At 45.5% G+C, this 124,657-nt stretch overlaps 2 protein-coding genes across 8 annotated transcripts in view; both read left to right on the forward strand.

The window, feature by feature from the left end:
• LOC142572359 (calcitonin gene-related peptide type 1 receptor-like) overlaps nt 1-23,229 on the forward strand; it is a 357,475-nt gene extending 334,246 nt beyond the window's left edge. For 4 of the 5 annotated variants that reach the window (XM_075681422.1, XM_075681420.1, XM_075681424.1 and 1 more), the window contains 5 exons: nt 2,208-2,274; nt 9,600-9,685; nt 10,543-10,678; nt 14,638-14,679; nt 19,801-23,229. In XM_075681422.1, coding sequence (XP_075537537.1) covers nt 2,208-2,274; nt 9,600-9,685; nt 10,543-10,678; nt 14,638-14,679; nt 19,801-20,013 — 544 coding nt within the window. In that variant the 3' untranslated portion in view covers nt 20,014-23,229. Of the gene's footprint in view, nt 1-2,207; nt 2,275-9,599; nt 9,686-10,542; nt 10,679-14,637; nt 14,680-17,923; nt 18,139-19,800 lie in introns of all 5 variants that reach the window. The other variant, XR_012826054.1, reaches the window with a different exon arrangement.
• A 10,829-nt stretch (nt 23,230-34,058) lies between these two features.
• Nucleotides 34,059-110,510, forward strand: LOC142572360 (putative sodium-dependent excitatory amino acid transporter glt-6). 3 transcript variants are annotated; one of them, XM_075681427.1, is made up of 10 exons: nt 34,059-34,545; nt 83,068-83,338; nt 84,602-84,812; nt 90,477-90,519; nt 93,749-93,851; nt 94,840-94,966; nt 100,576-100,809; nt 101,640-101,834; nt 103,843-103,977; nt 107,596-110,510. In XM_075681427.1, exons 2-10 carry the CDS (start codon nt 83,077-83,079, stop codon nt 107,753-107,755), a joined length of 1,470 nt encoding a protein of 489 aa, XP_075537542.1. In that variant the 5' UTR covers nt 34,059-34,545; nt 83,068-83,076; the 3' UTR covers nt 107,756-110,510. The 3 variants fall into 3 exon arrangements, with proteins under 3 accessions (XP_075537542.1, XP_075537541.1, XP_075537540.1); XM_075681426.1 differs by lacking the exon at nt 34,059-34,545 and adding an exon at nt 51,753-52,242; XM_075681425.1 differs by lacking the exon at nt 34,059-34,545 and adding an exon at nt 64,979-65,315.
• The last annotated feature ends 14,147 nt before the right edge of the window (nt 110,511-124,657 follow it).

Raw genomic sequence — 124,657 nt, forward strand, 5'->3', positions numbered from 1 at the left:
ATCACCGCATCGACTGGCAGTGGGCCAGTGCCGTCAGCGCCTTCGCATAGGGAGGGGCAGTATGGGAACGCTGGCATGATGAGCGGCAGAGGAGCCAGGTGTGGTGGAGGACGACGACGAACGCGCGAGCAATGGCACGAGCTTTTGCTGATGATGATATTTTTTGCTCAAATTTAGTTGATGGGCACGAAAAATGCGCAGAACCCTAGCCATAAACAGCTTCGCTGTAATACGTTTTGCCTTCGTTGTCATGTACAAGAAATGCGAGGGTGTTTAGGCGTCTGTAATTGCGTAACCTTGGCAGTAGATTCGAGCTATTCTCCGAAGCGTTGTAAAAAGAAAGCAGAGAAGAGATAGACGTCAATGAAATACGCAATGGCAGTCCAAGTACGTGACGCGTCGGGCGCTCGTGATGCGCGTGTCAAGTTACCAACGGTGTCACAAGATCTAACTGAAAAAAATATAGGTTTTTACGTGCCAAAACCACTTTCTGATTATGAGGCACGCCGTAGTGGAGGACTCCGGAAATTTTGACCACCTGGGGTTCTTTAGCGTGCACCTAAATCTAAGTACACGGGTGTTTTCACATTTCGCCCCCCATCGAAATGCGGCAGCCCTGGCCGGGGTTTGATCCCGCGACCTCGTGCTCAGCAGCCCAACACCATAGCCACTGAGCAACCACGGCGGGTGAGATCTAACTGAATAAACGGTCATTGAGTCTCTTTCGCTGCATGATATCAGCACAGACATAGTAGCCCGGGCAGAGATGCGATGAAGGAATAGATTCGATTCCCAGTTACGTGTCGACGAATTAACCATGGTGCTTCATTTGTAACTATGTCGCTTTAGGTACTACGTTGTGCGCCCTTGCGCTACAGCTCGAGAAGGTGCTCTGGCAGTACGCTTACGTAGCCGTTAAAAAGGGAAAAAAAACGATTATGTACGTAATAGCATTGCCTGTTTCTTGAAATAGTACTTTCAGCCATTTGGACTGCCTGATACTAAATGTAGTAGCATTGTATAGGTCGGATTAAGCTATAATTATGTTTTCGTCTATTCTTATTACACTGTTTTTTACGAATGTCTAAAACAGTGTTTGTTTTACTCATGTTCGTGCCTACAGTACATAGTAATAATGCCCTTTCTTTATCGCTTCTCGATAACGACTTGGTAGCACAGAATGTAAAAGTGACAAAGAAACACGATAAGTCTTTCACCCAAGGATAACAGCACATTGATAATATAATGCAGTAATGTTATCACACTGTCGATGAATGTTCAGCGATTGCTGTAGTGGTGAACATGGTCAGTGCAGCCGGAACGGAATAGTTACGTTAACATAGAAAGCCCACACACACAGGTTGCACCCCGACGTTCTGTCAGAGACGTAATCAGATCGAACGACGCGTTGTACTTTACCCTGCATGGAGAAACGATCGTGGCATGCGGACGTACGTGTTTCGTGCCGCTATATATTGCGGAAGCTTAAAGGAACTCTAAAGAGGAACATATTTCTAACTTGATTTGCAAAGTGCGCACCGTTAATTAATACTAATAAAGCCACTATTACTGAGAGAGAAAGCTTCGTAAGCCTGAAAAACGCAGGAAAGAGGGACTGGGGGTGACGCCGCCTTGATCTTACTGCACTAACTAGCTGTGATGTCACAAACTATGACGACGTCTGCTCGGGTTTAGTTAACTTTCTGCCGTTAAAGATGGAACCACATTGTATTCTGAAAGATCCAGACATAAAACTCAGCAAGCTTAAACATTTACTGGTGAGCAACACTGACCCAAATTAAAAAAAAGAACTTTAATATTCACAACATCACACTGACATGCTGGTACCGCTCTCTCTGTACTAGATTAAAAGAATGAAAGCTTGTCCATAATTGGTTTTCCTTTAATAATGAATCAATTATCGCGAAATTAACGAAAATAAAGTTTTAAAGGCCAACCTTATCAGTTTAACTGACTGGTAGTCTTTCTCTTTGGTGTCTCCTTTAAGGCGATGTTTACGTTTGCATGATTTTGCGTCCTGGCATGTCTCTACACGCGGTGACTTCGCACTTTGTTTGGCGCTCAAGCGGCTCTCTTACCAACGTGCACCAGTGCTTCATATATAGTCTGCATGCGCACGAGAGGCCGATCGGTCGTTTTCGAAACCGCTCAAAGTTCACTTGACCAATACTGTTTTGTCAACGCAGTTGCTGGATGGATAACGTCGAAGGATACAACTGGATCACTCTGGCTCCAGGCCTCTTCTGCCTGTTTGTAAGTCTTGCCTTCCTGTCGATGCCTGTACGCTAAAAGATTCCAACTTTCACATTTTCAGCCCTAGTAGCGGACTGGATGAGTGGATTGAATATGGCTGGCGACACTTTTTTGCACGATGAATATACGTAGTTGTGTAGCGCTACTTCCATACTGTTACGTGGCACTATAGTGCCTCTCCGAAAGTATCAGTTTAATTGTGCCCTTGTTTCTTCAGCGCGCTTGTTTTGTCCAGCACTTTGAGGCCAAATCTATAGATCTCAAATCAGCGACAGCGCACTTGTTTCGTTTCGCAGCTAGAACGTTGAGATGCTTCCGAAAGGGGCGCCCGTGCTTGCATACGTGTATGTGACACTGCATGGACATTCGCAACAGGCCCATTCTACTCAGTCTTTTCCTGGTGGCAGCTAGCGCTTTGAGACGCTGTGGGACATATTGCGCTGCCTTTGGGATCGCCTCAGGCCATAATGAAATAGGTTCTAACGTTTATTCGGCGAAATAAAATCAACCAGTCATCTTGTAGTTGCCTTGCCGTTGGCGTCAGACACGCACATACAATTGCTCGCCTCATGCAAACATGTTGGTCCATCTGGTAACTCACTGCATAATCCCAAAGGCTGCTAGCTTTGCATAACATCGATTTTCACAGCTCCTGGGATCTGCGCAATTTCTTTATCCTAAGTCTTCGAGACACTGCGCTCAGTGTTTCGGCGTTTGCGCGGTCCAGCCTAGTCATTCGCGCGCCCCATCCAATGCAACGTGGCACCGCAGTACCTACTTCCACTAAATTTTAAATTAAGATGGCAACAAAATTCTGCACTCTTGAGATCCTGAAGTTTCATTTGAATAAGCTTGAGATGGCTTTGTAGAAGAAGCACGTCTTTCAGGCAGGCATCCCGCTCTCAGGTTCATGTTAAAGGGGCCCCGAATCACTTTATATTGAAGAGGATAAATGCATTTGAAGTTAAAATAGGCTATTTTAGAAATACTTTGCCACAAAAACTACGTCAATGCGTTCAGCAGAGGCGTAGTTATTGGCAATCAAACACGGCCTCCGCATTTCTTCAACTCCTTCACTGCCTTGTGCTGCGAAGGCTGCAGTGGAGCGGGGCGTGCGCACAATCTTCGGCCTTCTAAACGTCACCGCGGCGCGCAGTTGCAATTCGATTTTAGATGTTAACTTACCTCTACTTCGGATTTTCGCGCCTACGACGCGCCAAACGTAAGCCAAACGCGGTTGTCCTCGGCGAGCCTCAGTGCACTTAGCCAGCGGACTCATCGCGGCACCCCACGGCGGCCGCGGCATCTACGCTACCTAGCAGAGCGCAGCCGCATGCAACTGTAGTGGGTACGAGTATGGTGTAGTACGCGAAGCGTTGCAATGGCTTTCTGCACGACAGGGCTTGAGTGCGCGCTCGTATGCTACAGTCCGTCCTTGCTGCGTGGTGCGAAGACCAGCTTTGTCCTTCACCAGCCTGACTGACGGATAATGGCCACATTCGATTTGCGCATTTTTGAAGCGCTATCGATTAGTCTGTCAAGGCGTCTAAGCAGCAGCTGCCAGGAGTGAGCGCGGGCTGGTAAGCGCGCATGTGGTCTGACCTTAAGTTCCGCGTGGTTCCAAGCTGGTTGAGCGTTCAAAACTAGTCGATATTAGCGAGGCCCAGCAGCTACGACACCGATAAGTAGGCTGGCCAAGGTTCAATTCCTACGAGGGCGGCCGCAGCCAAGCGTGAACAGACGACAGATGGCTGCTTCCGGAAGTACGTAATTATTATTGAAATTCGAAAGCACGTTCTCGCTGGCTTCAGCCTGTTTATTTTACTTAGTCAGAGATTCGAGGACGCTTAAGCTTCGCCTTCAAGAGTGGAACGCGATAGCGTTCCCGTCGACCCGTCAAGGGCTGTAAGACAATGCGCTACGGCGCAGCGATCGCTTACGAGGTACCCCGCATCGGACTTTGCACCCACCAATCACGCGGTGAGCGCCGTGCAACGCAGCGTTCTGCGCGGTAACGAAACGTGCGCCTGAGCAAGCGGAACGAACCAAAGAACTCGGTGTCTCGGAGGGAGAAACGATCTACGCGAGCCAAACGTCGTGATCGGCACGGACTGCGGGGCCGCGACGCGCCATGAAGGCGGACGCGATCATGGGGCTGACGCCTCGATGGGATCGTCCTCTATCTCGCTTCGGAGCACCACGCAGACGCATGACTTCCCGCCAGCAGCACGGCACACCTCGCAGGGGACGCTTTCCCACCAGACCCACCAGACGCGCTACGGCGCAGCGATCACGTCAGAGGCGTCCCGCGTCGGACGTGATTCGCTGTGAGCGGAAAAAGAAGCCGCGTCGCCTAAACATGAGGGTTGGAGTGACGCACACTGGAAGTTGTAAGGGGAGAGAGCGAGAAAACGTATTAAACGCAAGGGTATTGGGGCATCCTCGCACTGGTCCCCGCACGGCCCCAATGCGCTCAAACGAGACGAAGGGGAAAAGCGGGCGAGTGGCGCGCCACTTCTGGGGGCAGCGCCGTACATTGCGAGGAGGGGGTCTTCTGTGTTTGCCGCAAGATAGCTCTGCGTGTGCGCCAAGCGCAGAACGAATGTAGTGGAAACGTACTTCGCTACTCGTTTAACTGCGACTTTTGTAATTTACATGCTCATAATTACCTATATACACCGCAGTATAACTTTCTACGGCACGTTTCTAAGGCAACACCGCATTCACTAGAGACGCTTTTGTCCCGCATGGCTGAGTGGTAACGTCTCCGTCTCACGCGACGGAGACCCTGGTTCGATTCCCAGCCAGCCCATCTTGCCAGTTGTTTTTATTTATGAATTGCCTTCCGGGATTTTTTATCTCACGGCCAACGCCACTGACAGTGGCATTTCTGCGACACGAGCTCCTTAACGCTGTCCCGTTAATAATGTGCACACTAACAATAAAAAGAATCGTACTGGTCCAAACACCCTTCTTGATTGACGTCAGCTATTGTCCTATAGAAGCCGCGTATGGGAATTCGCTTTATTACAAAATAAAGCGTCCAGAAGTGAATGAGAGGCATAGAGTTTCTCACTATAAGACCTAGAGGGTAATCTGGCGCCACCGTCTATGGGAGTTTCTTAAGGGGGCACCGTACCGTCATGGGAATGATGGTATATGTGTCTGCGAGGCTCGTGCTGGCTGGTGTTGTAAGAGGCTTCGTCTAAAACGTGGATATGGCTACGCAAATAACGCGTTCTCAAAGTAAAATCTTCATAAAAAGTTTCCATTCACGCATATTAAATCTTTACTCCCCCACGATGCATGACCAAGCGAAGAAAAGCAAGAACAGACGACCAAATGTTTCAAAGCGAGCGCGAACCTTGTCATCTGTCCTCCAACTTTAGCGGCCCGCTGATGCTTTTTACGTAACATGTAGTTGTACACACAATAACAAGTTCTCATAGTTAAACAAAACATGTTTTCGCGTAATAATGAAGCTAAAACAGCTTTTAACATGCTGTTTTAGTAGAAAATGAATCATTGTGACAGACGGAACGGCACTTGCCAAACGCGTCTTCAAGGTGTCCAGTCTCTACGAGAACGATGCCAATCCGAAGTCGCAATATACCGGCATTCCCATGCATACCACAGCGCAGCAGCGCCAGATTTCCCTCTAGCTAATGTAGTGAGAAACTCTATCTCTATGATGAGGAGTGTATATATATATATATATACTCCTGGAGAGTGTATATAGGCTTCAGGAGAGCGTTTGAGAGAAAGGTGACTTCGCGCTGCGCATGTAAGCTCCGCCCGCCGCGTAGGACAGTAAAGTTTGGCTGAGATGTTCACAGTAGCATATGCTATCCACGGAATATGATTTTTTTTCGCCAAGCCCGGGGGTCATGCAGGAGCCCTTTATGACTAGTGAGTCAGGGCGACATGATATTACTGGGTAGCTTTAAAATATATACACAAATATAAATATTTTCTTCCCTAGGTATCTCTGATATTGACAACTTCCTGGTCAGTCTTTGCGTGTGTGTGTGTTCTTTCACTCAACCATCTCCTAGGGAATAAATAAGCGTATTCTACTTTTGGTGATAAGCTATCGTTCGTCATTTATGAATCGTTATGCGCTTAAATGCACGCCATTTTAGGCTACGGCCATCGATGGCAGTGTGCACTGCAGTGAAGCCGCCAGTGTGACGCTAACTCTCGTGTAACCCAAACAGCGACATTTTTACCCATGAAGTGGCAAACGGGTTCATTTACTTTTCATGTTTCCAGCATAGCGTCTCCAGGTGCACGATAAGCGCCCAACGTGTTCGCGCATGGCCAAGGCTCACTGGTTTTATATGCATTGCGCATTAGATTGACGGCTGTACGGAGCGTCAGCAATGCGTCGTGTGAAGCAGACCAGTGAGTCCACCACGGAAATATGCCGCAAATACATTACCTATGGTTGTCGCTAGAGAGGCACAGGCACCAAAACGTAGCATTCTTTTTTTGTTTCCTCGAAGTAGTGTGTATTTCATTATTCACTGCGCGCCACAACCCCGAATTCCCGAGCGTGCGAAATGAAATCTTCATGGCCGTATCGCTTTTTTCAAAATTGCTAACCTTGTGCTACACACAGAAGCATGACATAACAGAAGCGGGCAGTTATGCTGGCAAACTTTGACAACTATTCGCGAACACGCACGCATCGTAGCTCACCAAACAATCAAGAAGACGCTCTTAGGTGCCTGCATTATTTACGACACATCAGCACCAAAGGCCTTGTGCCTTGCGAAAACAGGAGCTATTCGATAGTAAGAGTTTAAAATTAACATAAAAAGAAAAGTTCGACCTGTGCTTCGGAATTTCAAACGAGCTATGTCCACTTTTTTACCAACACCGTAACTAACACTCCACATGCCGGCGCTGGCTTGCGACGCAATACTGGGCGTTTGTCTCCACGACGCAGAGAAGTTATACTCTGTTTGCGAATCAGACAGTGCAGTTCGAGCTTCGCGTTGACTTCTCAGTCATCCTAGGCAAAACGAAAACAAAAATGAGAATATGACGTTCTTACGACAGCATTTCTCTACTATCTTCGGAGTTTTGTGCATGTAATAGACGCGAGAATGCGTTACTATACGCGACGCCAAAGCTAAATTATACAGGCGCAATGTCGTCGTTGCGCGAAATCGGGGGCAGCCTGCCTGCCTGCCTGCCCAGTGACAATGCGATGCCTCTTGGTTCTTGCCGGGTGTGGCGAGCACGTATGCGCAATATGTATTCCCCGACTGGAACACTCCGTCTGCGCGCGGGGTACGGTGCTATACCGGACATGTGGGCCGCAGTAAATTATAGCCGCGTGCCTATCCTGCACAAAAGTGAGCGCTCCTAGGGGCCTTCCTTTGTGTTCTTTCTTTGGGGGGGGGGGGGGGGTGTCTGCGGTGCAAGAGCCGACCGCATATTGAAGTGAACGCCAAGGTGCGGCGATACTGCCTTCTTCTGCTCTGTGAAAAAGAAAAAGAAAGAACTGACAGATCGCATACCACCGAGCTCACCGAGAGGAAGGCAAGGCGGTCAATAAATCTTTTGTTCTCAGAATAGCACCTCGCTGCTGTCGGCACACGCAGACCCGGGATCCCTTTTGTGTGCGGAAGTAATGCGTTCCTCGCTGGTTTGCACGGGCGACATTAAGTGTGGCTGAATTGCGGCAGCACAATATCACGGATCGCACTTTCGCTTCCAACTGACATGAAATGCTGACAAAGACTATGTTACGCGACATGCTGTTGCGACCTGTCGGCCAAGGAAAGATGTGGGCATTATGGTACGTGGGCTTTTACCAGTAGTTAAATTTTGATGCTTTTAATCCTGTATGCTGAACAGCTCCGCAGGGAGTACTGCAATGCCGACACTGCAAAGTTCCATATTGAGAGTTGCATAGCCCGCAGCAGAGTACGTCTTCCTGCATTCCACGATTTCCAGAAAACATAAGCGTGCGTGAACTGCAGCGTCATCACTACTCCGTCTTGTCGGTCTGGCATTGCGAGCCTCGGTTTTCATTCCCGCAAGAAAGAAGTCAGCAGCTTTGATAACATTTCTCGATAACATCTAGAAATTGCAAGCTAGCCGGTACACTGGAATTCCAAGTTCAATTATGGTTCACATTAGTCGCGAACTTTGGAACGTATTCAGATTGTGACTATGAGCCCGTACGGCAGCGTGCTATGGCCCCAGAACGTATGTTATGGGCCGCATGGCGCCCATACTGTGGAGCCCAAGTAATAGTTGCGGACTGTGCCCGGTGTTTCCCGGAGCTAAAGCTAACTTTGACAATAGAATGGTACACAGTTGACCAACGAGACCAACAGTATACTGTTCGAAGTCGTCGTGAGTTAACTTAGACGTTTTCGTGTTTGTTTGTTTGTTCTTGAAGTGTCATTAGTTAGCTATTAAGTACTATTAAAGTATAAAGCTATTAATATACCAAACTATACATATTCGTATTGGCGCATAATTCGCAGTAGAAAAGATGTAGAGTGTTGTTACGATCAGCCTGCAGAAGTTCCGACATACAAAATTCTCCCAGCGCGCCCCAGCTGCGGGTGTGGCGATCTAGAGGAGAAGCGACCTCCGAACTCTCCCAGCGCGCTGCTGCGACTCGCTTTGTAAGGACGACAGTGCTCCGCGCCAGCAGCCCATCGGCGCCGACATGTCTAGACGCGGTCGGCGGACCAAGTATTGTGAGTTGGTTCGCCGTCGCCGTCTCAGTTTGTTTGGAGCGGGGTAACTCCTGGAAGAAGATGTTTTCCGGTGCGGTCAGAAACAATAAACGAAGTTGTTTATTTGAGGTAATTTTTCCCGTGGTTATTTTTTCGGGGCTTTTATGAAAGATTGCCTTTGTTATGAAACGAATTACTTCACTGCACTCTTGCGCGGCGACGTCGTTGACAACAGTATACCGTTGGTTGCAGTCTCCTACGGTGCACCATTCTATTTCTTAAAGCTTTCTTCAAGTAAGATGAGACAGCCTGTCGAACATGGTCGGTGATGTAAAGGCTATGTGGTGACTATGTTATGGACTGTGTTACACACTATAGTACGAACCATGAAACTATGACACATATAGTTTGTGTTTCCACTTAATTAAGTAGCATTAACACTTTTTGTCTTCTCGCGTGATGGAAGAAATACATTCAGACAGCCTTCCCACCAGCATTGGTTGGCTGTCCTAACTACTTAAACTCTAATCCTTTAACACTCTCTCTTAAATGTTTGTCCAAGCAATAGCGCACACTTAGAGGTCCTTACTGTCGTGCCGTTTTTTTCCTTGATCTTTTCAGGCAAACTTCGTCTTTCTGTGCAACATCATCCGCGTCCTTGTCACCAAGCTTAGGAGCACTCACGCAAATGAGCCTAGCCAGTTTCGGTAAGCTAGTTGCAGATTTTTTTTTTATCTCAAAACAAATGATTCGTATATTCGTAGATCCGAAGGGATTAAAGTGTATGTCTTGAAATAAAGAAAGGTGGGCAAAAATAATTCATGAACTAGCAAACACGTACCCCGCGGAAACTTCTAAACAAATGTGTTCTGTAAGGCATGGATTATTCCGCTTTGACTTTGCTGACGGCTTTCATTGTGTATCCTGGAGAATATCCTTCCCTGCTTTGTAGCGAACGCTTCGTTCTTGTTTGATGAGGGCTTCCGGTTCTTAACTAGCAAATACAGCCCCCCCCCCCCCCCCCAACCCCCTTAGAGCGTGACATCTACAAACATGCCATATACCTATCATGCTTACAGTTAGGCGCTTATGTCTTTCTTTATGATTTTTTATTGGCAGAAATCACCAGTTCCGGACGCTAAGCGAGTGCTCAGGAAACACTTTCACTTATTTCTTTCTCAAAAAAACTCTCTGAGACGGGCTCGGCAATTCATTTACGAGGCTGCGGCTGCCACCTGTGTTCCAATCCTTCGTTTCTCCAAACGAATGTCCCCTTCATTGCAAAGTCACTGGGGTCGCCCAAATGAACCGACAGTCGTCTGTGCTACAACGTACGCATTTTATCCTATCACCTATGTTTCTAAATGCGCGTTGCCCACGATCACGTGCAATTTGTTTTGTTTTCACGTGCGCAGGCGTGCTTGTCACCTAGTACCATCGACTACCTCTCTTTCTCTGTCCTCCCCCTCCCCCCTCTACCTCCAATGTACCAATGTTTCTTTCTTTCTTTCGGTGCATTGGCTTAAGGTGTACGACTATGAAATGCTATTTTGTTAATCCCCAGGAAAGCCGTACGTGCTGTACTGGTGCTGTTCCCCTTATTCGGCATGCACTTTCTGATGACGGTATACCGGAGTCCAGCCAACTGTGGAGCCTGGGAGATCTATCAGTACATCAGCAAAGCATCCGACGGTTTGCAGGTATGCCACGTTCGCGTTTCAAATGCATGCAGGCTTTGTCACAATCGCGCTCAAATGCCGGGAGAAGTGCACGAACGCTTCCTATCACGCTCGAGTACGGTCGGGACAGCGGCTGCATTACTGATCCCAAATTTTTCTTATTGATGCGAAAATAAAAAAGGAAGTGTAGTCATTCTTTAATGGCGACTGCTACTCCTTTTCGCGTAGTTGTGACAAGGATATAAAAAAATATGTATTGTAAGATAAAAAATAACGTTCCGGTGGGCCAAAAATCCACAGCACACAATCTAATACGCAAACGAACATGCAGTGATAAAAGGCGAGGACAAGTTGCACCACGCTGAGTTCGTACACATACGCGTGTACATGGTCTCAAACACATATACGAGGCCACGATGTAGTCTGGGATGAGCAAGTGAAGAGATGAAGAAGAAACACTGATGAAATAATGCAAGCACAGGGAGAGATACGACCATCAAAATCGAACTTCAGCATAGAATAAGAAGAAATTAGGTTATGACACACATAATATACAAGCGCACAAAAATACCAATAATGAAAAGAACTTGCGGTTACATTGTTGTTACTGTTCAGTGCGGCGTCTGGCATTCTTTAAGGATGCATGTCTTCGAAGAAATGTTCGAGTGCGATATATGCTTTACGCTGTGTTGTTTTTGAGTGGCCAACGGCCCAGCCTTTTTGACGGTGAGAACGGTCCTGAAGATCTATATTGAGTGGGGTTCTTGTCCTAGTTGCCGCCTGTGGGTAGCGTGAAAGAGCCCATTGAAAGAAGTAAGTTTGTAAAATGCTGATTAGAAATTTTGAAGAGTTGCCGGCATGTTTCCATGCTGCGAATTACGGTGAAATATAGGTTCCCGCACTTCTGCAATAGTGAGGTGACTGGATCTAGCTTTCGGGACTCCTAGACGCGCTCGTAAACTCCGAGCATCTGTATTCGGTGAAGGGACGTTGCAGATACTTTGTGCAGTACAGGGGCGGAGTAAGCAATTATCTGGCGGAAAAGTGCTGAGTGAACGGGGAGCAGAGGTGTAGTTGTTCCACCCGGCTTGATGCCTGAGATTCTGCGGAAAACATTTACGATTCAATTTGTTTTGTCTTCAAGTGTGGTCCATCGAAGGTGGCGGTCTAATGCCACGCTGGGAAAACAATGTTTCCGCACCGACTGAATCCGATAACCACCTGTTGGAAGAACGAAATTTCTAACTTTATTTTTCTCGTTAGTGGCAGGACCGCCGATTTGGCGTAAGATGTATGCATGTCCCGTTCCTTCTAATAATCGCTTGCTGTGGCACTGAAGAGAAGTGGGCCTAATGCACTGCACTTCATTGCGTAACTCCTTTGTTTATAGCGTATGCATCACTTTTTCTGTCTTTTATGGGTATATATATATATATATATATATATATATATATATATATATGTATGTATATATATATATATATATATATATATATATATATATATTTCTGTCTGCTGGCCATCACACCGCCACTTTACAATCCTTTACGACGGAAGAGAGGCTGCTTTAATGCCCACTGTTTGCAACGTCACCACGATTAATTGCCTATTGCTTCGTAGTGTCACACACATGGTCACCGACACTGTGACACACACTACGTCACACACTGCCACCTACTTTATTTAAGGTCGCTGCGTGGGGGGAATGCCGGTGAAATGAGCATTCAGCTAGATGAACGTCGTGCGTCAAACTACAGGATCGTCTGCCTATTTATGGGTATTCTCCCTTAATGTGACTGCTACATAATGCCTAACGGGGAAAAAGATATCCCTCGTTGACTTATGCTTTTGCGCCTAACTTATAGCTCTTGCAAAATAAATAAAATGCGTTCCCGTACTAAAGCACGCAGCTGAGGAGGAAACTCATTGGATATAAGTTTGCAGTTCCGTTTGTATATGTGGCCGACACGGTGGAGAAACTTTCTTCTCCGCGTACTTGAACTTGCGAAATCCGTCTCACATGCACATTTCTGTTCCCCAACTTTCACCGAGAAAAGTCGGGAGACTCTATACCTGTCAGTATACGGATGACATGTCAAGGAACAGTCGAAGTGTGAGAGAATAATGGCGTGTCGTGAATCCTTGTGGTTCCAAGTGCGGTCCTGATCACCATATTGGCTAGCGCTTGCTCAATATGCACACAAAAAAGGCAGTGGCTGTATTTTACTCTCAAAGCATTACAAAGTCATATGAAACGCCGCAATGAACACCTCAGAAATAATGGTTTCTTTTTCTTGCGTTTTGGTATTCTTAATGGGCACCAGAATATCGGAACACGAGCGTTTTTGCATTCAGCCTCTACAGCAATACAGCCATCGAAGGCTAGAATCGAATTCCTGAGCTCGTTCTCGGCAGCTGAATGGCATAGCCACGGCAGGGCCACGCCGCGTAGTACGCATATTATTTAACGACTTCTCACGCCGAACCACTCTCTCCAATTACTCCCTAGCTCCATGCTTCCAGGGCGAAAACACTTCACAGTGTAAATGCTGGTCAAAGAAAACCGTTCCCCAAGGTCGGCTTACACTCCTGCAACACGTGAAGGCGATAGCCTGCAGCGCAGTTTGCGTCTCGCATCGTCGCGTTGCGGCTTTCGCAGTTCGGCTCGTTTTTCAACGTTTAGCTGCGGCTTCGCGCGCTCGTATAGCGGTGTCAGACCCGCGCCTAGGACGTGTCTTTTCGACTTCACGTTGCATCTCAAAGTGTAAATGATGGTCAAAGAAAACCGTTCCCCAAGGTCGGCTTACACTCCTGTAACACGTGAAGGTGATAGCCTGTAGTGCAGTTGGTGATGAGGCGTCTCGCGTCGTCGCGTTGCTTATTTCGCAGTGAGGCTCCTTCGGCTCGTTTTTCAACGCTTAGCTGCGGCTTCGTGCGCTCGTATAGCGGTGTCATACTCGCGCCAAAGACGTTTCGCTTCGACTTTACGTTGCATCCTCTCAGCAGCGGATCGAAACGTATGCTGTTGTGAGTGATTCCTATTTATGTATGCACAGTTTGCTTCACTTTTTTGAGCGCTTGTAGCCTCAGCCTTACGAGGGTATGAGCCATTGAGAAGGTCACGGGGTTCCTTTTTTTTACCATTTTACTAGACGCCAAGCTTCTGTACGGTGTATGCGGGATTCCTATGAATGTATGCACTGTATACGCTTCACTCTGCTGAGTGCTTGCAGCCTCTGCATTAGGAGAGGGATGAGCCATTGCATTCTTTGCTTGCTTAGGGGGGCATTGGCCACTGCTGATGATGATTGTTTTTGTAGCATTTGACCGGACGACGCTTTTATTTTATTTATCTATTTTTAAAACCACCGGGGGTATGAGCCCCACTTAAGGCTTTCCCCATAAAAATTAGGGTATAGAATAGGGCGTTCCAAAGCCCTTGTACTGTACCAGTCTTCGTTGAGCTTAGTCTTTCTGCTTGCTTTTCAAGCTCCTTGCGTTTGACAGTGATGTTCCGTCAAGGTGATTCTAAGTATAATTAGAGCTTTCAGTTCATGTTCATGCTTCGCACCGGCCATAAGTCGAATAACGTTGATGACGTAGGCTTCCGTGAACGGGATAGCCGAAGCTGTGGCCCGTTCGGATGGCTCAGTTCGCAGAGCCACACGCTCTAGACTTGCCTGGCGTAATTAGAAAAGTCGATGCTTTGTTGGCCTCGACTCCTTATAAGTATAACAACGTTCGCATTAATCGGTTATTAATAAAATATTACTTTTTTCTTCTAGGAACATTCATTACTTTGCGCAGACTACTTGTATTTCTTTCCATAATATATGGACTGGAGTCAACCACTTTGTAGGCTCGTTGATGCTCAGTGAATGTTCTTAAGGGGGGAGATGGTGCCTGCTCATTTGATTTCTTCGTGACGGAAAATGACGTCGAGATTTGCTGGTTTAACGCTGCTTTTCTTTTTCTTGCAGGGATTTTTCGTAGCTGTGATATTCTGCTATCTCAACGGAGAGGTAAGTAGTGCTACTACAGTCGAAGGAGATTATGTTATGGTGTTTTTGGAGATTGAAGGCAGGACAATTTGTTTTCGCGGGAGAAGATGGAATTGCTGGAATTGTGGTCAATATTGAAATTGTGAATAAGACAAGTATTCTGATAACGTAGAAAGATGGGCGAGTTGGAAAGGGTGCATAGTTTTTAATTCAGCGCGAAAACAACGGAAGACACCGAGTCATCCTGTGTCCTTCTAACTGGGTGTCTTTCGTTGTTTTCGCGCGGAATTAATAAGTACGCAAGACAAGTATTCATTACAGGCCTAAATATGTATATGTTTGGAAACATTAACAACAGCGGCAGAAATTTGGGCGTTCAACACAGTCACTGTTGCTGTTTATTTAAATTTATTAAATGTGAAATATCGCATTTGAGTAGGCCGTATGAACGACCCTGACTATCTGGGCATACTTTTCTAAAACAGAAATTTTTGTTTGCGCAAACCTAATAGGAACAGTTGTACGTCCTCTCACCAGGTCTGTCATTTGTTCGATTACTAGTGTATAGATATCGAGCAGAGAGCTAGCCGCACTTGAAAGCGACAAAGTCCCCAGACGAAGAATATCTGAATGCTGAAACACGTTGCTGGTAGAGACGGCAAAATAATAATTACTAACTTCGTTGTCGTTTTCGTTTCATTCGTCGTGTGGAGAAGAAAAGGCGGAGTACTTTGCACCCTAAATTGTTATTATTCATGAACTAGGTGCCCGCTCCCCTATCTCAATGTTTCGTCTAATTTACCGAGGACTGGCCTTTGGCAGGCGCTACTGGATAGTTAGATATTCTTAATTGAAAGATCTAGAAAATAGTTGAAACAGTAGCCCTTCGCCGTAACTTGAAGTTCCAACCTTGGCGCTGCGTGAAATGGCAGGCGAATTCAGAAGGAAAGATATGCGCATCAACAGCTCCTCTGCGCTTCGGAAGCGACAAATTCATCGAAAGTGAATTAGTGGTGGGAGTTAGAAAGTATGTGACGGGAATTTCGAAACCGGGTTACTTATGAAAATTACGTGCATTGGACGTGCTGTCACTCACGTTTTTTTTTTCTTCGCTGTCCCAAAGCACTTAGTTTAAACAGATGTGCATGCCGTTCTTTGTCATATTCCTTCTTTCACTTTGCAGTGGCTTGAGCTCTTATTCTGTAGACCGACTGTAGCATGCGTACCGCATTATTCTTTTTTTTTTGCACCTGCCTGTTTTATACGTCATCTTTTGTGTTGAGAATCAAAATTTATCTGAGGGGGCGTATTCTTGTATAGCAGCGCATTCCTTCATTTGCTTTAGGCCAGCCGATATCCTGCTTCGCGTCTACAACGCGGGACTTAAATCTCTTATAATTATGCGCTTCAAGGGGGAGCTTTAGTTAAGGGGGCTCCTATCTATATACATGGGGAAAGGATAAATCGCTCTTCTCGGGAACCAGCGCACCGCATTTGATGAGGTTTGTTGCACTTAAAATCAAAAGTTAAAATCTAGTGACCGTCTGATACGAATTTTTTATTTAGGTTGTCAATATATGTATAAAGATTGGCAAAAATTTCATATCTTTAGAAAATGAAACAATTAAGTTCGCCTCTGTAACTCAACAATCAAAAAACGATATCACAATTCTTTAAGTTGCACCAAATATTACAAATGAAGCGGACAAAACTAGTTTATTATACATGGCTCTCAGATAAGCCACTAATATGTGAGCACAATTTTTGCAAAAGCCTTGTAAACTATGTAAGAAATTTACGAAAAAAAATTGACATATCAAATTTATCCGCTTTGGAGGCTGTAACGTATGCAGTTTACAGACCTGCGATATCTGCTCGTGGTGCAAATCTACGGATTTGTAAACATCCTTCTTTTATTTTATTCAAACTTACTAGTTCTTTTTTTATTTTCTTTGAGGAATTCAGGCCCTAAATCGAAGTTCCGCTTCCAACGCTTACCAAACGTTAACTTTCTCTCTCAAAAGCAACAAATTTTATTATAATCGGCCCAGTTGTTATCTCAGAAAAACGTTTCTGCCTTTTACATGTATTTGAATAGGCGGCATCGGAGTTGGGCCCGAAGCTATAGCTTCCTTTTAATCTCGACATAAGTTATCGACTTCTACCAAAAAGCCATCCACAAGTTATCACCGCAGCCAAATATAACGCAAGCTGCAGCTGTAGCATCAGTCACGTGACCACCAACTTCCAACAGCGCCATTTCGTATACCGTTTTCAAGATACTCCTGAACGGGCCTGAATGAAAGTTCTACTCGGCGACTCTAAGACCAGTTCTATTTGACAGCACTTTCGCAATACGTTATATTGTTCGCTATCATTCACAATATGCCTAAAGAAGCACAGAAACGCCCATAGCGAATAGAGAATTAACCTTATAACGTGTCATATTGCTTATAAAGAGCTCAATTTTAACAAATGACCCGCCGTGGTTGCTTAGTGGCTTATGGAATAGTGGAATATGGTGTTGAGCTGCTAAGCACGAAGTCGCGGGATCGAGAATCCCGGCCACGGCGGCCGTATTTCGATGGGGGCGAAATGCGAAAACACCCGTGTACTTAGATTTAGGTGCACGTTAAAGAACCCCAGGTGGTCCAAGTTTCCGGAGTCCCGCATTACGGCGTGCTTCATAATTAGATCGTGCTTTAAATTTTGCACCTAAGAACCCATAATTTTTTTTAGCAGACGTCAATCTTATATTTTCTTTAGGGACAGGGGGTTACAATTGATTGGCTGTAGGTTCTCCGCACGCTTGTCAAAAAAGCTTTTTTTTTTCTACGCTCTCTAGAGACCCACAAATCACACAGTTTATCCATCACCTCGAAGTAACACGCGGCATTTGTGACACTGCCTAGCTAGCTCGACTTGCCACATTACTAGAAGTAGGAGAAATCTCTTGCGAATGCTGCAAGCGAAGCCACTGAAATGTCAAGCCGTTCTGCAAACATTCCACAGGCGGAAGCCTTTTTAAAGACACTATAGCGACGAACCGTCTGCCCACGTTCGTTCAGGCTTTCAACGGTTGTGTAAATCTTTTTAATCTACTCTTACTCGCTACATTTGGAGTGCCGGCGGTACTAACGAGGATGGTTAATGCGAAGCGCATTTCTGTCCCACATCGACTGAGTCACGTTTTGTGAAAGCGAGTAAAAAAGAGCGCATGACATTGCCGTGTCCTAACGCGCTGTTGCTGCCGTCCACCCGACAGATTCAGGGCCAAATCACGCGGTCCATCGAGCTCGTGAAATTGGAGTCTTCGCTGGCCAGGGCGAACGACCGGCGGCGTTCGACGCGCACCCAGGTCCTAGCTTGCTGAGTGGGGGGCCTCAGCATTGCTTGCCCTCCTCCGTCCCGTCGCCGACAGGACGTCGCTGCTGCCGGCTAAACGTGCACGGCGTTGTCCCTGTCTCTCGGCCGTGCCCCGTGAGTGAAATGCCGCTTACCTTTTTTTAGTCGGTGCTTGTCTGATCCCCCCCCCACCCCCTAAAACCCTAATTTCCGATCTTTTCCCTGCATCCGAGAAGCCCGAGCTTTTCTCAGTTTCTGGCACCTTGCTGCGTCCCCGGCTATGAAGGAATTAGGCCACGCCAGGACGCTGTCAGCGACGGGCCCCAGGTGTCTCTACGAGTGGCCCAGTTAGTGCCCATTTTCTGGGTGCCCTTTATCCCCACCTTAGATTTCAGTGAAAGTCTGGCGGACGTCGTGGGCAACGACGACCGTCAGAAATACGTGACATCCGACGTAGGCCAAAGGGTACTGCGAAACTGTGAGCCTGAATTAACGCAACAGTGGGTGGCGAACCGTCAACCTCTTGCCAGCGCTTCGACGAGAGAACGAAGACGAGTGGTCTCGTCGAAACGTTAGCACAGTGTAGAAGCCGCCTATTGGCCTTATTCTCTCTTAGCTCTTATGAGACACAAGACGAGGCATAAGGGATAACACCACGCGCCCAAGCTTTCACAGCGGGAAAAGCTTTTGCTATTCTTTCTCGCTTGTCTTTAGAAGTGGCCGTCTTGACTACAATGTGGTATTACAGTGGAACCGCAGATGCGTGTGCTCTCGGCAGTCTTGCGGGCGACAGTCAAAACGTGGAACAACCAAATTCTATTTAGCCTAGACTTACACTTTCTAATGTGGCTGCAGATTTCAACGTACGCGTAGAATTACATGCGATAAAATCTTAAAGCGTATATGAAAGAGCAAACATAGTGGTGACACTTGGGATCAACAGATGAAATTATTTATTCTTTTTTTTTGCGATCACTGTCTTCAAGGCCATTTTAGTCCGGTGTGTTTGTTTCATGTGTGAGGTGAGAGTTTAGTCACCATGCATTCACGTTGACACCAGATCCTAAAATGTGGTTAGGTGCGTTCTAGAAAGACCAGAGTATCAGACGAAGTCATGTATAGTTGTGCCCGAAATAATCACTTGATGTAACGGACTTGTCAAATCACTAGTGCCACAGTCATTGACATTTCCTTTTTTTTTTATCATCGAATAGGAACCAACATGCAGCAGGATTATGCATAGATTAGGTTTCAAGTCACGAGCACACTTTCCTGTAGACGCTCCTCACACCAGGTATCTTTCTCTTAATCATGGTCCAACAACGACATAGTTGTTTTGTTTTGTTTTTCGCCCTTTCTGCGTTGACTGAAACGAAATGGCGCTGTTGCCCGGTCGGTGTTCTAGTAGAAAGGCTTTGAATTTCTCTAACATGTCCCCCTATTTGAGTACATCGATGTTCTCACTCGGCTGCTTGCATGCTAAACAATACGTTTTCAAGACCTAAAGATGTTTTTGCAAATTCCCACGCACGATAATCATCGTCGTTTTCTTCTTTATACTCCAGACGCTGAGTCTTATTTCACTAGTTTCATATGTGTAACGTAATCTCCAGCGTCAACACGCACATTGCGTAATCCTTCCCTTCACGTTAAAGCAAACTTGGCCACTTGTGTATGACCAGTCAGCCTACATATGAGTCTCAAGTGTACTATAAGCACCCCAGATTTCACATATGCCAGATTTCTTGTGATGCCTGTACGCGATGCCCTCTTTTCTTTCGACTTCTTCCTGTACAGGTGCTGTACCTGTTGAGGCGCTCGTACGGTCGCTACCGGCTACAGCGGGGCTTCTCAAGCCGTAGGGGCAACAGCCTCGCCATGACCCGCATGTCCGTGTCCACGCATGTCACATCGCTAGGCGACTCGCTCAACCCCAACAACGGCTCTGTCAAGAAGTACTCCTGCGCACGCAACGGCGACACTGCACCCGAACAACAGCCCTTGAACTGAGCCGCCTTCTTTGACTGTCGAGCGCTGCAACCATACAAACTTTCCGGCAGGAGCCAAGTCGGCGCTCTGCTTTGTGCCATTGCCCCATCCCATACTGTTTAAGGAACACAGACATTGTCTTGCTGGTGGACGCCTCATCGGAGTGCAACGCCTTTTCTTCAAGGGGCTGTAGATTCTTTTTTTTTTTTTTGAGGGAGGGGGGGGTCGTTAACACGGCGTGTCAGCAGCGAAGCCACGTGGCACCGGGACGGAACATCGCCACTCATGATGGAGGATATGCTCATGCAAACGTCGCTGTGGCCCGTTATACTATGGAAAAGAACGGAACGCCGTCCCTTTATGGTGGTTGCGTGGTGGTGCTCCTTCATCTATGTGCTTATCATGGACGTCGAACGACGCCAAGGGCAACGTTGTCACTTTGTGCAGTGCGGCCGGGTTGCTTCAGACGTACGCTGATTTCTGACTGCTGACTGCTGACTGCCGTATGAGACAGAATGCAATTCTGTTTCCTAAGGCATCCATGTTGATGCAGACATGTGTGCCAAAGAGACTTGTTAGCTTCTTTCGGACACTTTTGTTTAATGTCCTGGTGATGAGGAGATTGTGGTTGTGCTGCCTGAATGAGGAACTCTGTACCCATGGCCTAAGCGGTGAATGTACTCAAATATTTCTTTTTATTACTGCAGACGGTGCTCGTTCAAAACAAGAAAGAAATGGCGCTAAACTGTTTCCGTCACAAATGTGTTCTCATGCGTCGAAACGTCAAACTTTTCCCCCTTCTTAGTGACGAACGGTCTCGAGTGCATGTGGAAAGTAAACGTGTCGCAGATGGGGAAAAATTCGTTCGAGCATTTAACGCTAAATTAACCGAATTATTACTCATCACTTTCTGATAATTAGTCGCTCAGCCAACGTTCAGCGTTAAAATGACGCAGCCGTTGCGCTGAAGACAACAATACTCGCAGAAAAACTCAGGACACAGAGCATACGGAACTCTGCCTAGAGATAACACTGTAAGTCTCTTCACCCTACATATAGCTGGCATAATGGCCACTGCTGAGAGGATCGAACTGACAAGAATGAACGATAATGATGGTGCACTCGATGCGGCGTTTTTGCCGCCTCGCAGTCGACGGATCTGTCTGTGTGCTGAGGGTATCATATCAACACACGTGACCGACACCTCTGCGTCGTGATCAGTCTGACGAAGTACGTGTTTGTGCGGCACATAAGGACAGTTTCAGAACGCACATATGGCTTTCTCACGTTTTATTCATGGTGTGTATAATATGACTATATCAGTAGTATTCAGAACGTCCCAGCAAACCTTTTGTCATCCGCCCTTCGCTCCTATGGAGTTCCACATACCAAAATACGTCCCTAGAATTGACCATCGTCCATATCTGTCCTTGTGAGTTTAGCGAATCCTAGCAGAACTTCTTGCGGGAAGAGTTGGTGCAGTTAAGTCATAGAACAAGGGCCAAAAATTAATTGGCCCGTAGACAGACGACGAACGAAACAAAAGAGACATACGAGGAAAGAGGGACGAACGATTCTCTTGCCTTTTATGCTTTTGTGACCGTTCTACGTGGGGTTAGAAACTATGACGAATGTGAAATCGATATTATGGTGGTTTCGGAGACAGAAGTAATAGATACATCGTTTATAAAGGTTTATGTTTCCGACATGCGAGTTTTCGTTGTTTTGTTAGGCATGTCACCTATTGCTGAGCTCCCATCATGCACTGAATCCTGTCAATGTAGTATAAGGAAAATATACCAGCTGTTTCTTTTTCTAGCCTAAATTGAATTTTAATTATTGTTTGTGGCAGATAACTGACTTCTATTCCTTGAACTGAATTGCTCGAAGCGGCGGACATTACATATTGAATAAAAGAAAATGCATTATTAACTTAATAATAAAATTGTAAGTTTTAATGAATTCCTATACGGCGCATATTTAAAGTTACGAATTGTAGCCGCTGAGTTTGCAGGCATGTCCATTTAGAACGAATTCTTAGGGTGACACCGGTTTCGAGATATTTATCGCCAAGCTTGCGGTAAAAAAGCGCAGTTTTTCAGCTTACTTATTTTTTTAACAAGACGCCATTTTATACATTGAAGGCAAAAGGTACCTGCAGCACCAATGTATTTAGTTGCACACGTTAGGTATGAATAATGAAAAGGTAAAACAGAGAAACGCCTACCAATAATGAGAAGATTTAAAAAAAGTCAGTATGAATATCTTGAAGCTCGTGTCCTCCTGACAATTCGTTCCAAGTGGATATGAATAGCGAACTCACCGCCCATAACGCGTAAAATAGAAAATGCGTCCTAAGCTAATTGCTTAAGAAGCTTCATTAGCGTGACTTCATTATTCAGTCAATAATATATCTCGGTTTCTTTTGCAAGTAACGTCCGCCTCTTAGAGTGACCCAGCTCAAGGACTGCGATTGTACTATCTGACACAGGCGATTTTTGTTTTTGTTTTTATTCTGAATTCTGCAAACGAAACATCCGGTATACGCTGACAGGTGAAAATGTATCTGATGTACTAGTTACGAAGAAAACAAACAATCACATAAATATTTATCCGTATCATGGGCTTAATAGCTATTACTTCACTCTTGTTGCAGCAGAGCGAGCACTTTTCGAGAGCTTGAAAGGTTTTGTTGATTTTGCCTAGTTTGCTGCTGCATTCCTTCTGACAGATCAGTGTTGTAAATATAAATTGTACATGGGATGGTCTGCTTACCTTTTTTCAACTTGGAGCCCTCTGAATCGTACAACAAGGGGCGTTATTCTAAAGGAGTATTTTACAAAAGCACTCGGGCCTAACTAAAACTCTGCTGAGTGCCTGTTCCTGTCATTTTATTTTCTTGCGCTTTCAGCAAATGTAAACGTTTTACACGTTGCTGATTGCTGTTGTGTGAGAATATATCAGCATAGGCAAGCGCCTCATGACTGTTTGTTCAATGGTCTTTGAAGATGTTGTTTCCTGTTCAATCACTGTCACGACGTAGTTGGTTGGTTGTAAATTGGCACGAAGAGAGAGCTGTTCCTCACCCCTGGTATTTCGCTCTACATTACGTACCATTCGCAGTGCGTCTTTCACTCAACTGTTCCCTTTCCCGCTCACGATATTTGTGAAAAACTTACAAGTTGGCATCCCAAGTTTTCCCTAGTGATGCCTATCTGTGTTCCTTATATATATATATATATATATATATATATATATATATATATATATATATATATATATATATATATATATAGCTTCCGACCGTGGTCCTGTCCGAGTCTCTTCTCGCATCTTAGTCGCTTAGTATAGTCGGTCCCACTGTCCTATCCCGTTACGTAAGCCGATTCCTGCGACACCATATTTAACGACGGCACCTGCAATACAAAACAATGTCTTCATCTCCACTATGCCAGGCACACCCCACGGTTAGCCTATAGCACTTGTCGGATGCTACGCTTTTTTTCCCATCTTAACTTTTTCCTGGATGTTCTTGAATGCGCGTATAATGGCACGATGTTAAGCACGACGCTGGTAGTGTAGAAAGGACAAGCTTTCCTTCTTTTTTCCCTTAATTATAAAGCATGTGCTATAAAAGAGCCCATGAATTACCCATTATGGACAGTGTAAAATTGTAAACATGTCAACTAAGTCCCACTGACAGGCATTTGCACTTGGTTTGTAATCTCATTTCCTCCTGGGAAGCCGTTCACTCTTCCCAGGCTTAGTATAGAAGCGTTATACGAAGCTTTCAAAGCTGCTGGCACGATCCTGTTGAGACGTGCTGTTTTAGATGGGCATCGATTTCTGCTGTCACGTGTTCTGCGGTGTTTGTATGAGTACACTGAGTACCTCGGGAGCGTTATGTTATCATTTACAAGCGCGAAAGATACGCATACTGCGGCTTATCTGTCAAACTTTAGCAAGGTAATGAAGCTACCTGTTTCTTGTTTAATGTGGTACGAGAAACTGTTCTGACACTCGTCGTCGGAGCGTTTCTTTATATTCTTTTTCTGTCTAATAGTAGCATTACAATAAAAGAGTGTAATTTTAACGTAATCCCGGCTCAGCTTTAGGCATCACTTTAACGCGTGAGCAGAGCTGGACGACACAAATATGGTTCAGTCAATGCATTCGGAAACTACACGGCATTAATGAAGAAACTCCACGGCATCAAAGCCAAACATGTTCATGTCCTGATGGTCCCGACGAATTACTGCGCTGTGATACTTATGAATAATTATGACCACCTTTCTCTCGAAGATAGTCGACAGACTAACTGAATGACGATACTCGGCGAATGTACTTTCTTCTAAGCGACTCCCCAATCAAGTTTTCTCTCTCTATCTCAGTTCTAGGATGCCCATTCGTAAGCGATGTACAGCACTATGGCTCAACCATTACAAGGTTTTATTCACTCGTAATTTCACTCCTAGTCGTTGTTGTGTTGCTATTCTCAACCTCAATAAAGTCTACATTGAAACAGCGTCACTATGGTCTCATTTTGTGCCGCTGCAAAAAAAGCTCAAGACGCGGTATTCCCCAACACCTTCGTTCTCTTGCTTACAATGGGAGGCAACTTGAGATTGAAAAAAGAAATCAATTAACTGACAGACTCAAAGGATGACTGCGTCGGTTTGTGTGCTGTTTGATTTGTGCTCTTTTATTTCAAGTGTACATTACCAGTGGCACGCCTTCGACTCACGAATGTGTTTTAACAACCGATAAGAAAGAAAAAAAGAAGCAAGTAGTCAGCGGGAACACATTCGAAGAGGAAGGTCAAGTGACAGCCACAAGCAGTCGTACAGTGCACTCATCCTTGAAAAGCACGACCTTTCTAGGACTTCGTCTTTTCTCATCTCTTTAGGATAGGATAGGAATAACTTTTTTTTTAAATGTCGTGACGCTGGCCAACCGTCGACCCTGGGTTATGCCCTACTCTCCACTACCCCAGTTCGGCCCGCTAATAGTGGGTCGTGAGGCTTGTCCTTTTTCAAGCTCACCCCGAGCCTGCTGGAAGGCCCACAGTTGAGTGTCCTTGTCCATAGACTGCACTGCACTTTGGAGTTCGGGCGGGTATGTCGTGGAGGTAGCTTCGGCCGCGAACCAGGCACAGTCCCACATGGTGTGCCATTGGTCCGCCGGAACCACTGCACAAACACCGCGCACACCTCTTGAATAGAGTTCTGGGTGAAGCGCGTGTAGTACTGCCGGGGCGAGGAGTGAACCGGGTCTGTATCTGCCTCAGGATGACGGCCTCGTCCCGACTCCTCTCCGAAGCGTACGGCTGAGACAACCGGGCACGACGGTTCTTCTTTGTTCGCCATTTCGGCATCCGTTTTTCCGGTTTCCAGTATAGCAAGTCACAAATAAAACTAAGGTGTCGCAGATACTATATCTACGGCGTCCTAACCTGTAACCCTTCGTGCGACAGTGACCTATGTCAGCGATGAGACGGCATAAATTAGTCGTGTTTTGTGACTCTATAGTAGCTCTTCACAAGTTCCGGCATACGAACAGAAGGTATCTTAATTAAGGAAAATGAACCGTTGTGTTTGGCAAAAATTACACGACATCCTCTTTAAGTGGCTTCCGGGTCATTGTTGCAACATCGGCAACGACTTCGCTGGTAACACGGCCCGGTCTGCCCACGAAGGCCCCCAGAGCCTTCCAATTCCTAGTAAATACTTCAGTGAGCTCTGCAATAAGCTCACTTGAATAATTCCCTTCAACGTCCTGGCACTAATACAGATATGATCTGCAAGTTCAGCACATTTGCAGTCCTGTATCCTGGTCCTCTCTCTCTCTCTCTCTTTGCGTGCGTGCGTGCGTGCGTACGATACGTGAACTTTGCGCGGGTCTCTTCGGCAACGGCAACTATTCCTTTCGCCATAAAGGTGTTCCGGTTATACTTACACAGGCGATGCTTGCAAGGTGCCGGAACGAAATGAACCTGACTGTATTGTACACGATATTGCGCCACTATTTCTTATCTTTAATAATGATTAACAATCTATGGGTCGCAGTGCCTTCCTTCAACGGGTCGGTCGGTAAGTTGGTGTGACATCACAAAATGCCGACAAGTATAAAAAGAGTTTGTCTCCAGGCGGAGTTACTTCGTTTCGTGACGGATCCTCCGTCGGTTGAATAATAAGCCTGAAATACTTATCAAAGAAGCCATCAGTGAATCATCCGTCACCAAACATTGTAATACGGCGTCAAACATTGTAAATATCATAGAGAGAGAAAGGTATGAGTCAAAGACAAGGAGGTTGATCGGAAGACCAGCATCCAGTCTGCTACTCATGGGAAGAGGAAAGGGAGAGAGAAATATTTAAAGAAAATTGCATAGAAACATTCGATGACTATTGTCAATGTACGTGATTAGTGCGAATGAAGTAACGAACGAATGAACGAACGTTATTCTTGCTGAATCCAACCACCGACCAACTACGAGAACGGGAGCAAGCCGTGCCAACAAAGCTATTCACTTTAACAGGAAGCTTTAGCTCGGGTGCTCCTATGTGAATATACGTAAAAGCAGAATTCGTTTTCCTCGGCAACCACTGCACCAAATTCGACGAGACGTATTGCATTTAAAACAATAACGTAAAATTCAGTGATTGCTCATTTCGTAATCTTGATTTACGTCGTCAATTTTTTATTAAAAATTGGCGAAAAGCGCTAATTTTAATAAAACAAAACTATCAAGTTTAAAACTCTGTAACTCAGCAATGTAAAATGGTATCGCAATTCTGTGGATTTCATATGATAGTACATCTAAAGCGGACAAAACTGGTATGTTACACGTGAATCTAAAGAAAAGATAGTAATATGGAAACACAACTTTTGCAGAACCCTTGTATAAAGCGTAACAAATTCACGTAAGATATATATTGACACACATAATTTGTCCGCTTTGAATGATCTAATAGATGCCGTTTACAGAAGCGCGATATGTGTTCTTGATGCATATTTATTAATTTGTAAACTTCGTACGTCTATTTTCTACGGACTTTCGTATCTCTGAAAATTATTTTAACGAAATTTAGGCCCTAAATTGAAATTCCGCTTCAACAACTACTAGAACTGAACTTTCTCCGTCAAATGCAACAAATTTCATTAAAATCAGTCCAGGGGCTATTTCAGCAAAGCGTTTTTCGCGTTTTACATGTATTTGAATAGGCCACGTCGGAGTTGGGCCCGAGCTAAAGCTCCCTCTTAAAAAGCATATGCACAGAGAGAGAGAGAGAGGAAAAGAAACATGCACGCGCACACATAGGAAAATTATGCGGAAGCCCTCGACGATATGATTGTCAATGTAAGCGAATAGAAGAAACGAACGAATGAGCAAACGTGTGCACGAACGAGGGAGAGAAAGAAACGGTGAAAGTTTTCCTTGCCGAATCTGACCATCGCCCACCGAGCAACCACGGGAGCGGGTGACAGAGCTAAAGAAATAAGTTATTCACTTGTAGTTAGAAGCAACTCGTCACCATCTGGTGCGAGGACTTCATAAACCCGTATTCCGAGATCATCCGCTCAGAAAGCGGCCGGCCGTCGACATGCGCCAGTTTTGTCGCGAGCGGCTGCGTCTGCGCGCTCCAGCGACGACAGTGACAGAGGACATGTTCTATGCTTTCCTTGCAGCCGCAGTAATCACAAGCAGCCCTGTCAGGCATTCCAATGCGGCAAACAAAAGTATATGTGAAAGATACACCAAGCCGGGAAGTCGGCAGAGAACAGCTGTCTCGGTTCGGAATAGTTCAGGTAGGATACGGAGTCAAATGCGTAATGAAGCGCTTATGTAAATGCTGTTATGGGAGGAATTGTTAGTTACAGTCGGTTGTCGTCAATACATCTCGTTCTGTGTTAAAAGCAAAAATAATAATGATGATGATGATGATGATGATGACGACGACGACATGTTGTTGCCCAAGGGCCTTGGCCAGAAAGGACCAAGAGTAAAACGGCTCGTAATTTTAAAGCGAAGCTTTATATAAATGGCTAGGTGAAACGAAAATGCTTCTGTCCGCGCCTGTGTACAGAAAACTATCATCATCAGCAATGGCTCAAAGCCGTCGTTTTTCTTTTCGTTTTTTTTTTCCAGTGAGTTGAGTGAGTTAGAACTTTATTTAGGTCATGAGGGGGAAATCAATCCGGCGGCTCCACCCAGGTCGGGGCCGGTAGACAGAGTCCTTCGGCGACGGCCCGGGCCCTCTGGACAGCCTTGAGCTGAGCGATGAGCTCTGTGCTTCTGAGCGCTGAGTCCCAGGAAGAATGGTCGGGAAAGTCCGTGCTCGCGTTGGCAGGGCACAGCCAGACAGAGCATGCGTTCGAAGTTGTTGTATTCGTGGCCGCAGTGTAGGCATTCAGTAGGAAGGTCAGGATTGATCCTGCTAGCTCGTTGGCGCCCCTCGGCGCAACCGCGCGAACGCGCCCGCGTCACTGCTCCCGCGTTCGTTGTCCTCGTCTTCTTCCACAGCTGGCACCGTTGCCGCTCATCATTCCGGCGTAGGATAGGATAGGGATAACTTTAATAAAGTGCCGGCAAACGACGATTTAACGAGTCGTGACGCTGGCCAAGCGTCGACCCGGGGTTATACTCTACTCTGCACTAGCCCCGTTGGGCCCGTTTGTAGTGGGTCACGAGGCTTGTGCTTTTCGAGCGCACCCCGGGCCTGCTGGACGGCCCATAGCTGTAAATTTCACTTCTGTCGTCGTGATGGGAAGGCCGCGTTTGCGGGGGTATGAGCCATTGCTTAAGGGGGTGTGAGCCATTCATTGTCTTACGTGACGGCCAGGAGGAGGACGAATAAACTTTATTTCTAAGCATGAGCTGACGGTGGAGTCGTCCCAGGTGGGCGGCGCTCTTATAGTCCAGGATGCCGTGGGCTGTTGAGCCGATAGCTTGACTCTACTCACCAGACAATGCTGGTCTTCAGGGCTCGGGCTTGTCAGCTGGGCTTCCCACTGCTCGACGGTTGGTCGGCTTATGTGCGGTAACGCTGCGCTATGTCCGCACTCTCATACCATGTGGTAGAAGGGTGCAGAGCAGAAGGCGCACTTGTAAGTGTAGCCCGCAGGATACATGGCGTGCAGCAGGGTGCCGTGTGGGAATGTGCCGGTCTGTAGTTTGCCGAAGATCACCGCCTCTTCTCCAGTCAGCTTGGGATGCGGGGATAGGTAGGTCCTCCTACCCAGTCTATAGTGGCTCAGGATGTCCCTGTATCTTTTCGGGACTCCATCGCGTAGGTCCACCGGGGCTCGCAAACCCGATGGGATAGCCCGGTGAATACGATCTCGGGCAGCGGCGTGACGGCCAGATTTAATTTTGAAGCGATTTAATTTTGAAGAATCACAAGTGTCAGTGGCGAGCGGATGCTGCTAACCACGCCGCCGAGCAAACTCGAGACATCGAACGCAAGCGACAACGGCGGACTGCGGGCATACTGTTATTGACGTCGTTCTCTCTGTCGCAGCCGAACGTGTGTCTAACCTCATTAAGAAACACAAAGACGTAATCAATAATTGACAAAGACTTCAATGAACCTTCAATGAAGTGATAAGCAGCGGGGCCGCACGTTGAGCTTCGCTGGTTAACAATCTGTACGGAGTGCTTGGGCGGTGATTTTTTCCTCTAGTTCATTTTTTCACTACTTTAGGGTTATGAGCCAATATTCATCAAGCTCCCTCATAGCTATGAAAGGTTGGAAAGCTGATGCAAGATTATAAAGCAGAATCATGTGACGATTTGTACCCATTTAACAACTAAAAATGTACCGTGCTTATTATTTTCTTTATTCGAATATTTATTTTTTTTTTCAGAAGACTTGGTGGAGTAATGATTAAATCCGGCCTGTTCACAGGGATTCCTCGACCTATTCCCACAACGAATTGCAATTGCCTAAATAAGTAAATAAATTAATTCACTTTTTAAAGCTAAAATATTAACTTTCGCAGAAATCGTGAAACTGCCATATTAAATTCGGCGAGCAATAAATTCGTCTCGGCCGAGCAGAATTCGCCAGGCTAGCATGTCTCAAAAGTCGTGGTAGATTTATCATTCTTTTTCTAAGCCTAATTTAACTTGAAAACTGCAGGTTGATATTTCTTTCTTTATTGTTCGTTCTTCTTTTTTTTTTGGTTCGCACCAAAAAGACACAGGATGTATATAAACATGCCTGTTCGCTCTTATGTTTGCGAAGACAGGCATTTAACTTTGCTTTTCTTTTTCTTCCTTTGCGCTTGTGCTTATCATTTGACACTGAGCGACATTGTTTTGTTTGTGGTTTATAACGGGGTATATATAGTCGAAGTACGGAGCAGGCCGAGCTTACATTACATATAACATAAGATAAACGTGGCAACCCTCGTCCAACTAAAGGGCTAAACTCGTGACACACATCTGAATAGCGCACGAGGTGGTACGTACTCCCCGTTGACAGCATATTTTTTATTTGTATTTCTACGAGTGTGTATGTGTCCAGTCTGGAAGCGAAAGCAGTCATATCCTGTTGATATATATATATATATATATATATATATATATATATATATATATATATATATATATATATATATATATATATATATATATATATATATATATATATATATAGGTAAGAGCAAGTGCTGATGATGATACTTTTTGGTTTTGTTAACGCGGAACACAAATGCACGGAAGCCTAGCCTTAACCAGCTTCGCAGTAAAAGCTCTGAGGAATATTTCCATTGGCTTTGCTCTTTGAGGGCTGACTTACAGAAGGAGCAGACAGAGGCTGACGGGAATTGTGAAAACAAAAATGTTGTGTTACCGTCAAAGTTGGGGGGAAAACGCGCTTCCATTGCATTTTTACGATTCATGTGACCGATTGAAATTGTATTTCATTCGTCATTTATTTAGCCTTTTGCTACGCGGTAAGGCGGCAAGAAAAAAATACTGCCTCTAGATATGGCAGTGCTTCTTTGCAGCTACCCACAAAGCATATCAGATCAAGTTATATACACAACAATGCAATGTGCAGCGATAATCACAACCACCAAGTCCCATCACGTGCGTTAAACAATGGAGCATATAAGCTAAACAATAGCGTTTAACATATCAAAATGCAACGTACGTAATGCCTCTATCGCGATAAGTACAAGCAAACAGATCACAATGAATATGCCCGAAGGCACTTATAAGCGACAGCAATAAATAACGCTTGCATAGCCTATGCCTCCGAGACTTCCCGGATTGAAAACCTACGGGTAGATGGCAGACTACCAGTTCATTCTCCCTAAACTGATGTATGGTATGGTATGAAGAACTTTATTGAGGTCCTGAGGGATCAGTCTGGGACTGATGCGGGCCGCTCCCACGTCGGTACAGAGAGGCCGAGCCCCTCTGCCATCACACGGGCCCTCTGGACAGCCCTGAGTTGGTCCGCTAGCACTTCACTGTGCAGCATTCGCTGCCACCACTGTTCACCTCGAGAACCATCACCGGCCAACGCCAAGCAGCGCCACAGCATGTGTTGTAAATCGAGCAAACCCCCACACTTACTACAATAGACTGAAACCCCGCAGTCCGGATTAATTTTATTCATGATGACCGGGTTAGGGTACGTCCGTGTCTGCAGAAGCCTTAATGTAACCGCCTGCGGCCTACTTAATTTAGGATGTGGCAACGGGAATGCCCTGCGCCCTAAGTAATAGTGCTTGGTGATTTCGTTGTAGGTTAACAGTTGGTCCCTGTACTCAGGAGCGGGAGATCCAGCCCCTTCAGGGAGTACACGGCACACTAATCCTCGTGCCTCCCTGTGCGCCACCTCGTTGAGGTTACGCGGGGCTCCCTCCACTGTCCCCATGTGCGCCGGGAACCAAGTAACGGTATGCGAAGTGATATCCCTACCCTGCAGCAGTCTGTTAGCCGGTTCCGCAACAAGTCCTCTCGAGAAGGCTGTAATCGCAGATCGCGAGTCGCTAAACACCAAAACTCGTCTAGAATCAAGTAGTGCTAGAGCAATAGCCACCTGTTCAGCAACCCCCGGGTCTTTGGTATAAATGGAAGCAGCATTTCTAACGCTCCCTTTGCCATCTACTACCACCACCGAATAAGCATTTTTACCATTAATCCATGCGGCGTCAACAAACGCAGACTCCTCCTCCTGATCCTTTGCCTCTCGCAACAAAGCCCTAGCTCTCGCGACCCGCCTCCCTACATTGTGCACGGGGTGCACATTCCGCGGAAATGGACGAACCATGATATTTGCCCTAAGGTTCACGTTCAACTCGTGTAGAGGCGCCCTATCGTGCGACACAGCCACCGATTCTTCAATTGACTGTAATATATACCTACCCGCTGGTGTACCTAGCAACCGCTCCCTCTGTGCGGTACGTTGAGCCTCAGCAATTTCATCTAAAGTATTATGCAAACCCAGTCGTAACAACATATCGTTTGACGTAGTCATAGGCAGACCAAGCGCAGCCTTGAAGGCTTTTCTGATTAATGCTTCCAATTTATTTTTCTCCCCCCTATTCCAATTTAGACCAGGATACTTTTTTTCTTTCCACGATTCTTTTCTTTTTTGGATTTGCTAAGATGGTTACATTTTTATGCCCTTCAAATTTACAAGTAAACTTGTTGTTTGTTGCTTAGTAACCGCAGTGTAGAAGAACGAGAAGGTAGGCAACATTCTTGCCGGTTATGCCAAGACACAATGGGGAAACTGAGGCCACCACTTCCGCCATGTAACGCACGCACCAACACACTTATAACGAATATAAGAAATATAATAAAAGAACGCGAACGTTCACTTGAAGAATACATATATATTTCTGCCATTGTCACAAGAGGACACTTCTTCAAGAGAATCTGTAAAATGTATTTGAATTTCGCCGAATGGATATTTCTTAATCTAAAGTAGCTGCAGAACATCAGTGGATGTCGTTATGGTCCTTACTAGCTAACAATGGTTAAAATTGGGGGGAAATGTGTACTATAAAGCGACAATGTCATCTGCGTGGTACATTAATATCACACGTGACCAATTATAAATGTGATTCGAGACAGCTATCGCACCAATAATCCGCATTGAATTCACTGCCTACGAAGAGGTTTGAAGCATAAATGCTAACTGCATCTTTATCTCCGTGAAAAACATTTGTGCGTGCGTGTGTTGAAGAGATGCAGCGATAGGGAAGCTTTTGCTTTTGAACATGTGAATCTCATTGACAAGCACTCCATCTTTCGCATATCAAGAGAATCTTTTCTTTTTCGGTAAGGAGTGCGTGAGTGAGTGAGTGAGTGAGTGAGTGAGTGAGTGAGTGAGTGAGTGAGTGAGTGAGTGAGTGAGTGAGTGAGTGAGTGAGTGAGTGAGTGAGTGAGTGAGTGAGTGAGTGAGTGAGTGAGTGAGAACGCCCACTCCTCGTTGCGGATGAAGGGCTATGAAGAGCAGGCAAACCACCTGTAGTTACAGTAAACTACAAACAGCCACCGCAAGAACCTACGCTGCATATATGTAAATTTTAGCTTCAGGTTAAATTTCACGACACGAGCATTGAGCGGTCATTTACAGCGTGTCATACGCAGCCACCACAGAAAAAATAAACAAAAAGGAAAGCGTGGCCCGCCGGCCACGCTTTGTACGAGCAGCTAGCTTTCACCATCCCCACCTCAGCATTTGGCATTTCTTGCTTTGCTGAGGAAAATTTATTTTGGCACTTGGCACAGCGTGCAGTCATCTTCTCTAGGCCTCCTTCTCTTTTTTCGCCGTCGTTGCAATCCGGATGTTAAGCGTTCGGGGCGTTTCCAACTGTTGCATTCGCGACCCTTACGGGCGCCTCTCACCTTCACCCGCGTCCCTTTCATAACAGCCTACGCTCTCTCCCTCTCTCATTCATAGCCTCCTCGCTCTCTCCTATCTCGCCCTCTCCCTTCCAAAACCTACGCGTTCCTTTCGACGCGCATGCCCACAGCACGCATGGCGCGATTCGTCTCCGCCAGTCCAACCGTATACGCTTCCCGCGATAGGCGACCTGCGCTTGGCAGTTCTCGCTACGCGACGCGACGCGGCGGCTGCAGCCCTGCGGCATTCTGAACCCCATCCCCGCCGCGCACCCTCCCTCCCGGTTCCCCGAGAACGAGCTGCTGCTATTCTGAGTCGTTCCTCCGCTCCCCCACCTCAACTTCCGAGTGGCGCCCGCTCCCTTCTGTTCTCTCGCTATTTTCTTCGCGGCCCTACGTCGTCGCCGCGCGGAGGGCGCCGGAGCTCCGACCAGTCGTTCAAGACCCTGCGCGCGCGTGCCTCGGTGCCAAGAAACGGAACGGCCGTGGTTGCCCCCCGCCGCCACCATTGCTCTTCGCCGTAGTAACCTTTGCCGCCGCCGGTGCCCCGTCCTCGACCCGTCGTCGCTGGGCGCCGACCTGCCGCCGCGAATGGAAAGCCGCGGCCTGGGACTCAGCTCGCGCCTCTTCAACCAGTTCATCCTGCTCAAACGTACCTCCTACGACCCCATCCTTCGGTTGAGGTAAAGTGGCACGCGCGCGCGTCTGCTGGCTCGAACCGCCGCGAAAGAAAAAAAAAAAAGAACGCTGCGCGCGCTTCCGCGAGTTTCGGGACGAGTGTTTACCGAGTGGAGAGTGTGTATTTCATTCTTTACCTCAAAACTTGGCACTGGACCGGTGGGAGGTGGGGAGGGCCAGCGAGGAGAGAGCTCGCCGAAACCTGGCTGAACGGGAAGTTCGAGTTTATTGCGGGTGTTGCGAGAGTTGATGAAACACACGTACCTCGTGAAAGGGTTTAAAAGTTAAGGCGATAAAATAAACGTAATGCGGTTACTCCCGCGAATCCAAAAGAAAGAGGGACCAACGTCAGTTTACGTTAAGCAAATGCCGGAAGCAGAGACACCACAGTGAGTTCAACTTCGTTAAAGATTCGCTATTGTTATCCGTACAACGAAAGAACTCAACTTAAGCGCGACGTATTACTTGGTCATTTACTCTGCGGACGCGATGTAAACGCTTGAAGTCATCGTAGCGGTTTTGATTATACTTGTTATAGTACAATTTTCGTATTAGTTTCCTGTTATAGAGAACGTCAGTTGAATTTTATTTCCTCTAACGTACCGCTTTGTGCTGATTTCGATTATGCAATTGTGGCAATTTCATATTGAAGGGCCTAACTAGGATAGTGTTATCGTGCACCAATACCATGGCTTGCAAGGTACCCTGGGAGGTTAGAACAAAACTCGAGGAAGCAAGTAATACCGTGTATAAGTAAAGGCATGAAAATTGGGGAATTGAAGCAAACGTAGCCGCATTTTTTGAGCAAATGAATGAATGAATAGAACCTTTATTTCTAGGAAAGGGACTGCTCTCGCCCGCTGTTGGGGATTTAAGTGGAAAAGGGTCTGAGTTAGGGGATTATTGGGTGCAGTGCATCTCCATTTCAGTTCTTCGGTCGCGCTCGCATGGGACCGTGGACATCGCCCACATCACTCGATACAGGCAGCTTTGACTGCACCGTATGTCGCGATGGCGTTCCGTGCTTCAGGCATAGATTATGTTAGCTTTGTGAAGGTTCTCATGTGACGTCGTGGTAAGTGTCTGATGTCGAAAACAAAGTGTCAGGTGAGCTGCTTTTGTGTGCAGTCAGTTTCCCATTCAGTGGCACACTGAGTCGCACTGGCTTCACGCGAAGCATCAAAATTGTAATGCCATCCCAGACGTCGCAAACAGCAGCTTCGTGTGATCGGAGCCATTGCTTGCTCTAAATATATCCAGGCTCCCTATACCCCGACGTTTTGACTTGCTGCAGGAAGGCCGCGAAAGCATAGCTTCTTGTACAGTACCGACGGCGGCAGTTTATATAAGTACTGCATGACACTTGTGTATGAGAAAGTCCTCAAAATGTTTCGGTACAGTAACGACAATAGGGAATTGATTTACATATTCTAGTTAGATCATAGAAGTCATATCAATTTCTATTTTTTAATAATGCACACAATAAAAATGAAAGAACCCTTTCTTTGTATGAGAGAGAGAGAGAGAGACAAAAGGAAAGGATAAAGGCAGGTAGGTTAACCAAAACTAAATATCCGGTTTGCTACCCTACACCGGGAAATGGAGAGATAGAAAAGACAAAAAGAAAGTACGAGGAGCACATGCACGCCATTATCGCACACGATCACAGCACAGAATAACAGCTAATGCTAGTCAGTGGTACGGTCGCGTGGTCAGGTTTGTTCTTAAAGATTGTAACAATGATTTCTTAGCCCTCTGTAGCGATGGTTTGTGAAATAGGTCTTCAAAATTTATTTGTTGTGACCACAGTCTGTCGTACGTCCGTGCGAGCTAAAGCAGTCGGGTGTGATCGTTTTTGCACAGGACAGCGAGGACAATCACACGAAACGAGTTCGAGGGCCTAGTTAGATGAGATAATTAAAAAATTGGGTGGGGGGGGGGGGGGGTTCACGTGCCGAAACCACGATCTGATTATGAGTCTCGTCGTAGTGAGAGACTCCGGATTAATTTCGACCACCTCGGGTTCGTTAACGTGCACCCAATGTACGGTAAATGCGCGCTTTTGCATTTTGCTCTCATCGAAATGCGACCGCCGCGGCTGTGATTTGATCCCGCGATCTCACACTTAGCAGCGCAACGGCAAAGTCACTAAGCAAGCGCGTAGGCTCTTAGATGATGCATAAGCGAACACACTGGTCGACTGACCACCGTGTAAATGCAACAGACTGGACGTGCTGCATGGAAATAGCTTGATGCACGGTTATCACACGCGAAAACTGAACCGTATAAAGAACCGAAGGATTAGAAATCGCGATATTGCTGCATGTGATCCGGTTACATTGAATAATCTCACGATACAATAAATACTGAACAAATCGAAGGAAAATTCTTCCTGGGGAATTTCTGTTCGGTATGCTTTCAGAGGAGTTTCACTGCAGAGGCATTAACATCATCAGATATGCCATATCATTATGCAAGATATATATATATATATATATATATATATATATATATATATATATATATATATATATATATATATATATATATATATAATTTAATGGCAGAAAGGTAGAGATGTCGGCCTGTGCAAAGTGCCTTTAGCCTGGTACTCCACGCTGGGGAAGGGGTTTATGGAATAAGAGAGATAGGACTTGAAGAGGAAGGAGGGTGGTGGTATGGTGAATATGATGAGGGCTGCACGGCATACCTTTTCTGTGCGCAACGCGTACGTATACACTTCACAGCACAGCACAGTCACCACCGCGGGCATAGGTAGAAGTTACTGCAGTGTAGCTAGGAGATTGTCTATAGCGTTCATAATTCTTGCCGCTGTTAGCGCCACTGGCGTACTTAAACCGAACAGTAGCAGCTGCAGGGCGTCGATTATTTGTCGCAGCATGCCTTTGATGACAGAGTCCGATGGTGATATCTGAGTGTCTGAAGTACTGAAAGCGCATGAGGCGGGACCTACTGTGATCAGCCAGCGCTGAGAGATTTCTTGCTGTTGTATCAGGCTTTTAGATAAGCTTTGAGTTGGCATTTCTCCATCGCTTTCATGGCAGTAATGCATATTCTGTAACCCGCATTAGGAAACTTGAAAAATTCCGAGGTTGTATTCATTTTTTCACAATTAACCTTGCCAATAGACTTACCAAACACCCTCAAGTGTGACTACCCTAAAGAAAAAATTGAAGGATATATGAAAGACTAAGCAGAATTATCTTTTTTTTTTTTTACAAGTACTGCTGTCTCTATTTCCAGACATAGCAGGAGTGGGTACAGATTTTAGTATATACAAAGGAAATGACACCAGAAAAGAGCAAATTAACAGGTGATGGGATTATGGAATTGCTCAACAAAGTCTTAAAATGGCAATGCGCGACGCGAAACATCCCAACTGTTAACAAACATTCTGTGAACTGACAAAGATCAATAGGTTTCAAAACAGCTAAGCCAGTCATCTAGGTGCCATAAGAAAAATGTGTGCCATTCACTCCCTGGTCGAGCCAAATGACTGGTTGTCTCGTGACGAATATTGCAGCAGCCTGCAATATTCCAAAAAGATGCCCCTTTTGTGACGTAATAATTGAGTCATAGCCCGTAGAAAGAAATTCTGTTCTCAACCCGTGGCTAGTAGATGTTATAGATTATGAAAGAGCGAACGCAGCTATCCTCTGCATCTGAATTTCGCCGCGAGTTCGTCTCCCATCTCATTTCTTAAAGGGAATGGTACTAAAGGAGGTCGGTGCGGCAAGGTGACCCCTGTGTAAGTGACCTTCAGAAAACTAAAAGCGTGAACGTGGTGAGTAGCCCGGCACCGCTCTCTCCCAGCAACGAGATACTACAAGTACAGTGTACGCTGTTGCGTCATACTATTTCGTTTCTCCCTATGGAGTGCTTCGAAATAGCACTATTCGCTTTGGTTGAGACACTCCAAACTTTTCTTGATCCGTCATACCGAAATCGCAGTAGAATTGGCACGCACATCCGCTCGACCCTGGAGTTTGAACCGTTTACCCATTTCCCCCCAGCACAGGGTAGCCAGCCGGTACTTACACTGGCTAACCTCCCTGTCCTTCCTTCCCTTTTCTCTCTCCCTCTCTTTAACTCCTATTAACCAGCAACAAGATAGACAGTTCTTCCGCTAAATGAAAGCAATTATAGGTGATACTAAATGTTAGCAAGGCTCATGCCTCACAGTGCACCATCTTGGCAGGCGACATTAATGTCTGCGCTCAGCTCAGACTTCAGCAACGTGCGCGATGTTGTATGCAATGCTATGAATAGGCGCGCACACTTTTATAGCATAAATTTCGCAGGCTCGAACCTTTCAGTTAGTACTTCACGTTTTTGAATGACCGTAGAAAGTAGGTTCATTGTTCTTTTCACGTTTCTGCAAATAATGTCACTGCATCAACCAGTGCATGTGCGAACATAAATATGCGCTGTTCTTTCAAAACACTGCCGGATTTACGGACAACTAACTGCAGCCAGAGGCAGGAGGAGCAGCTAGTCTAGTGGGCATGTTTTCGAGTCTCTTTGTACGGGACAGCAGAACAACCTTGTAAACAGACGCTGTTCCGGGACTCAAGACTCGTAGAGGCACCTCAGAATGAAGCACCACCACTGCTGCTGTTGGAATCAGAGAAGCGACGCCGATGAATCTGTTTGAGACTGATGGCGAGAGATAATTGCGCCGTACACTTCGTGCCATACCGATCCAATAGAAGCCATGGACCGTCCCCGTCAAGTTCTGTTCTCAGGGAAAAAAAAACACGTTTGGCGAACCAGCAAGGCATGTCAGTTAGACATGCAGATGCACAGAAACAGCACCGCACCTGGATCCCAGCGTTCGACAGAACGGCGCTGACACAGTTGAGATTCAGTGTGGAGAGACTGAACAGTTATTTTACATAGCCGGAAGAGCTTTAATAGTAAGGATAGTGCTAACAAGGAGACAAATGGCCAAAGCGTCAGGGAATTATAACTAGCCTGAATATATGCACGAGGAAAAGATGTGCTTGAAGACCAGTTTAAATAAAGAGGCAGAGATGGCCCCTCTGCGGGAAGAAATAGTCAACAGCGTGACACCTTTGCATCGTGGTTTAATAGGATGAACACGAGAAAGCAGGTTTAGGGCACGGGATGCAGCGCTTACTACCAGGTTCCGACCCTACTGTTGCGACCACGCCATATTTTGCATTAGTCAAAACTACGAAAATTTCTGTCATCCTAAATTTCTGATTTCACGGTATAGCCCTGAATTCCACCAGAAATTTTGTTCATGTACAGTAGAAATTTTCCGTTTCAGTTTCTGTCACACGAACTGGCTCTTCGGTAGGAAAAGGCCGCGTAATTCGAAATTTAACGCTTTTCTGATTTTTATGTAAAGACAAATCTCTGGTAGCTCAAAGCTTCGGAATTATGAATTCAGTGTTATAGAATTTGAACAACTCTGCCTATGAAACGAGCGGGATTATGGTAAAAAATAACTCAAAAAGGGAGCTAGAACACTTACTACTGCAGAAAACATAAGTAAAATGCTGGAGCATTACCTTCAAAGAGTGAGCTGAGTTTGCCAATAGCTAAGCTATATAGAGCAGCTGAGGTCAACACGAAGGCTACTTATCGTCATCCCTGTACTGCCTACTGTGCGCGTGCACTCTGCTTACATGCCAGGATTATTGGGCCAGAACTTTAAGTTGAGATAAACTGTCTGTTCATTAGGCATGATGCAAAGCCACCCTAGATGTCCCATCATGCACGTACAGATCGCACTGTGATATTTCTGTCAACTTGGGCGACCAACCTGTGGTCCAATACAGAGGTGTCTTCAGAAGGTTGTAGGTTGTCTTACTATGTAGTGGCTACTCTTATTACTATAAATTGCTCTACGACTCTTACTCTACTAGTGCGACTGGATGACATTTATTTCAGTCGATACCCTACATGATTGGCAAATAAGATAATTTCTTAGTAAAATTCATGAAGGACTGAACGCATTCCAATCTATCTAGTATCTACATGGCAGCAGGGTGCGGTGATGTTGGCGGTGCCGTCACCTGCTTCAAGCACTACACGAGCGCTACTCCTTTGGCATGGGGTATTCGGCGGGCGATGCAGAAGCTTCAGGTATTCGGCGATTGAAACTTTAACGGCCCTATGAGAAGAAAAACGTCTGTCACCGTACACAGTTAAATCGAACGTCCCCGCCAATGGCTGGAAGGTAAATTCATCCGAAGAGAAGTGTGCAGCCTTCGCCAAGCAACAAATGATTTACTTCTTTCGTTTCTCTCTCTTTCTCTCTCTCTCTCTCTTTTAGCGATGAATTGCAGCTCTTTCTTTCGTTTGTAGAAGCATTGCATTCCTCCTTGCGGTTGCCAAAAGATTCCGCTTCTCGATGCCCAGACCTCAAAGCTGCGAACACTGCCTCCCGCCGCTCAGGCACTGCTGCGCCCATACACGCTTCTTCAAGAATCCTCTCTTGTCTCCCAGCTCTTAGAATCCTGTGCCGAGTTAATTACGGGTGAATCAGACGGCACGATCAGACGTCTCTTAAAATTTCCCCACTTGATCTCACCCTGCAATGTTTCTTATAGATATAATTTCTCATAAAGGGCGAGGCTCTTACTCGCAACGCTTTCATAATTAGGGTCCGACAAGCAACATAACAAAAGATAAAATGCGTGCAGTTATCGTTACCCCAATTTTTACAACAGCAGCTCCTTGTTAATGTCGTCGAAGGCCAAGGTGATCCTGACAAAACTGGTATCATTTGCCAGCTCTGAAAAGTCAGATGACATTAAAATGTATTTCGCTGTGTGATACTTGTTACGGTGACGTTTCGTAAAAAAAAAAAATCCGGACCTTTCTTTCATATAAACAGCCAAAGCAGCGGTATTAAAATTAACCGAGTTTTTGAATTCAACTTAGCCGCGGCGTTTACCATCCATGTTTTATCCGACCTCGTAGTTTGGCTACTGAGTAACCCTCACGATACCAAACGTATTACGACCTTCATAGCGCGAGCGTCATTTCACTGCGACAGCAGATATAAACGCTGGAAACGGTGTTTCCTGTATCCATTTATTCTCTCGGCCGCTTGGCCGTCGTCGTCAGGCGGCATCATCACCTTGAGCTTCGCCCTCGACATATGGGGAAGGAAAAAAAATGAAGTGTTGCCCAAAGACGCCTTTGAGGACCAAACTCGAGCCTCTCCGGCAACGTGCTGGTTGGAGTCAGACACAGTAACCACCTGAGGTACATCGCGCAACATTCCCACCCTACCGCTCGTGCGGGGTGTAGGTGTTTCGGAAGCCAGCACAGTCAATGCGGACAACGACGAGATTGTGCTTATCGCAACGTTGTTCTTGAGACGATAGAGCTTGCTGTCGGAGTAGGGCCTAAATTAGTTCAGAGCTGTGCATAGCTGCCCATAGCTGCCCATCAAAACCCCTACTTAAGGTTTCATAACTGTCATGTCAGCCATGTAGGAACTTATTGTTTCTGCGGAAAACTATTCCGGTTCGCGAGCGTTTGTGAGCTGTATACAGGCACGACTCCTTACACTTCTTTCAGCTCGATACTCTGGCTGCAGCATTCGTATTTGTACTGGTTGCAATATTCGCAGCTGAAATGTTCGTAATGCGTCGAAGCACAGGGATAGGCAGTTCGTCGAGAATGTTTTCCAGCAACGCAGTGCGATCATTGTCACTGTGCCGTCACCGAATGTGGAGCTCAGCGCATTTCTTTGTTCTTCTTGGAAGGATGGTAAGCAGGAAAAGTTGGTATTGTGGCATCTTACTATTATTTTTTTTCTCTGTTATTCTCACTTATTCTCCTTTCTTCTTCTGAGCTGCCTGTTCTCGCAATGTGCCCACCTCTTTTTTATTGTTCCTTTCATCAGCGGCCGTACTAAGCCATTACAACTGCGAGGTAGCCCCACAGCCATATAAGCTACAGAGGGTACAGCGTTCACTGATGACAGTCTAGCTCACAGTCGAGTGCGCTGAACGCACTCGACTGCAGGCGTACACGGTTATATACGTCTGCCACTTAGCTGCCTGCACAAACCCCTCTGCAACCTGCGCTGAAACTGTGTGACATAACTTCAACTGCGTCACCAGCACCAGTATCGCTGCTTGGACGTTATGCACGAGATCTCCCAATGTTAAATATAGATCGCCTTGCCAAACGTACAGTCAACAGCGTGGGTGCCGGAGCAGGTGTGTACGTCAGCTGTCATTTTGCAAGACGGACAACCGTTACGTGATCCCTTACGTAATATGCTACGGCATACAAGAAGATATGCGCCGCTCCGATAAAGTTGGCGATAAGAGTCGACGATAGCGCGTCAGTCGTCTCATCTTGCGCAGGAAAAATTTCCGCTGCTTCCGAGAGCGTTTTCCGCTCGGACAGCCGCCTTGTGAAACCAGCCAGGAAGGCAGATAACTTATCATAGGGTAGTGCACAACCCGCGATACTCTATATGAAATCATCAGATATGCCTAAAATGTCCAAGAGTGGTTTTTGGAGCTTGCTGTCAGTATTACGGGACGCAGGTTCACGTTCTCTGGCAGACGATAACTCTGGCGCCAGGCTAAGGCGAGATGCAAGATGCAAGGTGACACTAGCACATGTTTCTAGCCGAAAACGATTGCGTCGTAAGCTATCGTTGTCCCGCCATTCCCACCTTATCTCCCTCTCTGTTCCTGTCTTTCGTCACTGGCATTGCCTCAGCGGGGGCTCTAATATAGCCTGAACTATGAAGGGGTGAGAGCTGCGCAGGAACGATGAGGGTCTAATCACGTGTACAAATATGGTTGCTGCTTATATTAAAGAGAGGTGTCGATTCGTCAGCAACGAATGGTACGGATACGAGGTCCACGTGGTACTTAGTGACCAAATGGTAGAAGCAAATGTTTGAAGTAGGATGAATAGGTTTCTATAATTGAATTCTAGGGTTTTACGTGCAAAAAGCATGATTTGATTCTGAGGTACACCATAGTGGGGGACGCCGGCTTAATTGTGCCCCCGATGCGTGGTACACGTGCGTTTTTTTTTTTTTTTTGCATTTCGTTCCTTTCAAAATGTGGCCGCCGCGGCCGAGATTTGAACCCGCGACTTCACGCTGAGCGGCGCATCACCATATCCGCTATACGCCATCGCGGCGGGTGGAATGTATTGGTCCTTTGTCACACTTTCACAAAATTACCTTAACAATGCTACAGCACAATACAGACTATTTTTGCTGCTAAGCATTCCTTGCCTCATTTCTTGGCGCCTTGCGGCAGGTAGATATCGGTAGGTAGCGAGGTACGTTCCTGTCTCGTCTCGCTCTAATAAAATAATGTTATGCTTGGCCGATGATGGAATCGAACCTGTGCCGACAAGCACGGCAACATGGTGCTCTCGCCATTAGGCCACGATTGCACGCGCACTACTCGCGTCCCAAAGCTGTTTGAAACACTCGGCACGTGTACCTCGTGCAACTCTATCGTCTTCTTTCCTGGTGACAGCCCACGCTTCGAAGCGCCGTGTTAGATTGTACTATCTCCGCAACAGGCCCACTTTCCTCGCTTAAGTTTCGCTGTATCTGTTGTTTACGCTCGTCCACTCCTTATACAGGAACCATTGTTGCAACCTTCTGTCGAACAGCCGGTGTAGAAATAATGCCGTTGCTGCCCTACGATCGTCTTCTACGGGCTCGTCGTTGTGCTGCTGTTGTCACAAACACGTACGCTCGTGATCCAGACACGACTACGCAATTTACACAAACACGTCGGTCCACCTGATATCGTTTTGTGGGACCCCAAACAATGCTGGATAGACACTTCGCGCATACATCGATTCACAGCGTGCACGGGTGGTTTCTCGTTAATATTTGTAGTTTCGTTTATCTCGTCGTAACAACCCTTCTACTCTAATGAAAAAGCGCTGCACATCTGGCTGCACAAAAGGGCCGGCATCTTCCTTTGATTTGAAAGCTACGACTAGAATTAGGGAGAGCGCTATCGATTCATTATCGCACAATCTTCAATTTAATTGAGTTGAGTTTATTTTGCAACGACAAGGTTGCGAGGATGACCAGGCAAAAAGCTGCAAGTAGGAGCTTGAGGGGAACTGTGGGTTTATTCTCCTAAACCCACGTGCAGCACGAAGGACAAGGACTAAGGAATACCACCCACCCTGCAGCGCAGTGTGCACCGTTTCTCTTACTCCTTGTCCTTCGTGCTGTATGTGGTTTTATTATCTATAACCAACTGGCCCACCCTTGTAGACCCGCTTTCTTTTTTTTCTTTTTTTCTTATTTGACCTGAAGTGAAAAAAAGCCTACTGATACATGTTGCCTGCTCCTATAGAGTGGGCGCCAACTACAAAGTAATGCATTGCTTTCGGGTAGTTGTGATTGGCTGGCATAATTTTGGCACACTGATGGTTTGTCGTTGTTGCTGTGGCCCAACCAGTCTCCTCTTAATTAAAAAGCATCCTTATAAGTAGCAATGCAGTGTTTGTACGCAGACCAGCCGCCCTCAGGTTACACACTGACGGGCGATGCCGGCAAAACTTCTTTAAGAAAGCTTCCGTCTTCCGCAGCGGCAGCTTCGATGTCTGGAGAATACAATACCGGAAAACTTATGCCAACGGAAAGTGTACTGACAATAAAGCTGCAGCGCTGCACGGTCGCTTGCCTGCCTTTCACGTGCTGTAAATGCACCCGAAATTTTAATCAACGAACCCAGCACCAAGCCTCATAAGCATGGGCCCTGAGGATTAGAACATGTACAAACATGTGCACGGTATACAGTATCGCAGCTCTTTTCGATTAAGCTAGATCAGCTCGGGAAGTAAATGAATTAAATTAAACTCTGGGGTCTTACGTGCCAAAACCACTTTCTGATTATGATGCACGCCGTAGTGGAGGACTCCGGAAATTTTGACCACCTGGGGTTCTTTAACGAGCACCTAAATCTAAGTACACGGGTGTTTTCGCATTTCGCCCCCATCGAAATGCGGCCGCCGTGGCCGGGATTCGATCCCGCGACCTCGTGCTCAGCAGCCTAACACCATAGGGGAAGTAAATGTAAATGGAAGAAGAAGAAAAAGAAGAAGAAGGAGAAACTTTATTATTGAATGGTCCTGCAGTTTTTGTTGTTGTGGCCTCAGGTGGCGGCTCGAAGTCCTTGGACTTGGGCGGCTATACACACAGATGTTCTTATCGCACGTTCGGACTTTGAGTGCATAGAGGGCAGTACGGATCGAGTATCCCTTCCCCAGATTGACCTCGCCAAAGCTTTTGATAAGGTTCAGCACAATTTTTTGTTCCAACTACTGCGACATCATCAGTTAGAGGATTTGGCTTGCCGGACGGCCCAGAGCTGGTCTGCCAACTCTGAACTTTTGAGAGCCGCCCCTCAGTGGCGGCGACGCCGATGGAGAAGGTCCCCGGCGGCCCCCGCAGCTGGGGCGGCGTAGGGAAGAAGCGAGCTCGAGGCTTCCGTAATCTGGCAACGGCCGCGATTACGGACGGGTCGCGAACGTAGGTGGTTTCATGACCGTTGTTGACGGGACATTCCCAGAGCATGTGTCGCAGCGTTGCTCTCTGTCCGCAAGCTTTACACGCATCTGTTGGATATAAACCGCGGTAGCAGTGATGTAAGACGGCGGGGCTAGGGTAGCTGTGTGTATGGAGCAAGCTTAAAGTTACGGCCTCGTTCCTGTTTAATTTATTGTGTGGTGGCGGGAATGTGCGTCTTTCGAGTCTGTAGTGTTGGGCGAGGTATCTGAACGTGGTTAGGCGATCTCCTCACGCCCACTGTGATTCCTGTAGCTGCATTTCCGTCGTAATGTTCCGATCCGGCCAATTCGACGCTGCGCTCTCGGGGGCGGAGGCGGCGGCCACATAATCTGCGGCGGCTCGGCGTGTGAGACCTCGAGCCGTGGCGTGGGCCGCCTTGTAGCCCGCGAGCGAGACATCGGTGTGTGCCGGGGTCCAGAGGAGGAAGACCTTAGGATTTTGGGGTTGCGAGGGCGATGACGTGTCGCCGTGGTCACAAATCTGGAGTATGCGGGCTGCTTCCCGCGAGACGCGACCGCGCGCGAAGCCGCGGATTGCCGCCTGCGAGTCGCTGATCACGATCGCAGCGTTCGGCAGCGCGGCCAGTGCTAGGGCTATCGCGGCTTCTTCGGCCGCCTCCGTGGGTCCCGTGGTCACCGTGGCGCTCGCGAGGCCCTTACCCGTGCGGTCTACAACCGCAATCGCGTGTGCACTTCTCACTCTTCCATATCGCGCAGCGTCTACGTACGCCGCCTATCGCTGTTGTTGCCAAATTTCTCTTGAAGGTCTCTTGCTCGTTTGTTGTGTCTCCCGGTGTGGTGAATCGGGTGCATGTTCTTGGGAAGCGGCGGGATGATCAGGCGGTCGCGGACCGAGGCCGGTACCGCCATCTTTGGTACCGCCATGCTGAGTGTGGTACGTTATGCCGTACGACTCGAGGATGCATCGACCTGTCTTTGACTTCGATAATCGTTCGTATTGCGCAACATCGTGCGCCTCGATTAACTTGTCAAGCGAGTTGTGAAGTCTGAGCTTTAGAAACTTGTCGGCGCTCGCGTTAAGTGGAACGCCGACCACCCTCTTGAAAGCCTTTCGTATCATGCATTGGACCTTGTTTTTTTCGCACCCTATCCACTTCAGGTAGGGGGCAACATACGTTATGCGGCTTATCGCGTACGCCTGCACGTGGTAGATCCCGCACTCTTCACGCATACCGTTGCGTCTGCTCGTGATGCGACGCAAGAGTCGGATCGTGTCGTCTGCCGAACGACGAAGTCTTCGCACCGTCTCTCCGTTATGGCCATTTGCCTGCAGGTGTAACGCCAGGATTGTAATTTTGTCTACGTGCGGTACGGGAGTACCATCTGCCAATATAATGCCTATTTTGAGTATTCCCGTTCCTCGTCGCGCAGGGTTTTACGACCTCTCCTTGTGGGTTTCTAGATTAAGAGTTCGGACTTGGTAGCCGAGCACTGGAGGACCATTCCACGCAAGTAATTCTGCACAGCATCTACTCCTGCCTGTAGCGTTCGCTCGACGTGACGGTCACATCCTCCCCCGGAAACCCAGAGGGTGATGTGATCCGCGTAGAGGCTGTGATGCAATCCTTCTACTTCTGTTAATTTCTCGGGTAGACCGAGTAGAACTAAATTAAAGAGTAATGGTGATATGACGGATCCTTGCGGCGTGCCGCACCGACCCGTCTCAAGTTCCGGCGATTCCTCGTCGCCGACGACGACGCATGCGCGCCTGCCCGCGAGGAAATCTGTAACGTAATTATACGTTCTTTGGCCTGGACCTAATGTTCTAATTGTTTTTAAAGATCGCCTCGTGCTTAACGTTGTCAAAGTCCTTTTTAATATCTACAGGCCGAGAATTGCCTTAGCAGAGCTGGTAGTGTCGTCTACGATGTGGTGTTTAAGCTGAAGCAATGAATGAATAAACCTTTATTTCAAGCACGGACGGCCCCATGGCCTAAGAAGAGGAAAATAAGTCACGCCTAACTGCGTCCACTAAAAGTCAAGTTAGCGGACATTAAAGGGATACGAAAGGCATATACTAAGTCGAGCTAGATTGAAAGGTTACGCACCTGCAATAACTAATTCGTCACTTGGAGCGAGAACAGAGCTCTTGTAAGCGAGGAGAGGACGAAAAATGGAACATCGAAGTCGCACCGCCTGTTGTGAGCTACGGTGCACCTCTCATATGACGTCAACGCTGGCAGATTCACAGAGAGCGACGTAGAGGGAGGTCACGTGGATATTACGTCAAATCCTACACTTCGGTGGCGGGACTATCGGCGGCAGTTTTCCACGTATCAAAGCTATATATTGGCACATACAAAATGATCACAAACTTCTAGACAAATAATCTATCAATAAAACCCGGCCTAACATTTTCATGTAATGTCCCTTGAAGTCGAAGGTTGAATAGAAAATACTAAAGATCACTTCGGCACGTAATGAAAAGTGACAATAGCTGAATCTGCGTGAAGCCAATTGTTACTGGCTCTGAAAGGCTAGCGAAACAAGGTCGTCGTAGCAAGGGATCACAAGATTGTAAGGAAGAACGTCTGGTGGATCGGGAATCTGAGGTGTGCCACGAACCTGAGGAAGAAGGTGCGCGTTCATAGGTCTTGAACTGAAAGGAACTTATGAAGTACAGCGGCCAGACATAGGTGCAAAATGCAGCCTATAGAGCAGGCGAAACGTGCTCTGTCTCCATATCACGGGGCTTCTACGTCAACAGAGGATCCGGTGCTGTCAGTGATCGTTCCGCCGTCTCTCGCAGACCCGAATAACAAGCGCGCATTACGATCCGCGTCTTTAGAGCAAGGCATTCGTCGGTTTATCACGATAAACACCCAGTCTTTTCAACGCAGGCGAAGTTTCTTGTTGCCGGTGTCATTTTTTTCCTGCTTAGGATCTTATATGAGATATGGATGAGTTTTCATAGTGGTGCGCCTAGCATGATAGTCCAGATAAGGGCGTCGACGTGTGAAACGACATACGCGAAATACACCAGACTCGCACTGTACACGCACACTCGGACACGTCCGAAACTTATCGTTGGAGGCCAATGTCTCACAGGAAAGGTTAAAGGGAAAGAGAGAGAAACTTTAATCAGTGCTGGAAATGCTAGCTCAGCGAAATGCCTGAAACGCTACTCCAAATGATTAGGGTGAATGACACAATAAAAATAAATTGTATAAACGAAAACAAAAAAAGAAAAAAAATTCAGAGCCATTCCATGTTGTGAAGGTGGATTACCAGCGGAGCTGTAGATAAATATAAGGAAAAGAAAATAAGACAACAAAATGATATAACACAAATGTGCACGTTGCTATGTTTATTTGTAATTATGTTTATCTCGTGACCACTACAATGATGGCTTTATGGTCGATATGATAGACGGCCGTGGGCTCTGTGACGACACTGGAGATGTTCTTAGCGAACGTTAGGCCTATGCACGACCGATGGCGCGTCGTGGAGACATTGGTCTTGGCGTAACATTGAAGGCCGAACCTTTCTCCGCGAAACGCCAACAACTACTTTCCATCGGGACGAGACACGTGGACGTTAAGGTCACCCACAATGACCACGGGATTGGGGTCAGCCGGGAGCATCCACACAAATGTGTCGATCATAAAGTCTTCAAGGTCCCTCTTAGACGTTGCGGGATGAACGTAGACGGTGGCAACAACGATTCCGTCCCCAGTCTGTACGGCGCACGTGGCGGCACATTCCACGACAAGGTTCATCGGTAAGGCATAGGCCGCAACGGCCGCGCTGTCGCTGTTTGCGTAGATCGCAACGCACAAACCATCATCCATCATCCATCACCGATTTTGACACATCCGGCGTCAAACGCAGCTGGGACACATACGCTGATACGATTTGCCTTATGATTAAGCTATTTTAGCTCTATAGATGCAGCCATAGCTTTTAGTGGCACGAGCATCGAGTGACGTTGGTGTTTCTTGCGCAGCACTTCCGGTTCATCTGAGGTGACCGGGGACAAATTTCAAAATATGTCAGAAAAAAGATAGAAAATAAATATTACAGCACAAAATGCATGGGTTTCGTTATAACTGTGATATCAGAGCATGAGTTTAATTACAAGATGATTTACTTAAGTGTCTGGGATCAATAGAATTAATTAGAAATCACTGATTACCGAAAACCAAAGCACAGAATCGTATAGACTTTAGAGACACGCCACGTGAACACGGGCGTGTAGAAATTCCCGAAAACCCGAAAGTAGAAAGTGGAAGTGATGACGTCGCTAATGACTCCGCACACGAAAAGGCAGTATTATATTTAACCGGCTAATTATGGAAAATAGTTGCCTGGCATAGGCTGAACATCTGCCTAGCAGAGCGGATGCGACGTCGCTCAATCCTTTCTCCTTCTTCCGTCGCTCACCTGCTCGCTCGCAACAGCTGCGTGCGCGTGCTCGTTACATGCTCTATGTCAGCACCGGAGAGGGCGCGTAAATTGAGCTTAGTGCGCTGCTCGCTAGGGGGCTATACTCCGTCAGGTGGCGCGCGCTGCCTCTTCCTCACCCTCCCTCGCTCCTTGCCCGCATATCGTGCCAGGGGGAAAGAGGTTCGCTCGCTTAACCTACGGAATACCAACGCCGAGTTGCGAGTGCCAGACACCTAAGTGAAAGGTCAAGGTCGCCTGCCACTTTCGCCTACACACATAACGAAACGCTGGAAACTAGCCTAGGACAGCTCCGCTGTAAAAGTTGGTTACTGGGTCAGGAAATGTAGGACCGAAGCTCTCCTTTTTCGATTTTCGCACCGAAACTTCAGCGCCGGTACGTCAATGGGACGTCACGAATTACGGAGCGTTTTGCGGTATGCAGGCCCTTTTGGCGCAGTCTTTGGTTTCTTTAATATGAAATGGTAGTCTTCTTTTTCTTTAAATAGTTAACTAGGCCCGGATGGACGAGGCCAATACGCATGACATCACGTCACACTGTTGCAGTAACTTCACAGTGGCATCGCCACTCGTCTTTCGTTCCAGTTATTTTTTTTTCTTCTTTCGTCCCGAGCCTTCTCTAACGGGAGGTGTAACCTTCGTACCCATTGCAGAAGAGTACTCTATTAATACAGTTTGACTTAATCTTCCGCTTTGAGGGTCATTATATAACAACTATCGCTGGGAAATTATAAACAAACCTCGAAAGCACCGCCCATGTAATCTCGTGCTTAGTTTTTACAGCCGGCACGTGTTCGGCTTGTGCCTTCAGCCACGACACGGTGCGTCACAAAGGTTAAGCTCCCTCCTTCTTCCATTGACCCGCACTTCCGTTACCCCCTATCCGAGCCTCGTAACACCTTCCTTATCACGCTACCGCTGAATGTCTCTTATCCGTAACACCTTCCTTATCACGCTACCGCTGAAAATGACTCTGTCGCTTTACGCTCGGCGGCGGTTCGCAGTTATATAGCGCGGACTAAAAATAGAAAGAGAAAACAAACGCAGACGTACACACGCGAACTCCAGAGAGTCCTCCGTTGCACGTGCGGCGCGACATACCCGTTATCGGGCATGGTTCACCACTCCTACAACTTCCCCCTCCCGAGAGAGAGAGATAACCCGACACGTACGTAGCCGTCTTCCTTACATAAGATTCCTCTGTCACGGCGAAACGGTTCGCTTCTGGACACTATAGAAGGAACTGGCCTTTCGGGAGTGAACGCCTGCGCTTCTTTACAGTGGAATTGCCACCAACACTTGTCGCGTCTCTCGAATTCAAAAGGACCGTCGCCGACTTGTCTCCTTCGCGGTGGTTCGTGGCGCTTCAATCGAGAGCCCGCTATTACAGGCGACAAGGCTGTTCCGATCAGCTTGCCCCGTGGTTTGGTAGTGCACGTGGCATCCAATTGACCGCTTCTTGCAACCGACCGCGGAAGTGTATTGCGAGATCTCACGGGAAGTGGACAGTTAGTCTCTTCGAGGCCCACGAGCCAGTCCGCGCACGCACGCACGCTCGCGCAAGCAAGCGCCGTGGTCGAGGGCCTCCTACGGTCACTTGTTTTCGCCCGAGAAGCACGGTGCACGCATCGGAGACGATGGCGAGCGAAGAAAGAGTGTACGTCCCCGGTGCGAGCGATTCGGAAGGCGGAGCAACGGTAAGCGCAGTCCCGAATTGGCGACTTGTCTTGGGTTTCTCTATTGAACTGTTTCCGTCTGGAGCTTCTTGCTGAAGCTGCAAATTATTGAAAATGATCGTGTTTCTATATTGACCTCACTTTCAAAGCTCTTCACCATTGAAAGCGCCATCGATTTATTCTTGCTGTTTGAGAAACACGCGTTGAAAGCTCGAGGTATCATCTGACATTTCTTTTTTAATTTTTCTGTATGGTGATCGTGTGGGGATCATATATTTTTCTGTATGATGATTTCTGTTGGTGATCACTTCAATTTTTCGCATTCTGTCTGCATCCTTTTCTTCCGCTGATATCATTCAGTTTGTCACAAGTGAAGGCATCACATAGGCTGCGTATGCGTCATTGACTCCGTGTTCGTCATATCACAAAAGCTTTTATGTGAAATCTTTTGTGCTGCTTTCACCTTTCACGGGTAAAAAAAATAGATTTGCGCATTTTTACAACAACCCAAAGGAACGAAGGAGGTAAATGAGGTTTCCAAATACATAAATCGAGATGATCTACCCAGTATACTTCTGCAGTAAATGTTTACTCCCTTTCTAGCAACTTTACAACTCTTTGCGACATGCAGACGTATAGCAACTGCGCACAAAAAGAGATAACTGAGATTATACTTAGCACTCATCATAGCGTACTCTTTAAAACACACACACACACACACACACACACACATACAGGGCGTATGTGAAGTTCACTGAAGTCAGCCTAAGCCTGCAAACAAAAAGATCAGAACGTAGTTTCGCAGCATTTCATTCTTGGCCAGAACTTTCATTTACTACAAGGTCAGCAGCAATTCAACTTTTTTAAGGCGTACACACGGCTCATTTGCGAGAGTGAAAAACTCTGCATCGCGGGCGCGAGAATACCTCCCCGTCTTCTCCTTGTTCCTGGCAATAACGAATGACAAATGACCCAGACTAGCGAGCGGAACTTCGCCACCTTCCGGGGGATATCTTGTTTTCGTCCATACCGGTACGAAAACAGATGAAAGAAAATAGACTCCTTCCACCAGCCAATTCTGTTGTCACCTATACAGCAGTACATTTTATTTTCTTCTACGCTCCTGGCAAAGAAATACAGAAAGAGAAAGATTTTAGGTTTAATGTAAGCTTACAGCGGCTTGACGGTCCTGTTCGTATATAAAGAATGGCTGAAATATGACATGATACGTATACTCAATACACACTTAGAAAGGACAAAACACGCAGACCTACTCAAAGCTATAGTTACGAGGCTTCGTCCTACGTCCCATGCTTCCCGAAGAACCCCCGAAAGTCGCTTTGTCACGTGTAGCGCGCTTGCCTGGTTTTATCACACGCCGAGCTTGCACCCTCCCCCACCTGAAAGCGTGAAGGAATCTCGACGCACGTTTATCGGAACTCAAGGATACTGCCTCCGCATCTAGGCCTTAAGGATGTATGAAGCAGAGTGAACGTCAAGGATATCAATATATCACAAAAAGTAAAAAAAGACATGCGTCGAAAGCATTGCATTTTTTTTTCTTTAAGTTTGCTTGTCTGCCCAGCCAGGTTTATCATACCTGTCGGAGATAGGAAATTAAACGGCAGGGAGAATGGAGGGTAGTTGGTATTTTGTACCCTTTCAAAAACAATGATTCAGATTCAGTTGTACTTAAACAGTCAATGTCACAGAAAGTCAGTAGAACTGTAACGTAATTTTTATCAGCACTTTTGTAATACCGAAGAAGGATAGTGGTCGTTCTTTTTTCGACAATTTCTTTCTTCTATCCATCCATCTGTCTATCTATGACCTATCTATTTTTGTTCCCTCTCTTCCTAAGTACGTTTGTATTCGATTACAATTTGTTAGCGTATGATATGACTATATACCTATGTATAATCATGCATCATAAGCCAACGAGCTTCGACACCAAGGACAGCGTAGCGAAAATTATCTGCTGTACTTAAGTGAATGAAAGATAATTATAAATAAATGGAAATGAAAGTGGATGAAATAACAACTGGCTTCAGGTAAAATACGAACCCATGCCTTTACATTACACGCGTGATGCTCTTACCAATTGAGCTACCGCGGCGCCGTTTTCCGATCCCCTTTCTCGGATGTTTATGTTTTACTACTAGATATATCCCTGGGAGTGTCAGCCAGCGTCACTATATACTCACAGCCTTGACGACGGATGTGGAACATTCATTTCTGCCGCCGCCGCGCACACAGCATAGAGGAAATTATCGGCAGTTCTTAATGGGTTTCTTGACCAGATCACCCAAAAAGTTTTTGGGTGATCTGGTCAAGAAACCCATTAAGAACTTAAGAACTGCCGATACTTTCCTCTATGCTGTCCTTGGTGTCATTGTTCGTTGACTTCTTACGATATGACTAACGAAAATCGGGCGCCTCGGTTTCCTTTCTTCTCGTTCATAATATATATATATATATATATATATATATATATATATATATATATATATATATATATATATATATATATATATATATATATATATATATATATTCAGAATAATGAAACTAGAACGAGACGGAAATGAGAGTGGATTAAAAAAAAAAAGCAGCTGGCTGCAGTAGATAATATGTCCTAGATCCACTGCCATGGCCATGACTGGTGGCGCTGGCTCACACTGCCGGGGTTAGTTCTAGCAGACAGGCATAAATAACCCAGAAAGTGGGGGGGAAAAACGAAGCCTCAGTAGCTCAACTGGCAAGAGCATCACACGCGTAATGCGAAGACGTAGGTTCGTATGCCACCTGCGGCCAGTTGTTCTTTCCCCCACTCTCATTTCTGTTTAATGATCATTTCTTTAATTCAGTTAGTAACTACAAATAACTTTCGCTGTGCTGTCCTTCATGTCATTGTTTGTTGGCTTCTTATGAGTGAACACACACACACACACACACACACACACACACACACACACACACACACATATATATATATATATATATATATATATATATATATATATATATATATATATATATATATATATATATATATATATATATATGTGTGTGTGTGTGTGTGTGTGTGTGTGTTTGTGTGTACACACACAAAAGACTGTGAGGTTAACCATAACATATCTCCTGTTGGCTCTCCAGTTGTAATGCGGAACGGGAAGATGGGTACGAAAGATTAACGATAAACTGCTTCTTTCCTTTCTAAATCACATTGCGGGTTGTTTGTATTTGCAGCAGCGGCAGGGGAGGTGTGATATAATTAGAGGTAGGCTTTGCAACCATAGCGCAGGTTCCACTAAATAAACCGCAGTATGGAACTCACGTACTCAGACGCTAAGCATCTCAGCCTTCCGCTGCCGTTTTCCCGGTGTTTCTGTAAAGAAAGCCTGATACGGCGGTTTTCCTTGTGGGTTGTACGTAAACACCCCCCATCAGAATTCGCGAAAGCATGCTAGAAAGTTAGAGTCAAGCACAGTAGTTTCTAAGAACGCTGTTCTTTCTTCATTTCCTTTCTTGTGTTTAATTTTTTTTTTCAAGCAAATTCTTGGAATGCGACTTCCTTGAGCTGAGCGTAACCTGAGCCACTGGATCGTCTTTAGTTTCACCGCGCGTACCCGCCGTGGTTGCTCAGTGGCTATGGTGTTGGGCTGCTGAGCACAAGGTCGCGGGATCGAATCCCGGCCACGGCGGCCGCATTTCGATGGGGGCGAAATGCGAAAACACCCGTGTGTTTAGATTTAGGTGCACGTTAAAGAAGAACCCCAGGTGGTCAAAATTTCCGGAGTCCTCCACTACGGCGTGCCTCATAATCAGAAATCAGATTGTTTCACCGCGCGTGACATGAAGCGAGTCGCCGTGCGTTTCGTTAATGATAGTATTACAAGAACACGGTTTAGCTCCTCGTTTTACCAAAGACGTATCTTTAATATTTGTTCATTAGTTTTCCACCCCCCGAAGCATCTTTGTGGAGATTATTGCCGCGGGCTTCGCTTCTCAAGCTTATCAGCAGTGCTGGCCAGACGTCCCGTCTCGAACACCCGTTTTGAGTGAAAACATCCCACACTTTACAACCTCTCCTCCACCCCACTCTCCACCCCAGCCACCTCGTTACCTAAGCCCCATATTCGTCGTAAGCAACGATGTACCATGGCAAAGCGTTTTTCTTTCACATTTGACAGCGAAAGAATGAAACAAAAATTGCGTCAAGTTCTTTTTATGCCATATTCGAGTCTTCTTATTCCGTACTCCCTTACTTTACCGTCGTAAGTCAGCTCTCGAGAACGAAAGTTATGTTAAGCTTCGATGCGATATTAAATGAAAGTGCCAAAGCTGAGAATGGGCAGATGGTGTATGAAATCGAGCAAAATTAAGAAAGCAACGTAAAGCAGGATAACCGCTGGGCTCGGATGAAACTAGCTTTCTCTGAAAAGAGAGAGAAATAGAGAAACGAAAAGGGAAAGGCAGGGAGGTTAACCAAGGCCATACCTAGCTGGCTACCGTACACTTGGGGAGGGAGAAATGGGAAGAATGGATAAGGCGAGAGAAGAGAAATAATAAAGACTCAGTCATTCGCAGAGTCAGTCACAGAGGAATGTCCACTGTCGCAAGCGTTCGTACAGTCCAGTAGGATTCGAGAAGTGCAGAAGGGCTTCTGTGGCCTTTCGCAAGCAAGACTGCATCGACCATGGTCCCAGCATATTCCCCTCTAAGAGCACTCTATTATCTAACAGGTTGGTTTCAGCTTGTAGAGTACGTCATTGAGCGTCAAAGGAAAATCTTACGAAAGCAAAGAAGGTTAATCCCCGAATGGAATCTAAAAAACGAGTATATTTGCTGCCTTGAACGCTGTCTCGCTGAGTGGGGTGGTCACAGTGGCTTCACGGTTTTGTTACGTCCTTCAGTAAGCATCTGTTTAAAGTCGCCAGAAAGGAGAAACGTAAGGCTACAAAGGAATGATACGCCGAAGTCGTCATGCATGCCAGCCCTTCAACCGCACGACAAAAACAACCTCCAGAACAGTGCCGAGCACGGAAAAGTTTATTGAACAATCCACCATGTTCGTTATACCTGCCGCTTGCGTTGAATCAAATACATGAAATGCAATGCCGGGGAGAGTGCCACATTCAAAACAGACGCAGCCTTTCACATCCTCAGCTATTCGTCTGAAACGCGACGTCGCGCTCCACGAGAGCGCTCCACAAATACTTGTGGACAACATTTTGTGTCAGTGAAGGAAGAGCTACGGAGGCAGAGCGCACGCAAATGAGAGCGCTCCTGAAAATAGTCCCACATTCACATTAGCGGTAATGTTGGGTTAAGGAAGAAAACACTCAAACCTCTTATATTTACAATAGCCAGATCAGACAGAATGCATATCGAGTGTTAAAACTGACTTAACCTATTTACTCGAAGATAGGTCGAACACGAATGCATGTCCACTCCTTTATATTGAACTCACCGAGAAATAAAGATATGTAATCCGGATATAGGCCGCCCAATATCGTTTTTTAGAAGAACAAGAAGCGTTAAACATGACACACCTTTATTTACCGTGAGCTCGGCCACTGAATCTCGCCAGTCAATGCCATATGCTGCATCTCGTCTGAATTGCAAGAGAAATAATCCTTGTGGGATGCGTTGCAGGCCTCCTCAACACACAAAACGACGTCGTCCTCGGTGTCGTCGAGTACGTTGCACATGCAGCATTTCTTAAAGCCAGTCTGGATAATCTCCAGACTGTCTGTACGGCGGGTGCGACAAAGGAACTCCGTTAGCTCGATACCTTGCTAGCTTATTTCACGAATTATGAGTGCCCTCGTTTCAACCCGCAAAGAGCAGTCCTCTCAGCCACCCTAGACAAACTGGACAAGCACCCAATGACAGAAAACATTCTTGTAAACTGGCCTACGCGAACATGAGCGCGATCCGCTATGAAGGCGTTGCTGCGGTACTTATAAGACACGGGACTTTCTCACAAAGTGTGACTGTACACTGTGTTACGTAGGATTGTACGGTGACACTGCGTGACACTAGGAACGCCTTTGCGGGCTGCGTGACAAAGCCCACAGAAACAGTCCGTGTATGTGTGTGGGGGGTCTTTCTTTTGCATTTCTTTTTTTTTTTATAATTATCTCTCTCTCACCTATCACATCCCTTTGCCCCTCCCCCAGTACAGGGTAGCCAACCGGAGATAATCTCTGGTTAACCTCCCTGTCTTTTCTTTGCCTTTCTCTCTCTCTCTCACGAATACAGGTCAAGAGAGAGAGATAGAAAGGGAAGGCAGGGAGGTTAACAAGACTTTATCCACTTTGCTACCCCAAGCGTGCAGAGGTGGAAGGGGAGCGAAATAAATAGAAAGAAGACATGAGTCTTGATCGCACTTTGAGGTGCACTAAGCCAGGTGCAGCATATCTAAAGTCGCGCACTCAAGTCTGTCTTATTCAGGTACTGTACAAGAGCTCGAATGGCTTTCTGCGCTGATGAGCTGTGAGGCCAGGATCCGAAGACTTTTACTTTTGTAAATGGTTTATCGTCCAGTCTGTTCAAGGCACCCTGGAGAGTCTGGCGTTGTTTATCGAAGCGAGAACCATGGCACAGATGTGGTCGCTTCCCACTTGCACTTAGCCTACGTGGGTGAGTTCGCCAATCCAATTAGATAGATATAGGACATAGTGAATGCTACTCCTACCCACAGCCGACACAGCAATGTTGTGTCACGTCGCGAAAGGTTCGCTGTTACTTGCAGATTCAGTGATGGGTCGAGGCTGTGTAATCGGCGGTTAGAGTTCTACGGAGTATGGCAGTAACTCAACGTGATGGTAAGCACGAGATCGCGAAGTTCTCTTGCAGCGTCTACTCTCGATAAAGGTATAAGGAGTGTCGGTTCTTCAGTCTGGGCACGTCGGACAGCACCATCCGCGAGGCCATTACCAATGATTCCACAATAAGCCGGCAGCCAGTGAAAGATTAGATCATGTCCTTGTTCAGAAAAGCAATGGCAAGTTTTATTTATCTGGGACACCAGTTGGTCGTAATTTCTACGTTGTAAAGTTCGCACGATTAGGAAGGCTGCTTTGAGTCACTTGCCAATTTGCTAGCTGGTTCGTTTTCGATGTGTTCCGCAGCAGCGCGAAGAGCGACGAATTCGGAACCTGTAGATATTGTGACGTGAGAAGTCGAACTTGATGACAACCGATCGAGATAGTATAAAAATTGCGCCTGTCGAACGTTCTGAGACCAAACCGTCCGTGTAAACACGGATTCGCTTAGCGTATGAACTATGCAGAAGCTCCTATGTGATCTGCTTGAGAGCTGTGACTATCAGGCTAGCCTTCTTCGCAATTCCTGGAACAGAAAGGTACCCAAGAGGCTTTTTCAGGCACCACAGAGGGGATGGCGTTCTTGTTGCGGGCGAGTATCTCAATTAGAAAGTCACAACTGATCTGGAAAACGCTGTCTTGGGTCATTTCTTAGGCAATCGAGCGAGTTGGTGGTCAAGAATTCTGGATAAATGGCGAACATGCGCCCGGATTGCATCGACAGCATTGCAAGTCGTCATTGAGTGGCCTCTCGTGGTGGTAATTGTTGCTACGGTTGAAGCACATCGAGGTAGCCGAGACATGTTCGTAGAGCTTGGTCTTGAATGTACTGTAGGTCACAAATGTTAGTTTTGTTAGGACTGAAGAGCACTGCTTTGCTATATCACAAGTATAGTTGAAGCACAGATGCCACAGATGCACCCCAAGTTTTACCGGCAAGAGAGTTTAGTGTATGGGTTACAGAGGTGAGCCTCTTCTTCAAGTATGAGATGTGGGGGCTCCATGAAAGGTTTCTTCAATAGTAAGGCGCCTAGGAATCAGTGAGATTTTGCATATGAAATTGTTTGGTGGTCAATAGAAACTGAGTACCAGGTCATGCGCTCGTGGGTAAAAGCGACTAAGGCGCACTCCTTGGTCGAAATGCTGAGGCCCTGAACGCCCAGGTACGATGATGTCAGGGTTCTTCATTTTGGAACCGTGCTCGCCCCTGGGGACGTGTGACTGCCGAGATGTATATGTCGTCACCATATACGAAAAGGTTGACTGTATGGGGTAAAACCTCAGCAAGTCCAATGATTGTAAAACCTCCCCCAGAATTTCGCCATTGACTCTGACTACACTTCCCGCAATGTTCACACAGAAATCTTCGGCTATGTCAACCTGCTAACGGCCTTGATGGAAGGCCTAGGGCGCAGTATAGATGTCATTGTTGTGGAGAGGAGCCAAGACCACGCACTGCCCTCCATATGATAGACAGTAGCTTGTGAGGGTCAAGTGACTCCCAGAAAGTCTACCACCTTTGTTCCTCCATTCCGTCCATAGACGTTGGATGTTTTTTAATACATCGGGCGCCTCTAATGTCATGAATTCACTTGTCGCGCCTGTATCGTCTCTTGGTCCTTCTACGAATCGTTCGAAGTCGTTCAAGTTTCATGTCGAAATCCGTATGTTTTGTTGTTTCTGAAAAGGTGTACTTAGACGCTTCCAGCACACTTGTAATGACGTCTTAAATGCTGCAGGCAAGACCTTTTTTGCATGCCTCTTCCGCATTTGTCTTGTACGTTGACCACTTTATTTATCGGGAAGTATAAAAACAGGAGTTGCGAAACAATATGATACTCAAGTAGGCCGCAATATAGCGACTGCTATGGGTCTAAATGTCAGAAAACCATCGATCGCTTTGACCAAGACGTCGGGACACCAAAGTCAAACCCAAGCAACTGCTACAGTTGCTATAAGCCGAGCCTCGCAAGTACGTTGGACTGCCATCGTTCACGATGCTGAGTTCATGGCTGGAAGCAAATTCCACGTTTCCAGCCTCCCAAATCTATTCTAGAGCTTTTCCGAAGCAAATGATGATCATTAAAGTCACAAGTAATAATCCAGGATCCAGGAGTCGCCACCAGGATGTGTCGCAGTCGGTCGCCATCGAACCAACTAGACGGGGAAATGTACATGCCGCTAAGGGTGAAGGGCACTTTTCTTTAATGTGGAGACACACGTATTGGTTTCCATCATGAGGTTACACCCGATGGGAAATGTAGGTTAGTTCTGTGCGGATGTGAACAATTACTTCGCAGGATACCCTGCATGTGGACGACATAAAAGATTCGTACTCAGACGGCCTTAACACTTTTGACACCTTGGGTTCATATCTTACTAATATAGGAAATCTGTTTTTAAAAACGGATTGAGGATAACATGAAATCCGTGATTTAAGTGCTCTGCCATTCCATTGGACAATTATCGCACTATGCACTTCTCAGAGGGAAGAAAGTGGAAGAGCCATTGTGCCTACGCACGATTTGCAAGCACTGAGCTCAGGGCATCCAACACTTGCACTGCACTTCGAGCTGCTGACGTATTCAAATCGTACACAAGCGTGGAAATCGCATTTATCAAACACTTGAGCATCGTCACAATTCGGTGGTCATGCTCTGTTAGCTCATCTGGGTGAAGTGTGGAGCATTGTGGTGTCACTCCTTGTTGCAGTTTATCCGCAAGGCTTATCCTTGGAAATGGTGGACATGCTTAAACCATGGCATTCGATTCAGCTGCTGCATTATCACTGCGCGGTTTAGATACATTCTTCAGAGGTGGTGGAGCGGAGTCAACAGCAAGAGGCTTTGCGGGCGTATCTTCTGTGTGCTCCGAACAGAATTCCTTGATGGGCGTTCGTGGCGAGAATGACGTCGCCTAACGTCAGCAGTTGTTTTTCGATGAGGCCAACGGTACCTCACCATTTTGTTCAAAACGGAGGGTTCCCGCTTAAATTCTGTACGTTCCTTTGATGAGGCGGCGTGGGACCCCTGACAGTTTGGAAACTTATAAGTTTTACCGTAGCAGTTGTCTACAGAATGTCGTGCTGCATAACGGGAACATATCGTGGACTTTCCACAGACGGCGATCACGTGACCGAAGTTCTGACATTTTTTGCTCTGAAGTGGCTTCGAAATGAAGGACCAAACCGCATAGCGGTTACGACCTACTTTACCATGCGATGGAAGGCAGTCACTTTTAACGACAATTTTTACACATCGGGAATTTCCGAGACGGGCCAGCTGGAGTATTTGGATCCCATCGTTGCCAGGCTTAATCTAAAGTGGCAGATCCTCGCTTAAGATGGCCCCATCAGTATCATATATGACACTTGTAGCAGCCTCTTTTCCCAGCGTGGTGGTGCTACGAACGTTCGTGTCGGCGAGAATAGTGACAGCGCTCAGAGGGTCTAACACTAACGCTTGAGTGATGTCTACCGCAACAACATTCTTCCATGCGTTCACTCTGACGTCCTCAGTGCCAATCGGCGACAGTGCCTCGAGCTCCACCGATGCAACTTGCAAGTAAGGGAACCTCATGTTGCCGGAGGGTAGCGCAGGTAAGAAGAGGATGGTGTCCATAGGCTAACTCCGTGGAGTCCTCATGGTAGGCCTGTCCACATAGGCCCTGAGCATCCGCCGCTTTGCTTTATGACTCAGGACATTCATGTAGTTGTCGCCGGAGCTGTCATCGCTCTCGATCACGTCTATCAGGGTAACCTTGCTGTCGCTGGAGAGGCAGTTCCGCTTCCTTGAGGCTGCCGACGAGGACGCTGCTAAATCGGGTGGAAGTGTGGGTGGCCCGACTTCAATTACCGTCGATCAGAGTATTCCTGGTAAAAATGCCAGAATTACCTTAAAATTCTGGTGATGGTGAAAAAACACTCGGAAACAAGATTCCTTAGTTTTGGGGGGTTTTTTTTGTCACAAATATAGTTCGATAGTTCATCTTGAGCATCTTCGAAAAAAGAAACATCGTCACCCTCTAATTGAATAAATACAGTATCTATCTGCTTTTCTCCTTCGTGTTCGGGGACATTTGAAACCGTCGCACGTGGAAGATACGCTGATTCAGTATCTTTTGCAAGAAATTGAAAGCGCTGTCGTACTCGGACGAACTGTACTTTCACGCAGTAACCATGTGGAGGAGCTTCGCCCCTGTAGCTTTCCCTTCATTGGCCAAAAGTTATCCGCGAAAATAAGACCATGTGCACGCGTGTTGTCCGGCTTATCTGGCCCGCCAGGCCAGAGGCAAGAAATGTCAAGGAGATTGAGACTTTGACTTCTCAAGTTTAAGGAAAACGCGGGTGACCCGAGTCCTCACTATATAAGAGGTACGAAGCTCGCAGGTCGGCGTTATCTGAAACACTTCGCGCTCCAGATTTACATTTGTTTGCATGCTTTGGAAACTCAAGCTGCCGCTTCTGACGCTGTGGAGGCTTCAGTTCAATAGCGTTATCGCGAGCTGTTCAGCGACAACCTCATACACTGTTGCTCCCTGCTCTTCTTCCTGTTAGGCGCGCGTGTACCCGATAGTTGTCCAGTGTTATTTCAAGCTATATACGACACTTCGCGGGCATTTTGGCTGCCGTTTATGAAACATTGCGAACGCTTCAGGCAGCTATATCGCGCTCATCAGGTGTTCTAAACCAACAACACGTAGCTAAAGATTTAAAGGGGGCAGCGTGTCCACGCAGGCGACTCGGGGTAGCCGCGTTATGGAAACTGAGAGTCGCAAAATTGCTCCTGTTCCTCCTGCCAGGTGGCAGGCTTTCCGTCACTAACTGATGGCACGACGGTTCCTAGCCACGCCTTTTGAGCTCTAAACTGCCAAACTAGTGCCTCTAAAACGATGTAGACTAGACGCCGACAAGACGGCAAAGATAGTTTTTAGACTATGTTGTAGACTACTGCTTGACTGTTCTCGCCGTGTTACTTCAGCGGAAACGAATTCCTTGTTAGTGAAGAAAATTTTATACAGTTTGCCTCCTGTAATAACGTGTGCACGATGTCATGACGAAGTCATAAAGCCTGCAGTATTTTGAGGGTCCCCTTTATGCAGGAAATGAACACAGAAGGTGTTAGACTGACTTTTTGTTCGCTTTGTGGGGAAAATGTTAATCCTTACATTTCTTTACAGTCATAAACAGCTCACCCAATAGGGCGCTATTGACGTCTGTGACGTAGGTTAAAGACTGTGCCGGAATGTTCAAATCCGGTCTTTCGTCTTCACTTCTATTCTTGCATACCACCTCTCCTTACAGAGGAAAACACTGACTGATGTAAGCTCAACTTTATATTTTTTTGTATCTTCTTTGTTGAGGGATGTGCTCTAGACGCTTGGTAAAGCTTTTTATCGCTTAATACAGCGGAGGTGCCCTAATCTCAGTGCATCGCAAGCAGCCTGGTCTTCGGATTACTATAGGCACTATAGGCACTATAGACACTAGCTTTAGCACTAGCACTAGCTGTAGGCACTAGCTTGTATGTGAACGACGCAGGATTGCACGATCTTGCTGGCTATACCAACAAACTGCAAACTTCTCAGAAAACTGACGTCTTCTTCTTGTTTTTCATATCCCGCAGTGCGTGCACTTTTCGACGCCAGCTGCGCGTAGAACTATAAGAGAAAGGAAAGGACCGGCTTACGGAACCTAAGACCCGCGTGTAGACAACAGCTTCTGGTCACCCGCGCGAAAGGCAGTTTCCTGCCTTTCTCTGGCAACGTGTACCTCCGCATGATGTTAGGCAATCGCTTAACATAAGCCTTCGTATACGGAGGAAAGGTTTGTGTAATGTGAGGGAGCCACCTATAGAATGGAAGAGGTCACCGAGAGTGAAAAAGTGAGCGAGAGTTCGGAGTGGTTGACGCGACGCCGGGGGAACCAGTTGGACGCCTGCGTATGCCGGGAATCGAGGACAAGCGCACTTTGCGAGCGGCCATTGCCGCCCATGCTGTGCCGTGTGGTGTCGCGGCAGCACCCGGAGCGCTCGTTATCCGCTCGGATTATTGCGACCGAGATCACCGTGTCATGTGCATGCTCTACTTCGTCAGCGGCGACACCTCGGCATCGATTCTGTGACACCCCGAGTGTCACTGTACTCGGGGCTGTTTGGTTGAAAGATAAACGCCGGAAGGAAGCTCTCCGTAGTCATGGCGCTTTTTGCGCCCGCCGCCACTCCCTACGGTGTGCCGCAACGCCCGTCTGACCAACCTGAAAGCGTAAGGTCAATTCGCAAGTTCATCTGTCTCGCGTTCTTCTTGCGTTGTCATCTTTCATTTCATTTCTTTCTTTTCACCTCTGTTTAGGGTGGCGGGAAGATACCTTCCTCTTTGCTATTTTGGGGGCAGCTCAAGCGTTATATTACAGCAGTTATTCTTACGATACGCATGTATTTTTTTTTCTTGCATCTGCGTCATACGCTGGGGTTCATTCTTTGTTTCGTATTGGTCTCCATAATAACGCACATCTTCATTGTTACTGCTGCACTAAAGGCTACTGCACTGTATTTTTATTGTATCCTTTTATATATTACGACAAATTACGACGTTCTGTACTATATCATCCATGCTGTACGACGTCGAGCGTGAACCTCTTCGGACAAAACTGAACCGGCTGAACTCTAGACCATTGTCGCCATTGGAGATCCTTGGACCGTAGCCGTGTGCGTCCATTATTGCAGTATCTGAAGTCGACAGGTCTTGGCGATCGTTTATAGACTCGGCGCACATATTCAAATATGCGCGAAACTGTGCTCTCTCTCTCCTCTTTCTCTCTTTTCATGCCTATAGCCGCTTCGCCCAGTGCAGGGTACAAAAGCGGATGCGCGCTTGGTTAAGCTCCCTGCCTTTTCTCTCTTCTGTTTCTCTCCCTTTCATGCTGCATGGTAACAACATACATACAGAACGATCAGCTTACTACCGGGCCCGTGGTGTATTATGTGGCACAGGGAGCATGCGATTACTGAATAACGACCGGCAAGCATTCGAGATATGTGAGACTTCAGGAATCTATCTATTCACAGCTCTCTCGGCAGAGAAAGTGGCAACCCCATCCTCAGCATGTTTCAGTCGTCGCATCAGTATACAGCCTCTGATCATCGCCGTAACGAGAACTTTGTGGAGTGACTCGCTTCACCGCAATAACTAGACCACCAGTGTGGCAAAATTTCGTTCTTCATTGTATTTTGTGTACCAAGATCCATCGGGCTGTGGTGAGCTAAACGTTGCTACAGTCAAGTTCGCATGAAGAAAAGTAGCGATTCTTCGGCATTCGTCTAATGACAGCAGCCAGATGAGCAAGATTAACCAGCGATTTGCTTCGTGTGGTGTTCGCAGTGTTGTTTTCGAACACATGTGTGTCCAGACGAGGTAATGCACGCGGCTTTCTTCCATGTTAGTGAGTGATTTGTGGTGGAACACCCAGGAGAGACATATCATTTTAGTTCCTGCCGAAAAAAAGCGCTTCCAATTAGTGAATATTTGCGAACTTCGGGACTCATTTCTCCATATTGCGTTTCATTTTACTTCGTAATTCGCAGCGGTCCTGTGTTTTCTTCGGCATGCCAGAGAAACCAGCTCTATACGCATCGAATATATACAAGATTAATGTACGCAGAATTATGAAACCGCATAATTTGCTTGGAAACCATTAGAAAATGGTGCGTGGCTATCGAAAAAACCATTTCGAAACCACGAGTACCTGCTAACAACAATACAACAATACACAATTCAAGATCACGGAAACCAGCTAGGGATTCAATAATTTTATTTTCTTATCGTGGATTTTAATAGGTATTATTGCTCGGCCAGATTGTTTTTTCCTCGTTAACGAGTTTCTAATTTTTTTTAGGTTCACTGTCGCCACAGTCCTCGACAAAACAATCGACGTTGCCACTAACTGATTTCGCAATAGACCATTTAGGCAACAGAATGTTACAGTGTAAAAACTCCCTAGTACAGCTTCACTTCGAAGTTCCCGCTTACCCCGTTCATGTCCTGAAGACTTGTTGCGTTTGCATTGATGTAAGCGCTTGCAAAATAAATAAAAAATGAGCAGATGATTTCCGTTCTAATCGGTGGTCTTAATGAAAAGTTTAGTTCTTCGAAGATTTATCGGTCCAACTTAATTCCGGAAGCTAAATTTACCGGCTCCAGTTAGCAGCCTGCCGAAATACCTCGCTGAGAACGTGATCTCCTCGAAATTTAGAAAAGCTGTATTTGTTATTGTTTTGTTAGTATCATTTAACTGATTCTCTCGTTTTCTTCGAATGAAGAAAATGTCGGCACGTGTTGGTGGCTTCACTTTGCTAAATTTTTTTAGCTGTTACATGCCTTACTCTGCCATGACCACATGTCTTGTCCCACGTAAGTTCTTTCGTAACAGCGAATGAGGCTTTGGAAAAGTTTCGCCTGGTTTCAGTGACCCAAGACCTTTCAGCAGGAGCGCATGCCAAATGAGGTTATCATTTTATCAGTTGTATGGCTAGTCACATGAGCGCAGGAGAACACGGTGAAACTGTGGCCGCAGCTGTCAATAACGAGGCGAACTCTGTCAGTACAACGCTATCTAAATAGATAACCGCGGCTCAGAAGATAGGTGCAGTCGAAGAGAAGCCAAAGAAAAATGCAAGGAGAAAGCTAAAATTTAAAAATATGAATACATGCCTCTGTGTCCAGGCCACAGATACAATACCCACTAAAAACCAATCCGGCACGGTTGTCATGGCAACATAATTTAGGTTTATGTGTGGTTATAGGTGAGTACAGCTGAATGGATCATACCGTGCTTCTGAGGGCTGCATTTCATCTAGTCTGTCTCTTTTATTAATTTATATTAATTTCTCTCTTTGTTTTGTCGTTTTATGTACCGTTCAAATCGCCGAGCGACTTCACAAACCCCGGCTCTGTAACCGCATTAAGTGCTCGCGAGGGTTGTTGTCGCAATCTTTTATCTCCATTATTCCCTCGACAGGCATCATACGTGGCCTTAGCCCTCTTATATTGATGCGAGAACGTATCCCATTGTTCATCCGCCTGATTTGTTGTTTTCATTCCGACATAGCATGTAAACAGTGTAGTGCATAAAGTTAAACATTGTACGTGATTGGGGTTGTGCCCTGTGCGAGTCATAAATAAAGGCAGTGCATGACGTTACACGTTGCACAGCATGAAAATACACACGCTTGTGCACATCGCAGTAAGACATAAAGCATTTATTAACCAATTCACAAAATTTTGGAATAGATTTTAATTCTAATTATGGGGTTTTACGTGCCAAAACCACTTTTTGATTATGAGACATGGCGCAGTGGAGGACTGCGCAAAGTTTGACCACCTGGGGTTCTTTAACGTGCGCTTAAATCTAAGCACACGGGTGTTTTCGCATTTCGCCCCCATCGAAATGCGGCCGCCGTGGCCGGGATTCTATCCCGCGACCTCGTGCTCAGCAGCCTAACACCATAGCCACTGAGCAACCACGGCGGGTTTGCATAGATTCCGAAATGCACTTTAAATCTGTATAAATTTTATTACTTTCATAGTCACTGGTGACCCAAATGCGATCACCTGTTCATTGTTTCTTACGTAGAAGCATCTCAGCTGACCTGATATCCAGTTATCAACGCCGTTACGCACATCACTTAACCTAAATGCCATGTTTTGGCACAATGCATTTCTTAGTGAGTTACCCCCACTTCTCCGTATGGGGTTTGCGTGTTTCTAGCCTTTTTCGTCGGCCGATCCAGTGGATAGAGCTGTCTAAAAATCTAGGTCGAGCCCGAAGCTAATGCCATGTACACCTTTCCCATAGTTATGGGCAGTCTAAAGATCTGGGCCGATCCCCAATATAGTATAGTCTAAATATCTGCAGCACTCCCGTGAATGTCTGTCGTCTAAAATGTGATCCACAAGGATAGATTGTTATATTGGATAGAAGCACCTTAAAGTGTGAACAGCGCACACAGACGGGGTCAGAGTGACGAACAACAGGACACAGAGCTTTGTCCTGTTGTTCCTAACTCTGTCCCCGTCTGTGTGCGCTGTTCACCCTTTACGTCGAAGATGTGGGCCGATACCAAAGGTAGTTCAGCCTAAATGTGTTGGCCATTCCCACGTGCAGATAGCGTCGAAAACGGGGGCCAATCGCAAAGATATTGTAATCTAAATATGCGCGCCATTTTCGCGAGTGTAGGTCGTCTAAAATTGTGGGTCGGTACCAAAGATGGTGCACTCTAAAAATGGGAGCCATTGTCGTGTGTCTGTGCAGTGCAAACACGTGAGCCGACACCAAACGTAGGACATTCTGAAAATTTGCACCGATATCCAGGGTGGTGCAGTCTAAAGATTTAAGCAGTCTGACAAGCAGCGCCGCGCCCCAATTACTCTGCCCCATTCACACCAACAACTCACTTAGGAAGACATTGTCCTTCATCGACATCATGTAGAGATTGAATCGCCTTCCAACTTTCTTTCTTTCTTTCTTTCTTTCTTTCTTTCTTTCTTTCTTTCTTTCTTTCCTTCTTTCTTTCCTTCTTTCTTTCTTTCCTTCTTTCTTTCCTTCTTTCTTTCCTTCTTTCTTTCTTTCTTTCTTTCTTTCTTTCTTTCTTTCGTTCGTTCGTTCGTTCGCGTTCGTTCGTTCGTTCGTTCGTTCGTTCGTTCGTTCGTTCGTTCGTTCGTTCGTTCGTTCGTTCGTTCGTTCGTTCGTTCGTTCGTTCGTTCGTTCGTTCGTTCGTTCGTTCGTTCGTTCGTTCGTTCGTTCGTTCGTTCGTTCGTTCGTTCGTTCGTTCGTTCGTTCGTTCGTTCGTTCGTTCGTTCGTTCGTTCGTTCGTTCGTTCGTTCGTTCGTTCGTTCGTTCGTTCGTTCGTTCGTTCGTTCGTTCGTTCGTTCGTTCGTTCGTTCGTTCGTTCGTTCGTTCGTTCGTTCGTTCGTTCGTTCGTTCGTTCGTTCGTTCGTTCGTTCGTTCGTTCGTTCGTTCGTTCGTTCGTTCGTTCGTTCGTTCGTTCGTTCGTTCGTTCGTTCGTTCGTTCGTTCGTTCGTTCGTTCGTTCGTTCGTTCGTTCGTTCGTTCGTTCGTTCGTTCGTTCGTTCGTTCGTTCGTTCGTTCGTTCGTTCGTTCGTTCGTTCGTTCGTTCGTTCGTTCGTTCGTTCGTTCGTTCGTTCGTTCGTTCGTTCGTTCGTTCGTTCGTTCGTTCGTTCGTTCGTTCGTTCGTTCGTTCGTTCGTTCGTTCGTTCGTTCGTTCGTTCGTTCGTTCGTTCGTTCGTTCGTTCGTTCGTTCGTTCGTTCGTTCGTTCGTTCGTTCGTTCGTTCGTTCGTTCGTTCGTTCGTTCGTTCGTTCGTTCGTTCGTTCGTTCGTTCGTTCGTTCGTTCGTTCGTTCGTTCGTTCGTTCGTTCGTTCGTTCGTTCGTTCGTTCGTTCGTTCGTTCGTTCGTTCGTTCGTTCGTTCGTTCGTTCGTTCGTTCGTTCGTTCGTTCGTTCGTTCGTTCGTTCGTTCGTTCGTTCGTTCGTTCGTTCGTTCGTTCGTTCGTTCGTTCGTTCGTTCGTTCGTTCGTTCGTTCGTTCGTTCGTTCGTTCGTTCGTTCGTTCGTTCGTTCGTTCGTTCGTTCGTTCGTTCGTTCGTTCGTTTGCTGAAATGCATTCCGCGGGACCTTTATATATTATTTCGTTTAGAAAGTAATAAGACTCGGTATTTGGTTAGATATACAAATACCATTTTCTCAAATATTCGCATCGAAACCAATTTAAATATTGCACTTTTCGAACACTTCTACTTCTGTATTTCGGAAATAATTTTTAAGAGCACCCATTATCGTTGTGTCAAGAATTTCCTATAGTTCTGATGCCTTGCTCGGTGCCGGCGCCTGCGCAGACCTTTTAAAACCACTCATTGGCGAGTGCGTCTTTTTTTTTTTTTTAAGTCCTCACTCCTTTGTGAGTGACAAGGAGCGGATCGGCGACATACTGCCGGCGCACCCAGTGTGTTGTGTAGAATGCCTCTGTTTCATCCTTGTATTTCCCACGACGAAGAAGATTGAAAAATACGAAAAGCATCTAACATCCCCAGCATGCACTTAAGAACGTCTCTTTCTCTCACTGTCTTAAAGGAAAAAGAAAAGTGTCCGCTCGTCTAGTTCTTCGTCTTCGCCATTGGCACGCGTCCTAATGCATGACTGCGCTTTGTACAGCGTCGTGCGCAACGCGAACGAAATTCGTGCCCGAGTTTTTATGCCTTAGGGCGTTCACCCTGGTTTGAGCGGCAGTCCCGTGCCAGAATAGAGCCCCTGTTCATTCCTATATGGAGTTGGGCTTCTTCGCTGCTTAACAGGGTCCTTGATGTCGATAACCTATAGGGCAATTTCTAAGTAACTGAAGAAAATTAAACAAGAGGAGAAACACAAAGAAATAAGCAAGGGCAAACACTTTCGTTACTTAAATTGAGCATAGAAATCAAGACGCCACAGATTAGGCATATCTCACCTTTGCGAAGGAAATTTTACGATAGATGTTATTTATTTATTTATTTATTTATTTATTTATTTGTTTGTTTGTTTGTTTGTTTGTTTGTTTGTTTGTTTGTTTGTTTGTTTGTTTGCTTGCTTGCTTGCTTGCTTGTTTGCTTGCTCGTTCGTTTGTTTAAATACTCTCAGAGCCTCTGATAGATACCATTGTTCGTCGAATAATCGATTAGTTGATTGATTTCAAATTTGTTCATCCTACTGAACACATACTCAAGGCTTAATGTCTTTTAAAAGGAAATCTTGTTTACCACAATGAAAAAAAGTGAGAGGGAAATGAGACGTGAAGAAAGGCAATGAAGTTATTTACACGTAACAATCGTGACCGCCACATTTTGCCACCAGTAGGGATGAGGTGGTTAGAAATATAGGACGAGGAGAACGCGCGAGTTCAACAAAAACAAGAAAGCACGAATATAAGTTGACCAAAAGACTTCGGCCAGGCCGGTTAACCGCGGTAACTACGCCAACGGTTGAATGACTTTCTGATGCGAAGATGTGTGCGGCCGAAGTTGTATAATCTCGTGCTCCGGCGGGAATGTAAAATGGAAGGTGAATCAAGCGAAAGTGCGATCGTGGTGTCGTGTAATCGCATCTGTCAGAAGAAAATAAGACAAAAAGGAACAGTAAAAGGAACGAAACCACTCAGTTACGGCACACCAATCACGTGCGAATGCGGAACACGGCCGAAAGCGTCCGACTCACTGGCGACACCGTCGCGCTCCTGACACGCCTCCAAGAGCGGCTCGCCGTCGCGCCTCTGTATCTCGGTCGCATCCGCATATTGCGGCGTCGATCCCCGACCATGTCGCCGCCGCCGGCAAAACAGGTCTCGGTCACGCGGCGAAGGTCTTCTCGGAGCAGCGACGGAGGCCCGTTCCAAGACCGTCTCGTGACAGTCAATTGGCAATGTGCATGGGAGCTTCCCATGAGATGCTCCGTACACCGTGACGGTCGACGTCGAGGTCGCTGTACGTATTCCTGTGCGAAAATTAAAGCCCCCTCTGAAACTCTCGCCCAGCCTTTCCTTTCCCGTCTACATTTCGAAATATTTGACTGATTTCAAAGTCGTTTACTGTTTGGCCGTTTAGGAAGAACACCACCATTCATTACATATCTTTCTTGTGCGTCAAATGGGCGAGAGTAAAATACCCCATCTTGTTCATTTTACGAATTTACGTTGAGTAGTGCCTTATGCTATTGATATTATTTGTCATGAACCTTCTTGTCCTAAATAATACACTAGGTTAGGTTTGCGCAAGAGACTGTGAAAGCTCAAGTAAGGCCGAGCATGGATTGTGGCGAAGACAAAGCTGAGAATGTACTACGCCAACGATCTCACTTAATTCGATGTGAAGCAACTTTATTCCCCCGTTTCCTTACCTTCAGTGTAGATTACCAAATCGGATGTTAGTTTAACTGACCTACCTACAAATTGACCTACAAAGTTTTGTTCGGTACAGTAGATTTTGTTTATTCACTGAAGTGTACAGGGAAACATGACATGACATTTACTTAAGCAAGCATTGGTGAAAGGCGAGCGGTTCCACTTCTGAAATATTCGCTGCCTTCTGTTTAATGATTCACTGACCATGTCATGATGACTGCATCGGTCCTCGTGAGGTCACTAAAGCTAAGCAACATGGTTCGTGGGCAGTATACGAAGGAGTCGGAACAAAGAGGTTCCCCTTCGGTCACGGGAATCATTCGTGTGTCCACCTTAGAGGGTCCCTTACCATGCCCCATAAGAAATTTTGTCCATACACTTGAACTTGTGCAGTGTCGCCCAGGGAGCATATTGCCGCAGGGAATTTTTCAGATTGGTTCAATATTACAAGAGACGGGAGGCAATTTAAATTTCGCGATGCCAGTCTGCCAGAAGGGCCCTTTAAGCGTGACCGTATGGCGTCCGCGGTGGATGTCGTCCTACCCTAACCTTGGATGAATGTTCACTACGGAAGCGGTTAAAATCTCCTCGATGGCCCTGCCTGCTCGTCTTTTCCGTTACGCCACCGTTGTCATACCACCTTCATCGTCATCAAGCTGTCGTCGTTTCGCCAACTCTTCACCCTCGGCTTCACATTCCGCCATTTTTCGAAGAAAACCGAAACTTTACCCCTACTGCCACTGGGGATCAAGTCCGCGTCCCTGTGGAAATGTAGTTGAAAACCGGGCGCGTTATCTCCTGCGCTATTGCGCAGGGAAGGCGTTCTGCAATTTTAGCGGGGATTCGGGCCCTACGTTGACACAGAGAGCTGTGGCGTTCGTTCTTCTATTTTGGAGACCATAGTAGGCGATGCAGGGGCGGACGGAGACGACGTTGTGTTCATCACAAAAAAATTCGTCTTAAAAAATTTTATAATTGTTTGCAAACATATTTGTGCGCCATAGAACACTGGTTACATAATATTCACCTATTCCTTAACATCAAAAAGTGCTCAATTACAGTTGTACCTTTAAGTTATTCATTACATACAACGCTCACGTAACACCTGCGGAACACACCTCATGTGTACTCTGCGTACACATGTGTACCTGGGCATAATATATAATAACCAGCTCAGTTAGCGCATGCACATTGAATATATAGATTGAAAAAGAAAGTTAGAGCATTGGTATGTTAAGAAGGCTTTGTAAATAGTCAATCGGGGATGCGGCGAGAGCATGTTGTGGTAATTTATAAAAGTTTTAAGGCCAATTTTGGAGTTTGAATGTGTTGTATATTCGGGCGGCGCGCAGCCATATAACTTAAGTCACCTTGTGCTTCTCGAACAGGGAGCTCTACGCCTATGCCTTGGTTTACCAAAGTTCGTTGCTAACACTGCACCATACCTAGAAGATCACTTGCCGTCTATTTTGTGCAGATTCCGGTCATTAACGGTCCAGACATTCTTAAATATGTATGATTCCCCCATAAAATTACAAATAATTTTAGGCTCATGGGTCTAAAAATTCTTTGTCCGGCGTTATAGAAAAACTGACCGTCACGCTTTGTGGCACCAAAATTCAGTTCCACTAGAATTAATGGGATTGGAACACACGACTTACTTATGGCGGAATTAATGAATGCGCGGTAATTAAGACAGAGCTAATTAAGGCACAGGAACGCACGATATTCTGTGTTAAGGCACTCAAACCCACGACCTTTGGCTGGAGTCGAACCCCCGACCATTGGTGTTAATTAAGGCGAAGTTAGTTAAGGTAGGGTTAATTAAGGCACTTGAACCCGCGACCTTTGGGAGGAGAGCACAAGTAATGAGGATTAACAACGCATTCGGGCGAGAATGTCAAGTAATTTAATGAATGTCTCGTGAGCGCGCAGGCTTTCGACTTTCATCCTCTTTGGCGTATGCTAAAGTGGCTGTCAATTTTCTCAGCCCGTATTAGCTTTTCAATCTTCCCGGCCTCGGTTCCACACTCCTCAGGTCGCCTTGTTACAGGCACTTGTTGGTCCCTTAGATGTACAATCATGTCAGGTCCCACGTACTGGGTAGTGAGAAGGAGAACCTCCCGATTATATTTGTTGATATCTGTCCGAGCAGCGCGAATCATTTGTCTTGCAGTATATTAAACGGTCTACTACAAAATCATTTTATTATCTAAATATAAACACCCTCACAGCGAAAGATGCATCACAACCGGAACAAAAATCTGTAATTGGCCTTTTCCCTTCCGCTTTTGAGTGGTCGTTCGTCTTAAGGCTTCCCGAGCACATGCCAGTATATTTAGCTGAGTTTCTGGCGGTTGTAGTAGCCCTACGAAAAGGGAACTCATCAATGTCGAAAGTTCTTATACTAGCGGATACTTTGTCTTTGTGTTCAGGTCTCATTGCAAATAATAGCTCACGCATTTCATTTACATTTAATTGTCCACTACCCTCTCATTTAACATAGTTAGGTTGGTATGGGTACCTGGTGACAAAGGACTAGTTATGAATGAAATAGCAGACAGACAGCTTGGAGAGAGCAGCCCTAAGTGGTCTAATTCTGCCGAGCCTGCCTGTGTCACCTTTCATAACTGCTGCTAAGTGCAGGAGGCATGCAGTCGTGCAAGATTCTTGGAACCTATCATTAACAAATTTACCTGGTTATCAGCGTTTCATATTCCTTTGGGTTAGAATTTTCTGCCATACTAGAAAACTACTCTTTACGAAATTCCGCTGTCGAGTACGTACCTGAAACTATTATCTACGTAGATATGATCTGGTGCCCTCCTCCTCGGGCTCATACTAGGGTGAGGATGAGGCAGTAGAACACTTCCTTGTCATGCTGCCGTTTTTCACCATAAAAAAAAAACACATCGTAGAAATACAATTTCATGGTGCAGGATTCAATCTAGCCATTTACGATATTCTAGCTTGTAGAGCCACCTGTACAGGACCTTATCATAGGGATATTGGTGCAGCTGTTTTGAGGTTTACAATTGAATCAGGACGATTTTCCTCCTAAATGGTTAGAATCGTTATCTGACCTTATTCTTTCCTTTCTTTATTTATTCAAGATGTCTCAATAGTGTTCCTCTTTATACTTCGCTAACTACTTTGTTAGCTCATCCGTTTTTTGGGCGATCTGCCATAGTGAGTGCGCATGAGCCATTCATAGAGTAAAACCAACCAACCAACCAACCAAGATGGTGACGTGCACTGTAGGAGTCTGCTGCACTGATCTCCACCAGAGGGAGCAATTTTAGTGGAGGTCAGCGGTCTTCTTCTGTCGAAGTGAGTGAGCTAAAGCTCATAAAATTTCTCAAGTTCACTGATTCCTTATTTTTTGACAGCAAATAACTTTGTACAAAGTGTAGAGTGTGTTGCTTTCTTGGCTCACTCACGACATGCCCCATCCAGCAAGCGCACTACCATCGCGACACACCGCTCGAATCCGGGTCACCATGGCCTTGGGCTACGCTATTTTGGAGCTGACCATTTGTCCTGTATTCCTCCGTCTGTGTCCCACGCTAGGTGAAATTCGGGGATCCTGCTATGAAGTCAGGCACATGGTTAAGTAAGCTTTTAATAGAACAACCAGGGAAGCGATTCTGTCGATCTGTATAAGCTGGCACCAGAACTCTTAGGCAGGACTTCATCCACTGCATTCGCGCACTCAAGAGGTCTAAAAGCGTTCCTTCAGATCACAAAGTGAGCGCGTTGTTTCTTTGTAAACAGACATACAAATACGAGCGTCCTGAGGCCCCTGAGTCGTCCTGTCGAGGTGAGTGTAAGTATAGAACACGCGCGAGCAGCGAGGATAGCTGAGCGTTGCTCCGATAGAAATCGCAGTGCAACCTTGTCACGTTAAGGCATCCAAAAAGCATCTCGCCGCGATGTTTGCGTCTGCGCCACCCTTTTTCCTTCCATTCGCGCCATTTGAAACAGTCGGCAATTCTCGTGGGCGCGCGATCCTCATACTACGAGGAACGGTGTGTTCTCAGCCGGCTTTCATGAACTGGAATTCTGTAGCGATATGGGCTACATTGTGCAGCAAAACGGGTACCCCATTTCAAATAAAAAACATATTGTCACGTAGTGGCGGCGCTTAATAATACAGCGACAAATCCCTGAATTATGAAACTAACTTTTGTTGGGCGAACTTGTGCCCACAAAAGCAAACTAGGATGGTTGCTTGGGCTAGTTGGTAATTCGTGAGACGAATAGAAAGGGCCAATTGTACTAGAAATGCGTATGCCGCCTCTCGCTGTGTCGTATGCATGTGTATGTCGTCTCTCACTGTCCTTGTCCTTCGCGGTGTGCGTTATTTTTGATCACAAAAGCAAGTTACGCTCAAAGCACAGCGATAGCGGCGAGCACTGCCAGCGATCGTCGAAATGTGATCTGCCGGTCCAGCGCGTCGGTTATTATACGTCAGTCGTCCAAGGTTCCAGAGTAATCGCCCGCGTGTTTTCCAGAAAGTTCTACGCAATTCGCGTCGCACATACATGCATGCAATCAGATTACACAAGGTTCACTGACAACAGAGAGCGATAGAACCATCCATAACATTCGGGAAACTTCCGATGCATGCAGGGGCGTCCTACACTGAGCGATAACATTTGTTAAAGGGTGAAACGCCGTCACCCGACAAACAACATGTGGCGCGCGATCTCCATATTACGAGGAACGCGCAGCGCATACAGGTGTGCTCTCAGCTGGCCCTCATGAACTGAAATTCTGCAGCGATATGGGATATACTCTGCAGCAAAATAGGTATTAAAATTTAAATAGAAGACATATTTATCCCTACACAGCTGCTGACACACACATAATGTACCGAAAGCCCGCATTACGCCAGTTAGAAACCGCAACTTTTCCAAATCTTGTCTCTCTCAGTAAATTCTACCCACACTGTTATGCACATCGTTGCCCTGGCTGTGGCAGCTCGCCCACAATCTTCCACTTCACGATTGAGTGCACTGCAAACCTCTTTCCTCCCTTGTCAACTCTCCTTTATCCCCTACGCAACAAAGATTTGTGGGACGATGCCCTCCGCGACGGACCTCCCGAGGTCCTTCGAGCTGTGATACAACGGGCGCGAAACATCGCCGGAATCATCTTAGGGACCCTGGACTGAGGGTTCCTCCCACACTGCTTTCGCCATTCAAATATTATTAATAAAGATGTTTTACTCCTCCTACTGCGACGTCACGAAGTGACTGCGTATATATAGCGAAATATCTAAAAAAAGCTGGTTATACAAGTAAAAAAAAAAACTAATACGCGTGTCCTGCAGCTCGTTACATGGGGACTTTTGACTGCAGCACGACTACAAAGACGAAAACACTTAGGTGCAGTGCGTAGAAAATGTTAATGGTAAGCAGTCTCTCAATTTCATTGGTTATTACTTATGATTACATATACCCTAGCAATGCAAGGCCGTTTCCCTGGCATATTCTTAATGGCTTACTCCAGGATCACTTGAATCAGCTCCGCACAAACGTAACTATAGCAACGGATGCTTCGCAGAGGGAGGAAAGCGCCGGAATAGGAATCTTTTCATCGTCATTGGATTGTTCTTTTTCTGTTCGGCTCCCAGACTTCAGTGCAATATTCCCAGCGGAATTCCTAGCTGTTGTCCTAGCTTTGCGTGAGCTACAGCCTTCCATGACAACCGCGGTAATAATCACACACGCTTTATAGTTGTGCACCACCTCACTTGCTGCTCCCGGCGAGTCGCATATATTAAAAACTTTGCACTCACTGGCTCCGAGTCATTTTTCCGAGTTTACGAATGATATGGGTACATGGGAACAAAGGCATACTTATGAATGAAGCGACAGACGGCTTGGCTAAGGCTTCTCTTAGAGGCCTCGTGTGTACACTTCTTCCAACGACGGGTTTTATCCAAGGAGGTAAAGAAAAAAATTCGCAGTTCCGCGGCAAAGGCGAAGTACCGGTTGCGATAGCAAATTAGTAGATAGCTGTTCAAACAAAGATAGTAGTTTTATCGGCCGTATCAACTTGTAAACATTCGCTTACTAACTAAATTAACGATAGAATATGTAAGCGTGACTCAACGAGGACATAGAAAGAAACAGACACAAGGAGACAGCGCTGCCTTTGTGTGTCTGCTTCTTTCTGCGTCTTTGTTCAGTCGTGCTTACACATTCTATCATGGATCCAAACCAACTAGCCCGTCAACGTGTTTTAAGTAAATTAAGCACCATGGTGTCACGCGCGCGCAGATAAACATGAACGCACATCGCTCGATCACAGCGGAAACTGTCTGTGAAAACGCTGCAGTTAGGAAACACGGCAGCAGCCGCTAGCCAACTGACCTCCGTGCATCGGCCATTCAACGCGTACGAAACGTCGAAAGCGCAGCGCATACGAAGCTACCGGAACCTCGCGCACTGTGCAAACATCGCAGATCGCTTTGAAGATGAAGCCCGCGCGGGAGCGCACTTTGACCACGTCGCAGACCGCTTTCAAGACACACGAGCGCCGGCAACGCGTCCCTACGTCGTCAAAGGCGCCTACAACGGCGTCCGCGATTCGCGTGGCCAACGCCGTAGTAGACGCCGCGGTTGTGCCCACTGTATACGGAACGGCGGGCGAGGAGGACATCGAGGCACCGTAGCAGCCGCCGAAGATGAACGCCGCTCCTCCCTCGCCTGACCAAAGCCACCTAGAAAAATATGTAAGGCCACCGCATCACCTCCTCTCCCCTGTCAATACGTCACGAGAGTCGGATGGCAGCGGTGGATGGGGGAGCGCTGCGTTTCTAGAACGCGGCGCGCGTTCTGAAAACAAATTTTCTCCGTGGCTGCAACGCTAGAGCGGCAACGCGTGGAGCATTTGCTTGGTGGCTTTGGTGGGGCATGCTGCACCGTAAACGCGATTGCTTTTCTTCGATTGTGCGTGGTTCGTTGGCCTGGCCCCCTGCCTCGCGTTTGACAGGAGAGGGCACGCAAACTGGCCGCGTACCTCGCTCGCGCACGCGAGATTGAACCGCATTCGCCGGCTCATTCTCACGTGCTTTCACTCATACGAAACCTCACAGCGACGCGGACGGCTACGGTGACCCCTACGGCAGAAATGCGCCTGGAGTGTTAATGTAGTTGCTATCGCAATAAAACTGCTGGAGTGCAAGCTCCCCTAGCTTCTTACAAGGAAAGGTGAAACCAATGTTGGCCCTTCCTTCACCTGAAATAGAGCCTTGTCGGGTCATCTTCGCTTACAGATCGAGTGATTTCACTCTGTTATTGTAATGTTAGGCTAATTGGAGCATAAAAGTTGGTTCTCAACGAAAAAATGAGTTCTGAATATTGATGATGTTCTTCCTAATACAATATGCCAGGGTATTGCGATTTCACACTAAAACCAGTAATACAGATACGCATAGATAAGCACCTGTCCGGTAAAAAACGCCGTGATTAACCAAGGTGGTTTATTAACTCTTGGTAAGTGTGCTAAAAGCGCTTCTTCACCATTTTTATCGTTTATTTATAGTCTTATTGTGCCCCTCCTGTGCGGCCTAACCTTCGGGACATCGTTTCTACTCGAGTGGTTTTCTTTAAGCTCCTTGCTTTTATCCCGTATGTCAGGCTTAGAAGATACACCCTTTTGACATCAAAATCAAGTCTAACATCATCCACGGAGCTGCGCCACTTACAGTTCCCTTGTAGCACGATTTTTTTAAAATCTAGACTGACAGAAGTGACGTTAACGAGAATGCGATGTCCAGTTCCACACATTAATTTATGCATGCACCTATCTGGTATGGCTATTTCCCCTTTGTGTCATTTCTGCGTCGCATTAAAAACGATTGAACATTTCACACTGGACTGCCGGCGTTTCTCCTCCCTGATGAAAAGGACATTGAACTCACTGGTGCTGCTGTCTTTAGGAGATCCTGTGCTTCGACACTCGCACAGGATTGTATGTATCGCCATAGAGAAATTCATTGTTGACTGAAACAGATTTCATTGTTAACCATATTACATATATATATATATATATATATATATATATATATATATATATATATATATATATATATATATATATATATATATACTGACTGGCTCTCCCGACCCTCGTCCGCAAGCCATGCCTCCAACTGCCTATTCCTCATTAGTGGATGTTGGTGTAATATGGGGCTGTTTATGTGCGGAGGCCTCCTGGGGCACTCCCATGTGATGTGTACCACGGGCACTCGTCAGTGAACCTCGTGGGGTGTATTCTGTGTAGGTGGTGCAAGTTGGGGTATGTATTCGTCTGAATACGACGCCAGTCCCTTTCCTGCTGACTGTTTAAATCGGAGTGAGGATGTCCGAAACGTCTCCACTCCTGCCTGTAGGAGGATGTCACGAGAATTCGGTGGAAGAGCGTCGCTAGGCCATGCCGTTGCTCGGACGTTTAATCCTCGAGCAATACGGTCTGCCCTCGCGTTTCCTTCCGGTCGCTCGTGTGCAGGACACCATACGATAGTGTGGTGCCCCTCTAGTTGTGTGCCTAAAATTTTGATTATTGATTTGAATCTCTCGAATTTCTCGAATCTCTCTGTGCTAGCGCATTCGGGAAGACCAAGGGCGGCTTTGAAGGCTTTTCTTATTATTGTGTTTGCATGTATATTTTCTTGATTTGTCAAGGCCTGATACGGAAGGGCGTACGTGATTCGGCTAATTGCGAATGCGTGAACCAGGCTGATGGTACTGTCTGCTGAATCGTCTTGGACTTTACATCTGTCGGCCCAAGTTGCGAACTTGGATCAAGAACATGCACAGTCTTGATGACTAAGCCAACACCTAAGAGGGCGAGTTAATCTTCAGAGCCCGAAAGTGTTTTGCCCAAACAGCGTGGCTATAGTGAGTCGCAGACTCTGCTAAACGACGAAAGCGGATGCTTTAGTCCATGGATGACATATGTGGCTATAGTTGCAAGCAATGCAAGCCCACGCATATACGTTAAGTAACAACAAAAGAAACACAAAAAAATCACCGTTTAAGCACCCCGTACAGAGGGTTAACCAGCGAAGCTGAAACGTGCGGCACCGGTGTTTATCACGGCGTTAATCCCGCCAGTTGATTAAGCGACGGCTTGGCAGGCTGCCGGATCCTCGGTACGCAGTTGCTGCTTGTGCTCGGCTGCACGCGCCTGGTCTTGTGCCCGGGCTGCAGCATCGGCACGGCGTAGGCGAGCTCGTTCCCGGTTCTGCTTGCGGCGTTGCTGAATGATAGCTGCCTGCTCCTCAGGAGTACGTATGACGCGTGGCCTACCCATTTAGGAGCCGGAAAGAAACAGATGCGCGAGCGCTCGGCTACGACAGAGAGCAACGGCGTCACTACTGACGCAACCAATCGCGCGCCTCTCATTTTCTCTTGTTTTCGCGCATGCCCATGGGCTTGCGCCAGAGGAGTTTTCGATGTACAGGGGACAGACGGACGGGCGAATCGGGTTGCCCATTTACAGCTTCGCTGTAAAAAGAACATTTACGCGACGACTGAAGATTGAGCCATATATTTGCAGCGACAGATAGCTATAATAGATGGTCGGCGTCTTCAGCAAGATACGCCTGCGATCAACGTGTCTGTATGTGAAATGGCGGATAGTAACAACCAGCTTCTCAGCCGTTACAACATATGGTGGTTGTCTTACAGGGAACACAGACCTCGTAGCGCTAACTTTAAAAAATCGTCTTAATCGCTTTTTCAATGACATGCGATCTGTCAGCACGCAAAAGTTCCGTTACGTACTGTGGCTACGACAGGCTCGAACGCAATCTCAAGCACTTCCGTCACTCTTTCGGCAATCTAGCAACAAACAGACGGTGCGTCATTTTGCCTACAGTTCTAGTGGCCCTTCACTTTCAACCGACCCCTTTGCGTGTTGTTTGCAGTGAACTATCTCATGCCCACTCGCATTTCCGGTGTTACGAAAAACCTGAAAATTTTCCAGTCCTACTAAATTCGACTAGATCTTATTTAATGAGATTCGCATTGTTTTCTCTCTCTCTCTTTCTCTTCTTCAGAACGGAAAGATGAAACTCGAGGAAAGTAGGATGGCCACCATGGAGGTGCGAGCCCTATCTCTGAGGGCGAAGCTGCGCAAGTTCGCCAAGGACAACTTCTTCCTGCTCTTCACGCTAGGCGGCGTCGTGGCCGGAGTCGTGCTCGGCCTCGGACTGCGCCAGGCGAGCCCCAGCGAGTCCACCATCATGCTGCTCGGCATGCCTGGCGAAGTGTTCATGCGATGTCTGCGCATGCTCGTACTACCCATGATGATCGCCAGCATCATCACAGGTGACCGGGAGTTACTGAAATGAAATTAGTGCTCGTGCCGATGGCGAAGCTTGCTCATTCAGAAGCGCTAGATCAACCGAGTCACCGAATGAACGTCATACTCACTGATTCCGAAACACAAACTCGTGGTCAAAATTGTTCTTTAAGAAGGGTTCCCAATCAGTCTGATCTACTTCTTTATGAACGGCAGACGCGTTAAGTTCGTGAAAAATGATCTAGTTCGCCAGAACCTAGCGCAAACAGAGTATATTTACATAGTAACGGACAATGACTGCGTGAGCTTAAAGACGGTTGCACACCGCAAGTATAGAACAAGGAGAGCCACGTCTGACCCTCGCACATAGTTTGGCGACCCCCTGCTCTACAATTTGCATATTTGTTTAAAAAATTTAATTGGGGGGTTTTACTTGCCAAAACCATTTTCTGATTATGAGGCACGCCGTAGTGGAGGACTCCGGAAATTTCGACCACCTGGGGTTCTTTAACGTGCACCTAAATCGAAGTACACGGGTGTTTTCGCATTCCGCCCCCATCGAATTGCGGCCGCCGTGGCCGGAATTCGATCTCGCGACCTCATGCTTAGCAGCCCAACACCATTGCCACTGAGCAACCGCGGCGGGTCATATTTGTTAAAACGCGCTTTCTATAGATGCACAGTGAGCCATTGGCTAATTATTTTTCAAAATACGATCATTTTACTTATGATGCGTGCTTAAAACCATTGAATTAGTTTGTGCGTCTGTTCTCGCCATATTACTGCCCTTGCATTTCTGCAGTCCTGTAGATTAAGTTTTGTGTAGGCGAGACCGGGGGCTTTCGTCACTTCTTTGCGCGCGCCTTTCAGTCGAAGCCGCGTACGTCACTTACAGGCGACATTTTGCGCATGCGGAACTAGAACTTGTGAGCCTGCTAGTGGCTACCATGTTTGCTGTGTTCGTAAAAAGTATACACATAGAACAAAAGAAATAGCAAGGAGACTAGAAAACGCAGGTTGGGGGATAACACGTAAGCTTGCACAGCTGGTGCTTAGCGATACGAACGCTTCCAATCACTGTAGTATAGGGAAATTAGAACACTGTGTGCGGAACTAGCGCGGCATGAGGGGAAAGCGACCAGCGTTGACAGTGGTGCACCCACGAGGTGGTAAAGGGAACAAACTGAACCACATTTCCCTAGTCTCCACCGCCGTCATAATTTATTTCCGCTTTTTTTTTATTTTCAAATGCGATCGCTGCGTCTAGTGTTTTAACTCTTCTTCAACAGGCAGCGCTAACCTTAGCGGCAAGGCGAAAGGCAAGATGGCCCTGCTGACCTTCGCCATCTTCATCGGCACCAGCTTCATGTCGGCGCTCATCGGGCTGTCTTTCGTCACCATTATCCACCCCGGAAGCCCCGAGCTCAAGTCCGAGCTCGACGCCGAGGACGAAGTCAAGGGCAGTGCGCACCTGCTCGACACCTTTCTGGACCTCGTCAGGCGAGTTCCTACATATTATTACTGGCAGTTTCTTGTTGCATTCCTCCCCCCCCCCCCTCTGCCTTATCTGTTTTTATTTTTCGCCGGTATTCAGTTGCTGATCTTTTAGTTTGCTTTAGATGTCCCGTTGTTTATTGAAGTTGGCTGCCATATATTGAGCCGCATTTCAATGTTGAAAAACCCTTCAAGTGAACTTGCATAACGTGTTGGTAGCTCTTTAATGTACGAGCTCAGTATATATATACAGGGTGTACCAGCTAACTTTAGCCAGACTTTAATATATAAGCGAATGCCACGTAGCTGGACAGAATCGAGGTAATGTTGTTTGCCGTCGCTTGCAGATACTCAAATTATTCTTTCTTTCATTCGGCCTGATTATATAGTCTTCATTAATTAATCAACTTCTCGAATATTATAATTAGATGAAAAGTGTCAATGAGAAAATTGTAGAGCGACATGAAAAAGTACCGATATAGCTTTCTGTTGCTCAGTACGGGCTACATAAATGTTTTTTTTTTTTTTCGAGTGTGAAGGAAGCCCGCGAATACGCGTAGTGCCTCAAGCGGCCAGTCGCGCGCCAATTTTGAGTGCATTTGCGGGCATCTTTCACGCTCGTAAAAACACTTTTAAGCAGCCTGTATTGAGCAACAGAAGGCTGTATCGGGAGTTTTTCATGTCGCTGTGCATTTTTCTCACTGGCATATTTCACCTAATTATAATATTTGAGAAGTTGTTTAATTAATTAGGACTAAGTATCTACTTAGGCAAAATGAAACATAATTTTAGTATCTCCAAGCGACGGCAAACAATATTACCTCGGTTCTCTCAGCTATGTGGAATTCACATATTTTTGAACTCTGGCAAAAGTTAGCTGGTACACCCTGTATGCTACAGTAGATGTGCTATGCTTTGGACTTGCGTTTTCTATAGATGGATAAAGCATTGTGAATACCCAACGCCATAAATATTATGATGCATAATACGCACAGGCGGGGCCGGAAGTTTACGGGACTCGAATTTCTCGAACGATGCCGAATATCAATCCTGTTTTAGCACGTTACCATTAAACCAGTACAATGCCCTATCGGTCACGTTCGCTAGTACACGTAGCACATTTAATATTGATGCTGCGTTCCCAGACTCAGGAAATATTTTGCTCTTACTCAGATCCCGCATCCCGTCAGCGTTTCATCCTGTCTCTATACAATAGTAATAAAAATAAGCATCAAAGGAAGTGTGTCTAAGTTATGCTAAAAACGTACGTCATCGCGATTGTTTTTTTAAATTTGAATGATGATGAAATTCAAGCGTAATGTCATGCGTGCCGTAGGCTATTAATGCGTCGGTATCGCGAACGTCCACGCGAAGTAATTTCTAAAGGAGGGAAGCTGATGAGCACAAACACGAAGGTTCGGTCATACGGGGTGTTCTTTTTAGGCAACGCAATTTTTTTTCTTTTCTTTTTTTTAGTCGCCTCTAGCAGATAGCGCAATTGTAGTCCTTGAGCTGGGTTACTCGAATCGGCAGACACTGCTCGCGTGCGAAATCGAAATGCATAACCTACTAATCAGAAACAGTAATTGATTTTCTAATTAATTACATTACGCAAGATACCACAATAGGCGTGTTTGCAAGGCGTATCCACTTGGGCCGAATACTGAGGATCACACCGGTGTCTAGATACGCGCTGCCAAAAGCGGTAAAAAATTCACAGTTATTCCACTTACATATATTTTTTTAAGAAAACGACATTTTATGCATTGAAGCACAAACGTAACGGTCAATGTATTTCGCCGACGACTTGGGGAAATAATACCTCAAAACTGGCGTCATATTGGATATTTGTTCTAAGTGAATACGCCTTGTGAACTAACTTGCTACAATTCGTAAATTGCTATATTGTCACGTTGCCGTGACGGCGGAGAACACAGTAGCGAAACAGTGAATCACGAAACTCCTTATTGGGCAAACCTGTGCCCACATACGCAAGCGGCGCTCAAAGCAGAACAACAGTGGCGAGCGAAGTCGGCGATCGTAGAGATTTGACCAGCTGGTCAAGCGAGTCGGCTTTCATACGTCACCCGTCGAAGGTTCCAGTGTAATCGCTGGTGCCCGCGTGGCTTCCAGAAAGTACAACACAATTCGTGTCGCGCATACCATCAGATTACACAAGGCTCGATAACAACAGACGACGTACAGAACCATCGATAATAGACAGCTTTAGTACTGCGCCATGACGATACGTACGCAGCACGCAAGCGCTTTGCGGAACGCGGGAGCGCGTGTCACGTCAGGGCTTTTAGTGCTGCGAAATGCCTACCTACGTACGTGAGTGGGCGAGCGTTGTTAGACGCGCCGGGCGCGTCGTAACGCGTTGGACGCGTCTGCCAGTACGTCGAACAATCGGTCGCACCATACAGGCTGTTGATGTCGCCAACATGATGCAACGTGTGGGCGCGTTACATTGCTACGTCGAACTATATTTAGTCTTTTAACAGACTCTACTTTTAATACGGATGCAATACACGAATCATATCAAGAAAAATAAAGATTCAGTACTCGCTTTCTGCGCCTGACACGGTCATTTGCGACGAACTGCGCCAGCCGGAGGTCGAGCTTTCATGCAAACAGCGCACACTGAACACTCACAAAAGTAACAGGGTCTCTTAAGATCTCTCTTAAGAGGCGAACGGGGAAAGCCTACTCTTCCTCCTCTTATCATTCGCCTCTTTCTCCTTGCATCTCTTTCTCTTCTTTCTTTTAGTCATTACTGCTCACTATACCAAGCATTTTTGTCATTTGTAATCAGTTGTGGTCATAACAAACAGTCGTTAGACATATTGGACATAGTCATTACAAGTCATTTCAGTCATTATTAGTCACTACTGGTCATTACCAAGTATTTTAGTCGTTTTTAATCAATTGTAGTCTTTACAAGTTGTCGTTGGACATATTTGTCATTTCATAGTCATTATTAGTCATTACAAGTCATTTCAGTCATTATTAGTAATTACAGCTCAATAGTAAGCATCTTTAGTCATATGTAATCAGTTGTGGTCATTACAAGGCGTCGTTAGACATATTGGTCATTTCGTAGTCATTAGTAGTTATTTCAGTCATTACTGCTCCTTACTTAACATTTCCAGTCATTTCTAATCAATTTTGGTCATTACAAGCCGTCGTTAGACGTTTTGGTCATTTCGGAGTCATTGCTAGTGATTAGTAGTCCTGATTAGTATTTGCTAGTCATTATTAACATCTACGTTATCATTCACTAACTGTCACTATCAATCATTTTTCATTCTTTAATCTGTCTTTAAACTGTCTTCACATGGCGTGGTGACGCTTCGGCAGGCGCTCCGGCGGTCAGGTCTGCCGGCACAAACTTCCCCATGAGCCTAGAACGGTTTTCGCCTCACAAAACAAAGTTCCCATTTTGGCGATGCATTCCCACCGCGCAGGATCCGGGAATGGCTACTTCGCGTTCACTTCAAGCAACAAAGCCAAATCATAGATCATTAAAAAAGTACAGCCTTCCGCTGGTCACCTTTGACGCTGCCATTTTGCGAAATTCTTTTGTCTCGCGTTCTCCCGAACAAACGAGAACCGCGAGAGCAGCACGCAAGGCTCCCTATACGCACGCACGTAAGAATCGGATGCGTGCGTACGCGGCGGCCGCGTACGCATCACGTACCGTTCGTGTTGCGTTCTAGGCATGCGCACTTTGCAGAAACGTAGCGATCTTACGTACCCAACGCCCTTGCGTACGCAACGTACGCAATACTAAAATTGTCTAACGTTCGAGAAATTTCCGATGCGTTCCGGCGAGTCCTGCGCCGAGTGATAACGTTTAACATTTGTTAGCCGGTGAAAAGTAGTCACCGGAGAAAGATAAACGACTACAAGTGCCAATATGCACCGTAAATTTAATCATTAAAGATTTAATTGGTGAGTTTTTGCTGATTACACGATTATGCATTTCGAGTTTTCGTGCGAGCATTGTCCGCCTCTTCCGGACAAATCACCGGAATTATGCCGCAGGCGATTTTCAGACATTCTGTGTGATCTAAAAAAAAAAAAGCGCCCGCTATAACCACACTTCAGCAATATAGATGCGAACGGAGTGTTTTCATTAATGCTACTTCGAAGTCACTTTTCACCTCAGTGTCGAGACCCAGTGATCAGGCAAAGCACTGAAATAACAATGAAAAACGTGCAGTGCGGACACCGCGAGGATCTTAGTGCTATTACACGAAGGCAATTCAAAAAGTCAACAATTCTGCAAAATTTTACTGCAAACGATGACGCTGAGCATCGTGCCGAGGCTTTTCAACACAGGCTTTGCATGCAACCTTTTGTGAATGCGATTCGGACTACTACATGAATCACTCTACACGAATCACTCCGGGTCACACGCCAATGCCCACGCGTGCGGTTTATGGCTCAGATGTTTTCGGTGAAACCAGTCGACGAAAATTTCTGCAGCGTTTCACTCGTGCCCGCTCTTACTGCGCCCTCAGCCCGCTGTATTTCCGCCGTACTTAACGCGGCACTTAATTGCAAGATCTGACAGAAATATAAATGAAGACGATTGCGTGGCTTGTCATAGACAGCAGTCCTATGAGGAAAGCTGAAATATTAGTCTAAGTCGCGTGGAGACTGCAAAAAAATGGGCGAGGTCTTTTTTTATGACTACAGCTGTTGGAATAAGCCAACCTAATTTAGTGTTTCAATTCCTGAAGCAGAAGTCTCTTATGCGTAATCCTATAACTATTCTTTTCTCAACGTGTTCCTCCTGCCGAAGTATGTGCCGGAGTTCCACGCTTGGTTCTTCTCGACGGAGCTTAAAAGACATGTTTTTTGCCGCAAGTGAACACTCGACGGAGCTCACGTGGGTCCACAGCGCCCGGAAAGAACTTCGATAGTGTTATATATTCAGTATTGTTTCGTTTCGCTTTTGTTTTCTTGTTTCTTTTTCTTGCAATGTTAAGCGTAATACCAGTGCATCTGTCCAAATTCTACGAAGGATAACATGATATTTTTCAAGCTGGTCGAGTCGTATGGGTCTAGCGCACGCCCAGATCTTTGCTCTGAGCTCGTCCTCACTTTGGCATTTATCAATTTTATAACGCAAAACTGGATTCACAGCGCATCTTGAAGCAGACTTCTGTCGCTCAGTTCCAAGTGCGCAATCAGAAGCATGCCGAGAGGAGCGCGCATCTTTATAACTACATCGTTTCGCTATTTAATTATTTGCTGTCGTGTATTCTGTAAACTCGGGAACCAGACTGTAAAACTTTCATTCTGTTTTACAAAAGAAAGTGTACAGTTTTCTTCTTTAGCACATCAATAAACATTGCCACTCATTACCCCTTTCAGGAAATGATTGGCAAAATTACAACTTGCTCGTCAGTTTGCCTTGTTGTAGAAGTGGTGCTTCAATTAAAGCTGGTAGTAATGGTTAGCGCAGCGTTTTTTGATTGTCAAAAAACCTTTCTTTACTGAGTTTCTTTTTTTTTTTCACTTACTCCCCGTTGTCACCCTGCCTTCTTGAATGTTCATGTAGCGCAAGTGCTACACAGGCAATGCTCTTTCATTTGACTTTCTTTTTATTGGCTTGAGCGTGCTGACTAACATTGGCTTCTTGCTGCTGCCTTTTTTCAGAAATGCGTTTCCCGAAAACCTCGTAGAGGCTTGCGTTGAGCAGGTGATTATTTGATGATTTATCTACCTAATCTAATCGCGCCCTAAATACCTAATTTTGCTGAGCGTTCTGCAAAGGGCCTACCCATGGTGTTCATCGCAAGCATATATGCAATAACATTATGTGTATGGTCTTTCCCCCTTTAGTAAAAAGAAAATATTACGTCAGACAGCATGACGCAATATGAATGCGAGGTTTATTTTTTTGCACTGATACGTGGGAAGTTTGAACGTTACCATTATTGGACGCATTTAACGAAGCACAAACGTTGCATGAGAGTACCTAATTAGGGACGACGAGATCCTCTAATCTCAAAAATGCGTTACCTCCATCTTTTCTTATTCAGCTGCCATGTAGTGTTCTCTAAAAAATCGAACTTCTGATACTTGTTTCTCTCGTACTGTTAAAAGCTATCTAAAAGCTTTGACGTTTTGAGGAAGTTCATTTTAAGTAGCGCTGGCGTTACAAAGGTGCATATTCTGAATGGTTACAGATAGAGATACTTAGCCTTTGCCGTAAAACTTCACCGTTTCCTCGAAGCGATAATGCATTTTCTTTTACCTCAAAGGCACTGCATCTGCATCGTTTCAAAGCTGCTACAATCTTAGTATAGCATTATTTATTTATTTATTTATTTATTTATTTATTTATTTATTTATTTATTTATTTGAGTACCCTAAGGGCCCGTTAGGGCATTAAATAGGGGGGGGGGGGAGGACGAAAAAGTTCAAGCATGAGTGAAATGTGTACAATGCAAATATATGAAACCATAAAAAAATGATCTACACATCAAGCAGAAGCAAACAAACGAAAATAATAAAGAAAGAAAGAAAAGGAAAACGGAGTTTATACAATGTTTAGTAGCGTGAAACAAGCATAAGAACCTAAAATGCGATGCAAGCAATCAGTACCCACCAGAACACGAGCTTAAGGATACAATCGAATGATGATTTAGGTAAACAGCCTACACAGACACATATCAGATGAAACGGAATGAATTTTATACAATGCCAAGCACATGAAAACACTGTGTAAGTAAATATTCAAGCAAATGTTGGTTCGGATAGGTTCATACACTCTAAAAAGGTTAGCAGCGCTGCATGAAATGATGATGATTCTGTAAGCGAGACAATGTTTGCAGGTAGCGAGTTCCATTTGACAATAAATAAAACTAGAGGCGAATTTCGATAACCGTTAGTCCTGGCAAATATAGGTATTACGTTTCATCATAACGGATTCAAAGCGACCTTTAAAAATACACGCACATACTTCGGACTTTCACGCCGTGCACAAACCACAGTCATGTATTGTTCTGATATTATTCTCTAAGCGAGTACTATGTACCAATGCTGACAGTCATGTCTCTTTTGGTATTTACGGCCGCCACTAGCTCTACTTGTCAATTATTGCTGCTCATAGCTATACTTGCGCAATGCTTATTATCGCGTAAGCATTCTTTGGCGAGTATCCTAGAAAAATCTGTCACCCAAAAAGTATTAAAGAAATCCGTAATTTGCGAAGACATGTATTCTTCATAGTAGTGTAAATGTAAATTATTGGTAGATTCGTTAGCAATAAGGGGCAACTGCAACAAAAAAAATAACATTTTAGAAAAAAAATAACTCACTAATGCGAAATAAGAGCGAAGCTCTATACGCGTTTTCATTTCGCGATATACTGGAGCAAAGAAATTGAGAGAGACATATAGCAGATTCGGCGATTGCCGAAAACCTTATGTGCGGGTCAAGCGCGTCGGCTTTTATTCATGACTCGTCGAAGGTCCCAGTGTAATCAATGGTGCCCTGTAGCTTCCGGAAAGAACTACACAATTCGCGTCGCGCATACAATCAGATTACAAACCCCCCCCCCCCCCCCAAAAAAAAAAGTGCGAACGAGACTAAACCAAGCAAACCAACCAAGCGCGAGAGAGAGCTGACGCGAGCAGACGATAGTACGAAACCGATAGTACGATAGCCGTTCGCGGCTTGCGCCTTTCATATCCCGCTCCGCGTTCGCTCTTTCATGTTTTGTTGTGCTCGTTCGCTCTCTACGCCGCCTACACCGAATCTCGCCTCAGGAACAGGTGCATGAGAGCTGCGCTATAATAATATGGTTCAATGCGTAAGTATTCTCTGGCGAACACCCGGACAATTTCGTTTGCAAAATCATTTCCGTAACGCGAGAAGCGTGACACCTTACCAATAGGGATACATAGGACTCCATAGAAAATGCATGTGAAAGCCTATAGTAGGGGTGGGCCAAATCAAGTTCGGGGTGGGTCAACTTGAAATTTGGGGGTGGGCCAACTTGAAATTTGGGAGTGGGCCAACTTAAAATTTGGGGGTGAGAAAACCTAAATTTTGGGGTAGACAGTTTGAAATTTGGAGGTGGACAGACTTAAATTTGGGGGTGCGCCAACTTAAATTTGGGAAACAAAAGCAAAAGCCAAGTAACAGCAGATCCAAAGAATGCTTACGTTTAGGTAGTAAATTCTCAAAATTTCTATAATTTTTTTCTTTGTAGAATAATTTCAGAGTATTTATTATCATCAATTCAAACAAACGTGTTTATTGGTCGTTTAAATTGCGTGCCATTTATTATTCTAACATTGCGATAACTTCAGCGTGAACATGCTGATCTTGTTTAGTGTGTTCCTCTCAATCACGTTGCTTGGGTGTGAACGGTTATAATCTCTAGGCAAGCAACAGTGCATCTTTCTTATTCTTTCTTTTTGTTGACTCAACTCTCTTGCTACATTATTCATGTTCGGCGATAAGTGGTGTGTTATCTTGACTTGCACGTTCCCTCTGCAAGGTCCGTTAAGTACATTCTCATGAGTTGACGCATGCTTTCTTTAGTGTAAACACTTTTCTTGTGAAGACACTGTCAACGCAATATAATTCGGTCATGTCCCAAAAGTTAAAATTGTGCTTAATGGCGGTAACTACGATATTTGTCACCAAATGTAGTCCGAGGCGATTTGATTAATCCGCTTGGAGGACAATTCGTTTACAAAATATGTATTGGTAACGCAACGTTTGCACCTGCGACGTCAAAGACTTGGACTCAGTGCAGTTTTCTTAGCGTTATGTGCGGTGTGAACAGAAAATTAAAACGCTATTACAAGATCGTCTGAAAAATATGGACGTGAAATCATGCCAGCTCAGCATGACAACTTCTGAAAGCAGTACTTCGCGACCATTTATTCGTTTGTCGCTTCTTTTCGCCCCAGGGTTACACTTCGTACGAGAAGAGAAATATTTCATTTAGAGGAGAAGCGGCAAGAGAAATCTCGAAAAGGAGCTGGTCACGAAGATCTGGGACCAACTCCTTGGGTGAGCAAGCATGTCGCGTTGTTGAAGCTCGTACTAGCGCTAACTGTTCTGTGTGTATTACCGGCACAGACAATCACGCATCTCATCTGTGACTTTCCTTGCTACAGTGGGCATGTAAAAGGGCTTTTGACAAAGTTTGACAGCCTGCAAAATATCCCCTTAATGAAGAGAAATATCATGGGGCACTGGTCTAGGCCTTCGTCAATGGATGGGCTATAAACGTGTCACCACCCTTCTCTGGGATATGCGGACGTAGCGGAAGAATTCAAATGTTGTCGCTTGCGTCGTAGCATTTACGCGCACACTTCTTTTTTCTTTTTCTTTCTTTAACTCTTCCTATTATTTACCTCAGCAGCAAGCCAGCATTTCTATTCCCGTTGTTCACGGGATTCGTGTTAATTCTGCGCTGTTTGGTCATATGAACGCATTTCAAGGAGAAAGTGTTTTTCATTCTTCATAAGAATGCGTGAATGGCAGTAACTATTTGTAATTAAATTTAAGCGGGTTATGCGTGCGGCAGTCTAGGTAGGACAGGAGTAAGGGAGAGGAAGGCGATATGCGAATGGCACACGTTGCCCATTTCCTCTGTCGTGCCTCCTCAGGTGGGTCCCACCTTATATAAACTGTTAAAGAAAACGTCTTTCAAGTTTACCGTATAATAATTGACTCGCATTGTCCGTTTTCCAGTTAGTTCACTCGATCATACGCTTTGTCTGTGTTGTGTGTGTGTTTGTCTTATTCACTTTATAGAGATCTGGGTGATGGCATTACTGTTGACACAATGAGTACTTGTGTTTAATTAAGTCCAAAAAAAAACATCTTTCTTTTTTTCCTTTCAATCCACGTACCACTGCATGTAAGCAGGTGGCTTAAATACAAAGCTGTCGCTTAAATCCTTGCCTGCACGATTCTGCGGGTATTTTTCTGCTTTACCTAAATTCAGGAGCGCCCTTCTCCGAGAGAGGTAACCGTTATCTCTACTTTGCAGGCTTGATCGTATTCTGCGTCGTCTTCGGAAGCGCATTGGGCACACTTGGCCAGCCAGTTGAAATCTTGAAGCAGTTCTTCGCGGCACTGGACATCGTCATTATGAAGCTTGTCTTCCTTGTCATGTGGTGAGTCACACAAATAAGGCAGCACGCTCTCTCGTCTTATAGTGCCAACTAAATTTTTAGATAATTTCATCCTTCCATAAGATCGGCCGTAACACGAATGTGCAATACGTTTTCAGTTATGTTGTTGTTCCTCCTTCGCTCACTCACGGATACAAGTCTTGAGAATCGCAGTTCTTGACAGTATTTGGTTCTTACAAAGAAAACCATGCGGGCCAATTATATTTTTCTGTTATGGAAATTTTGTTTCCGTCACACTAAATACGGTTATAACGCACTAAGCCCTTTTCTATTTAACTGCGTGATGTCGGATTTACCTCGATGATTACCGTCTGTGTTGCACTCTTCTCGTCAGGCTGATGACATCTGCATTTGGGCCTCTGGCTCAAGTGTAAGTGACCTCCAAAGGCTTTGCGATAACGTTTACATAATATTAACAATTTGGTCGATGAAAGGGGAATGTCCTTATCCCATGCGAAAGCTACAGTTTCGCCTTTCACGAGCATTAAGTAAACAGCTTCCACATTCCCTTGGAAGAAGAGCATTTAAACATTATAAAGCGGTATCTTAGCGTAACACTAGATAAACAATTATCGCGGGCTCCGGATATAAAATTACTTGACGACCAAGTAAGCCCTACAGTCAATATACTACACAGACTCGCAGATACAATATCGAGTGGGTCAGTTTCATCAATGCTGGAAGTTCACAGAGCTCTCGTGAGACAAAAAATGTTCTACTCGGCCCCTTATACCGCGTAGCCTTTTTCGTACCTCAGAGGCACGACTCCACTCTAAAACAAAATTACACCCTTTGGGTTGTATCTTGCCACACAACAATAAACGTCATCTATCTTGTTCACATTTCCTTTCTTTAACGCTGCGAGCTCGGTACTTTCCAGTAACGAACGGCATGCGCGTTATCAGCATGACATAGAATTCCCGACAGGAAAGTAGCGGGCGTGGCGTTTTCAAGAAAGGAAACGCAAGCAAGGCAGATGACGATTATTGTTGTGTGGCAGACATACACCCCAAAGGGTGTACCTTTGTCTAAGAGTGCAGAGACTGCTAGCAAGGCGTTTTACAGTGTGTTTTGGTGTCCCTCGTGCAGCGTCCAGTGCTATAGTCATTGCAGAGACGCAGCACAACACCCCTCACCCTCCCCCCTACCTTTCCCATATTGTGAAACACGGAACATGTGAAGGTATGTCTTAGCCTAATTACACAACGCAACAGACAACCTGTAGCCGTAAAGACATTAAGGAAAGGCGAATGTAGCATTCCAGGTATTACACAATAACATATTAATATATTGTCAACTCACGAGTATTGGAAGATAGACACCATATATCCACCATGGGTACTTGTGGTTGCAAGCGTCGAATTGTCTGCGGAAGGAATAAATATAAAAAAGGAGTGCATTTTGTGACGGCACAAGACGCCGCATGGCGTTCATGGTCGCTTCCGAACAAATGGCACGGTTAGATATAACGGGTGCCTTTTTTTTTCTTTTTTTAGGCGGTCCTACGTTTGTAAAAATTGCCTGTGACAGATAGCACAAGTCTAACCCTTCATCTAAATTACTCGATCAGGCGGCCATTAGTTCTACGAGAACTCAATATGCTTCGTTAAATGATTATCATAAATACGGTAATCAACTTCTTAATTAATTGGTTTACGGCACATGTTTAAATCTACCAGTTATAGCCGGCGAGTTCGAAAGGCGTGTCACCTTGGAACAATTTCTCGGGACTGCACCAGTTTGGAGACATTAATTTTCCAAGTGTCCACGAAATGCATTGGCGTCCACTTCTTAATAAAACACCGTTTTATGCACTGAATCACGAAGTTAACTGGAACACCAACGCATTTCGTCGGACACCTTGAAAATTAATATCTGAAAACTGGTGCAGTCCTTAAAATTCGTTCCATGTGGATACGCCGTGCGAACCCACTAGCTACAATTCGTAGATTAAAATGTAAAACAGTTAAATAAAAAGTTAGGGTAACTATATCACTTATTTCATTGGGCATCTCGATTTCTCGCACACGTAATGGCCGCTTCATCGATTAATTTAGATTCAAGGATTAAAATTTCACTATATCTGACACCGGCGATGTTAAAAAATTTTGGACCTTCTAAAAAGAAACACCGTGTATATGTGATACCCTGGACACGCCCATGTATACACAGATGACTTCGGTTTCCCAATTCATCTACATCTGCGTTCGTCATCCCTCATTTAGGTATACAGGCTGATATTCGGCTATACCATGCAACGTCTTCGACCACAGCTAAAGTGTTTGATATTCTGTCTGCAGTTCGGTTTATAACATCGACACAAGGCTCACATGAAATTCATTCGTGATTTAGCGGTAAATGCGCGATAACTGCGCTTTGAATATATATATATATATATATATATATATATATATATATATATATATATATATATATATATATATATATATATATATATATATATATATATATATATATATATATATATATATATATATATATATATATATATATAAACGAAACGAAAAATAATGGAAATGAAATTCGATGAATAAACAACTTGCCGCAGGTGGGAAACGATCCCACAACCTTCGCATTTAGCGTGCGGTGCTCTAACAATTGAGCTACCGCGGCGCTGGTTCCCCATCGACCTTATTGTGTATTTATTTTTTTTCTGGTAGAACCATGGGAGTGTTAGCCAGCGCGACCCCTCACAGACCTTGGCGGCGGATGGGGCACATCCTTTCTGCCGCAGGCATCACCAGAACGTGATCTTTTTGGGTGAAGGCAGCCGGTCAATAAACCCACACATGCTACCTGAAGGCGTTAATGTTGCCGGATACAAGACCCTCGTTATGTAATAAACGGGAAGAAAGGTGATAAAACGAGGGGCCCGATTTTTAGTAGTCATATCATAAGAAGCCAACAAACACTGACACCAAGGACAACAAGGCAAATTACTTGCGCTTGTAAATGAAATAAAGGAACGATAAATTAATGGAAATGAATGTGAATGAAAAACAACTTATCGTAGGTGGGGCACGATCCCACAACGTTCCCCACTTGCGGCAAGTTGTTTTTTCATCGAATTATATATATATATATATATATATATATATATATATATATATATATATATATATATATAATGTGTGTGTGTGTGTGTGTGTGTGTGTGTGTGTGTGTGTGTGTGTGTGTGTGTGTGTGTGTGTGTGTGTGCCTGTGCGTGTGTGCCTGTGCGTGTGTGCGTGTGTGTGTGTGTTTGTAACCTCTCCCGATCCTCCCTACCATGTCACCGGATTCCCACACACACATACACTTTCTTTTTTCATTTTGAGATTCCAGATGCTGACGCATTCACAGACAAGACGAAAGGAAGCTAATAAAATATCTTTCCACATGTGCACCTAAAAAGGTACTCTGTATCTTCACTTCACTTCACTTTTATTTTCCTTAAAGACCCCTGAAGTGGGGGTATTACATAAGGGGTGGGGTTTACAAATGTGCATTTTAATTGGTGGCCACATGAGTTCAGTGAAGAATATTAGTAATAAGCTTATCAGCAAACGTCGTTGAACAGGTGATTTCAGTTATGTGACCGGGCAGGCCGTTCCAGTCGCTTGATGATCGGCAAAAGAAGGACGCAGAGAAAGTTGTAGTTCGGCTGCGTGGACGGGTTACTTGCAAGGAATGCCCTGTACGCAGGGAATGGCGAGGGGGTGGGGCCAGCACATATGGTGCATGGTGGAGCGAACTGTAATAGAACTTGTGAAAGAGGATTAACGAATCAATGCGACGCCGGGATGATAGCGTGTTTAAGGCGGACTGTGCTTTAAGTAGTGATACGCTAGTGTTATAAGAATACGAAGAATGAATGAATCTTGCCGCACGATTCTGAATTCTTTCAAGTGCATTGATAAGGTAAGTTTGATGTGGTGACCAGATGGGGGATGCGTATTCAATTTTCGGACGTACGAGCGTCTTGAATGCTAGTAGTTTGACGTGTTGCGGTGCATGACGCAGATGGCGTTTTAGGAATCCAAGTGTTTGGTTAGTAGATGCAGTAATGCGCGTAACATGAGCAGACCAGTCTAAGTCGTATGAAAGGGTGTCGCCGAGGTATTTAAATGTGTCCACTTTTTCTAAGGTAGTATTAGTAATATTATACGGTGAGTATAAGGGCTGATGGCGGCGAGTGAAACACATTACTTTACATTTATTGGCGTTAAGGGTCATTAACCAGTGGTTGCACCAGCCTTGCACTTTGTTGAGGTCATTTTGTAAGATACTGTGGTCAGAGTCATTAGTAATTGTGCGGTAGATGACACAATCATCAGCGAACATACGTATTTGAGAGGAAACATTAAGGGGAAGGTCGTTAATATAAATAAGAAAAAGTAGGGGGCCTAGAACACTACCTTGTGGGACGCCAGAAGTTACAGGGAGGGGTGCGGAGGTGCGATTGTTGACATGCACTGACTGTGATCGGTTAGTGAGAAATTCAATAACCCAATTTAAGACGTCAGGGTGCAGGTTCAGCTGGGAGAGCTTGAGTATTAGGCGTTGGTGAGGTAACTTGTCAAATGCTTTAGCATAATCCAGAAAAATGGCATCGATAAATCGATGCCATTTTCCCAAACAAGCAGGCGCTTCGTTAACGCTTGCTGACAACTGCTTTGCTTCGTCATTGACTTGTTTGAGTCGTGGATTCTAGCTTTTACTACGTAACTGCACCACCCATCCCCGCATTATTATTGCGATAGCCGTTATACGGGCGCTCGGGGTTCGTTCGCGCCGTCGCCGCCGCCGTGCTGTCCCGATGCCGACAGCGCATGAGAAGCCCACGCGCGGAGGGTTGGAAGACCTCGAGAGACGCGCAGTGCGATTGGCTGCAAAAATGGCGAAGTGGACACATTGTCACGCTTCGCACAAAGGGCTCAAAAGCCAGCACCGCGTTCTGACTTCCGCCTCTGGCACGAGCGCTGCGCACCCACACATTAGCGTCCATGCTGAGGAGTTGTGCATGTGCACCACGGTGCATGTGCACTGCAATGGACGCAACAGAAAGTAACTGTCAAGCTAAGTCTATCTAAAAATTTCGTTGGGCGTTGACAAACACCGCCCGCGGTTTACCGTCGGTCTCCTCTCGTGCATCGTCGAGGTGCGACGCCTGTGACGCCGCTGCCAGCGTTCCTCGTAGAACCTGTGTTCTGAGATGCCTGGTATCTTGCCAGGGCGATGTTTCTGCAGCGCATCAGCAGTTGTCTTGCGGGCTGCGTCACGCCATGTCGCCTCCGCGTATTGATAGAACACCGTGCGTACGGTTCTTGCGCAACGCTAAATCTTGCTACGGCTTTCAAGGTATCGCCTTCGAGAGACACTAGCTATTTGGGGTAACGCGCGTTGCAGCTATACGACAACGAAAGCAACGAAAAAACGCAGGGATGTGTTACGACGCTTTCTGGGTACGATTCCTGACCGCTTCATCTGAACTGCAACGATTTTGCAGATTCGTTAGCTATGGGAACCCGGACAATCGAAATGATCCAATTCATGCGTTATTCACCGTCTGCGCCAATCTTTCCCCGCAGGATGACACCAGTGGGAGTGATGAGCCTGCTGTGCGCGCGCATCCTCTCTGTGGGCAGCATCGTGGCGTTGTTCCACCAGATGGCGCTGCTCGTCGCCACCGTGCTATCGGGTCTCGCCGTCGAGCTCTTCGTGGTCGAGTGCCTGCTGTACTTCGCTGTGACGCGGAAGAACCCGTTCAAGTTTCTCGGCGAGCTCGCGTACGTGGGTCTGTGCGCCTTCGTCACGGCCGCCAGGTACGTGAACACGAATTATGCGACGGGATGAGCACCTTTATTAGCAATCACTGCTGTTCCCTTTAGTTGCCCTTTTGAATCACATGCTAACTTGCTGTCCACATCTGCGTGTAGGCCTATGTCTTTGCCATTCTCTCGGGCTCAGGTTCAATACTGTCAATACTGTCACACTTAAGACTGGCTCAAGTAAAGGACGTCTTGTACGATAGATTGCGTACTAATGAATTCGATCCACTCTCCGTCTCTTTCTTGCTATACGGACTGCTGGAGGACAGCGCGATTGTCCTTTGTTTTCAGATACAAGAGGGCCACAAGGACAAACGTCTAGCAAACGAGCTCGTCAATTCGTTCGGTTAACCTGCTTGCTTAGTTGCAGAATAATTTACTTGGCAGGGTTGTAGCGTAGTTCAATGAATCTCTAAAGGCAGTTGAGTTACGCATGGTATCACCAGGTGTCACGGATATTATGGCTAGATGAGATGTACGGCGAATGAAGTCAATGCTGCCAGAGAGTGTCGTGCATCTAAAGGAAAACCACGGCATTGTGCGCGCTTTGCTTGGAATACATATCGAGAGAGTCAGACATGGCGTGCGCAATAAATATCGCGTGCACAACCAAGCGTGTTGTAAAATGGGCATTTTTTTTTTCAGTGCACGTCTAGAAGAGAAAGTATGCCCGACAGGGCGTTGCCGCTACCATGCAGTAGCACGCGTTGTTTACCATCTGGCTTCTGCGGAGCTAGTTCAAATTCTTACCTCCTTGCAGCTCGCACGGCTAACGGACGTCGTAAATGTGGTTCAATATGATTTCCTTCCTCGCGCATCTGCAGTGCACCCGTGATGCCATTGACGCTCAAGTGCCTGGAGGATAATTGCGGGCTGGACAAGCGCGTCACGAGGTTTGTGGTGCCCGTCGGCGTCACGGTCAACATGAACGGCACCGCACTATTCATCACAGTCTGCAGCATCTTCATCGCGCAGCTCAACGACATCGCCATCTCGTCGGGAGACTACTTCGCGGTCCTGTGAGTTCGCACGCGTGCGACGACAAATGCAGGAACCTTTTAGTGGAAAACGTTCATCGCTTTCTGTTCAAACCAACAACAAAACGGGAGAAGCTATGGCAATTTTAATCTGGGGGACTATGTTATAACCCAAACGGTTTGCATTGGGCCGCTGCTGTGACATAGAATGAAAAAAAAAATTCCTTGCAGGTGAATTCGATACATATACGCTGTCATTAGGATGTGAGGAAAGCGTAGTACCACTGCTCTTCTAATACTTCCGAACCACGGCTCACTCATGCCCATAACAATCCAGGCTGAAGGCATCACGGCGTCGCCCAAGCTGCTCTCATTGGAAAGTTTGTGACATAAGAGTACTGAGGATTATGTATAGCGTCGATACGTCGTTACTTAACGATGGACCATAACTACATTCAGTAATGACGAGCTTGCTCACTCACTCATTTGGGGTCATGGTCAGCATTTATGACTGTTGCATACAGTTGCTATACGCCGACGTGTACAGTGGTTGCAACTACAGAAAATTTCATTGAGTAGTAAGTAACCAACACGGGGTATTATAAAATATCCGGTATGGAAATGAGGCACATATTAAAAATAATAAAATGCTGCGCAATCAGAAGAAATTTAAGTAGACAGGCAATCCATGTTAAGCAAGCTCAAACTACGATGTTAAGCAACTATTGTCACTAGAAAGTAAATTTTCGACGCTATTTCTGGGTAATAATATATATTTTATTAAAGCTATTTGTTTTCGCGTTATGGAGCGAATGTTTTTCGCCAACAATTCCAATTTCATCACAGAAAGAAAATTAATCAATAAACGGTTTACGAAGTACATACTTCAAAATTATTCGGCGACATAACATGTAAATCGCAGCGTCCAGCTCAGTCAGCGCTTTTAAGAGGAAGCTTTAGCTCAGGGCCAACTAGGATTTCCCTATCCAAATACTTGTAAAACGCATAAACGTGTTTACGAGACAACCGGTCAACCAATCTGATTGAGATTTGCTGCATTTTAGAAAATTAGATCCTAATAATTCTAACAAGCATAATTTTGACATCTGACCTGAAATCATTCACAAACATTTTCGAAAATTAGTGAGTTCCGAAAACTTTACAAATCCGTGACTAAATTCGCGCCGAAAATGCATATTGTAGTTCTGTAGATAGCATCTATTAGAGCATCTGGAGCGTTAAAAGTTGACATATGAATTTTAAGCTCACGTAAGATTGCTACATCATTTATGAGGGGGTTGCGATAGTCCTAGTCGCTAAATAGCGGTACACTTCAGAGCATTCTGTGATAAAGAATTTTGTTCTCTTTAGGTTTATTATTACGTGCAGTTCGCATAACTGCGCTATATATATATATATATATATATATATATATATATATATATATATATATATATATATATATATATATATATATATATATATATATATATATATTGCTGAGTTACAAAGTTCTAAAATTTATGCTCAAGTTCTTTTTTTCTTAAGTTTGCAATTTTCTATTTCTTTTAAGGAAGATGAATGGTTAAAAAAAAGGTATGCTTCCGACTGTCACTAGATATTTACTTCTTCATTTTAATGCAACAAGCCTAATCGAATTCACTGCATTTCTTGCCAAGAAAAACAATTTCTCCGTCCCCGTGTATCTGTATAGGAACTGCTCAGCTGCGCGAACGTACATGTATACAGTATTTAAGCTAAATGCTTTCATTCACGCTAGGCGGATGGTTAGGTTCGTTCACTGCACACAATTTCACTTCCATTTCTCGTCGTTCACGCCGAGATTCCTGACGTATCGCTAGAGAGACGAGGACATGGAGGCGTAATAACAACACACTACGCCTTGTGTTGTCGCTCTTGCATCTGTCTGTTTAGCGCTACTTATGATCTCAGTATTACAGACCAACTAGCCTGAATTCATGCTTAGTGCTGTAGTTTAACTCCCGGAGCTCGTGCTCAACTTGTGCCACCGTCTTGACCCATAACGCAGGATCACGGCCACAGCTGTGAGCGTGGCGGCGACGTCGGTTCCCAGCGCGGCGCTCTTCCTCATGGTGATGACGCTGTCAGTTATTGGCGCACCGGTCAGCGACGTCAGTCTCCTGTTCACCGTCGAGTGGCTTCTGTGAGTATATCTCCTTCTGTCTGAACCAGTAGAATGGTACAGCAACAAACCGCACCCTCAAGTTCGGGCCAATAGGGGATGCGGCAAGCATTGTCGGCAGTTTGTTCCACACCTGAGCATTACAGGCGCCGCAACGTGTCTGTTCCTACGTAAACGCTACCAGCGTTGGTCGGCATTCGCCTCATTAACAGCCGATAGCTACAGTTTTCCTGGAGGCCATGAGTGTTTTTCTTGGCCTTAATCGCATATATAGTAACATAGAAGTGGTGGAAACCTTAGAAGTATTCTCACAGACCGTCAAACAAACGATATATAACGCACTTTTGCAGACAGTACTCATGGCCGAGCGGGTACCAGTGAAACGAAATTTTGGAAAGTGCAAGATCACGTGTGAAGACAAAGAAGAAGATGCAGGACCAGTTGTCCTCATATATACGCTTTTCCCACAAGATTGTCACTATACATAGGCAGATAAAGACTGTTTCCAGAGTGACGATGGGACATAGTGAATTAGGTGAGAGATAATCACGATAATTCTAGGACTTTCGTTCACAAACCTGGGGTGTTCCTCCACATAAAAAAAACTCTATGTAAGTATATATATTAAGCCTAGTTAAACTGATAAATTAGGACTCCAAAATGTCCACAGCGTCGCTTTCAGCATGAACATCGCCTTCGTAAATGAGATTACCTATACCTTGGACGAAATTCGGGCTACCGTTAGCATATGACGTCTTACGCCCCACTCATGACCGGTGAGTGGTAAATTATTCCTATTATTTGTGACTAAGTTACATTTAAACAATAAACAATATACAAGGTGCGGTTTGGCGAATGTTACACTTTAGGAGTGCTAACTGATGCTACTCCTTTTCGCCACTGCATGGGCACTGGATGGGATGGATGGATGTTATGAGCGTCTCCTTTCGAACGGGGCGGTGGGTTGCGCCACCAAGCTCTTGCTATATCATACTGCCTAATGTCCTATCTAGGTTAAAACAAAGAAAAAGGAAAAAAACATGATGAACTCCCACAACCAAATTTTCAGACCCCCTACTGTGAACTTTGTTTTTGTACGTCTCCATTTTTTGTCGTTTGCCCACTTTTCTTCCACCAATCTTCATATCGCCTCTTAGTAATCTCTATTGCGCACATGTTTACTTTCCCCATGCTCTCGCTGAACCCAAGGGCTTCAAGGAGGCCAATGGTACCTAAATTAACCGCTGGGCAGATGTCTTCACATTATAATAAAACATGCTCCATAGTTTCCCTAGCTTTACCGCTGCAAGCACACGCTTCTTCGTCCTTCTTATATCTCACGTTATAGGTGCGTGTTCCAAGGCATCCTGATCTCATTTCCCTTTGAGTTATAATAAATTGTTTTTTTTTCCTGATTTCGTTTTTTTTACTCTTAAGTAGTTATTCATGGCAGGTTCCTTTTCCACTTCCGCCACCCATGAGATTGTCTAAGCCTCTCTGACTTTCCGCTTGACCTTCTTTGTTGCTGCGTTGCTCACCGTACAGGCCGCATACTTTCTGGTAAGCTTCCTAGTTCTTTTCCTCCACTGGGAATCAATGTTTTTCCTGTACAAATACCTCAACATTGTCCCAGCCTATTTACTTTCTTCCATATTCAGCAGTTGTTCTTTAAAATCAATTTTACTGTGAGCTCACTTCAAAACTAGTCCAGCCCATATCACCCACCGTCTTCCCCTCGGCAGTTTAAACTCTGGGACCTCTTTCTGTACTAATATTTACTAATTACTAATTTACTAATATTGCATACTTTCCTGTATGCAAATATTTGCAATAATACCTTCAAACCTTCGAACAGCTTCATTTGTAATCTTCCGATGATCGCCCAATGTGAGGCGTCCCACTGACCTTTGGTTACCATCGAGTCTTGATTGTACCCCTGATTTCAAACAAACAACCGCCGTTCCAAAAGTAATTCCTGGAACCAGCGCACCTTTCCATATACCCCGGAGCACCTCGTACCTATTGCATCCCCACGGCGCTCTGTGCTTCATAATGGCTGCATATCTCTTCCCATTTATCGTTACTGTTCTTTCATGTGTTTCCATATATCTATTGCCTTCGTTTAGCCATATATCAAGGTATTTATATTCTTTTACCCGAGTTATTTCCTGGCCCTGTATTGCCATTGTCTGTTCACTGTTTTTATTGAATACCATAACACCTGATTTTCTAATGCTAAATTTCAAACCTAAATTCTCGCCTTCCTGTCCACAGATATCAGCCAGATGTTGCAGATCACTTTGCATGTTAGCTAGCAACACAATGTCGTCCGCATAAGATAAACCTTAAAGCTACTCCTCAACTACTGTAACCGCCTGTTTGTATGAGACATTAAACCCGTTATTGCTTCCTTCTATAGCGCCCTCTCCATCTACACCATGTACATCATAAACAGCAGTGGGGACAAAGGACACCCCTGCCTCAGTCCCTTGTTGATATCAACTTTCTCCTTGCTCCTCATCCCTTCCCATGCAACGGAAACGGTATTTTTTTACGTAAATCTTTCTCAAAAGCTGTATACAATCGTCGCCTAAACCTTCCCCTCCCAGAATATCCCACAAAATGATGCGGTCTGCGTTGTCATACGTTCCTGTAATGTCTAAAAAGGCCACATATAACGGTCTGCGTTCTACTCTTGATATTTCAATACACTGAGTAAGAACAAATAAGTTATCATCCAAACGCCTACCTATTCTGAACTGAAGCCGTACTGAAGTTCTTCCAAAATGCCATAATTCTTTGCCCTTGCTTGTGGGCCGAGCGCACAATCCCACTGATTGTGGGATTGTGGTGCCCTCTCTCTGCGGCTATCTCACTCACAAATGTGGTTGTGCCTAAAGCACTTCCCGGGCACCGTCTTCCAGTGCATGACCTCCAATATTGTCGGTGCAGCGCAATACTCCAGCACTTCTCAGGTGCAGCGATTACTTTATCTTTAAGCTGTATCTCGGACGCTTCGTCGCATTCGGAATTTCAGAAGACGTGACCTCCAGTGCACAACTGCAGTTTTCTGAGTCTCATTCATCTGTTTGCGTAGTACAAACGTTGTAACGCACTCAGGACTTCTTTATTTTCTCACTCAACTACTCTACATATAGATATTTAAGTTCTCCTTGAGAATTACCCTGGAATGTGCATATTGATAATAATGAACAAACGAATTCATCTTTCGTCTTTTCTTTTAGTCTGAGGTGCAAGCTCGCAGTTACCTATTCTCTCTTTCTTTTATTTCTCTCTCTATTTCTATTTTTCTCTTTGTGTGTGTGTGTGTGTGTGTGTGTGTGTGTGTGTGTGTGTGTGTGTGTGTGTGTGTGTGTGTGTGTGTGTGTGTGTGTGTGTGTGTGTGTGTGTGTGTGTGTGTGTGTGTGTGTGTGTGTGTGTGTGTGTGTGTGTGTGTGTGTGTGTGTGTGTGTGTGTGTGTTCAGTTTTGTATTATTCGGTAATTCAGCATTATTCAGCATTAGACCGCCCATCTCCCGTAGACTACCCGGCTTTCATATGTCTGTTGTGTTGTATTCATCATGATAGATCCTACAGGGTTTTTCTTTTAACTTGATTTCACTTGCTTCTTTTGTACAGCGACCGTGCGCGGACAACCAACAACTGCTTGGGAGACTGCTTCACAAGCGCCCTAGTGGACCACATATGCTTCCGGAAGAAGCCTTCCGAACTCAACGAGGTCGTCGTCGTCAACAATGACGAAGGAGCGGCCGAGAAGCTGCGAGACTCGACGCTGTGATCAAATGCCCAGCTACCCTCGAAGGACGCTCACAGGGGCCCTCACTCGAAGCGGTACCACGCAAAGAATAGGTGTACCGAATTGCAACAGACTCTCTTCGGGCAAAATTCAAGATGTGCATGAGTACCGATCGTACGTCTCACGTCGCCAACGCGTTCGCCCGGCGTATTTTAACGCCATGGCAACGTAACGAATGCAGCGTTCAACCGTGCTCTCCCGCTCCGCTAGCATATCGCCCCGCTATCTCCGCACTGGCTGAGTAACTGTGCCCTTCTGACGTCGCAAGCCAGATTCACAGCCACGTTAACCGCGTCCGGATGGCTTCAGTGAATACAATAAACGGCAGCTTATTTATTTGTAATTCAGTGCGCGCTAAAGAACCGCAGGCGGTCAAGTCTTATTTAGAGCTCCCCCTTGCGACGTATCTCATGGTCCAAGGGTTGCTTAGGGACGTAAAATAAAATCAGCCAATCAATTCAACCAGTCAATCGAATGTTTTATGGCACCTTTACAACGCTTACTCTTCAATTAGCGTTATCGCACTCTGTTATGGTGCGGCCAAGTTTCATGATAACCTGTATGCTTGCTCACGTTCGCTGCTTCACACCCGGTGCCAGTTATCCTCGGGAAGTCGATATGGCTGAACAACTCTCCCCATTTGAGAAGACTCTGCGTAAGGCCCTAAACGTAACAGACACACACACACATATATATATATAGCAATAACCAGAAAAGCCTGGACAACTACACAGCTCCAGGCGACTGGTTCTCTTGTCCCGCCACATACGTATACGACCTGTGAAAAAGCACGTTTTTTTGCCGTGGCATTAGGGTGAAAGCCACCATGAGCGGAATCGGCGAGTCTATATGCCTATCCTACTCTTTCCTCCTCCCGTCGCATATTAAACTCATTTAAGCATCTACTCTCAAGACTCCGTTGTCGTGTGAATGAACGTGGAGTTGAGTGCGACGTGGAGTGCGCTAGTCTTTCAATACGTATTCATCAGTTGAGCAGTATTCTGTTTTTTTGTGTGTGTATGTATATGTAAGCACACGTGATGTGTGACAGAGCTCTCCTGTGACACAAATGTTCGAGTTCCGCCTTACACATTACAGTCGAACCCGGTTATAACGAACAAGATTATGCTCTAAACAACAGTTCAATACATGGGGCAATTCGATATAGCCGAACTCGCCTAGAAGTTAAACTAACTCTAATGATGCGTTGGCCATATACGAATTTGTTATCTCCAATGGCGAAAAGAAGTAAAGAAGAGTCCCGTTTGTTGAATACAATACTTTGCATAGTAGACAGTAATATTCGCCTGTGTTTAAAATTTTTCCTCGGTGCCAACGAAACCAATGTTCTCGATACGAAATTGTGTAATCCTGCTTCAATATAATTCGACCAACGTCGACACTGTAGCTGCGCAACGCTTCAACCATAGAAATTGTGTCCAGCACAGAAAAATGCTTTTCCTGAACGCTGATTTCTCGGCATTCAAGCGGCTTTATCACACTGGCCCTTCAGTTCGTAATGAGAGAGTTATCTTGTTCGAGTATCGGTCAGTAAGTTTACCGTTTTCTATATAAAGAATAACTTGCTTTTTCCGGGTTCTTTATATTCGGGTTCGAATGTGCGTTTCTTTCTTCTTCAGCCGGCGTTGACACCTTCGTATATTGGCGTTGCACTCGCATCTGCCGGTACGCGCACTGTCAGTGTTGTGATCGGTAACTCAGGAAAGAGAGCGGATCAATGACGTCCCCACCCCCTTCAGAAGGTACAAAACACCGTAAGCAGTTATCTGCACAAAGCCCCCACCGTTTTAACAAAACCGCACATTCCTGCCTAACACAAGTGGATGTCTGTAGTACATTATGCAAGCAGCTGTCGTATTGATTCTCTACACGCAAGTATGTACATTCTTAGAGACGTTAAGTCTGGCCGTGTTTTTGAGCGTTTTAGCCAGTGAGTCCTAACGTGTCGTGGTCTGGACAGGGCATGGTCGTCGTATTTTTTTCAATTAGCGTCGCGAGCCCTGCACTCGCTGCAGCTTCATCACTAACCCATTAGCATTCAAATATTAAACTGAACTTGGGAGATAATTCGTAGTGTTCTACTGGCTAAATCCATATATCCCTACCTTAAAGGACAGCAACACTTGTTTGCACAAAGATGTGATATTAAAAAAAGAACGCTCCATTTGCATCATATAGCAACACAAAGGGAAGAAATGCCCATGTAGTGACTTAGAATCTTAACTTCTCGCATAGGCTAATGTGTCCAAACTGTGGCGTTGGACAAAACATTTTTGAAATACGTTTGTCTCTATTTTTCGAGTTTTCATAGTGTTGATCTTTGATCGTATGGTTCAGGACTTTTCACTAGCTGTAAACGTCGCAGTGAAGTGTTACTTAAGCTTTGAATTGTGCTCCAAGAGGCCGTCAGATTCAAACTCCCCTTTACGAAGCACCAATTTTACGACACATGTTCAACTCTGTCACAAATTCATGCATGCCTTTTTTCATTCTGTCTTATTTTCTGCAAATAACGCCCTTAGAGAAACAGTGCCAAATCCCAGTGCTTAAAGGTAGCGTGTCTCGTTGACACAGGTAGTTCCATAACATATTGCCTCTTCTTCCGGTTGCGTCAAGATGCATGTAGAACTGTGCGTTTGGACATGGATCCATGTGTGAAATAAATGGCCGCCTGGCATTAAACGTGAACATCGAGATAGCCAGCGGAAAATTGCAAGTGGTCTTATCTTGATTTCACTTAGAAATGGTGTGATACGCAATGAAAAAGTGCCTTAATATTGATGACAGAACAATGTGTATATATATATATAGATATATATATATATATATATATATATATCCTCGTACAATATTTATATTCATCTATCTTCCGGAACTGTCACAACTTTAATTTCATGCAATTTTTATATGTATGCACGACACCATGCACAAGCTATGTAGAAATGCAAAGACTTGGTCAGCTGGATGCACTTTGTGAGACGCCTATACAGCGATGTCACAAGGACTAAGGCGATGTAGTACGCTTGCCTAGGCAACAATGATGATTAGTCCGATGACAGTTGTGTGTACAGAGAAGTACAATATATATCTAACTACATTTAGGAACTCTGTACCACTTGTGTCACAGGGGTACATTCCCATTCTGGAGGCTTGTCTAAGAAGGAACACACACTTAGTGCCACACACCGAATGGCTAAATCGAAGAAAATCAAATATATCAAAAAAATCGTTGAATATAATGATCTATTCCTTGAAGATATCAATGTGCTTTAGAGATACCTCTGAGTTGCCGTTAAATGTTCAGGTTTTATGTAGGAATGAATTTATTGCTTGGTCACGCAAAAGAAGAGATGCGCTTGCTGGAACGACTTATTCGGTCAGCATGCAGGAGTTACGCAAGCCTGTGTGCTGGTACTTTCATTCGACGCACATAAAACCTTTCTATATGCATCCACAAATATATAAGCACATAAGTATAATTATAAGTTTATTTTCCAGGTTCAACTGGAGGGTTTTCTGGCAAAAAGCTGCCTGTGCAGCTTGACTGTGTCCAGAAAACCCCTACAAGCAATAGCACATGAGTGGTACAGGAAATCTTCAACAGGCACGCATATAATAGTCTCATTCAATAAAGAGAAACATTCACCATTTATGCATAGAGAGTTTAACAATCTTTACACAAAAGTTGAACAATAAAATCGAAACGCTGAATTGGTCATACATGTGTTCAGAAATAAACATAGTAATAACCAAGCAAAGATGCGGCATCTACAAGCGAAGGCGTGAAATCACATTTCAACAAAATATTTCCGCAGCTCAGCTTTGGCATGTCCTATTGTATGTTTATACGTGTTTAGGACGTGGGTCAGGTTATAAGACAACATTTGTAATTTATAATTAGTGCGAAAACGTGGTATATTCCATGTATTAATACTTCTTGTGTGTATGTTAGCACGATGCATGTCCAAAGATGCCAGAGTAGAATAAAAATTGGCAATGGATGCCGTCGAAAAATACATTTTTCGTAACAACTTATAGTTGTACAAATGGTTGACGCGGACAATGTTGTGTGCTTCAAAAGCATACTTGGAGGTAGTTGTATTGCGATTATTCGAACAATTTTCTTTTTCAATACGAGAACCTTATTTATGTTTGCTTTGGTCATTGTGGCCCATACTAAATTGCAGTAGTTAAAGTGAGAAAAAAAAGTGCGTAATAAACTTGTAATTTACATTTCAAAGGTAAAGTTTCACGACATCGCGACGGTAACCCGCAGACGGAAGATAGTTTCTTGTAGACAAGGTCAGTGTGAGCATCCCAGATTAAATAACACGAAAAATATACTCGAAGTATCTTGCGCACTTCAACTATTCCTATTTGGTGATCATCAAAGTGAAGCATGCAGTGTCGTATTATCGGTTTGTTTCTTGCGCGAAATGTTATAAACTTGGACTTTGTAGGATTTATTTTTTAACTTATTCATCCTTGACCACCTGGACGATTTAATTAGTAGGTCATTACATTTCACCATTAAATCGTTAAGGTTAGGGCCTGAAAGAAGTAGTGTGCTATCTTCCGCGTATATCACAAAATCAATGGTAGGATCCATACTTGCAATATTATCTATGCACGTAACAAAAAAAAGGGGTCCCAATACGCTCCCTTGAGGAACACCACAACTGACAGGCAAAAGGGATGAAAGTTCATTATCTAAAAACACCGACTGGCTTCTGTTTTGGAGATATCCTTCAAACAATGTGAGTGGTCTACCACAGATTCCGTACATTTTAAGTTTGTTAACAAGAATCATATGATTCAAACAGTAAAAAGCCTTACTAAAATCAAATAGAAGGCCCACCGAATACAATTTCTCACTAATATTGTTCAAAATAATTTCTTTCATTGTCAATAACGCTGTTTCTGTAGATTTACCTGTTCTGAAACCAAATTGTGACTCAGATGGTACCTTAAGTTTGTGAAAAAACTTACTTATTCTTGAAGAAATGACTTTTTCCAAATCTTTGGAAAACACAGGGAGTACTGAAATTGGCCTGTAATTTGTTGGTACATTTCGGTCGCCCCCTTTAAAAATTGCAGATACTTTTGCAGTTTTCATTGCGTTGGGAAAAACGCCGCACTCAAATGTAAGATTGTAGATGTGTGAAATCAAGGGACAAATTATGGGTAATATATATTTCAATGGTTTCATCTGCATGCTGTTGATATCTAAAGCTTTGCTGTTACTAATTCCCATGTACACGTTATAAATTACATTTGCATCAGTAGGCTCGAAAAATGTAGTCTCACTAAGCTGACTAGGATAAGTGGAGATTATAGTGTCCCTAAGGTCTCGAGATGAAGAAATGTGATTTTGTGATGAAAAAATGTTTGTTAAAGTATTCTGCAAGTGCCCTCCCTTTTATTTCGCTTTCATTTATTAGCATAGACTTTGTCACAGAGTTATTCGCATGGTGACCTAGGACATCGCTTAAAGCTTTCCGGGCAATGTCTGGTCTCCTTGAACTGACGCTATAGAAGAGCTCCTGATAATTATATGTTTTATCTTTCCGTAGCTCAGAGTTTAATCGGTTTCTTAACTTTTTAAAGTGAAGGAGTGTATCCTCTGCACGTATTCGAAGGAACGTTGGACAGAGACTATTCTTGTCCTTGATCATTTTGAAAAGTTATCCTGTTACCCATGGTTTTCTTATCTTTTTCGTATTATTTTTCGTGTACGTTTCGAATGGAAAGTGCTTCGAATATAAACGAAGGAAATGGTGAAAAAGAAAGGTCGTACGCATCATTGACATAAGTTTTCTGCAGCACACAGGAACGGTCGAAGTTCATCATCTCGTGCTTAAATGCTTCCAAAGAGGCATGTGTTATGCGCGGCACAGTGATAGACTCTTTCACATTGTTTCGTTTGGCATGCTCATTCCGAAAGACGACAAACACCGGACGGCGATCGCTCACACCAGAAGCGATTATACCAAAGGAGAGCACATTTGTTTCAATATTCGTAATTATTAGATCCAGTGCCGACGCAGTAGCCCATGTGACACGTGTTGCTGTTTCTGGTAAGTTCACAAATCCACAGGAGAGAATCTTCACGTTGAAATCATGTACAGTAGAGTTATGGTCAAGAATATTAATATTAAAGTCACCACTGCACAAAAACGAGCATTTATTTAGTGACGCGTATTTTATAATCTGGTCGAAATAATCCGTAAAATTTTTCATGTTACCATTTGAGGGGTTGGTATACCACTGAAATGATTTGATTTCGATTTTCTAATGTTAGAACTTCATAAGCATCGGTAACGTCACTAACATCCGCCAAGATAGCTACCGACTTAGCAGCAAAAACCAGTAGCAGCCAGCAGCAGCCGATACGCCAAACTTGTAAAGGTCGGCCAAAGAAAGGTATGCTTTAAGAGGAAGCTTTAGCTCTGGCCCAACTCCGAAGCGACCTATTCAAATACATGTAAAACGCAAAAACGTTTTTCTGAGATAACCCCTGGACCTATTTTAATGGAATTTGTTGTATTTGAGAGAGAAAGTGAAATTCTAGTGACTGTCGGAAGCGTAATTTCGATTTATGGCTTGACTTTTGTTAAAATAATTTTAAAATATTCGACAGCTTGAAAAAAATAGAAGCGCGTTGTTTGCAAATTCATAGCTCTGCATCAAGAACTGATATCACGGTTCTGTAAACGTCATCAATTAGATCATTCAAAGCAGACAAATTCGGTGTGTCATTTTACATCCCATGTGAATTTTTTACGTTGGTTACAAGGGTTCTGCAAAAGATGTATTTCCATATTATTAAATATTTTATATTCATGTGTAACATATCGATTTTGTCCACTTCATATGTACTACTAGATGCAATTCACAGGATTGTATTATAATTTTTCGTTGTTGAGTCACAGAGTTGTAAACTTGATAGTTTCGTTTCCCGAAAATTGTCGATTTTTGCCCATTTTCAATAAAAAATTTACAACCAAACTCATAAATTTGAAACCGACAGTCACTAGATTTTAAGGTTTTTTTTTTTTTAAATGCAACAAACCTCGAAACCTCGTCAAGTTTGGTGCAGTGGTTGCCGAGAAAAACGAATTCTCCTTTTACATGTATTTAGATAGGAGCACCCGAGCTAAAGCTTCCTCCTAATAAATTTAGACGCGCCTTTTGCTCCCCTGATTTCGCCGGCTGCAATACAGTAGCTTGATTTAGTCTCGGATAGCGAGTCCCGGGGCCACAGCATGTTTAGCGACTGAGTGTCGAGATGTCCAGTCACGTCCTCAAGCCTTTTCAAGCGTAAGCTCTGTCATTGTTCATTTCTGTCATTCGTTCTTTAATATGTCACGGATGTGAAAGAAGTTGTTATTTTAAGGCGCTGCATTTTGTTCAGTATAAACGCCATTCAAGTAAGTTGCCACATGCTTGCAATGTACTGCCAATCAATACACATCATGGAAGGCTGGGGCAGCGTAAATAAAATAGTCTTCTGCAGAAGGCTTATATACAGCGAGGAGCTCTTGAGCAGCAGCTTGAATAATGAAACACATGCTGCTAGCCTTTCAAGTGCCCGCTTTGAGCCAGGTAATTAACTCGATGGGCACTCCAGGGCATTGCTTCTGTGCCTTTAGCAACGCAACCCATAGCTCCATTTGCATGCATCAGCATGGAGGGCAACATCAAACCGCCACAAGCATTTCATTCAGATCATCTAGGACAAAAAAACTATATGTTAAAACGTGGCTTTATAATAAAGAGTAAACAGCTGGGGTTTAAAACGACGTTGCATATGGAAAGGAAAGAAAGTAATATCCAGGTAGATTTATGCAACAATTTTTATTTACAAGACAATAAGGAAACAGTGTGCAATAGAAAGATCAGGTTGAAAAACGATGGATATTTACAAATGGTGATGGTTACAAATCCGTATACACATGCACCATTCAGACTCGCCTCACAAAGTTTTAGTAATCTTCCGGTGCATCACGCTCTTCCTTTTCTCGTTTTTTTTTCAGCATTAAGGCCATTTGCGAAAAAAATGAAGCCGCGTTGTAATATTAAGTTGATTACATTCTTGGTGAGCTCAGTTGAATGCTCACCGTAGCCAATTTTGCACGTGCACTTTGCCTTCCCCAGGCTGAGCACATCCAATATGCTATCAGCATGCAGTTATTCCTGAAGCATGCTGTGAACATGTCTTCAAGCATTTTCACAAACGAAAAAAGTGTGCCGCGTGGGTACAGAAGTATACCTCTGTCCCTGTGCAGTGTCAGCGCAGCAAGCCCAGGATTCCCATCTTCAGATGACATGGTCAGAGCATTCTTGCACCCTTGGCAGTTAGTTTTCGTGACGTACTTTCGTGCGACGTGTCCAGACACATAGTAAATTATGCGAGAGTCGCTCCTCTCTATGTGTTGGTCATGGTCCACCGAAAACAACACCACTTCGCCGCCAGGCAAACTCCCCAAAGAAATGGGAGCATCTACCTGGTCCCATGAATTGTTGCTGGGAGAACTTGTGCTGCTCTGCTGTGAATCTGGCAAGACACTTACTTCACAAGGATCTGTATTGCCGTACCTCACAGTTATTGATAAACTGTATAAGGACATGCAGTTCATGGAAATGAGAAATTGCGTGGACGTTGGATGGTCATTACAGCCCGACGCTTGCCTGAAAATCCCAAACAAATTCTCAATAGGGTCCTGACTAAGCCGGGATGTCATAATATACGAATAACCTAAATCTGCAAGGTATGAAAGAAGCTCAAGAGTGCTTGATACTGTGACACCTAGGCGAGTCGCTGTTGACTCGCTCAAAGATTCCCCAGCTCCTCCGGCCTGCTGCTCCCAAGAATCAATGTACTCCAGAAAACCTGAAAGAGCTTTTGTTGAGGAGTAGTTCGGTCGCAGGGCTTCTCTCGGGAGCCGAGATGTCATTATGGTGATCAGGCGGTTGATCCTTCTGTAGAAAAAAATATCAATAAATTAATTTCCTCCAAATACATGTTATAGTTTGGCTTCCATCACCAGATGCACCCTAACTTTGAATAAAAAGAGCACACGCACAGCTATCCATATATAGCCAGTATCAAAAGTTTACAGCCCGAGGGGATTGCTTCTCAGCCTGGCTAGTGGTACTCCAGTAGCACTCGTGGAATTTGGTACAACTGCAGCTGATATGGCCAAAACTCTTACCTCCAGGAGGTTTGTAACGCGCTGGGGCTTCAATAAAAACCACGCAGGGTAAATTGGAAGCAAGCTCGTTGGGCTGTAAACTTTCAACAAAAGCTGTACAGTCCTTGTCAAAAGTTTAGAGCCCCGAGGGTTTGATTCTAAGTCATTTAGTGGTACTCCTGTAACATACGTGGAGGTCCTACCTATTGGAGAAGGCCGCACTAGATAGCTTCTTACGGCAGGGGAGATTTACAACGATGGGGATGCATAACAAGCCACATAATGTGGTTCAAAAGCAAACCGCATGAGCTTCGAAGTTTTCGGTACGAATACGAACTAAGGATGACTCACTAAGGAACTAAGAATAAGCATTCATACTAACTGGCTGACCACCACATTCAGTTAATTATTATCACGACAATCTCCGAAATTCTTACCTGAAGAAATCCTGTGTGTCATTTATAGGTCCCGTCTTTGCTTCAATTTCAGCCGTGTAAAGGTGGAGGCCTTGAAGAACTCCCTCTCCGAAGAGTTGGAAAGCGTACGAAACTCTTTGCTGTTCAAAAGAATTTGGCTGTAGGTGGCAATTAGTTGTCCCCGGCATTGCCTATAATGTAAGGCTGCTGAAGTAAATCTTGTAGGCTTCCTTGACATGCCACATTGTTACCTGAAGAAATGAAAAATACTTACTAAAGCTGAGAACAAAGCAAATATAACACTTTTAAAGCGAAGCTTGCTTTGCCTCTTCCTTCAACTTTCCCACGGCTGCTGCTGTGGGCTTCTGTCGCTGCTGCTGTCACGCACACCGCGTTGGGGGGTGGTTCAGAGCGTGTATATAGATGACAGGCGCGAGCAAGAGAGGAAAGGCGCCGAGAGAAACTCGTTTTCACCTCCAATGCGTCGAATGTGCACAATGCCCTCTGGAGTTCCCTGGCCGTCGCCACATTATCCGCCTGACAGCTGTAATTAACCACGACTGCAGCGCTTCCCTTTCTACTAACGTGCGAGTCCAGAGGGGTTGCAGATAGAACTGTAGAGAGGAGAAGAAGGAGAGGTAGTAGAAGAGGCAGTTCTCATACAAGAGAGCGGGGAGGTGACATGAGAAGGCAAGGAAACCCCAGTACTATACGACAGCGGTCGCGGGAACACAGCATAAGTTTAAGTTCAAGGCACGGTACAGCACGTTGCTGCTATTTCTGAAAAATAAACCCCATGCAAATATGTCAACTTACGCAAGGCGCGCAGAAGCAGAGCCGCATTAATTAAAGCGCACCGCAGGGTCCAGGTGACACTACAGAAGCGGTCGACCGTCAAATCAACTTCTGTGCCCCCCGCGTTAGCTTTGCGGCTATGGCATTGCTAGAGGTCGTGGATTTGATCCCAATCCTGGCAGCCACATTTCGACTGGGGCGAAATAGAAAACGCATGTGCACTTAGTTTTGGGACACATTAATGGACATCATGACGTCAAAATTAATCCGGAGTCCGCAACTACGGCGTGTGGTTTTGGAACGTACGGCCGCATAATCCGATTCAAGTTTAATACTCCTGCCACAATGCGGTGTGCAATGTGAGGCATTGACAGCGCTCAACCCTCTCAGAGGTTATAAAATACGGGGCACAGCAACGCCTCAAGCAAACATCTCTCCCTGTGTGTTCTGTGTTCTACAAAAACACCATTGTGGTGTTTTTGGCAATGAACTCGCTGACAGTGAGGCAAGATCGGCCTCCTCTTCCTCTGATGAAGTACGGATTGACTACTCGCGACCTGACACCAACGTCATGATCAAGGCACTCATGCAGGACCTTACAAAGGCTTACAGAGCCCACTATGACAACATTCACAGACGTCTACATATGATTGACCCAGACGGTATATTCTGTTTGCCCCCGAAGCTTACACGGAGCAAAACATCATTGCTACAAAGGATTCGGCTCGGCGTTGCTTTCACCCGTCGCTACGCACACCTCATCGGCCAATCGAACAGCCCTGATTGTGAACACTGCCAGATTCCCGAAACGCTGCAACACGTACTGTGCGACTGCCCAGCATATATGCTGGAGCGAAGGACGTTAGAAAGTTTCCTAGCCAGCGTTAGCAGGCAACCACTGTCGGAGGAAGCTATCCTCGGCCCATGGCCTGACACTGCAATTTCCATGCGTGCAACAAAAGTATTGTTGAAGTTTCTGCAGGACACCAAGCTCGACGAGCGGCTCTAGCGAGACAACTGTCTCATGTACATAAGCATTCACCACTTCTCTTATCATCATCATCATCATCATCATCATCATCATCATCCATCCCAATATTTTCACTCTCCTTCCCTCTTCCCCAGTGCAGAGTAGCAGACTAGAGTGCACTAGCTCAGGTCGACCTCTCTGTCTTTCCTATCAATAAATTATATTCATTCATTCATTCGTGTTCTACGAAGACAAGCAACAGTGGTGCACACAAGGTAACGTTTAACATCAATTCACCACTCTCGTGTTAGCCTAAACGTGGAAGAAACTAAGCTTTAGACGTCAACATCACCGCTAATTATCGTCAATCAAAGCATCCAGCAAGGAAAGCTTCGCTTACATCGATTCCCACAGTGCGTCGGATCTGCATAATTTTTTTCTTTATGCTGGAAACAAGTGACTAGGTAGATACGACATTTCTAGAATTATATAGACCCCTTTTTTCTTAAATGGCTCAAGGAAACGACTTACGTGTCCTTCAGGTGTGTTGATGGGCCCTTCAACAGCCCGTTCCTTAAGCACTTTATAAGGTGTGGAAAGTGTGATATGAAATGTAAATACCGGCTTTCATCAACTGGGTGTTCCCCTTTGCACTTCACGCTGCCAGCTTTTCCTCTGACACCAGGCACTTTCCACATCCGGCGGTTCCAAGTCTCGCCATCACATGTTATGAAACCAACAAAAAGCCAGCTTTCTTTCAGCAAGTATCGGGGTTTCTATCATTACTTGCGCTAGCAAATCTCCTTTGATATGGCCTCGTGTTGTAAATGTTCCAATCACTTGTGTCCACCCACCGATAAACGGCACGCATAGAATCACCAGAGGTGAACTCCCCTAAATCTACGAACCCTTCGATTCGGCCTAAGTGCTTAACAGATAAATGCTCTGAAAGCTTGAGCTCATCTACAAGAAGCCCTCCGTGCTTCTTGGACGCGTCCATGTCTTGCGTCTTGTGCTTCAACCCCTCCAACACTTTCTCGCTGAAGCCAAGTGCTGACCGGTGCAGAGCCATGTATCGTTTTAGAGTTGATTTGCTTGGAAGAGCAAGTATCTCATTGTCCCTGATGTGGTCATAAAGACGGGAACTCTTTATTTTCATGATTATACATTCTAGGATCCACATTTTGCTGTAGCAGAAACCTTTCTGTTTTGCTGCTGCGGCTGCGAAGCATTGTTTCACACACTAGTGTTGCTTCTGTTTAAGCTTTGAAATGTGCTCACTTAGAGTCTCTTCTGTTGCTGATGCTTTGGATTCCCGCATTTTTTCAACATCTTCCCTCAGTGTGGCAATCCCTGAAGCGAAGCGCTTCCTTTGACGTTCAACGGATCTCAGCTTCTGGGCAATGGTTTTAGAAGCTCTGGAAGGTGCTCGCCGGACCCTGCACTTCCTTGTCAAGACAGCGTGTCGAAACAGCCTCAAGTATTTGCAGCTCATGCACTGTCCACCTGAAGATAGAAATGTGCGAAGATTGTAGAGAATGCTTATTTCAACGTGAGCATTTCGGCACCGGACTGGTGAAAATTACAGAGAAAGCAACTGACGCTCTAACTACAATGTTCTAGAACACGCCAAAGATTCATTACGGAACAGACATATTGATGACGATTTAGCATCTTCCTCATTGTTGGCTGCGTTTCGAGTTAAAGACACGCTTTTAACCTTTTCGCAAACCATTGTTCGAATTTCGCCAACATGCGAGTCATCCCTCCTTGTCCAAGAAAAATCACGTGGGGATTGTTCATGGAAAGGGGAGGGAGGGCAACAATCTGTGAGTAATATGAGAGCACATCGCCCTATTGATTACATAAGTCCGACAAAAAGGATGAAGCAAAAAGGAAAGGAGAAACCGCTACCACTATTTATACATTCCAAAATGCAGAGAAATGTGTTACATTGTTTAACAAAGAAAACAAAGTACCCGGCTCCAGGCAAGTGAGAAACCCTAAATCTAGTGATTACACGTTACCTAGCTTTGGTTGTTACTTCGCCGCTGCACTTGACGTTGAAGTACGTCGGGTGCTTGATTTTGAGTTGCTTCTAGAGTCCTGCTGTTAACAAGCAGGCATCACATTATTTGACATTCCGAGCACCAACACAGAGTTCGGTAGCTTCCACGCTTTCCAGCACGTTCTCCGCTTCTTCCCGACATATTAAGGTGCGTTCCTCAATCAAAGGCCCCTTCATGTACACCTTGCAGTAAGCATCGGGCGCTTTATCGCAGAGGAAAAACCCAACTTTTGCGGACGTGGCAATGCCTTCTTCAAGGTAAGTCGACGTGCAATAAAGTCCTCCGTTAATGTCAGGAAGGTGATGCATACTGCAGTACATGGAAGGAGTCTTTAAACAAAAACAAAACGACAAACAGTGTTGAAACTCTGCTTGAACATCATCTTGCACCGAAACGCAGTCCACTCCCGGAAGCGCCCACAGTCGCCGGTGGGAATTCCGAAGAGTCACTGTCGTGTGCGCTTCGCCTCTTTACTTTCGCAGCTGCACCGTCAATTTCGCACCTCTTCCTTTTGTTCCTCTGTTTCGGCGTCTTCTTCGTGAGGAATCGCGGCAAATTCGGAATAAACGTGGGGACGGCGTCCTCCGAGCAGCAGCTTGTCACAAGGAATGCGTACCTCTTTGCCATCTATTAGATGCACAAAGCCCCTGATAATAAACCGCGGTTCAAAATGCGGCTCACAGATTGCACAAAAATTGTCTAATCCCTTATCTGCACGATGGAGATTCCTCTCCCACTCCTTTCGCCGTCCTTCGTCATGAGGGACGCTAACAAAGACGCCTTTGGTGCATCCTTCACACGACTGTATCCAGTGCGGCACCCGGACGCAAAACAGTAATTTCGACGGTGGTTAGGCGCCCTCACGCACACATGCTGCACATTTATTCAAGCCTAAAGCAGAGCACAGGCACAGAGGAAAAATTTGCAGTGGCTTAGCTTGGCTATGCCAGGATATACGTAGCGAAAGCTAAGGCATAGCATGGGTAGCCTTGTTCGATCTTGATTGCAAGTCCAGGTTAGTCTGGTTGTCTAGCTATGTTGCGGCGTTTAGCCAGTCGTTCGGCGTGCTGTTCGTCTGTTTCTTGGGCGATTCGTTTCCTCTTCATCTCGTTCCGATGTCGATTCCAGGCCTCCACCTGCTTATCAGAATTGTCGCCGTCCATACTACCGCCTCAACTGTGGTTGCGGTGCACGCGAGCTCTCCTTTTCAATCCACCGACATGTTATCAGGCATGCGATGCAGCTGGCGAAGCGAGCGGAGGCGAGCGCAACGACGAGGAACGCGGTGTGACGTCATGTGCCTCCTCGGAGCACGGCCACGGCGAAATCGCAAGTTCGCGGCCAGTAAAGCTTTCGCTTTAGTATCGCTACGCGTAAAACGCCGGGGTATTTGCAGCCGAGAGCTGACGTCGATCCAACACTGACGAACTACCACAAGCCCGCACCACCAACACGAAGCAAGGGAAGTTTTTCAGGTGAAATGCGCGGCAGCGTCCCTGGCGAGCATCTGGGATGTCGACATTGAGTGCATCACGGCGGAGCGGCGCAAGGATACGGCAGTGAGCACAGTTCCCCCTTCTAGAACACTAAGTGGAAGGTAGGTAGGGGAAGCCGGCCTGCGCATGCGCGTCGTTGGTCGCTAGTGCAAAGGGCGAGGGGGTCGCGCCGCGGAGAGGCGCGGCTATACGGGAGAGAGGGCACAGGAGGAGATGGCCTCCTGTTGCGCATGCGTTGCGCCGCCTGCCAACCGCGTGGACGGTCCCGTACGCGCCACCAATGGGAGGTCGGGTACCCCATACAAATGGCGCAGAAAGCCAGCTTGCTCTTTGAGCCTCTATAACGCTGGTTGCCTTCAAAGGGGCAGTGCATTGCAAAGCTCCTCATTCGGGGCACCCTTGAGCCAGATGAGAATGGGCCCGTAAGCTTCGCTGTATACAGATTACAACAGGGGTCGCTCGATCTGCGGCATTTGTTTAATACGAGGTTCTCTTAATCAAATTTCCGCTTCCTAGTGTTGCTACAATTTAACTTTCTCTCACAAATGCGCCAAATTTCATTAAAATCCGTGCAGAAGTTGTCTCATTGGAGCATTCCTGCGTGTTATGTGTATTTTATAGGGCAATCAGAGTTCAGAGTTGACTACAAGATTAAGCTTTCTCCGAACATCGCTTTGCTTTGGAATTGAAGGCTAATGTATCCGCCTGTCTATGTCCATGACAGCCTGAAGGCACTTTTTTATTGCAGGCTGAGCGCTAAGATCAGCGGGTTTCAACGGAGGACCACGCTGTATTGTCGTTAAAAACCTATTGACAATTTTGCTTGACAATTGACAATTGGCTTTTAACTTAGAGGGCGCTGGCAAACCTCCTGGCTTTGCGAATGGGCGAAATGCTGGTTAGAATTCAACATTGCGACTGTTCGCAGAGGCCTCGGTCGGCCCACCTCCGCCTGAAGTGAGCATGACGAAAGCTACAAGCACACCATGTATCTGCATACACACTCCGGCATAAAGGAAAATGCAGAAATCAAGAACTCCTTTTCTTTAATTAGTTATATAGCCAAAACACGGTAAACGAGAATTAAATCTCACATTTTATTCATATTCTTCGTAAAGAGGAAAAAATAAACGAGAAATAATGGAGTACTTGTCAACGACCGCAGTTGAAAGCAAAGCCTTTGCATGAGTTACACTGTTCTCTACCAGTCACCCCGTGCGTCCCAGCTAACGTTAGCCAAGCTGTTAAAGGACAAAAAAAATCAAGAAGACACGCTGCAAGACGTAATTATAAAACATACGGTGTTCGATCGTCACAGATGGGACGAGCGAGCACCGTAGGACTTATAACCATATCTTGCACCGAGTTTTCTTTCTTCCTTTTTTTTTTACTTATAACAGCTTGACTAACGTTAGCTGCTATGCTTTACATATACCATAAAGCAGTTGCATTCACAATCTCTTCTATTTTATCCGAATGTGTGTGTACGTGCGTGCGTAAACAAACATTGAGGGTATCAACTGAACATTGACAAGTGACTGCTAGCCATAGCAAAGGATGTGGAACAAGCTGTTATTCTTCCACTTTCATTTCAATTTCCTTTTTCGAGAATATGAAGCTTATCTAAAAAACATCACCTAAAGCTCTTAGACCAAACTTTAAATAAAGGAATCGTTCCTCTGTGCTTTCCTCAATTTGAGCGTGATTTTGACTATATGTTGCCGTCAAAATATGAAGCCCCTTATTCTTCATGCTGTATGCACGGCATGAAATTGGTATTCCTTAGATTGCTGCTGCGTTATCCCATCGCACAGAGTTTTAGGCTTCCAATGTAGGTCTGCAACGCCACCCCGAGACCTGGATAGCTAGCGTAGCAGGTACAATTGTTTTGTTGTGTTTTGCTTTGTTTTCTGTTCTATTTTG

This window comes from Dermacentor variabilis, chromosome 2 (genome assembly GCF_050947875.1).
Source record: "Dermacentor variabilis isolate Ectoservices chromosome 2, ASM5094787v1, whole genome shotgun sequence".
Lineage (NCBI taxonomy): Eukaryota > Metazoa > Arthropoda > Arachnida > Ixodida > Ixodidae > Dermacentor > Dermacentor variabilis.

Coding starts and splice junctions, on each gene's coding strand:
- LOC142572360 (XM_075681425.1), top strand. CDS start 65,247: ATGGCGCTTTTTGCGCCCGCCGCCACTCCCTACGGTGTGCCGCAACGC. Junction 84,813..90,476: donor ACCTTTCTGGACCTCGTCAG/GCGAGTTCCTAC, acceptor GCCTTTTTTCAG/AAATGCGTTTCCCGAAAACC. Junction 90,520..93,748: donor TAGAGGCTTGCGTTGAGCAG/GTGATTATTTGA, acceptor TTTTCGCCCCAG/GGTTACACTTCGTACGAGAA.